The following is a 144,179-nucleotide window of genomic DNA, read 5'->3' as shown; positions in this document are numbered from 1 at the left end:
CCAATGCACCACAGCAGGTTTACTGTTACCCTTCGACCATGACATTGACAATGAAACACAGACACTGCATCCGTATCAATACAAATTCAAAATACCGATTTGAGTCCACAGGAGTACTTTTTCGAAGAGTATGTACTTTGGCTCTTCCCTGGAGGCCCAGTGTGAGTCTCCGATGCACCACAGCAGGTTTACTGTTACCCTTAGACCATGACATTGACAATGAAACACAGAAATTACACCCGGTTTCAATACAAAATTCGCAATGCCGATTTATTTTGACGAGAGTTACCTTTCGGGGAGTCTGTTCCTTAGCTCTTCCCTGGGGGCCCAGTGTTAGACTCCGATGCACCACAGTAGGTTAACTGGAAACCTTCGACCATCTCATTGACGATGAAACACAGAAATAGCATCCGGATTCAATACAAAATTCACAATCCCAATTACTGTCCGCAGTAGTACCATTTCGAAGAGTATGTACTTTGGCTATTCCCTGGGGGCCCAGTGTTAGACTCCGATGCACCACAGCACGTTTACTGTTACCCTTCGACCATGACATTGACGATGAAACACAGACACTGCATCCGTATCAATACAAATTCAAAATACCGATTTGAGTCCACAGGAGTACTTTTTCGAAGAGTATGTACTTTGGCTCTTCCCTGGAGGCCCAGTGTGAGTCTCCGATGCACCACAGCAGGTTTACTGTTACCCTTAGACCATGACATTGACAATGAAACACAGAAATTACACCCGGTTTCAATACAAAATTCGCAATGCCGATTTATTTTGACGAGAGTTACCTTTCGGGGAGTCTGTTCCTTAGCTCTTCCCTGGGGGCCCAGTGTTAGACTCCGATGCACCACAGTAGGTTAACTGGAAACCTTCGACCATCTCATTGACGATGAAACACAGAAATAGCATCCGGATTCAATACAAAATTCACAATCCCAATTACTGTCCGCAGTAGTACCATTTCGAAGAGTATGTACTTTGGCTATTCCCTGGGGGCCCAGTGTTAGACTCCGATGCACCACAGCACGTTTACTGTTACCCTTCGACCATGACATTGACGATGAAACACAGACACTGCATCCGTATCAATACAAATTCAAAATACCGATTTGAGTCCACAGGAGTACTTTTTCGAAGAGTATGTACTTTGGCTCTTCCCTGGAGGCCCAGTGTGAGTCTCCGATGCACCACAGCAGGTTTACTGTTACCCTTAGACCATGACATTGACAATGAAACACAGAAATTACACCCGGTTTCAATACAAAATTCGCAATGCCGATTTATATTGACGAGAGTAACGTTTCGGGGAGTCTGTTACTTGGCTCTTCCCTGGGGGCCCAGTGTTAGACTCCGATGCACCACAGCAGGTTTACTGGAAACCTTTGACCATCTCATTGACGATGAAACACAGAAATTGCATCCGGATTCAATGCAAAATTCACAATCTCGATTTCTGTCCACAGTTGTGCCGTTTCGAAGAGTATGTACTTTGGCTCTTCTCTGGGGGCCCAATGTTAGACTCCGATGCACCACAGTAGGTTAACTGGAAACCTTCGACCATCTCATTGACGATGAAACACAGAAATAGCATCCGGATTCAATACAAAATTCACAATCCCGATTACTGTCCGCAGTAGAACCGTTTCGAAGATTATATACTTTGGCTATTCCCTGGGGGCCCAGTGTTAGACTCCGATGAACCACAGCACCATTACTGTTACCCTTCGACCATCACATTGACGATGAAACACAGAAACTGCACCCGGTTTCAATACAAAATTCGCAATGCCGATTTATATTGACGAGAGTAGCGTTTCGGGGAGCTTTTTTTTTGGTTCTTCCCTGGGGTCCCAGTGTTAGACTCCGATACACCACAGCAGCTTTACTGTATCCCTTCGACCATCACATTGTTGATGAAACATGGAAATTGCATTCGGATTCAATACAAAATTCGCAATGTCAATTTATATTGACGAGAGTACCGTTTCGGGGTGTCGGTATTTTGGCTCTTCCCTGGGGCCTCAGTGTAAGACTCCGATGCACCACAGCAGGTTTACTGTAACCCTTCGACCATCACATAGACGATGAAACACAGAAATTGCATCCGGATAAATACAAAATTCACAATGCCGATTTCTGTCCACAAGAGTACCGTTTCGAAGTGTATGTACTTTGGCTCTTCCCTGGGGCCCAGTGTTAGACTCCGATGCACCAGAGCAGGTTTACTGTTACCCTGCGACCATCACATTGTCGATGAAACACAGAAATTGCATCCGGTTTCAATACAAATTTTGCAATGCCGATTTATATTGACGAGAGTAACGTTTCGGGGAGTCTGTTTTTTGGCTCTTCCCTGGTGGTCAATGTTTGACTTCGATGCACCACAGCAGGTTTACTTTTACCCTTCGAAGATCATATTGACGATGAAAGACAGAAATTGTATCCGGATTCAATACAAAATTCGCAATGCCGATCTATATTGACGAGAGTAACATTTCTTGGACTCTGTTTATTTGGCTCTTCCATGGGGGTCAGTGCGAGACTCCGATGCACGAGAGCAGATTTACTGTTAACCTTCGACCATGAAATTGACGGTAAAACACAGAAATTGCATCCGTATTCAATACACAATTCGCAATGCCGATTTATATTGACGAGAGTAACGTTTCGGGGAGTCTGTTCCTTGGCTCTTCCCTGGGGGCCCAGTGTTAGACCCCGAAGCACCACAGCAGGTTCACTGTGACCCTTCGACCATGTCATTGACGATGAAACACAGAAATTGCATCCGGATCAATACAAAATTCAAAATGCCGATTTATGGTCACAGGCGTACCGTTTCGAAGAGTATGTACTGTGGCTCTTCCCTGGGGGCCCAGTGTTAGACTCCGATGCACCACAGCAGGTTTACTGTTACCCTTCGACCATCACATTGACGATGAAAGACAGAAATTGTATCCGGATTCAATACAAAATTCGCAATGCCGATCTATATTGACGAGAGTAACGTTACGAGGAGTCCCTTCCTTGGCTCTGCCCTGGGAGCCCAGTGTTAGACTCCGATGCACCACAGCAGGTTTACTGTTACACTTCGACCATGACATTGACGATGAAACCCAGAAATTGCTTCCGGATCTTCACAAAATCCACAATGCCTATTTCTGTCCACAGGAGTACCGTTTCGAAGAGTATGTTCTTTGGCTCTTCCCTGGGGGCCCAGTGTGAGACTCCGAGGCACCACAGAAGGTTTACTGTTATCCTTCGACCATGACATTGACGATGAAACACAGAAATTGCATAGGGATCAATATAAAATACACAATGTCGGATTCTGTCCACAGGAGTACCGTTTCAAAGAGGATGTACTTTGGCTCTTCTTGGGGGCCCAGTGTTAGACTCCGATGCACCACAGCAGTTTACTGTTACCCTTCGACCATCACATTGACGATGAAACACAGAAATTACATCCGGTTTCAACACAAAATTTGCATTGCCGAATCATATGGACGAGAGTAACGTTTCGAGGAGCCTGTTTTTTGGCTCTTCCCTGGGGGCTCAGTGTAAGGCTCCGATGCACCACAGCAGGTTTACTGTTACCCTTCAACCATCACATTGACGATGAAACACAGTTATTGTATCCGGATCAATACAATATTCACAATGCCGATTTCTGTCCGCAGGAGTACCGTTTCGAAGAGTATGTTCTTTGGCTATTCCCGGTTGGCCCAGTGTTAGACTCCGACGCACCACAGCAGGTTTACTGTTACCCTTCGACCATGACATTGACGATGAAACACAGAAATTGCACTCGGTTTAAACACAAAATTTGCAATACCGATTTATATTGACGAGAGTAACGTTTCGGGGAGTCTGTTTTTTGGCTCCTATCTGAGGGCTCAGTGTGAGACTCCGATGCACCACAGCTGGTTTACTGTAACCCTTCGACCATGACATTGACGATGAAACACAGAAATTGCATCCGGATCAATACAAAATTAACAATGACGATTTCTGTCCACAGGAGTACCGTTTCGAATATTATGTATTTTGGCTCTACCCTGGGAGCCCAGTGCTGGTCTCCGAAGCACCACAGCAGGTTTACTGTTACCCTTCAACCATCACATTGACGATGAAACACAGAAATTGCATCCGGATCAATACAATATTCACAATGCCGATTTCTGTCCGCAGGAGTACCGTTTCGTAGATTATGTATTTTGGCTCTACCCTGGGGGCCCAGTGCTGGTCTCCGAAGCACCACAGCAGGTTTACTGTTACCTTTCGACCATCACATTGACGATGAAACACAGAAGTTGCATTTGTATTCAAAACAAAATTTGCAATGCCGATTCATATTGACGAGAGTACCGTTTCGGGGAGTCTGTTCTTTGGCTCTTCCCTGGGGGCTCAGTGTGAGTCTCTGATGCACCGCAGCTGGTTTACTGTTACACTTCGGCCATGACATTGACGATGAAACACAGAAATTGCATCCGGATCAATACAAAATTCACAATGCCGATTTTGTCCACAGGAGTACCGTTTCTGAGAGTATGTACTTTGGCTCTTCCCTGGGGGCCCAGTATTAGACTCCGATGCACCACAGTAGGTTTACTGTAACCCTTCGACTATCACATTGACGATGAAACACAGAAATTGCATCCGGTTTCAACAAAAAATTTGAAATTCCGATTTATATTGACGAGAGTAACGTTTCGGGCAGTCTGTTTATTAGCTCTTCAATGGGGGCTCAGTGTGAGACTCCGATGCTACACAGCAGGTTTAATGTAACCCCTCGACTATGACATCGACGATGAAACACAGAAATTGCATCCGGATCAAAACAAAATTCACATTGCCGATTTCTGTCCACAGGAGTACTGTTTCGAAGGGTATGTACTTTGGCTATTCCCTGGGGGCCAAGTGTTAGACTCTGATGCACCACAGCAGGTTTAATGATCCCCTTCTGCCATCACATTGACGATGAAACACACAAATTGCTTCCGGATCAACACAAAATTCACAATGCCGATTTCTGTCCTCAGGAGTACCGTTTCGAAGAGTATGTTCTTTGGCTCTTCCCTGGGAGCCCAGTGATTGAGTCCGATGCACCACAGCAGGTTTACTGTTACCCTTCCTCCATGACATTGACGATGAAACACAGAAATTCCATCCGGATCAATACAAAATTCACAATGCCGATTTCTGTCCACAGGAGTACCGTTTCGAAGAGTGTGTACTTTGGTACTTCCCTGGGGGCCCAGTGTTAGGCTCCGATGCACCACAGCAGGTTTACTGTTACCCGTCGACCACCACATTGACGATGAAACACTGAAATTGCATCCGGTTTAAACACAAAATTTGCAATGCCGTTTTATATTGACGAGAGTAACCTTTCGGGGTGTCTCTTTTTTGGCTGTTCCATGGGGGCTCAGTGTGAGACTGCGATGCTTCACAGCAGGTTTACTGTTACCTTTCGACCATCACATTGACGATGAAACACAGAAATTGCATCCGGTTTCAATACAAAATTCGCAATGCCGGTTTATATTGACGAGAGTAACGTTTCAAGGAGTCTGTTTTTTGGCTCTTCCCTGGGGGCTCAGTGTGAGACTCCGATGCATCACAACAGGTTTACTGTTACCTTTCGACCATCACATTGACGATGAAACACAGAAATTGCATCCGGCTCAATACAAAATTCACAATCCCGATATCTGTCCTCAGGAGTACCGTTCCGAAGAGTATGTACTTTGGCTCTTCCCTGGGGGCTCGGTGTGTGACTCCGATGCACCACAGCAGGTTTACTGAATCTCTTAGACCATGACATTCACGAAGAAACACAAGAATTGCATCCGGATCAATACGAAATTCACAATGCAGATTTCTGTCCACAGGAGTACCATTTCGAAGAGTGTGTATTTTGGCTCTTCCCTGGGGGCCCAGTGTTAGGCTCCGATGCACCACAGCAGGGTTACTGTTACCCTTCGACCATCACATTGACGATGAAACACAGAAATTGCATCCGGTTTCAACACAAAATTTGCAATGCCGATTTATATTGACGAGAGTAACGTTTCGGGGAGTCAGTTATTTAGCTCCTCCATGGGGGCTCAGTGTGAGACTCCGATGCACCACAGCTTGTTTACTGTAACCCTTCGACCATGAAATTGACGATTAAACACAGATATTGCATCCGGATCAATACAATATTAACAATGCCGATTTTAGTCCAAAGGAGTACCATTTCGAAGAGTATGTACTTTGGCTCTTCCCTGGGGGCCAAGTATTAGACTCTGATCCATCACAGCAGGTTTACTGTTACCCTTCGACCATCACATTGACGATGAAACAGAGAAATTGCATCCGGTTTCAACAAAAAATTTGCAATTCCGATTTGTATTGACGAGAGTAACGTTTCGGGGAGTCTGTTTTTTGGCTCTTCCCTGGGGCCGCAGTGTGAGACCCCGATGCTCCACATCAGGTTTACTTTGGCCAATCGACCATGACATTGACGATGAAACACAGAAATTACATCCGGAACGATACAAAATTCACATTGCCGATTTCTGTCCACAGGAGTACTGTTTCGAAGAGTATGTACTGTGGCTATTCCCTGGGGGCCCAGTGCTGGTCTCCAATGCACCACAGCAGGTTTACTGTTACCCTTCGACCATCACATTGACGAGGAAACACAGAAATTTCATCCGGATCAATACAAAATTCACAAGGCCGATTTCTGTCCTCAGGAGTACCGTTTCGAAGAGTATGTTCTTTGGCTCTTCCCTGGGTGCCTAGTGTTAGACTCCGATCCACCACAGCAGGGTTACTGTTACCCTTCGACCATCACATTGACGATGAAACACAGAAATTGCATCCGGAATAATACAAAATTCACAATGCTGATTTCTGTCCACAGGAGTACCGTTTCGAAGAGTATGTACTTTGGCTCTTCCCTGGGGGCTCAGTGTGAGACTCCGATGCTCCACAGCAGGTTTACTGTGACCCCTCGACCATGACATTGACGATGAAACACAGAAATTGCATCCAGATCAATACAAAATTCACATTGCCGATTTCTGACCACAGGAGTACCGTTTCGAAGGGTATGTACTTTGGCTATTCCTTAGGGGCCCAGTGATAGACTCTGATGCACCACAGCAGGTTTAATGTCACCCTTCGATTATCACATTGACGATGAAACACAGAAATTGCATACGGATCAATACAAACATATCAATGCCGATTTCTGTCCACAGGAGTACCGTTTCGAAGAGTATGTATTTTGGCTCTTTCCTGGGGGCCCAGTGTTAGACTCCGATGCAGCAGAGCCGGTTTACTGTTACCCTGCGACTATCACATTGACGATGAAACACAGAAATTGCATCCGGTTTCAATACAAATTTTGCAATGCCGATTTATATTGACGAGAGTAACGTTTCGGGGAGTCTGTTCTTTGGCTCCTCCCTGGGGGCTCAGTGTGAGACTCCGATGCACCACAGCAGGTTTACTGTAACCCTTCGACAATGACATTGACGATGAAACACAGAAACGGCCTCCGGATCAATACAAAATTCACAATGCCGATTTTTGACCAAAGGAGTACCGTTTCGAAGAGTATGTACTTTGGCTCTTCCCTGTGGGCCCAGTATTAGACTCCGATGCACCACAGCAGGTTTACTGTAACCCTTCGTCTATCACATTGACGATGAAACACAAAAATTGCATCCGTTTTCGATACAAAATTCGCTACGCCGATTTATATTCACGAGAGTAACGTTTCGGGGAGACTGTTTTTTGGATTTTCCCTGGGGGCTTAGTGTTAGACTCCGATGCACCACAGCAGGTTTACTGTTACACTTCGACCATCACATTGACGATGAAACACAGAAATTGCATCCGGTTTCAATCCAAAATTCGCAATGCCGATTTATATTCACAAGAGTAACGTTTCGGGGAGTCTGTTTTTTGGCTCTTCCTTGGTGGCTCAGTGTTAGACTCCGATGCATGAGAGAAGGTTTACTGTTACCCTTCGACCATCACATTGACGATGAAACACAGAAATTGAATCCGGATCAATACAAAATTCACAATGTCGATTTCTGTCCACAGGTGTACTTTTTTCGAAGAGTATGTACTTTGGGTCTTCCCTGGGGTCCAGTGTTAGTCTCCGATTCACCACAGCAGGTTTACTGTTACCGTTCGACCATCACATTGACGATGAAACACAGAAATTGCATCCGGATCAATACAAAATTCACAATGCCGATTTCTGTCCTCAGAAGTACCGTTTCAAAGAGGATGTTCTTTGGCTCTTCCCTGGGGGCCCAGTGTTTGACTCCGATGCACCACAGCAGGTTTACTGCTACCTTTAGACCATGACATTGACGATGAAACACAGAAATTGCATCCGGATCAATACAATATTCACAATGCCGATTTCTGTCTACAGGAGTACCGTTTCGAAGAGTATGTACTTTGCCTCTTCCCTGGGGGCCAAGTGTTAGACTCCGATGCACCACAGCAGGTTTAATGTTACCCTTCGACCATTACATTGACGGCGAAACACAGAAATTAAATCGGGAATCAATGCAAAATTCTCAATGCCGATTTCAGTCCACAGGAGTACCGTTTCGAAGAGTATGTACTTTTGCGCTTCCCTGGGGCCCAGTGTAGACTCCGATGCACCACAGCGAGATTACTGTTACTCTTCGACCATGACATTGACGAAGAAACACAGAAATTGCATCCGTATCAATACAAAATTCACAATGCCGATTTTTGTCCAAAGGAGTACCGTTTCGAAGAGTATATACTTTGGCTCTTCACTGTGGGCCCAGTATTAGACTCCGATGCTCCACAGCACGTTTACTGTAACCCTTCGACTATCATATTGATGATGAAACACAGAAATTGCATTCGGTTTCAGCAAAAAATTTGCAATTCCGATTTATATTGACGAGAGTAACGTTTCGGGAAGACTGTTTTTTGGCTCTTCCCTGGGGGCTCAGTGTGAGGCTCCGATGCTCCACAGCAGGTTTACTGTGACCCCTCGACCATGACATTGACGATGAAACACAGAAATTGCATCCGGATCAATACAAAATTCACATTGCCTATTTCTGTCCACAGGAGTACCGTTTCGAAGAGTATGTACTTTGGCTGTTCCCTGGGGGCCCAGTGTTAGACTCTGATTCACCACAGCAGGTTTAATGTTACGCTTCGACCATCACATTGACGATGAAACGCAGAAAGGGTACCCGGATCAATACAAAATTAACAATGCCGATTTCTGTCCACAGGGGTACCGTTTCGAAGAGTATGTACTTTGGGTCTTCCCTGGGGGACCAGTGTTAGTCTCCGATGCACCACAGCAGGTTTACTGTTTCCCTTCGACCATGACATTGATGATGAAACACAGAAATTGCATCCGGTTTCAATACAAAATTCGCAATGCCGATTTATGTTGACGAGAGCAATGTTTCAGGGAATCTGTTTTTTGGCTCTTTCCTGGGGGCTCAGTGTGAGACTCCGATGCACTACAGCAGGTTTACTGTTACCCTTCGACCATGACATTGACGATGAAACACAGAGATTGCATCCGGATCAATACAAAATTCACAATGCCGATTTCTGTCCACAGGAGTAACGTTTCGAAATGTATGTACTTTGGCTCATTCTTGGGGGACAAGTGTCAGACTCCGATGCACCACAGAAGGTTTACTGTTACCCTTCGACCATCACATTGACGATGAAACACAGATATTGCATCCGGTTATAATACAAAATTCGGAATGCCTATTTATATTGACGAGAGTAACGTTTCGAGGAGTCTGTTTCTTGGCTCTTTCCTGGGGGCTCAGTGTTAGACTCCGATGCACCACAGCAGGTTTACTGTTACCCTTTCGACCATCACATTGTCAATGAAACACTGAAATTGCATCCGTTTTCAATACAAAATTCACAATGCCGATTTCTATCCACAGGGGTACGGTTTCGAAGAGAATGTAATTTGGCTCTTCCCTGGGGGCCATGTGTTAGACTCCGATGCACCACAGCAGGTTTACTGTTACCCTTCGACCATCACATTGACGATGAAACACAGCAATTGAAACTGTTTTCAATACAAAATTCGCAATGCCGATTTATATTGACGAGAGTAACTTTTCGGTGAGTCTGTTTTTTGGCTCTTCGCTGGAGGCACAGTGTGAGACGCCGATGCACCACAGCAGGTTTACTGTTACCCTTCGACCATCACATTGACGATGAAACACAGAAATTGCATACGGATCAATAAAAAATTCACAATGCCGATTTCTATCCACAGGAGTACCGTTTCGAAGAGTATGTATTTTGGCTCTTCCCTGGGGGCCCAGTGTTAGACTCCGATGCACCACAGCAGGTTTACTGTTACCCTTCGACCATCAGATTGACGATGAAACACAGAAATTGCATTCGGTTTCAATACAAAGTTCGCATTGCAGATTTTTATTGACGAGAGTTACGTTTCGGCTAGTCTGTTCTTAGGCTCTTCCCTGATGGCTCAGTGTGAGACTCCGTTGCACCACAGCATGATTACTGTTAACCTTCGACCATCACATTGACGATTAAACACAGAAATTGCATTCGGTTTCAATACAAAATTCGCAATGCCGATTTATATTGTCGAGAGTAACGTTTCGGGGATTCTGTTTTTTGCCTGTTCCCTGGCGGCTCAGTGTGAGACTCCGATGCACCACAGGAGGTATACTGTTACCCATCGACCATCACACTGACGATGAAACACATCAATTGCATCCGGTTTCAATACAAAATTCGCTATGACGATTTATACTGACGAGAGTAACGTTTCAGGGGGTCTGTTCTTTGGCTCTTCGCTGGAGGTGCAGTGTGAGACTCCGATGCACCACAGCAGGTTTTCTGTTACCCTTCGACCATCACATTGACGATGAAACACAGAAATTGTATACGGATCAATAGAAAATTCACAATGCCGATTTCTATCCACAGGAGTACCGTTTCGAAGAGTATGTATTTTGGCTCTTCCCTGGGGGCCCAGTGTTAGACTCCGATGCACCACAGCAGGTTTACTGTTACCCTTCGACCATCAGATTGACGATGAAACACAGAAATTGCATCCGGTTTCAATACAAATTTTGCAATGCCGATTTATATTGACGAGAGTAACTTTTCGGGGAGTCTGTTCTTTGGCTCTTCGCTGCGGGCTCAGTGTGAGACTCCGATGCACCGTAGCAGGTTCACTGTTACCCTTCGACCATCACATTGCCGATGAAACACAGAAATAGCATCAGGTTTCATTACTAAATTCGCAATGCCGATTTATATTGACGAGAGAAACGTTTCGGGGAGTCTGTTCTTTGACTAATACCTCTGGGCTCAGTGTGAGACTCCGATGCACCACAGCAGGTTTACTGTTATCCTTCGACCATCACATTGACGATGAAACACAGAAATTGCATCCGGTTTCAATACAAAATTCGTAATGCCGATTTATATTGACGAGAGTAAGGTTTCGGGGAGTCTGTTTTTTGGCTCTTCCCTGGAGGCTCAGTGTTAGACTCCGATGCACCACAGCAGATTTAATGTTTCCCTTCGACCATCACATTGACGGTGAAACACAGAAATTGCATCCGTTTTCAACACAAAATTCGCAGTGCCGATTTATGTTGACGAGAGTAATGTTTCAGGGAATCTGTTTTTTGGTTCTTTACTGGGGGTTCAGTGTGAGACTCCGATGCACTACAGCAGGTTTACTGTTACCCTTCGACCATGATATTGACGATGAAACACAGAAATTGCATCCCGATCAATACAAAATTCACAATGACGATTTCTGTCCACAGGAGTACCGTTTCGAAATGTATGTACTTTGGCTCATCCCTGGGGGACAAGTGTAGGACTCCGATGCACCACAGCAGGTTTACTGTTACCCTTCGACCATCACATTGACGATGAAACACAGAAATTGCATCCGGTTTCAATGCAAAATTCGGAATGCCTATTTATATTGACGGGAGTAACGTTTCGGGGAGTCTGTTTCTTCGCTCTTTCCTGGGGGCTCAGTGTTAGACTCCGATGCACCATAGCAGGTTTAATGTTACCCTTCGACCATCACATTGACGGTGATGCACAGATATTGCATCCGGTTGCAATACAAAATTCGCAATGCCGATTTATTTTGACTAGAGTAATGTTTCGGGGAATCTGTTTTTTTGGTCTTTCCTGGTGGCTCAGTGTGAGACTTCGATGCACCACAGCTGGTTTACTGTTACCCTTCGACCATCACATTGACGATGAAACACTGAAATTGCATCCGTTTTCAATACAAAATTCACAATGCCGATTTCTATCCACAGGAGTACCGTTTCGAAGAGACTGTAATTTGGCTCTTTCCTGGGGGCCATGTGTTAGACTCCGATGCACCACAGCAGGTTTACTGTTACCCTTCGACCAACACATTGACGATGAAACACAGAAATTGCATCCGGTTACACTACAAAATCCGCAATGCCGATTTATATTGACGAGAGAAAGTTTTTGGGGAGTCTGTTTTTTGGCTTATCCCTGGGGCTCAGTGTAAGACTCCGATGCACCACAGCTGGTTCACTGTTACCCTTCGACCATCACATTGACGATGAAACACAGATATTGCATCCAGTATCAATACAAAATTCGCAATGCCGATATTCGTCCACAGGAGTACCGTTTCGAAGAGTATGTAGTTTGTCTCTTCCCTGGGGGCCCAGTGTTAGACTCCGATGCACAACAGCAAGTTTACTGTTACCCTTCGAGCATCACATTGACGATGAAACACAGAAATTGCATCCGGTTTCAATATAAAATTCGCAATGCCGATTTATATTGACGTGAGTATCGTTTCGGGGAGTCTGTTTTTTGGCTCTTCCCTGGGGGCTCAGTGTGAGACTCCGATGCACCACACCAGGTTCACTCTTCCCCTTGACCATCACATCGACGATGAAACACAGATATTGCATCCGGTTTCAATACAAAATTCGCAATGACGTCTTATATTGACGAGAATAACTTTTCGGGAAGACTGTTTTTTGGCTCTTCCCTGGGGGCTCACTGTGAGACTCCGATGCACCACAGCAAGTTTACTGTCACCCTTCGACCATCACATTGACGATGAAACACAGACATTGCATCCGGTTTCAATACAATATTCGCAATGCCGATTTATATTGACGAGGGTAACGTTTCGGGGAGTCTGTTTTCGGCACTCCCCTGGGGGCTCAGTGTGAGACTCCGATGCACCACCGCAGGTTTACTGTTACCCTTCGACCATCACATTGACGATGAAACACAGAAATTGCATCCGGTTTCAATATAAAACTCGCAATGCCAATTACCGTCCACAGGAGTACCGTTTCGAAGAGTAAGTAGTGTGGCTCTTCCCTGGGGGCCCAATGTTACACTCCGAAGCATCACAGCAGGTTTACTGTTACCCTTCGACCAACACAATGACGATCAAACAGAGAAATTGCATCTGGTTTCAATACAAAATTCGCAGTGCCGATTTCTGTTCACAGGAGTATCGTTTCGAAGAGTATGTAGTTCGGCTCTTCCCTGGGGGCCCAGTGATAGACTCCGATGCATCACAGCAGGTTTAAGGTTTACTGTAACCCTTCGACCATCACATTGACGCTGAAACGCAGAAATTGCATCTGGTTTCAATACAAAACTCGCAATGCCAATTTCCGTCCACAGGAGTACCGTTTCGAAGAGTATGTAGTGTGGCTCTTCCCTGGGGGCCCAATGTTAGACTCCGAAGAATCACAGCAGGTTTACTGTTACCCTTCGACCAACACATTGACGATCAAACACAGAAATTGCATCTGGTTTCAATACAAAATTCGCAATGCCGAATTCTGTCCACAGGAGTACCATTTCGAAGAGTATGTAGTTTGGCTCTTCCCTGGGGGACCAGTGATAGACTCCGACGCACCACAGCAGGTTTACTGTTACCCTTCGACCATCACATTGACGATGAAACACAGAAATGGCATCCGGTTACAATACAAAGTTCGCAATTCCGATTTATATTGACGAGAGTAAGGTTTCGGGGAGTCTATGTTTCGCTCTTCCCTGTGGGCTCAGTGTAAGACTCCGATGCACCACAGCTGGTTTACTGTTACCCTTCGACCATCAGATTGACGATGAAACACAAAAATTACATCCGGTTTCAATACAAAATTCGCAATGCCGATTTTCGTCCACAGGAGTACCGTTTCGAAGAGTATGTAGTTTGTCTCTTACCTGGGGCCCATTGTTAGACTCCGATGCACCACAGCAGCTGTACTGTTACCCTTCGAGCATCACATTGACGATGAAACACAGAAATTGCATCCGGTTTCAATACAAAATTCGCAATGCCGATTTATATTGACGTGAGTATCGTTTCGGGGAGTCTGTTTTTTGGCTCTTCCCTGGGGGCTCAGTGTGAGACTCCGATGCACCACACCAGGTTCACTCTCCCCTTGACCATCACATCGACGATGAAACACAGATATTGCATCCGGTTTCAATACAAAATTCGCAATGACGTCTTATAATGACGAGAATAACTTTTCGGGAAGACTGTTTTTTGGCTCTTCCCTGGGGGCTCACTGTGAGACTCCGATGCACCACAGCAAGTTTACTGTCACCCTTCGACCATCACATTGACGATGAAACACAGACATTGCATCCGGTTTCAATACAATATTCGCAATGCCGATTTATATTGACGAGGGTAACGTTTCGGGGAGTCTGTTTTCGGCACTCCCCTGGGGGCTCAGTGTGAGACTCCGATGCACCACCGCTGGTTTACTGTTACCCTTCGACCATCACATTGACGATGAAACACAGAAATTGCATCCGGTTTCAATATAAAACTCGCAATGCCAATTACCGTCCACAGGAGTACCGTTTCGAAGAGTAAGTAGTGTGGCTCTTCCCTGGGGGCCCAATGTTAGACTCCGAAGCATCACAGCAGGTTTACTGTTACCCTTCGACCAACACATTGACGATCAAACACAGAAATTGCATCTGGTTTCAATACAAAATTCGCAGTGCCGATTTCTGTTCACAGGAGTACCGTTTCGAAGAGTATGTAGTTCGGCTCTTCCCTGGGGGCCCAGTGATAGACTCCGATGCATCACTGCAGGTTTAAGGTTTACTGTAACCCTTCGACCATCACATTGACGCTGAAACGCAGAAATTGCATCTGGTTTCAATACAAAACTCGCAATGCCAATTTCCGTCCACAGGAGTACCGTTTCGAAGAGTATGTAGTGTGGCTCTTCCCTGGGGGCCCAATGTTAGACTCCGAAGAATCACAGCAGGTTTACTGTTACCCTTCGACCAACACATTGACGATCAAACACAGAAATTGCATCTGGTTTCAATACAAAATTCGAAATGCCGAATTCTGTCCACAGGAGTACCATTTCGAAGAGTATGTAGTTTGGCTCTTCCCTGGGGGACCAGTGATAGACTCCGATGCACCACAGCAGGTTTACTGTTACCCTTCGACCATCACATTGACGATGAAACACAGAAATTGCATCCGGTTACAATACAAAGTTCGCAATTCCGATTTATATTGACGAGAGTAAGGTTTCGGGGAGTCTATGTTTTCGCTCTTCCCTGTGGGCTCAGTGTAAGACTCCGATGCACCACAGCTGGTTTACTGTTACCCTTCGACCATCAGATTGACGATGAAACACAAAAATTACATCCGGTTTCAATACAAAATTCGCAATGCCGATTTTCGTCCACAGGAATACCGTTTCGAAGAGTATGTAGTTTGTCTCTTACATGGGGCCCATTGTTAGACTCCGATGCACCACACCAGCTGTACTGTTACCCTTCGAGCATCACATTGACGATGAAACACAGAAATTGCATCCGGTTTCAATACAAAATTCGCAATGACGTCTTATATTGACGAGAATAACTTTTCGGGAAGACTGTTTTTTGGCTCTTCCCTGGGGGCTCACTGTGAGACTCCGATGCACCACAGCAAGTTTACTGTCACCCTTCGACCATCACATTGACGATGAAACACAGACATTGTATCCGGTTTCAATACAATATTCGCAATGCCGATTTATATTGACGAGGGTAACGTTTCGGGGAGTCTGTTTTTGGCACTCCCCTGGGGGCTCAGTGTGAGACTCCGATGCACCACCGCAGGTTTACTGTTACCCTTCGACCATCACATTGACGATGAAACACAGAAATTGCATCCGGTTTCAAAATAAAACTCGCAATGCGAATTACCGTCCACAGGAGTACCGTTTCGAAGAGTAAATAGTGTGGCTCTTCCCTGGGGGCCCAATGTTAGACTCCGTAGCATCACAGCAGGTTTACTGTTACCCTTCGACCAACACATTGACGATCAAACACAGAAATTGCATCTGGTTTCAATACAAAATTCGCAGTGCCGATTTCTGTTCACAGGAGTACCGTTTCGAAGAGTATGTAGTTCGGCTCTTCCCTGGGGGCCCAGTGATAGACTCCGATGCATCACAGCAGGTTTAAGGTTTACTGTAACCCTTCAACCATCACATTGACGCTGAAACGCAGAAATTGCATCTGGTTTCAATACAAAACTCGCAATGCCAATTTCCGTCCACAGGAGTACCGTTTCGAAGAGTATGTAGTGTGGCTCTTCCCTGGGGGCCCAATGTTAGACTCCGACGCACCACAGCAGGTTTACTGTTACCCTTCGACCATCACATTGACGATGAAACACAGAAATTGCATCCGGTTACAATACAAAGTTCGCAATTCCGATTTATATTGACGAGAGTAAGGTTTCGGGGAGTCTATGTTTTCGCTCTTCCCTGTGGGCTCAGTGTAAGACTCCGATGCACCACAGCTGGTTTACTGTTACCCTTCGACCATCAGATTGACGATGAAACACAAAAATTACATCCGGTTTCAATACAAAATTCGCAATGCCGATTTTCGTCCACAGGAGTACCGTTTCGAAGAGTATGTAGTTTGTCTCTTACCTGGGGCCCATTGTTAGACTCCGATGCACCACAGCAGCAGTACTGTTACCCTTCGAGCATCACATTGACGATGAAACACAGAAATTGCATCCGGTTTCAATACAAAATTCGCAATGCCGATTTATATTGACGTGAGTATCGTTTCGGGGAGTCTGTTTTTTGGCTCTTCCCTGGGGGCTCAGTGTGAGACTCCGATGCACCACACCAGGTTCACTCTCCCCTTGACCATCACATCGACGATGAAACACAGATATTGCATCCGGTTTCAATACAAAATTCGCAATGACGTCTTATATTGACGAGAATAACTTTTCGGGAAGACTGCTTTTTGGCTCTTCCCTGGGGGCTCACTGTGAGACTCCGATGCACCACAGCAAGTTTACTGTCACCCTTCGACCATCACATTGACGATGAAACACAGACATTGCATCCGGTTTCAATACAATATTCGCAATGCCGATTTATATTGGCGAGGGTAACGTTTCGGGGAGTCTGTTTTCGGCACTCCCCTGGGGGCTCAGTGTGAGACTCCGATGCACCACCGCAGGTTTACTGTTACCCTTCGACCATCACATTGACGATGAAACACAGAAATTGCATCCGGTTTCAATATAAAACTCGCAATGCCAATTACCGTCCACAGGAGTACCGTTTCGAAGAGTAAGTAGTGTGGCTCTTCCCTGGGGGCCCAATGTTAGACTCCGAAGCATCACAGCAGGTTTACTGTTACCCTTCGACCAACACATTGACGATCAAACACAGAAATTGCATCTGGTTTCAATACAAAATTCGCAGTGCCGATTTCTGTTCACAGGAGTACCGTTTCGAAGAGTATGTTGTTCGGCTCTTCCCTGGGGGCCTAGTGATAGACTCCGATGCATCACAGCAGGTTTAAGGTTTACTGTAACCCTTCGACCATCACATTGACGCTGAAACGCAGAAATTGCATCTGGTTTCAATACAAAACTCGCAATGCCAATTTCCGTCCACAGGAGTACCGTTTCGAAGAGTATGTAGTGTGGCTCTTCCCTGGGGGCCCAATGTTAGACTCCGAAGAATCACAGCAGGTTTACTGTTACCCTTCGACCAACACATTGACGATCAAACACAGAAATTGCATCTGGTTTCAATACAAAATTCGAAATGCCGAATTCTGTCCACAGGAGTACCATTTCGAAGAGTATGTAGTTTGGCTCTTCCCTGGGGGACCAGTGATAGACTCCGATGCACCACAGCAGGTTTACTGTTACCCTTCGACCATCAGATTGACGATGAAACACAAAAATTACATCCGGTTTCAATACAAAATTCGCAATGCCGATTTTCGTCCACAGGAGTACCGTTTCGAAGAGTATGTAGTTTGTCTCTTACCTGGGGCCCATTGTTAGACTCCGATGCACCACAGCAGCTGTACTGTTACCCTTCGAGCATCACATTGACGATGAAACACAGTAGTTGCATCCGGTTTCAATACAAAATTCGCAATTCCGATTTATATTGACGAGAGTAAGTTTTCGGGGAGTCTGTTCCTTGGCTCTTTCCTGGGGGCTCAGTGTTAGACTCCGATGCACCACAGCTGGTTTACTGTTACCCTTCGACCATCAGATTGACGATGAAACACAAAAATTACATCCGGTTTCAATACAAAATTCGCAATGCCGATTTTCGTCCACAGGAGTACCGTTTCGAAGAGTATGTAGTTTGTCTCTTACCTGGGGCCCATTGTTAGACTCCGATGCACCACAGCAGCTGTACTGTTACCCTTCGAGCATCACATTGACGATGAAACACAGAAGTTGCATCCGGTTTCAATACAAAATTCGCAATGACGTCTTATATTGACGAGAATAACTTTTCGGGAAGACTGTTTTTTGGCTCTTCCCTGGGGGCTCACTGTGAGACTCCGATGCACCACAGCAAGTTTACTGTCACCCTTCGACCATCACATTGACGATGAAACACAGACATTGTATCCGGTTTCAATACAATATTCGCAATGCCGATTTATATTGACGAGGGTAACGTTTCGGGGAGTCTGTTTTTGGCACTCCCCTGGGGGCTCAGTGTGAGACTCCGATGCACCACCGCAGGTTTACTGTTACCCTTCGACCATCAGATTGACGATGAAACACAAAAATTACATCCGGTTTCAATACAAAATTCGCAATGCCGATTTTCGTCCACAGGAGTACCGTTTCGAAGATTATGTAGTTTGTCTCTTACCTGGGGCCCATTGTTAGACTCCGATGCACCACAGCAGCTGTACTGTTACCCTTCGAGCATCACATTGACGATGAAACACAGAAATTGCATCCGGTTTCAATACAAAATTCGCAATGCCGATTTCGGTCCACAGGAGTACCGTTTCGAAGAGTACGTACTTTAACTCTTCCCTGAGGGCCCAGTGTTAGACTCCGATGCACCACAGCAGGTTTACTGTTACCGTTCGACCATCACATTGACGATAAAACACAGAAATTGCATCCGGTTTCAATACAAAATTCGGAATGCCTATTTATATTGACGAGAGTAACGTTTCGGGGAGTCTGTTCCTTGGCTCTTTCCTGGGGGCTCAGTGTTAGACTCCGATGCACCACAGCAGGTTTAATGTTACCCTTCGACCATCACATTGACGGTGATGCACAGATATTGCATCCGGTTTCAATACAAAATACGCAATGCCGATTTATTTTGACGAGAGTAATGTTTCGGGGAATCTGTTTTTTGGCTCTTACCTGGGGGCTCAGTGTGAGACTCCGATGCACCACAGCAGGTTTACTGTTACCCTTCGACGATCACATTGACGATGAAACACTGAAATTGCATCCGTTTTCAATACAAAATTCACAATGCCGATTTCTATCCACAGGAGTACCGTTTTGAAGTGAATGTAATTTGGCTCTTCCCTGGGGGCCACGCACCACAGCAGGTTTACTGTTACCCATCGACCATCACACTGACGATGAAACACATCAATTGCATCCGGTTTCAATACAAAATTCGCTATGACGATTTATAATGACGAGAGTTACGTTTCAGGGGGTCTGTTTTTTGGCTCTTCGCTGGAGGTGCAGTGTGAGACTCCGATGCACCACAGCAGGTTTTCTGTTACCCTTCGACCATCACATTGACGATGAAACACAGAAATTGTATACGGATCAATAAAAAATTCACAATGCCGAATTCTATCCACAGGAGTACCGTTTCGAAGAGTATGTATTTTGGCTCTTCCCTGGGGGCCCAGTGTTAGACTCCGATGCACCACAGCAGGTTTACTGTTACCCTTCGACCATCACATTGCCGATGAAACACAGAAATAGCATCAGGTTTCATTACTAAATTCGCAATGCCGATTTATATTGACGTGAGAAACGTTTCGGGGAGTCTGTTCTTTGACTAATACCTGTGGGCTCAGTGTGAGACTCCGATGCACCACAGCAGGTTTACTGTTATCCTTCGACCATCACATTGACGATGAAACACAGAAATTGCATCCGGTTTCAATACAAAATTCGTAATGCCGATTTATATTGACGAGAGTAAGGTTTCGGGGAGTCTGTTTTTTGGCTCTTCCCTGGAGGCTCAGTGTTAGACTCCGATGCACCACAGCAGATTTAATGTTTCCCTTCGACCATCACATTGACGGTGAAACACAGAAATTGCATCCGTTTTCAATACAAAATTCGCAGTGCCGATTTATGTTGACGAGAGTAATCTTTCAGGGAATCTGTTTTTTGGTTCTTTACTGGGGGCTCAGTGTGAGACTCCGATGCACTACAGCAGGTTTACTGTTACCCTTCGACCATGACATTGACGATGAAACACAGAAATTGCATCCCGATCAATACAAAATTCACAATGACGATTTCTGTCCACAGGAGTACCGTTTTGAAATGTATGTACCTTGGCTCATCCCTGGGGGACAAGTGTAGGACTCCGATGCACCACAGCAGGTTTACTGTTACCCTTCGACCATCACATTGACGATGAAACACAGAAATTGCATCCGGTTTCAATACAAAATTCGGAATGCCTATTTATATTGACGGGAGTAACGTTTCGGGGAGTCTGTTTCTTGGCTCTTTCCTGGGGGCTAAGTGTGAGACTCCGATGCACCAAAGCAGGTTTAATGTTACCCTTCGACCATCACATTGACGGTGATGCACAGATATTGCATCCGGTTGCAATACAAAATTCGCCATGCCGATTTATTTTGACTAGAGTAATGTTTCGGGGAATCTGTTTTTTGGCTCTTTCCTGGGGGCTCAGTGTGAGACTTCGATGCACCACAGCTGGTTTACTGTTACCCTTCGACCATCACATTGACGATGAAACACTGAAATTGCATCCGTTTTCAATACAAAATTCACAATGCCGATTTCTAACCACAGGAGTACCGTTTCGAAGAGAATGTAATTTGGCTCTTTCCTGGGGGCCATGTGTTAGACTCCGATGCACCACAGCAGGTTTACTGTTACCCTTCGACCATCACATTGACGATGAAACACAGAAATTGCATCCGGTTACACTACAAAATCCGCAATGCTGATTTATATTGACGAGAGTAAGTATTTGGGGAGTCTGTTTTTTGGCTCTTCCCTGAGGTCCCAGTGTTAGACTGCGATGCACCACACCAGGTTCACTCTTCCCCTTGACCATCACATCGACGATGAAACACAGATATTGCATCCGGTTTCAAAACAAAATTCGCAATGACGACTTATATTGACGAGAATAACTTTTCGGGAAGACTGTTTTTTGGCTCTTCCCTGGGGGCTCACTGTGAGACTCCGATGCACCACAGCAAGTTTACTGTCACCCTTCGACCATCACATTGACGATGAAACACAGGAATTGCGTCCGGCTTCAATACAAAATTCGCAATGCCGATTTATATTGACGTGAGTATCGTTTCGGGGTGTCTGTTTTTTGGCTCTTCCCTGGGGGCTCAGTGTGAGACTCCGATGCACCACACCAGGTTCACTCTTCCCCTTGACCATCACATCGACGATGAAACACAGATATTGCATCCGGTTTCAATACAAAATTCGCAATGACGACTTATATTGACGAGAATAACTTTTCGGGAAGACTGTTTTTTGGCTCTTCCCTGGGGGCTCACTGTGAGACTCCGATGCACCACAGCAAGTTTACTGTCACCCTTCGACCATCACATTGACGATGAAACACAGACATTGCATCCGGTTTCAATACAATATTCGCAATGCCGATTTATATTGACGAGGGTAACGTTTCGGGGAGTCTGTTTTCGGCACTTCCCTGGGGGCTCAGTGTGAGACTCCGATGCACCACCGCAGGTTTACTGTTACCCTTCGACCATCACATTGACGATGAAACACAGAGATTGCATCCGGTTTCAATATAAAACTCGCAATGCCAATTACCGTCCACAGGAGTACCGTTTCGAAGAGTAAGTAGTGTGGCTCTTCCCTGGGGGCCCAATGTTAGACTCCGAAGCATCACAGCAGGTTTACTGTTACCCTTCGACCTACACATTGACGATCAAACACAGAAATTGCATCTGGTTTCAATACAAAATTCGCAGTGCCGATTTCTGTTCACAGGAGTACCGTTTCGAAGAGTATGTAGTTCGGCTCTTCCCTGGGGGCCCAGTGATAGACTCCGATGCATCACAGCAGGTTTAAGGTTGACTGTAACCCTTCGACCATCACATTGACGCTGAAACGAAGAAATTGCATCTGGTTTCAATACAAAACTCGCAATGCCAATTTCCGTCCACAGGAGTACCGTTTCGAAGAGTAAGTAGTGTGGCTCTTCCCTGGGGGCCCAGTGTGAGACTCCGATGCACCACAGCAGGTTTACTGTAAACCTTCGACCATCACATTGACGATGAAACACAGAAATTGTATCCGGATTTAATACAAAATTCGCAATGCCGATTTATATGGGCGAGAGTAACGTTTCGGGGATTCTGTATTTTGGCACTTCCCTGGGGGTCAGTGTTAGACTCCGATGCACCACAGCAGGTTTACTGTTACCCTTCGACCATCACATTGACGATGAAACACAGAAAGTGCATCCGGTTACAATACAAAGTTCGCAATTCCGATTTATATTGACGAGAGTAAGGTTTCGGGGAGTCTGTGTTTTCGCTCTTCCCTGTGGGCTCAGTGTAAGACTCCGATGCACCACAGCTGGTTTACTGTTACCCTTCGACCATCAGATTGACGATGAAACACAAAAATTACATCCGGTTTCAATACAAAATTCGCAATGCCGATTCTCGTCCACAGGAGTACCGTTTCGAAGAGTATGTAGTTTGTCTCTTACCTGGGGCCCATTGTTAGACTCAGATGCACCACAGCAGCCGTAGTGTTACCCTTCGAGCATCACATTGACGATGAAACACAGAAATTGCATCCGGTTTCAATACAAAATTCGCAGTGCCGATTTCTGTTCACAGGAGTACCGTTTCGAAGAGTATGTAGTTCGGCTCTACCCTGGGGGCCCAGTGATAGACTCCGATGCATCACAGCAGGTTTAAGGTTTACTGTAACCCTTCGACCATCACATTGACGCTGAAACGCAGAAATTGCATCTGGTTTCAATACAAAACTCGCAATGCCAATTTCCGTCCACAGGAGTACCGTTTCGAAGAGTAAGTAGTGTGGCTCTTCCCTGGGGGCCCAGTGTGAGACTCCGATGCACCACAGCAGGTTTACTGTAAACCTTCGACCATCACATTGACGATGAAACACAGAAATTGTATCCGGATTTAATACAAAATTCGCAATGCCGATTTATATGGGCGAGAGTAACGTTTCGGGGATTCTGTATTTTGGCACTTCCCTGGGGGTCAGTGTTAGACTCCGATGCACCACAGCAGGTTTACTGTTACACTTCGACCATCACATTGACGATGAAACACAGATATTGCATCCGGTTTCATTACAAAATTCGCAATGCCGATTTATATTGACGAGAGTAACGTTTCGGGGATTCTGTTTTTGGCTCTTCCCTGGGGGCTCAGTGTGAGCCTCCGATGCACCACAGCAGGTTTACTCTTACCCTTCGCCCATCACATTGACGATGAAACACAGATATTGCATCCGGTTTCAATACAAAATTCGCAATGCCGATTTTCGTCCACAGGAGTACCGTTTCGAAGAGTATGTAGTTTGTCTATTCCCTGGGGTCCAGTGTTAGACTCCGATGCACAACAGCAAGTTTACTGTTAACCTTCGAGCATCACATTGACGATGAAACACAGAAATTGCATCCGGTTTCAATACAAAATTCGCAATGCCGATTTCTGGCCACAAGGAGTACCGTTTCGAAGAGTACGTAGTTTGGCTCTTCCCTGAGGTCCCAGTGTTAGACTCCGATGCACCACAGCAAGTTTACTGTTAACCTTCGAGCATCACATTGACGATGAAACGCAGAAATTGCATCTGGTTTCAATACAAAACTCGCAATGCCAATTTCCGTCCACAGGAGTACCGTTTCGAAGAGTAAGTAGTGTGGCTCTTCCCTGGGGGCCCAGTGTGAGACTCCGATGCACCACAGCAGGTTTACTGTAAACCTTCGACCATCACATTGACGATGAAACACAGAAATTGTATCCGGATTTAATACAAAATTCGCAATGCCGATTTATATGGGCGAGAGTAACGTTTCGGGGATTCTGTATTTTGGCACTTCCCTGGGGGTCAGTGTTAGACTCCGATGCACCACAGCAGGTTTACTGTTACACTTCGACCATCACATTGACGATGAAACACAGATATTGCATCCAGTTTCATTACAAAATTCGCAATGCCGATTTATATTGACGAGAGTAACGTTTCGGGGATTTTGTTTTTGGCTCTTCCCTGGGGGCTCAGTGTGAGACTCCGATGCACCACAGCAGGTTTACTCTTACCCTTCGCCCATCACATTGACGATGAAACACAGATATTGCATCCGGTTTCAATACAAAATTCGCAATGCCGAATTTCGTCCACAGGAGTACCGTTTCGAAGAGTATGTAGTTTGTCTATTCCCTGGGGTCCAGTGTTAGACTCCGATGCACAACAGCAAGTTTACTGTTAACCTTCGAGCATCACATTGACGATGAAACACAGAAATTGCATCCGGTTTCAATACAAAATTCGCAGTGCCGATTTCTGTTCACAGGAGTACCGTTTCGAAGAGTATGTAGTTCGGCACTTCCCTGGGGGCCCAGTGATAGACTCCGATGCATCACAGCAGGTTTAAGGTTTACTGTAACCCTTCGACCATCACATTGACGCTGAAACGCAGAAATTGCATCTGGTTTCAATACAAAACTCGCAATGCCAATTTCCGTCCACAGGAGTACCGTTTCGAAGAGTAAGTAGTGTGGCTCTTCCCTGGGGGCCCAGTGTGAGACTCCGATGCACCACAGCAGGTTTACTGTAAACCTTCGACCATCACATTGACGATGAAACACAGAAATTGTATCCGGATTTAATACAAAATTCGCAATGCCGATTTATATGGGCGAGAGTAACGTTTCGGGGATTCTGTATTTTGGCACTTCCCTGGGGGTCAGTGTTAGACTCCGATGCACCACAGCAGGTTTACTGTTACCCTTCGACCATCACATTGACGATGAAACACAGAAAGTGCATCCGGTTACAATACAAAGTTCGCAATTCCGATTTATATTGACGAGAGTAAGGTTTCGGGGAGTCTGTGTTTTCGCTCTTCCCTGTGGGCTCAGTGTAAGACTCCGATGCACCACAGCTGGTTTACTGTTACCCTTCGACCATCAGATTGACGATGAAACACAAAAATTACATCCGGTTTCAATACAAAATTCGCAATGCCGATTTTCGTCCACAGGAGTACCGTTTCGAAGAGTATGTAGTTTGTCTCTTACCTGGGGCCCATTGTTAGACTCCGATGCACCACAGCAGCTGTAGTGTTACCCTTCGAGCATCACATTGACGATGAAACACAGAAATTGCATCCGGTTTCAATACAAAATTCGCAATGCCGATTTCGGTCCACAGGAGTACCGATTCGAAGAGTACGTACTTTACCTCTTCCCTGTGGGCTCAGTGTAAGACTCCGATGCACCACAGCTGGTTTACTGTTACCCTTCGACCATCAGATTGACGATGAAACACAAAAATTACATCCGGTTTCAATACAAAATTCGCAATGCCGATTTTCGTCCACAGGAGTACCGTTTCGAAGAGTATGTAGTTTGTCTCTTACCTGGGGCCCATTGTTAGACTCCGATGCACCACAGCAGCTGTAGTGTTACCCTTCGAGCATCACATTGACGATGAAACACAGAAATTGCATCCGGTTTCAATACAAAATTCGCAGTGCCGATTTCTGTTCACAGGAGTACCGTTTCGAAGAGTATGTAGTTCGGCTCTTCCCTGGGGGCCCAGTGATAGACTCCGATGCATCACAGCAGGTTTAAGGTTTACTGTAACCCTTCGACCATCACATTGACGCTGAAACGCAGAAATTGCATCTGGTTTCAATACAAAACTCGCAATGCCAATTTCCGTCCACAGGAGTACCGTTTCGAAGAGTAAGTAGTGTGGCTCTTCCCTGGGGGCCCAGTGTGAGACTCCGATGCACAACAGCAAGTTTACTGTTACCCTTCGACCATCACATTGACGATGAAACACAGGAATTGCATCCGGTTTCAATACAAAATTCGCAATGCCGATTTATATTGACGTGAGTATCGTTTCGGGGAGTCTGTTCTTTGGCTCTTCCCTGGGGGCTCAGTGTGAGACTCCGATGCACCACACCAGGTTTACTCTTACCCTTCGACCATCACATCGACGATGAAACACAGATATTGCATCCGGTTTCAATACAATATTCGCAATGACGACTTATTTTGACGAGAATAACTTTTCGGGAAGACTGTTTTTTGTTTCTTCCCTGGGGGCTCACTGTGAGACTCCGATGCACCACAGCAAGTTTACTGTCACCCTTCGACCATCACATTGACGATGAAACACAGAAATTGCATACGGTATCAATACAAATTTCGCAATGCCGATTTTCGTCCACAGGAGTACCGTTTCGAAGAGTATGTAGTTTGTCTCTTCCCTGGGGCCCAGAGTTAGACTCCGATGCACCACAGCAGGTTTACTGTTACCCATCGACCATCACATTGACGATGAAACACACAAATTGCATCCGGTTTTAATACAAAATTCCCTGTGATGATTTATTTTGATAAGTGCAACTTTCCGAGAAATCTGTTCTTTGGCCCTTCCCTGGGGGCTCAGTGTGAGACCCCGATGCACCACAGCAGGCTTACTGTTACCCTTCGACCATCACATTGACGATGAAACACAGATATTGCTTCCGGTTTCAATACAAAATTCGCAATGGCGATTTCTGTCCACAAGAGTACCGTTTCGAAGAGTATGTAGTTTGGCTCTTCCCTATGGTCCCAGTGATAGACTCCGATGCATCACAGCAGGTTTAAGGTTTACTGTTACCCTTCGACCATTACATTGACGAAGAAACACAGAAATTGTTTCCGGTTACAAAACAAAATTCGCAATGCCGATTTATATTGACGAGAGAAACGTTTCGGGCAGTCTGTTTTTTGGCTCTTCCCTGGCGGCTCAGTGTGAGACTCCGATGCACCACAGCAGGTATACTGTTACCCTTCGACCATGACATTGACGATGAAACACAGAAATTGCATCCGGATCATTACAAAATTTACAATGCCGATTTCTGTCCACAGGAGTACCGTGTCGAAGAGTATGTAATTTGGCTCTTCCCTGGGAGCCCAGTGTTAGACTCCGATGCACCACAGCAGGTTAACTGTAACCCTTCGACCATCACATTGACGCTGAAACGCAGAAATTGCATCCGGTTTCAATACGATATTCGCACTGCCGATTTCTGTCCACAGGAATACCGTTTCGAAGAGTATGTTGTTTGGCTCTTCCCTGGGGCCCAGTGTTAGACCACGATGCAGCACTGCTGGTTTACTGTCACCCTTCGACCATCACATTGACGATCAAACACAGATATTGCATCTGGTTTCAATACAAAATTCGCAATAACGACTTATATTGACGAGAATAACTTTTCGGGAAGACTGTTCTTTGCCTCTTCCCTGGGGGCTCACTGTGAGAATCCGATGCACCACAGCAAGTTTACTGTTACCCTTCGACCATCAAATTGACGATGAAACACAGATATTGCATCCGGCTTCAATACAAAATTCGCAATGCCGATTTATATTGACAAGAGTAACGTTTCGGGGAGTCTGTTTTTGGCTGTTCCCTGGGCGCTAAGTGTGAGACTCCGATGCACCACAGCAGGTTTACTGTCACCCTTCGACCATCACAATGACGATGAAACACACTAATTCCATCCGGTTTCAATACAAAATTCGCAATGCCGATTTCTGCCTACAGGAGTACCGTTTCGAAGAGTATGTAGTTTGGCTCTTCCCTGGGGGCCCAGTGATTGACTCCGATGCACCACAGCAGGTTTACTGTTACCCTTCGATCATCACATTGAAGATGAAACACAGAAATTGCATCCGGTTACAATACAAAATTCGCAATGCCGATTTATATTGACGAGAGTAAGTTTTTGGGGAGTCTTTCTTTGGCTCTTCCGTGGGGGCTCAGTGTAAGACTCCGATGCACCACCGTTGGTTTACTGTACCCATCGACCAACACATTGACGATGAAACACAGAAATTGCATCCCGTTTCAATACAAAATACGCAATACCGATTTTCGTCCACAGGAGTACCGTTTCGAAGAGTATGTAGTTTGTCTCTTCCCTGGGGGCCCAGTGTTAGACTCCGGTGCACACCAGCAGGTTTACTGTTACTCTTCGAGCATCAAATTGACGATGAAACACAGAAATTGCATCCCGTTTCAATACAAAATTCGCAATGCCGAATTCTGTCAACAGCAGTACCGTTTCGAAGAGTACGTAGTTTGGCTCTTCCCTGGGGTCCCAGTGTTAGACTCCGATGCACCACAGCAGGTTTACTGTTACCCTTCGACCATCACATTGACGATGAAACACAGATATTGCATCCGGTTTCTATACAAAATTCGCAATGCCGATTTATATTGACGAGAGTAACGTTCCGGGGATTCTGTCTTTGGCTCTTCCCTGGGGGCTCAGTGTGAGACTCCGATGCACCACAGCAGGTTTACTCTTACTCTTCGACCATCACATTGACGATGAAACACAGATATTGCATCCGCTTTCAATACAAAATTCGCAATGCCTATTTATATTGACGTGAGTATCGTTTCGGGGGGTCTATTTTGGCTCTTCCCTGGGGGCTCAGTGTGAGACTCCGATGCACCACACCAGGTTTACTCTTACTCTTCGAACATCACATTGACGATGAAACACAGAAATTGCATCCGGTATCAATACAATATTCGCAATGCCGATTTATATTGAGGAGAGTAACGTTTCGGGGAGTCTGTTTTTGGCTCTTCCCTGGGGGCTAAGTGTGAGACTCCGATGCACCACAGCAGGTTTACTGTTACCCTTCGACCATCACATTGACGATGAAACACAGTAATTCCATCCGGTTTCAATACAAAATTCGCAATGCCGATTTCTGCCTACAGGAGTGCCGTTTCGAAGAGTATGTAGTTTGGCTCTTCCCTGGGGACCCAGTGATTGGCTCCGATGCACCACAGCAGGTTTACTGTTACCCTTCGACCATCACATTGACGATGAAACACAGAAATTGCATCCGGTTACAATACAAAATTCGCAATGCCGATTTATATTGACGAGAGTAAGTTTTTGGGGAGTCTTTTTTTGGCTCTTCCGTGGGGGCTCAGTGTAAGACTCCGATGCACCACCGCTGGTTTACTGTTACCCTTCGACCATCACATTGACGATGAAACACAGAAATTGCATCCGGTTTCAATACAAATTTTGCAATGCCGATTTATATTGACGAGAGTAACGTTTCGGGGTGCCTGTTTTTTGGCTCATCCCTGGGGGCTCAGTGCAAGACTCCAATGCACCACCATTGGTTTACTGTTACCCATCGACCAACACATTGACGATGAAACACAGAAATTGCATCCCGTTACAATACAAAATTCGCAATGCCGATTTTCGTCCACAGGAGTACCGTTTCGAAGAGTATGTAGTTTGTCTCTTCCCTGGGGGCCCAGTGTTAGACTCCGGTGCACACCAGCAGGTTTACTGTTACTCTTCGAGCATCAAATTGACGATGAAACACAGAAATTGCATCCCGTTTCAATACAAAATTCGCAATGCCGAATTCTGTCAACAGCAGTACCGTTTCGAAGAGTACGTAGTTTGGCTCTTCCCTGGGGTCCCAGTGTTAGACTCCGATGCACCACAGCAGGTTTACTGTTACCCTTCGACCAGCACATTGACGATGAAACACAGATATTGCATCCGGTTTCTATACAAAATTCGCAATGCCGATTTATATTGACGGGAGTAACGTTCCGGGGATTCTGTCTTTGGCTCTTCCCTGGGGGCTCAGTGTGAGACTCCGATGCACCACAGCAGGTTTACTCTTACTCTTCGACCATCACATTGACGATGAAACACAGATATTGCATCCGCTTTCAATACAAAATTCGCAATGCCTATTTATATTGACGTGAGTATCGTTTCGGGGGGTCTATTTTGGCTCTTCCCTGGGCGCTCAGTGTGAGACTCCGATGCACCACACCAGGTTTACTCTTACTCTTCGAACATCACATTGACGATGAAACACAGAAATTGCATCCGGTATCAATAGAATATTCGCAATGCCGATTTATATTGACGAGAGTAAAGTTTCGGAGAGTCTGTTTTTGGCTCTTCCCTGGGGGCTCAGTGTGAGACTCCGATGCACCACACCAGGTTTACTCTTACTCTTCGAACATCACATTGACGATGAAACACAGAAATTGCATCCGGTTTCAATACAAAATTCGCAATGCCGATTTCTGTCTGCAGGAGTACCGTTTCGAAGAGTATGTAGTTTGTCTCTTCCCTGGGGACTCAGTGTTAGACTCCGCTGCACCACAAAAGGTTTACTGTTACCCTTCGAACATCACATTGACGATGAAACACAGAAATTGCATCCGGTATCAATACAATATTCGCAATGCCGATTTATATTGAGGAGAGTAACGTTTCGGGGAGTCTGTTTTTGGCTCTTCCCTGGGGGCTAAGTGTGAGACTCCGATGCACCACAGCAGGTTTACTGTAACCCTTCGACCATCACATTGACGATGAAACACAGTAATTCCATCCGGTTTCAATACAAAATTCGCAATGCCGATTTCTGCCTACAGGAGTGCCGTTTCGAAGAGTATGTAGTTTGGCTCTTCCCTGGGGACCCAGTGATTGGCTCCGATGCACCACAGCAGGTTTACTGTTACCCTTCGACCATCACATTGACGATGAAACACAGAAATTGCATCCGGTTACAATACAAAATTCGCAATGCCGATTTATATTGACGAGAGTAAGTTTTTGGGGAGTCTTTTTTTGGCTCTTCCGTGGGGGCTCAGTGTAAGACTCCGATGCACCACCGCTGGTTTACTGTTACCCTTCGACCATCACATTGACGATGAAACACAGAAATTGCATCCGGTTTCAATACAAATTTTGCAATGCCGATTTATATTGACGAGAGTAACGTTTCGGGGTGCCTGTTTTTTGGCTCATCCCTGGGGGCTCAGTGCAAGACTCCAATGCACCACAGGTGGTTTACTGTTACCCTTCGACCATCACATTGACGATGAAACACAGAAATTGCATCCGGTATCAATACAAAATTCGCAATGCCGATTTTCCACCACAGGAGTACCGTTTCGAATAGTATGTAGTTTGTCCCTTCGCTGGGGGCCCAGTGTTAGACTCCGATGCATCACAGCAGGTTTACTGTTACTCTACTACCATCACATTGACGATGAAACATAGAAATTGCATCCGGTTTCAATACAAAATTCGCAATGCTGATTTATATTGACGAGAGTAAAGTTCCGGGGAGTCTGTTCTTTGGCTCTTCCCTGGGGGCAAAGTGTGAGACTCCGATGCACCACAGCAGGTTTACTGTTACCCTTCGACCATCACATTGACGATGAAACACAGAAATTGCATCCGGTTTTAATGCAAAATTCGCAGTGCTGATTTATTTTGACGAGAGTAAAGTTTCGGGAAGTCTGTCCTTTGGCCCTTCCCTGGGGACTCAGTGTGGGACCCCGATGCACCACAGCAGGCTTACTGTTACCCTTCGACCATCACATTGACGATGAAACACAGAAATTGCATCCGGTTTCAATACAAAATTCGTAATGCCGTTTTCTGTCCACAGGAGTACCGTTTCGAAGAGTATGTAATTTGGCTCTTCCCTGGGGGCCCAGTGTTAGTCTCCGATGCGCCACAGCTGGTTTACTGTTAAACTTCGACCATCACATTGACGATGAAACACAGTAATTGCATACGGTTTCAAAACTAAATTCGCAATGCCGGTTTCTGTCCACAGGAGTTCCGTTTCGTAGAGTATGTAGTTTGGCTCTTCCCTGGGGGCCCAGTGTTAGACTCCGAAGCACCACAGCAGGTTAAGTGTTACCCTTCGGCCATAAAATTGACGATGAAACACAGAAATTGCATCCGGGTTCAATACAAAATTCGCAATGCCGATTTCTGTCCACAGGAGTACCGTGTCGAAGAGTATGTATTTTGGCACTTCCCTGGGGGCCCAGTGATACACTCCGATGCATCACAGCAGGTTTAAGGTTTACTGTTACCCTTCGACCATCACATTGACGAAGAAACACAGAAATTGTTTCCGGTTACAATACAAAATTCGCAATCCCGATTTATATTGACAAGAGTAACGATTCGGGGAGTCTGTTTTTTGGCTCTTCCCTGGCGGCTCAGTGTGAGACTCCGATGCACCACAGCAGGTATACTGTTACCCTTCGACCATGACATTGACGATGAAACACAGATATTGCATCCGGATCATTAGAAAAATCACAATGCCGATTTCTGTCCACAGGAGTACCGTGTCGAAGAGTATGTACTTTGGCTCTTACCTGGGAGCCCAGTGTTAGACTCCGATGCACCACAGCAGATTTACTGTAACCCTTCGACCATCACATTGACGCTGAAACGCAGAAATTGCATCCGGTTTCAATACGATATTCGCACTGCCGATTTCTGTCCACAGGATTACCGTTTCGAAGAGTATGTTGTTTGGCTCTTCCCTGGGGCCCAGTGTTAGACCACGATGCAGCACTGCTGGTTTACTCTTACCCTTCGACCATCACATTGACGATCAAATACAGATATTGCATCTGGTTTCAATACAAAATTCGCAATAACGACTTATATTGACGAGAATAACTTTTCGGGAAGACTGTTCTTTGCCTCTTCCCTGGGGGCTCACTGTGAGAATCCGATGCACCACAGCAAGTTTACTGTTACCCTTCGACCATCAAATTGACGATGAAACACAGATATTGCATCCGGCTTCAATACAAAATTCGCAATGCCGATTTATATTGACAAGAGTAACGTTTCGGGGAGTCGGTTTTTGGCTGTTCCCTGGGCGCTAAGTGTGAGACTCCGATGCACCACAGCAGGTTTACTGTCACCCTTCGACCATCACAATGACGATGAAACACACTAATTCCATCCGGTTTCAATACAAAATTCGCAATGCCGATTTCTGCCTACAGGAGTACCGTTTCGAAGAGTATGTAGTTTGGCTCTTCCCTGGGGGCCCAGTGATTGACTCCGATGCACCACAGCAGGTTTACTGTTACCCTTCGACCATCACATTGAAGATGAAACACAGAAATTGCATCCAGTTACAATACAAAATTCGCAATGCCGATTTATATTGACGAGAGTAAGTTTTTGGGGAGTCTTTCTTTGGCTCTTCCGTGGGGGCTCAGTGTAAGACTCCGATGCACCACCGTTGGTTTACTGTTACCCATCGACCAACACATTGACGATGAAACAGAGAAATTGCATCCCGTTTCAATACAAAATTCGCAATGCCGATTTTTGTCCACAGGAGTACCGTTTCGAAGAGTATGTAGTATGTCTCTTCCCTGGGGGCCCAGTGTTAGACTCCGGTGCACACCAGCAGGTTTACTGTTACTCTTCGAGCATCAAATTGACGATGAAACACAGAAATTGCATCCCGTTTCAATACAAAATTCGCAATGCCGAATTCTGTCAACAGCAGTACCGTTTCGAAGAGTACGTAGTTTGGCTCTTCCCTGGGGTCCCAGTGTTAGACTCCGATGCCCCACAGCAGGTTTACTGTTACCCTTCGACCATCACATTGACGATGAAACACAGATATTGCATCCGGTTTCTATACAAAATTCGCAATGCCGATTTATATTGACGAGAGTAACGTTCCGGGGATTCTGTCTTTGGCTCTTCCCTGGGGGCTCAGTGTGAGACTCCGATGCACCACAGCAGGTTTACTCTTACTCTTCGACCATCACATTGACGATGGAACACAGATATTGCATCCGCTTTCAATACAAAGTTCGCAATGCCTATTTATATTGATGTGAGAATCGTTTCGGGGGGTCTATTTTGGCTCTTCCCTGGGGGCTCAGTGTGAGACTCCGATGCACCACACCAGGTTTACTCTTACTCTTCGAACATCACATTGACGATGAAACACAGAAATTGCATCCGGTATCAATAGAATATTCGCAATGCCGATTTATATTGCCGAGAGTAAAGTTTCGGGGAGTCTGTTTTTGGCTCTTCCCTGGGGGCTAAGTGTGAGACTCCAATGCACCACAGCAGGTTTACTCTTACTCTTCGAACATCACATTGATGATGAAACACAGAAATTGCATCCGGTTTCAATACAAAATTCGCAATGCCGATTTCTGTCTGCAGGAGTACCGTTTCGAAGAGTATGTAGTTTGTCTCTTCCCTGGGGACTCAGTGTTAGACTCCGATGCACCACAAAAGGTTTACTGTTACCCTTCGAACATCACATTGACGATGAAACACAGAAATTGCATCCGGTATCAATACAATATTCGCAATGCCGATTTATATTGAGGAGAGTAACGTTTCGGGGAGTCTGATTTTGGCTCTTCCCTGGGGGCTAAGTGTGAGACTCCGATGCACCACAGCAGGTTTACTGTTACCCTTCGACCATCACATTGACGATGAAACACAGTAATTCCATCCGGTTTCAATACAAAATTCGCAATGCCGATTTCTGCCTACAGGAGTGCCGTTTCGAAGAGTATGTAGTTTGGCTCTTCCCTGGGGGCCCAGTGTTAGACTCCGAAGCACCACAGCAGGTTTAGTGTTACCCTTCGGCCATAAAATTGACGATGAAACACAGAAATTGCATCCGGGTTCAATACAAAATTCGCAATGCCGATTTCTGTCCACAGGAGTACCGTGTCGAAGAGTATGTATTTTGGCACTTCCCTGGGGGCCCAGTGATACACTCCGATGCATCACAGCAGGTTTAAGGTTTACTGTTACCCTTCGACCATCACATTGACGAAGAAACACAGAAATTGTTTCCGGTTACAATACAAAATTCGCAATCCCGATTTATATTGACAAGAGTAACGATTCGGGGAGTCTGTTTTTTGGCTCTTCCCTGGCGGCTCAGTGTGAGACTCCGATGCACCACAGCAGGTATACTGTTACCCTTCGACCATGACATTGACGATGAAACACAGATATTGCATCCGGATCATTAGAAAAATCACAATGCCGATTTCTGTCCACAGGAGTACCGTGTCGAAGAGTATGTACTTTGGCTCTTACCTGGGAGCCCAGTGTTAGACTCCGATGCACCACAGCAGATTTACTGTAACCCTTCGACCATCACATTGACGCTGAAACGCAAAAATTGCATCCGGTTTCAATACAAAATTCGCAATGCTTATTTCTGTCCACAGGAGTACCGTTTCGAAGAGTATGTAGTTTCGCTCTTCCCTGGGGGCCCAGTTGTACACTCCGATGCACCACAGCATGTTTACTGTTACCCTTAGACCATCACATTGTCGATGAAACACAGATATTGCATCCGGTTTCAATACAAAATTCGCAATGCCGATTTCTGTCCACAGGAATACCGTTTCTAAGAGTATATAGTTTGTCTCTTCCCTGGGGGCCCAGTGTTAGACTCCGGTGCACACCAGCAGGTTTACTGTTACTCTTCGAGCATCAAATTGACGATGAAACACAGAAATTGCATCCCGTTTCAATACAAAATTCGCAATGCCGAGTTCTGTCAGCAGCAGTACCGTTTCGAAGAGTACGTAGTTTGGCTCTTCTCTGGGGTCCCAGTGTTAGACTCCGATACACCACAGCAGGTTTACTGTTACCCTTCGACCATCACATTGACGATGAAACACAGATATTGCATCCGGTTTCTATACAAAATTCGCAATGCCGATTTATATTGACGAGAGTAACGTTCCGGGGATTCTGTCTTTGGCTCTTCCCTGGGGGCTCAGTGTGAGACTCCGATGCACCACAGCAGGTTTACTCTTACTCTTCGACCATCACATTGACGATGAAACACAGATATTGCATCCGCTTTCAATACAAAATTCGCAATGCCTATTTATATTGATGTGAGAATCGTTTCGGGGGGTCTATTTTGGCTCTTCCCTGGGGGCTCAGTGTGAGACTCCGATGCACCACACCAGGTTTACTCTTACTCTTCGAACATCACATTGACGATGAAACACAGAAATTGCATCCGGTTTCAATACAAAATTCGCAATGCCGATTTCTGTCTGCAGGAGTACCGTTTCGAAGAGTATGTAGTTTGTCTCTTCCCTGGGGACTCAGTGTTAGACTCCGCTGCACCACAAAAGGTTTACTGTTACCCTTCGAACATCACATTGACGATGAAACACAGAAATTGCATCCGGTATCAATACAATATTCGCAATGCCGATTTATATTGAGGAGAGTAACGTTTCGGGGAGTCTGTTTTTGGCTCTTCCCTGGGGGCTAAGTGTGAGACTCCGATGCACCACAGCAGGTTTACTGTTACCCTTCGACCATCACATTGACGATGAAACACAGTAATTCCATCCGGTTTCAATACAAAATTCGCAATGCCGATTTCTTCCTACAGGAGTGCTGTTTCGAAGAGTATGTAGTTTGGCTCTTCCCTGGGGACCCAGTGATTGGCTCCGATGCACCACAGCAGGTTTACTGTTACCCTTCGACCATCACATTGACGATGAAACACAGAAATTGCATCCGGTTTCAATACAAATTTTGCAATGCCGATTTATATTGACGAGAGTAACGTTTCGGGGTGCCTGTTTTTTGGCTCATCCCTGGGGGCTCAGTGCAAGACTCCAATGCACCACAGGTGGTTTACTGTTACCCTTCGACCATCACATTGACGATGAAACACAGAAATTGCATCCGGTATCAATACAAAATTCGCAATCCCGATTTTCCTCCACAGGAGTACCGTTTCGAAGAGTATGTAGTTTGTCCCTTCGCTGGGGGCCCAGTGTTAGACTCCGATGCACCACAGCAGGTTTACTGTTACTCTACTACCATCACATTGACGATGAAACATAGAAATTGCATCCGGTTTCAATACAAAATTCGCAATGCTGATTTATATTGACGAGAGTAAAGTTCCGGGGAGTCTGTTCTTTGGCTCTTCCCTGGGGGCAAAGTGTTAGACTCCGATGCACCACAGCAGGCTTACTGTTACCCTTCGACCATCACATTGACGATGAAACACAGAAATTGCATCCGGTTTCAATACAAAATTCGTAATGCCGTTTTCTGTCCACAGGAGTACCGTTTCGAAGAGTATGTAATATGGCTCTTCCCTGGGGGCCCAGTGTTAGACTCCGATGCGCCACAGCTGGTTTACTGTTACCCTTCGACCATCACATTGACGATGAAACACAGAAATTGCATCCGGTTTCAAAACTAAATTCGCAATGCCGGTTTCTGTCCACAGGAGTTCCGTTTCGAAGAGTATGTAGTTTGGCTCTTCCCTGGGGGCCCAGTGTTAGACTCCGAAGCACCACAGCAGGTTTAGTGTTACCCTTCGGCCATAAAATTGACGATGAAACACAGAAATTGCATCCGGGTTCAATACAAAATTCGCAATGCCGATTTCTGTCCACAGGAGTACCGTGTCGAAGAGTATGTATTTTGGCACTTCCCTGGGGGCCCAGTGATACACTCCGATGCATCACAGCAGGTTTAAGGTTTACTGTTACCCTTCGACCATCACATTGACGAAGAAACACAGAAATTGTTTCCAGTTACAATACAAAATTCGCAATCCCGATTTATATTGACAAGAGTAACGATTCGGGGAGTCTGTTTTTTGGCTCTTCCCTGGCGGCTCAGTGTGAGACTCCGATGCACCACAGCAGGTATACTGTTACCCTTCGACCATGACATTGACGATGAAACACAGATATTGCATCCGGATCATTAGAAAAATCACAATGCCTATTTCTGTCCACAGGAGTACCGTGTCGAAGAGTATGTACTTTGGCTCTTACCTGGGAGCCCAGTGTTAGACTCCGATGCACCACAGCAGATTTACTGTAACCCTTCGACCATCACATTGACGCTGAAACGCAAAAATTGCATCCGGTTTCAATACAAAATTCGCAATGCTTATTTCTGTCCACAGGAGTACCGTTTCGAAGATTATGTAGTTTCGCTCTTCCCTGGGGGCCCAGTTGTACACTCCGATGCACCACAGCATGTTTACTGTTACCCTTAGACCATCACATTGTCGATGAAACACAGATATTGCATCCGGTTTCAATACAAAATTCGCAATGCCGATTTCTGTCCACAGGAATACCGTTTCTAAGAGTATGTAGTTTGTCTCTTCCCTGGGGGCCCAGTGTTAGACTCCGGTGCACACCAGCAGGTTTACTGTTACTCTTCGAGCATCAAATTGACGATGAAACACAGAAATTGCATCCCGTTTCAATACAAAATTCGCAATGCCGAGTTCTGTCAGCAGCAGTACCGTTTCGAAGAGTACGTAGTTTGGCTCTTCTCTGGGGTCCCAGTGTTAGACTCCGATACACCACAGCAGGTTTACTGTTACCCTTCGACCATCACATTGACGATGAAACACAGATATTGCATCCGGTTTCTATACAAAATTCGCAATGCCGATTTATATTGACGAGAGTAACGTTCCGGGGATTCTGTCTTTGGCTCTTCCCTGGGGGCTCAGTGTGAGACTCCGATGCACCACAGCAGGTTTACTCTTACTCTTCGACCATCACATTGACGATGAAACACAGATATTGCATCCGCTTTCAATACAAAATTCGCTATGCCTATTTATATTGACGTGAGTATCGTTTCGGGGGGTCTATTTTGGCTCTTCCCTGGGGGCTCAGTGTGAGACTCCGATGCACCACACCAGGTTTACTCTTACTCTTCGAACATCACATTGACGATGAAACACAGAAATTGCATCCGGTATCAATAGAATATTCGCAATGCCGATTTATATTGACGAGAGTAAAGTTTCGGGGAGTCTGTTTTTGGCCATTCCCTGGGCGCTCAGTGTGAGACTCCGATGCACCACCGCAGGTTTACTGTTACACTTCGACCACCATATTGACGATGAAACACAGAAATTGCATCCGGTTTCAATACAAAATTCGCAATGCCGATTTCGGTCTGCAGGAGTACCGTTTCGAACAGTATGTAGTTTGTCTCTTCCCTGGGGACTCAGTGTTAGACTCCGCTGCACCACAAAAGGTTTACTGTTACCTTTCGAACATCACATTGACGATGAAACACAGAAATTGCATCCGGTATCAATACAATATTCGCAATGCCGATTTATATTGAGGAGAGTAACGTTTCGGGGAGTCTGATTTTGGCTCTTCCCTGGGGGCTAAGTGTGTGACTCCGATGCAGCACTGCAGGTTTACTGTTACCCTTCGACCATCATATTGACGATGAAACACAGTAATTCCATCCGGTTTCAATACAAAATTCGCAATGCCTATTTCTGCCTACAGGAGTGCCGTTTCGAAGAGTATGTAGTTTGGCTCTTCCCTGGGAGCCCAGTGATTGGCTCCGATGCACCACAGCAGGTTTACTGTTACCCTTCGACCATCACATTGACGATGAATCACAGAAATTGCATCCGGTTACAATACAAAATTCGCAATGCCGATTTATATTGACGAGAGTTAGTTATTGGGGAGTCTTTTTTAGGCTCTTCCGTGGGGGCTCAGTGTAAGACCCCGATGCACCACCGCTGGTTTACTGTTACCCTTCGACCATCACATTGACGATGAAACACAGAAATTGCATCCGGTTTCAATACAAAATTCGCAATGCCGTTTTACGAGAGTAACGTTTCGGGGAGTCTGTTATTTGGCTCTTCCCTGGGGGCTCAGTGTGAGACTCCCAATGCACCACAGCACGTTCACTATTACCCTTCGACCATCACATTGACGATGAAACACAGAAATTGCATCCGGTTTCAATACAAAATTAGCAATGCCGATTTCTGTCCACAGGAGTACCTTTCCGAAGAATGTGTAGTTTGGCTCTTCCCCTGGGGGCTCAGTGTTAGACTCCGATGCAGCACAGCAGGTTTACTGTTACCCTTCGACTATCACATTGACGATGAAACACAGAAATTGCATCTGGTTTCAATACAAAATTCGTCATGCCGATTTATGTACACAGGAGTACCGAATCGAAGAGTATGTAGTTTGGCTCTTCCCTGGGGGCAAAGTGTTAGATCCGATGCACCACAGCATGTTTACTGTTACCCTTCGACCATCATATTGACGATGAAACACAGAAATTGCAGCCGGTTTCAATACATATTTCGCAATCTCGGTTTATATTGACGAGAGTAACGTTTCGGGGAGTCTGACTTTGGCTCTTCCCTGGGGGCTCTGTGTGAGACTCCGAAGCACCACAGCAGGATTACTGTTACCCTTCGACCATCACATTGACTATGAAACACAGAAATTGCATCCGGTATCAATACAAAATTCGCAATGCCGATTTTCCTCCACAGGAGTACCGTTTCGAAGAGTATGTAGTTTGTCCCTTCGCTGGGGGCCCAGTGTTAGTCTCCGATGCACCACAGCAGGTTTACTGTTACTCTACTACCATCACATTGACGATGAAACATAGAAATTGCATCCGGTTTCAATACAAAATTCGCAATGCTGATATATATTGACGAGAGTAAAGTTCCGGGGAGTCTGTTCTTTGGCTCTTCCCTGGGGGCAAAGTGTGAGACTCCGATGCACCACAGCTGGTTTACTGTTACCCTTCGACCATCACATTGACGATGAAACACAGAAATTGCATCCGGTTTTAATACAAAATTCGCAGTGCTGATTTATTTTGACGAGAGTAAAGTTTCGGGAAGTCTGTTCTTTGGCCCTTCCCTGGGGACTCAGTGTGGGACCCCGATGCACCACAGCAGGCTTACTGTTACCCTTCGACCATCACATTGACGTTGAAACACAAAAATTGCATCCGGTTTCAATACAAAATTCGTAATGCCGTTTTCTGTCCTCAGGAGTACCGTTTCGAAGAGTATGTAATTTGGCTCTTCCCTGGGGGCCCAGTGTTAGACTCCGATGCGCCACAGCTGGTTTACTGTTACCCTTCGACCAACACATTGACGATGAAACACAGAAATTGAATCCGGTTTCAAAACTAAATTCGCAATGCCGGTTTCTGTCCACAGGAGTTCCGTTTCAAAGAGTATGTAGTTTGGCTCTTCCCTGGGGGCCCAGTGTTAGACTCCGAAGCACCACAGCAGGTTTAGTGTTACCCTTCGGCCATAAAATTGACGATGAAACACAGAAATTGCATCCGGGTTCAATACAAAATTCGCAATGCCGATTTCTGTCCACAGGAGTACCGTTTCGAATAGTATGTAGTTTGGCAGTTCCCTGGGGGCCCAGTGATACACTCCGATGCATCACAGCAGGTTTAAGGTTTACTGTTACCCTTCGACCATCACATTGACGAAGAAACACAGAAATTGTTTCCGGTTACAATACAAAATTCGCAATCCCGATTTATATTGACAAGAGTAACGATTCGGGGAGTCTGTTTTTTGGCTCTTCCCTGGCGGCTCAGTGTGAGACTCCGATGCACCACAGCAGGTATACTGTTACCCTTCGACCATGACATTGACGATGAAACACAGAAATTGCATCCGGATCATTAGAAAATTCACAATGCCGATTTCTGTCCACAGGAGTACCGTGTCGAAGAGTATGTACTTTGGCTCTTACCTGGGTGCCCAGTGTTAGACTCCGATGCACCACAGCAGATTTACTGTAACCCTTCGACCATCACATTGACGCTGAAACGCAAAAATTGCATCCGGTTTCAATACAAAATTCGCAAAGCTGATTTATATTGACGAGAGAAACGTTTTGGGGGAGTCTGTTTTATGGTTCTTCACTAAGGGCTCAGTGTGAGACTCCGATGCACCACAGCAGGTTTAATGTTACCCTTCGACCATCACATTCACGATGAAACACAGAAATTGCATCCGGTTTCAATACAAAATTCGCAATGCTTATTTCTGTCCACAGGAGTACCGTTTCGAAGAGTATGTAGTTTCGCTCTTCCCTGGGGGCCCAGTTGTACACTCCGATGCACCACAGCAGGTTTACTGTTACCCTTCGACCATCACATTGACGATGATACACAGAAATTGCATCCGGTTTCAATACAAAATTTGCAATGCCGATTTATATTGACGAGAGTAACGTTTCGGCGAGTCTGTATTTTGGCTCTACCCTGGGGTCTCAGTGTGAGATACCGATGCACCACAGCAGGTTTTCTGTTACCCTTCGACCATCACATTGACGATGAAACACAGAAATTGCATCCGGTTTCAATACAAAATTCGCAATGCCAATTTTTGTCCACAGGAGTACCGTTTCGAAAAGTATGTAGTTTGGCTGTTCCCTGGGGGCCCAGTGTTAGACTCCGAAGCACCACAGCAGGTTTACTGTTACCCTTCGACCATCGCATTGACGATGAAACACAGAAATTGCATCCGCTTTCAATACAAAATTCGCAATGCCGATTTCTGTCCACAGGAGTACCGTTTCGAAGAGTATGTAGTATGGCTCTTCCCTGAGGGCCCAGTGTTAGACTCCGATGCACCACAGCAGGTTTACTGTTACCCTTCGACCATCACATTGACGATGAAACACAGAAATTGCATCCGGTTACAATACAAATTTCGCAATGCCGATTTATAATGACGAGAGTAAGATTTCAGGGAATCTGTTTTCTCGCTCTTCCGTGGGGGCTCAGGGTAAGACTCCGATGCACCACAGCTGGTTTACTGTTACCCTTCGACCATCACATTGACGATGAAACAAAGATATTGCATCCGGTTTCAATACAAAATTCGCAATGCCAATTTCTGTCCACAGGAATACCGTTTTGAAGAGTATGTAGTTTGGCTCTTCCCTGGGGGCCCAGTGTTAGACTCCGAAGCACCACAGCAGGTTTACTGTTACCCATCGACCATCACATTGGCGATGAAACACAGAAAAAGCATCCGCTTTCAATACAAAATTCGCAATGCCGATTTCTGTTCACAGGAGTACCGTTTCGAAGAGTATGTAGTTTGGCTCCTCCCTGAGGGCCCAGAGTTAGACTCCGATGCACCACAGCAGGTTTACTGTTACCCTTCGACCATCACATTGACGATGAAACACAGAAATTGCATCCGGTTACAATACAAAATTCGCAATGCCGATTTATATTGACGAGAGTAAGGTTTCGGGGAGTCTGTTTGTTCGCTCTTCCCTGGGGGCTTAGTGTAAGACTCCGATGCACCACATCTGGTTTACTGTCAGCCTTCGACATCACATTGACGATGAAACACAGAAATTGTATCCGGTTTGAATACAAAATTCGCAATGCCGATTTTCTTCCACAGGAGTACCGTTTCGAAGAGTATGTAGTTTGGCTCTTCCCTGGGGCCCCAGTGTTAGACTCCGATGCACCACAGCAGGTTTATTGTAACCCTTCGACCATCACATTGACGCTGAAACGCAGAAATTGCATACGGTTTCAATACAAAATTCGCAGTGCTGATTTATTTTGACGAGAGTAACGTTTCGGGAAGTCTGTTCTTTGGCTCTTCCCTGGGGGCTCAGTGTGAGAACCCGATGCACCACAGCAGGCATACTCTTAACCTTCGGCCATCACATTGACGATCAAACACAGAAATTGCATCCGTTTTCAATACAAATTCGTAATGCCGTTTACTGTGCACAGGAGTACCGTTTCGAGAAGTATGTAGTTTGGCTCTTCCCTGGGGCCCCAGTGTTAGACTCCGATGCGCCACATCAGGTTTACTGTTACCCTTCGACCATCACATTGACGATGAAACACAGAAATTGCATCGGGAATCAATACAAAATTCGCAATGCCGATTTATATTGACGAGAGTAACGTTTAGGGGAGTCTGTTCTTTGGATTTTCCCTGGGGGCTCTGTGTGAGATTCCGATGCACCACTGAAGTTTTACTGTTATCCTTCGACCATCACATCGACGATGAATCACAGAAATTGCATCCGGTGTCAATACAAAATTCGCAAAACTGATTTATATGGACGAGAGTAACGTTTTGGGGGAGTCTGTTTTTTGGCTCTTCCCTGGGGGCTCAGTGTGAGATTCCGATGCACCACAGCAGGTTTACTGTTACCCTTCGACCATCACATTGACGATGATACACAGAAATTGCATCCGGTTTCAATACAAAATTCGCAATGCCAATTTCTGTCCACAGGAGTACCGTTTCGAATAGTATGTAGTTTGGCTCTTCCGTGGTTGCCCAGTGTTAGACTACGAAGCACCACAGCAGGTTTACTGTTACCCTACGACCATCACATCGACGATGAAACACAGAAATTGCATCCGGTTTCAATACAAAATTCGCAATGCCGATTTTCCTCCACAGGAGTACCGTTTCGAAGAGAATGTAGTTTGTCCCTTCGCTGGGGGCCAGTGTTAGACTCCGATGCACCACAGCAGGTTTACTGTTACTCTACTACCATCACATTGACGATGAAACATAGAAATTGCATCCGGTTTCAATACAAAATTCGCAATGCTGATTTATATTGACGAGAGTAAAGTTCCGGGGAGTCTGTTCTTTGGCTCTTCCCTGGGGGCAAAGTGTGAGACTCCGATGCACCACAGCTGGTTTACTGTTACCCTTCGACCATCACATTGACGATGAAACACAGAAATTGCATCCGGTTTTAATACAAAATTCGCAGTGCTGATTTATTTTGACGAGAGTAAAGTTCGGGAAGTCTGTTCTTTGGCCCTTCCCTGGGGACTCAGTGTGGGACCCCGATCCACCACAGCAGGCTTACTGTTACCCTTCGACCATCACATTGACGATGAAACACAAAAATTGCATCCGGTTTCAATACAAAATTCGTAATGCCGTTTTCTGTCCACAGGAGTACCGTTTCGAAGAGTATGTAATTTGGCTCTTCCCTGGGGGCCCAGTGTTAGACTCCGATGCGCCACAGCTGGTTTACTGTTACCCTTCGACCATCACATTGACGATGAAACACAGAAATTGCATCCGGTTTCAAAACTAAATTCGCAATGCCGGTTTCTGTCCACAGGAGTTCCGTTTCGAAGAGTATGTAGTTTGGCTCTTCCCTGGGGGCCCAGTGTTAGACTCCGATGCACCACAGCAGAGTTACTGTAACCCTTCGACCATCACATTGACGCTGAAACGCAAAAATTGCATCCGGTTTCAATACAAAATTCGCAAAGCTGATTTATATTGACGAGAGAAACGTTTTGGGGGAGTCTGTTTTATGGTTCTTCACTAAGGGCTCAGTGTGAGACTCCGATGCACCACAGCAGGTTTAATGTTACCCTTCGACCATCACATTCACGATGAAACACAGAAATTGCATCCGGTTTCAATACAAAATTCGCAATGCTTATTTCTGTCCACAGGAGTACCATTTCGAAGAGTATGTAGTTTCGCTCTTCCCTGGGGGCCCAGTTGTACACTCCGATGCACCACAGCAGGTTTACTGTTACCCTTCGACCATCACATTGACGATGATACACAGAAATTGCATCCGGTTTCAATACAAAATTTGCAATGCCGATTTATATTGACGAGAGTAACGTTTCGGCGAGTCTGTTTTTTGGCTCTACCCTGGGGTCTCAGTGTGAGATTCCGATGCACCACAGCAGGTTTACTGTTACCCTTCGACCATCACATTGACGATGAAACACAGAAATTGCATCCGGTTTCAATACAAAATTCGCAATGCCAATTTTTGTCCACAGGAGTACCGTTTCGAAAAGTATGTAGTTTGGCTGTTCCCTGGGGGCCCAGTGTTAGACTCCGAAGCACCACAGCAGGTTTACTGTTACCCTTCGACCATCGCATTGACGATGAAACACAGAAATTGCATCCGCTTTCAATACAAAATTCGCAATGCCGATTTCTGTCCACAGGAGTACCGTTTCGAAGAGTATGTAGTATGGCTCTTCCCTGAGGGCCCAGTGTTAGACTCCGATGCACCACAGCAGGTTTACTGTTACCCTTCGACCATCACATTGACGATGAAACACAGAAATTGCATCCGGTTACAATACAAAATTCGCAATGCCGATTTATATTGACGAGAGTAAGGTTTCGGGGAGTCTGTTTGTTCGCTCTTCCCTGGGGGCTTAGTGTAAGACTCCGATGCACCACAGCTGGTTTACTGTCTGCCTTCGACATCACATTGACGATGAAACACAGAAATTGTATCCGGTTTCAAAACAAAATTCGCAATGCCGATTTTCTTCCACAGGAGTACCGTTTCGAAGAGTATGTAGTTTGGCTCTTCCCTGGGGCCCCAGTGTTAGACTCCGATGCACCACAGCAGGTTTATTGTAACCCTTCGACCATCACATTGACGCTGAAACGCAGAAATTGCATACGGTTTCAATACAAAATTCGCAGTGCTGATTTATTTTGACGAGAGTAACGTTTCGGAAGGCTGTTCTTTGGCTCTTCCCTGGGGGCTCAGTGTGAGAACCCGATGCACCACAGCAGGCATACTCTTAACCTTCGGCCATCACATTGACGATGAAACACAGAAATTGCATCCGTTTTCAATACAAATTCGTAATGCCGTTTACTGTGCACAGGAGTACCGTTTCGAGAAGTATGTAGTTTGGCTCTTCCCTGGGGCCCCAGTGTTAGACTCCGATGCGCCACATCAGGTTTACTGTTACCCTTCGACCATCACATTGACGATGAAACACAGAAATTGCATCGGGAATCAATACAAAATTCGCAATGCCGATTTATATTGACGAGAGTAACGTTTAGGGGAGTCTGTTCTTTGGATTTTCCCTGGGGGCTCTGTGTGAGATTCCGATGCACCACTGCAGTTTTACTGTTATCCTTCGACCATCACATCGACGATGAATCACAGAAATTGCATCCGGTGTCAATACAAAATTCGCAAAACTGATTTATATGGACGAGAGTAACGTTTTGGGGGAGTCTGTTTTTTGGCTCTTCCCTGGGGGCTCAGTGTGAGATTCCGATGCACCACAGCAGGTTTACTGTTACCCTTCGACCATCACATTGACGATGATACACAGAAATTGCATCCGGTTTCAATACAAAATTCGCAATGCCAATTTCTGTCCACAGGAGTACCGTTTCGAATAGTATGTAGTTTGGCTCTTCCGTGGTTGCCCAGTGTTAGACTACGAAGCACCACAGCAGGTTTACTGTTACCCTTCGACCATCACATCGACGATGAAACACAGAAATTGCATCCGGTTTCAATACAAAATTCGCAATGCCGATTTCTGTCCACAGGAGTACCGTTTCAAAAAACACGTAGTTTGGCTCTTCCCTGGGGGCCCAGTGATAGACTCCGATGCACCACAGCAGGTTTACTGTTACCCTTCGACCATCACATTGACGATGAAACACAGAAATTGCATCGCTTTCAATACGAAAAACGCAATGCCGGTTTCTGTCCACAGGAGTACCGTTTCGAAGAGTATGTAGTTTGGCTCTTCCCTGGGGGCCCAGTGTTACACTCCGATGCAGCACAGCAAGTTTACTGTTACCATTCGACCATCACATTGACGATGAAACACAGAAATTGCATCCGGTTATAATACAAAATTGCAATGCCGATTTATATTGACGAGCGTAAAGTTTCGGGGAGTCTGTTTTTTATCTCTTCCCTGGGGGCTCAGTGTAAGACTCCGATGCACCACAGCTGGTTTACTATTACCCTTCGACCATCACATTGACGATGAAACACAGAAATTGCATCCGGTTTCAATACAAAATTCGCAATGCCGATTTTCGTCCACAGGAGTACCGTTTCGAAGAGAATGTAGTTTGTCTCTTCCCTGGGGGCCCAGTGCTAGACTCCGATGCACCACAGCAGGTTTACTGTTACAGTTCGACCATCACATTGACGATGAAACACGGAAATTGCATTTGGTTTCAATACAAAATTCGCAATGCCGATTTCTGTCCACAGGAGCACCGTTTCGAAGAGTACGTAGTTTGGCTCTTCCCTGGGAGCCCAGTGTTAGACTCCGATGCACCACAGCAGGTTTACTGTTACCCTTCGACCATCACATTGACGATGAAACACAGAAATTGCATCGCTTTCAATACGAAAAACGCAATGCCGGTTTCTGTCCACAGGAGTACCGTTTCGAAGAGTATGTAGTTTGGCTCTTCCCTGGGGGCCCAGTGTTACACTCCGATGCAGCACAGCAAGTTTACTGTTACCATTCGACCATCACATTGACGATGAAACACAGAAATTGCATCCGGTTATAATACAAAATTGCAATGCCGATTTATATTGACGAGCGTAAAGTTTCGGGGAGTCTGTTTTTTATCTCTTCCCTGGGGGCTCAGTGTGAGACTCCGTTGCACCACAGCATGATTACTGTTGACCTTCGACCATCACATTGACGATGAAACACAGAAATTGCATCCGGTTTCAATACAAAATTCGCAATGCCGATTTATATTGACAAGAGTAACGTTTCGGGGAGTCTGTTCTTTGGCTCGTCCCTGGCGGCTCAGTGTGAGACTAAGATGCACCACAGCAGGTTTACTGTTACCCTTCGACCATGACATTGACGATGAAACACAGAAATTGCATCCGGATCATTACAAAATGCACAATGCCGATTTCTGTCCACAGGAGTACCGTGTCGAAGAGTATGTACTTTGGCACTTCCCTGGGAGCCCAATGTTAGACTCCGATGCACCACAGCAGGTTTATTGTAACCCTTCGACCATCACATTGACGCTGAAACGCAGAAATTGCATCCGGTTTCAATACAAAATTCGCAATGCCGATTTATATTGACGAGATTAACGGTTCGGGGAGTCTGTCTTTTGGCTCTTTCCTGGGGCCTCAGTGTTAGACTCCGATGCACCACAGCGGGTTAACTGTTATCCTTCGACCATCACATTGACAATGAAACTCAGAAATTGCATCCGGTTTCAATACAAATTTCGGAATGCCGATATATATTGACGAGAGAACGTTTCGGGGTGCCTGTTTTTTGGCTCTTCCCTGGGGGCTCAGTGTAAGACTCCGATGCACCCCAGCTGGTTTACTGTTAGCCTTCGACCATCTCATTGACGATGAAACACAGAAATTGCATTCGGTTTCAATACAAAATTCGCAATGCCGATTTATATTAACGAGAGTAACGTTTTGCGGAGTCTGTTCTTTGGCTCTTCCCTGGGGGCTCAGTGTGAGAACCCGATGCACCACAGCAGGCTTACTCTTAACCTTCGACCATCACATTAACGATGAAACACAGAAATTGCATCCGGTTTCAATACAAAATTCGTAATGCCTTTTTATATTGACGAGAGTAACGTTTCGGGGAGTCTGTTCTTTGGCTCGTCCCTGGCGGCTCAGTGTGAGACTCCGATGCACCACAGCAGGTATACTGTTACCCTTCGACCATGCCATTGACGATGAAACACAGAAATTGCATCCGGATCATTACAAAATTCACAATGCCGATTTCTGTCCACAGGAGTACCGTGTCGAAGAGTATGTACTTTGGCACTTCCCTGGGAGCCCAATGTTAGACTCCGATGCACCACAGCAGGTTTATTGTAACCCTTCGACCATCACATTGACGCTGAAACGCAGAAACTGCATCCGGTTTCAATACAAAATTCGCAATGCCGATTTATATTGACGAGAGAAACGTTTCGGGGAGTCTGTCTTTTGGCTCTTTCCTGGGGGCTCAGTGTTAGACTCCGATGCACCACAGCGGGTTAACTGTTATCCTTCGACCATCACATTGACGATGAAACACAGAAATTGCATCCGGTTTCAATACAAAATTCGCAATGACGATTTATATTGACGAGAGTAACGTTACGCGGAGTCTGATCTTTGGCTCGTATCTGGGAGCTCAGTTGTTGACTCCGATGCACCACTGCAGGTTTACTGTTACCCTTCGACCATCACATTGACGATGAAACACAGAAATTGTATCCGGTTTCAATACAAATTTCGGAATGCCGATATATATTGACGAGAGTAACGTTTCGGGGTGCCTGTTTTTTGGCTCGTCCCTGGCGGCTCAGTGTGAGACTGCGATGCACCACAGCAGGTTTACTGTTACCCTTCGACCATCACATTGACGATGAAACACAGAAATTGCATCCGGTTACAATAAAATTCGCAATGCCGATTTTCGTCCACAGGAGTACCGTTTCGAAGAGTATGTAGTTTGTCACTTCCCTGGGGGCGCAGTGATAGACTCCGATGCACCACAGCAGGTTTACTGTTACCCTTCGACCATCTCATTGACGATGAAACACAGAAATTGCATCCGGTTTCAATACAAAATTCGCAATCCCTATTTATATTGACGAGAGTAACGTTTCGCGGAGTCTATTTTTTGGCTCGTCTCTGGGGGCTCAGTGTGAGAACTCGATGCACCACAGCAGGCTTACTCTTAACCTTCGACCATCACATTGACGATGAAACACAGAAATAGCATCCGGTTTCAATACAAAATTCGTAATGCCGTTTTCTGTGCACAGGAGTACCGTTTCGAGGAGTATGTAGTTTGGCTCATCCCTGGGGTCCCAGTGTTAGACTCCGATGCGCCACAGCAGGTTTACTGATACCCTTCGACCATCACATTGACGATAAAACACAGAAATTGCATCCGGTTTCAAAACTAAATTCGCAATGCCGGTTTCTGTCCACAGGAGTACCGTTTCGAAGAGTATGTAGTTTGGCTTTTCCCTGGGGGCCCAGTGTTAGACTACGATGCACCACAGAAAGTATACTGTTACCCTTCGTCCATTACATTGACGATGAAACACAGAAATTGCAACCGGTCTCAATACAAAATTCGCAATGCCGATTTATGTTGACGAGAGTAATGTTTCGGGGAGTCTCACATTTGTCTCTTCCCTGGGGGCTCAGTGTGGGACTCCGATGCACCACAGCAGGTTACTGTTACGCTTCGACCATCACATTGACGATGACACACTGAAATTGCATCCGGATTCAATACAGAATTCGCATTGCCGATTTATATTGACGAGAGTAACGTTTCGGCTAGTCTGTTTTTAGGCTCTTCCCTGGGGGCTCAGTGAAAGTCTCCGTTGCACCACAGCATGATTACTGTTGACCTTCGAGCATCACATTGACGATGAAACACAGAAATTGCATCCGGTTTCAATACAAAATTCGCAATGCCGATTTATATTGACGAGAGTAACGTTTCGGGGAGTCTGTTTTTGGCTCTTCCCTGGGGGCTCAGTGTGAGACTCCGATGCACCACAGCAAGTTTATTGTAACCCTTCGACCATCATATTGACGCTGAAACTCAGAAATTGCATCCGGTTTCAATACAAAATTCGCAATGCCGATTTATATTGAGAGAAACGTTTCGGGGAGCCTGTCCTTTGGCTCTTTCCTGGGGGCTCAGTGTTAGACTCCGATGCACCACTGCAGGTTAACTGTTATCCTTCGACCATCACATTGACGATGAAACACAGATATTGCATCCAGTTCCAATACTAAATTCGGAATGCCGATTCATATTGACGAGAGTAACGTTTAGGGGAGTCTGTTCTTTGGATGTTCCCTGGGGGCTCTGTGTGAGATTCCGATGCACCACAGCAGGTTTACTGTTACCCTTCGACCATCACATCGACGATGAAACACAGAAATTGCATCCGGTGTCAATACAAAATTCGCAAAACTGATTTACATGGACGAGAGTAACGTTTTGGGGGAGTTTGTTTTTTGGCTCTTCCCTGGGGGCTCAGTGTGAGATTCCGATGCACCACAGCAGGTTTACTGTTACCCTTCGACCATCACATTGACGATGATACACAGAAATTGCATCCGGTTTCAATACAAAATTCGCAATGCCAATTTCTGTCCACAGGAGTACCGTTTCGAATAGTATGTAGTTTAGCTCTTCCGTGGTTGCCCAGTGTTAGACTACGAAGCACCACAGCAGGTTTACTGTTACCATTCGAACATCACATCGACGATGAAACACAGAAATTGCTTCCGGTTTCAATACAAAATTCGCAATGCCGATTTTCGTCCACAGGAGTACCGTTTCGAAGAGTATGTAGTTTGTCTCTTCCCTGGGGGCCCAGTGCTAGACTCCGATGCACCACAGCAGGTATACTGTTACTCTTCGACCATCACATTGACGATGAAACACAGAAATTGCATCCTGTTTCAGTACAAAATTCGCAATGCCGATTTATATTGACGAGAGTAACATTTCGGGGACTCTGTTTTTTGGCTGTTCCCTGGGGGCAAGTGTGAGACTCCGATGCACCACAGCAATTTTACTGTTACAGTTCGACCATCACATTGACGATCAAACACAGAAATTGCATCCGGTTTCAATACAAAATTCGCAATGCCGATTTCGGTCTACAGGAGTACCGTTTCGAAGAGTACGTAGTTTGTCTCCTCCCTGAGGGCCCAGTGTTAGACTCCGATGTACCAAAGCAGGTTTACTGTTGCCCTTCGACCATCACATTGACGATGAAACACAGAAATGGCATCCGGTTTCAATACAAAATTCGCAATGCCGATTTCTGTCCACAGGAGTACCGTTTCGGAGAGTACGTAGTTTGGCTCTTCCCTGGGGGCCCAGTGTTAGTCTCCGATGCACCACAGCAGGTATACTGTTACTCTTCGACCATCACATTGACGATGAAACACAGAAATTGCATCCTGTTTCAGTACAAAATTCGCAATGCCGATTTATATTGACGAGAGTAACGTTTCGGGGACTCTGTTTTTTGGCTGTTCCCTGGGGGCAAGTGTGAGACTCCGATGCACCACAGCAAGTTTACTGTTACAGTTCGACCATCACATTGACGATCAAACACAGAAATTGCATCCGGTTTCAATACAAAATTCGCAAAACCGATTTCGGTCTACAGGAGTACCGTTTCGAAGAGTACGTAGTTTGTCTCTTCCCTGAGGGCCCAGTGTTAGACTCCGATGTACCAAAGCAGGTTTACTGTTGCCCTTCGACCATCACATTGACGATGAAACACAGAAATGGCATCCGGTTTCAATACAAAATTCGCAATGCCGATTTCTGTCCACAGGAGTACCGCTTCGGAGAGTCTGTAGTTTGTTTCTTCCCTGGGGACTCAGTGTTAGCCTCATATGCACCACAAAAGGTTTACTGTTACCCTTCCAACATCACATTGGCGATTAAACACAGAAATTGCATCCGGTATCGAATTCAGTATTCGCAATGCCGATTTATATTGACGACAGTAACGTTTCGTGGAGTCTGTTTTTTGGCTCTTCCCTGGTGCTCTGTGTGAGACTCCGATGCAACACAGCAGGTTTACTGTTACCCTTCGACCATCACATTGACGATGAAACACAGAAATTGCATCCGGTTTCAATACAAATTTCGCAATGCCGATTTATATTGACGAGAGTAACGTTTCGGGGTGCCTGTTTTTTGGCTTCTCCCTGGGAGCTCATTGTAAGACTCCGATGCACCACAGCTGGTTTACTGTTACCCTTCGACCATCACATTGACGATGAAACACAGAAATTGCATCCGGATTCAATACAAAATTCGCAATGCCAATTACGTCCACAGGAGTACCGTTTCGAAGAGTATGTAGTTTGTCTCCTCCCTGGGGGCCCAGTGTTAGACTCCGATGTACCAAAGCAGGTTTACTGTTCCCCTTCGACCATCACATTGACGATGAAACACAGAAATTGCATCCGGTTTCAATACAAAATTCGCAATGCCGATTTCTGTCCTCAGGAATACCGTTCCGGAGAGTATGTAGTTTGGTTCTTCCCTGGGGGACCCGTGTTAGACTCCGATGCGCCACAGCAGGTTTACTGTTAATCTTCGACCATCACATTGACGATGAAACACAGAAATTGCAACCGGTCTCAATACAAAATTCGCAATGCCGATTTATGTTGACGAGAGTAATGTTTCGGGGAGTCTCACATTTGTCTCTTCCTTTGGGGCTCAGTGTGGGACTCCGATGCACCACAGCAGGTTACTGTTACGCTTCGACCATCACATTGACGATGACACACTGAAATTGCATCCGGATTCAATACAGAATTCGCATTGCCGATTTATATTGACGAGAGTAACGTTTCGGCTAGACTGTTTTTAGGCTCTTCCCTGGGGGCTCAGTGAAAGACTCCGTTGCACCACAGCATGATTACTGTTGACCTTCGACCATCACATTGACGATGAAACACAGAAATTGCATCCGGTTTCAATACAAAATTCGCAATGCCGATTTATATTGACGAGAGTAACGTTTCGGGGAGTCTGTTTTTGGCTCTTCCCTGGGGGCTCAGTGTGAGACTCCGATGCACCACAGCAAGTTTATTGTAACCCTTCGACCATCATATTGACGCTGAAACTCAGAAATTGCATCCGGTTTCAATACAAAATTCGCAATGCCGATTTATATTGAGAGAAACGTTTCGGGGAGCCTGTCCTTTGGCTCTTTCCTGGGGGCTCAGTGTTAGACTCCGATGCACCACTGCAGGTTAACTGTTATCCTTCGACCATCACATTGACGATGAAACACAGATATAGCATCCAGTTCCAATACTAAATTCGGAATGCCGATTCATATTGACGAGAGTAACGTTTAGGGGAGTCTGTTCTTTGGATCTTCCCTGGGGGCTCTGTGTGAGATTCCGATGCACCACAGCAGGTTTACTGTTACCCTTCGACCATCACATCGACGATGAAACACAGAAATTGCATCCGGTGTCAATACAAAATTCGCAAAACTGATTTACATGGATGAGAGTAACGTTTTGGGGGAGTTTGTTTTTTGGCTCTTCCCTGGGGGCTCAGTGTGAGATTCCGATGCACCACAGCAGGTTTACTGTTACCCTTCGACCATCACATTGACGATGATACACAGAAATTGCATCCGGTTTCAATACAAAATTCGCAATGCCAATTTCTGTCCACAGGAGTACCGTTTCGAATAGTATGTAGTTTAGCTCTTCCGTGGTTGCCCAGTGTTAGACTACGAAGCACCACAGCAGGTTTACTGTTACCCTTCGAACATCACATCGACGATGAAACACAGAAATTGCTTCCGGTTTCAATACAAAATTCGCAATGCCGATTTTCGTCCACAGGAGTACCGTTTCGAAGAGTATGTAGTTTGGCTCTTCCCTGGGGGCCCAGTGCTAGACTCCGATGCAGCACAGCAGGTATACTGTTACTCTTCGACCATCACATTGACGATGAAACACAGAAATTGCATCCTGTCTCAGTACAAAATTCGCAATGCCGATTTATATTGACGAGAGTAACGTTACGCGGAGTCTGATCTTTGGCTCGTATCTGGGAGCTCAGTTGTTGACTCCGATGCACCACAGCAGGTATACTGTTACCCTTCGACCATGCCATTGACGATGAAACACAGAAATTGCATCCGGATCATTACAAAATTCACAATGCCGATTTCTGTCCACAGGAGTACCGTGTCGAAGAGTATGTACTTTGGCACTTCCCTGGGAGCCCAATGTTAGACTCCGATGCACCACAGCAGGTTTATTGTAACCCTTCGACCATCACATTGACGCTGAAACGCAGAAACTGCATCCGGTTTCAATACAAAATTCGCAATGCCGATTTATATTGACGAGAGAAACGTTTCGGGGAGTCTGTCTTTTGGCTCTTTCCTGGGGGCTCAGTGTTAGACTCCGATGCACCACAGCGGGTTAACTGTTATCCTTCGACCATCACATTGACGATGAAACACAGAAATTGCATCCGGTTTCAATACAAAATTCGCAATGACGATTTATATTGACGAGAGTAACGTTACGCGGAGTCTGATCTTTGGCTCGTATCTGGGAGCTCAGTTGTTGACTCCGATGCACCACTGCAGGTTTACTGTTACCCTTCGACCATCACATTGACGATGAAACACAGAAATTGTATCCGGTTTCAATACAAATTTCGGAATGCCGATATATATTGACGAGAGTAACGTTTCGGGGTGCCTGTTTTTTGGCTCGTCCCTGGCGGCTCAGTGTGAGACTGCGATGCACCACAGCAGGTTTACTGTTACCCTTCGACCATCACATTGACGATGAAACACAGAAATTGCATCCGGTTACAATAAAATTCGCAATGCCGATTTTCGTCCACAGGAGTACCGTTTCGAAGAGTATGTAGTTTGTCACTTCCCTGGGGGCGCAGTGTTAGACTCCGATGCACCACAGCAGGTTTACTGTTACCCTTCGACCATCTCATTGACGATGAAACACAGAAATTGCATCCGGTTTCAATACAAAATTCGCAATCCCTATTTATATTGACGAGAGTAACGTTTCGCGGAGTCTATTTTTTGGCTCGTCTCTGGGGGCTCAGTGTGAGAACTCGATGCACCACAGCAGGCTTACTCTTAACCTTCGACCATCACATTGACGATGAAACACAGAAATAGCATCCGGTTTCAATACAAAATTCGTAATGCCGTTTTCTGTGCACAGGAGTACCGTTTCGAGGAGTATGTAGTTTGGCTCATCCCTGGGGTCCCAGTGTTAGACTCCGATGCGCCACAGCAGGTTTACTGTTACCCTTCGACCATCACATTGACGATAAAACACAGAAATTGCATCCGGTTTCAAAACTAAATTCGCAATGCCGGTTTCTGTCCACAGGAGTACCGTTTCGAAGAGTATGTAGTTTGGCTTTTCCCTGGGGGCCCAGTGTTAGACTACGATGCACCACAGAAAGTATACTGTTACCCTTCGTCCATTACATTGACGATGAAACACAGAAATTGCAACCGGTCTCAATACAAAATTCGCAATGCCGATTTATGTTGACGAGAGTAATGTTTCGGGGAGTCTCACATTTGTCTCTTCCCTGGGGGCTCAGTGTGGGACTCCGATGCACCACAGCAGGTTACTGTTACGCTTCGACCATCACATTGACGATGACACACTGAAATTGCATCCGGATTCAATACAGAATTCGCATTGCCGATTAATATTGACGAGAGTAACGTTTCGGCTAGTCTGTTTTTAGGCTCTTCCCTGGGGGCTCAGTGAAAGACTCCGTTGCACCACAGCATGATTACTGTTGACCTTCGAGCATCACATTGACGATGAAACACAGAAATTGCATCCGGTTTCAATACAAAATTCGCAATGCCGATTTATATTGACGAGAGTAACGTTTCGGGGAGTCTGTTTTTGGCTCTTCCCTGGGGGCTCAGTGTGAGACTCCGATGCACCACAGCAAGTTTATTGTAACCCTTCGACCATCATATTGACGCTGAAACTCAGAAATTGCATCCGGTTTCAATACAAAATTCGCAATGCCGATTTATATTGAGAGAAACGTTTCGGGGAGCCTGTCCTTTGGCTCTTTCCTGGGGGCTCAGTGTTAGACTCCGATGCACCACTGCAGGTTAACTGTTATCCTTCGACCATCACATTGACGATGAAACACAGATATTGCATCCAGTTCCAATACTAAATTCGGAATGCCGATTCATATTGACGAGAGTAACGTTTAGGGGAGTCTGTTCTTTGGATCTTCCCTGGGGGCTCTGTGTGAGATTCCGATGCACCACAGCAGGTTTACTGTTACCCTTCGACCATCACATCGACGATGAAACACAGAAATTGCATCCGGTGTCAATACAAAATTCGCAAAACTGATTTACATGGACGAGAGTAACGTTTTGGGGGAGTTTGTTTTTTGGCTCTTCCCTGGGGGCTCAGTGTGAGATTCCGATGCACCACAGCAGGTTTACTGTTACCCTTCGACCATCACATTGACGATGATACACAGAAATTGCATCCGGTTTCAATACAAAATTCGCAATGCCAATTTCTGTCCACAGGAGTACCGTTTCGAATAGTATGTAGTTTAGCTCTTCCGTGGTTGCCCAGTGTTAGACTACGAAGCACCACAGCAGGTTTACTGTTACCCTTCGAACATCACATCGACGATGAAACACAGAAATTGCTTCCGGTTTCAATACAAAATTCGCAATGCCGATTTTCGTCCACAGGAGTACCGTTTCGAAGAGTATGTAGTTTGTCTCTTCCCTGGGGGCCCAGTGCTAGACTCCGATGCACCACAGCAGGTATACTGTTACTCTTCGACCATCACATTGACGATGAAACACAGAAATTGCATCCTGTTTCAGTACAAAATTCGCAATGCCGATTTATATTGACGAGAGTAACATTTCGGGGACTCTGTTTTTTGGCTGTTCCCTGGGGGCAAGTGTGAGACTCCGATGCACCACAGCAATTTTACTGTTACAGTTCGACCATCACATTGACGATCAAACACAGAAATTGCATCCGGTTTCAATACAAAATTCGCAATGCCGATTTCGGTCTACAGGAGTACCGTTTCGAAGAGTACGTAGTTTGTCTCCTCCCTGAGGGCCCAGTGTTAGACTCCGATGTACCAAAGCAGGTTTACTGTTGCCCTTCGACCATCACATTGACGATGAAACACAGAAATGGCATCCGGTTTCAATACAAAATTCGCAATGCCGATTTCTGTCCACAGGAGTACCGTTTCGGAGAGTACGTAGTTTGGCTCTTCCCTGGGGGCCCAGTGTTAGTTTCCGATGCACCACAGCAGGTATACTGTTACTCTTCGACCATCACATTGACGATGAAACACAGAAATTGCATCCTGTTTCAGTACAAAATTCGCAATGCCGATTTATATTGACGAGAGTAACGTTTCGGGGACTCTGTTTTTTGGCTGTTCCCTGGGGGCAAGTGTGAGACTCCGATGCACCACAGCAAGTTTACTGTTACAGTTCGACCATCACATTGACGATCAAACACAGAAATTGCATCCGGTTTCAATACAAAATTCGCAATGCCGATTTCGGTCTACAGGAGTACCGTTTCGAAGAGTACGTAGTTTGTCTCTTCCCTGAGGGCCCAGTGTTAGACTCCGATGTACCAAAGCAGGTTTACTGTTGCCCTTCGACCATCACATTGACGATGAAACACAGAAATGGCATCCGGTTTCAATACAAAATTCGCAATGCCGATTTCTGTCCACAGGAGTACCGTTTCGGAGAGTCTGTAGTTTGTTTCTTCCCTGGGGACTCAGTGTTAGCCTCATATGCACCACAAAAGGTTTACTGTTACCCTTCCAACATCACATTGGCGATGAAACACAGAAATTGCATCCGGTATCGAATTCAATATCCGCAATGCCGATTTATATTGACGACAGTAACGTTTCGTGGAGTCTGTTTTTTGGCTCTTCCCTGGTGCTCTGTGTGAGACTCCGATGCAACACAGCAGGTTTACTGTTACCCTTCGACCATCACATTGACGATGAAACACAGAAATTGCATCCGGTTTCAATACAAATTTCGCAATGCCGATTTATATTGACGAGAGTAACGTTTCGGGGTGCCTGTTCTTGGGCTTCTCCCTGGGAGCTCATTGTAAGACTCCGATGCACCACAGCTGGTTTACTGTTACCCTTCGACCATCACATTGACGATGAAACACAGAAATTGCATCCGGATTCAATACAAAATTCGCAATGCCAATTACGTCCACAGGAGTACCGTTTCGAAGTGTATGTAGTTTGTCTCCTCCCTGGGGGCCCAGTGTTAGACTCCGATGTACCAAAGCAGGTTTACTGTTCCCCTTCGACCATCACATTGACGATGAAACACAGAAATTGCATCCGGTTTCAATACAAAATTCGCAATGCCGATTTCTGTCCTCAGGAATACCGTTCCGGAGAGTATGTAGTTTGGTTCTTCCCTGGGGGACCCGTGTTAGACTCCGATGCGCCACAGCAGGTTTACTGTTAATCTTCGACCATCACATTGACGATGAAACACAGAAATTGCATCCGGTTTCAATACAAATTTCGCAATGTCGTTTTATATTGACGAGAGTAACGTTTCGGGGAGTTTGTTCATTGGCTCTTCCCTGGGGGCTCAGTGTGAGATTCCGATGCACCACAGCAGGTTTACTGTTACCCGCCGACCACCACATTGACGATGAAACACAGAAATTGCATCCGGTTTCAATATAAAATTCGCAATGCCAATTTATGTCCACAGGAAAACCGTTTCGAAGAGTATGTAGTTTGGCTTTTCCCTGGGTGCCCAGTGTTACACTCCGATGCACCGCAGCAGGTTTACTGTTACCCTTCGACCACCACATTGGCGATGAAACACAGATATAGCATCCGGTTTCAATAGAAAATTCTCAATGCCGTTTTCTGTCCACAGGAGTACCGTTTCGAAGAGAATGTAGTTTGGCTTTTCCCTGGGGGCCCAGTGTTAGACACCGATGCACCACTGCAGGTTTACTGTTACCCTTCGGCCATCACATTGACGATGAAACACAGAAATTGCATCCGGTTTCAATACAAATTTCGCAATGCCGATTTATATTGACGAGAGTAACGTCTAGGGGATTCTGTTTTTTGGTTCTTCGCTGGTGGCTCAGTGTGAGGTTCCGATGCACCACAGCAGGTTTTCTGTTACCCTTCGACCATCACATCGACGATGAGATACAGAAATTGCATCCGGTTTCAATACAAAATTCGCAATGCCGATATCTGTCCACAGGAGCACCGTTTCGAAGAGTATGTAGTTTGGCACTTCCCTGGGGGCTCAGTGTGAGATTCCGATGCACCACAGCAGGTTTACTGTTACCGTTCGACCATCACTTTGACGTAGAAACACAGTAATTGCATCCGGTTTCAATACGAAAATCGCAATGCCGATCTGTCCACAGGAGTACCGTTTCGAAGAGTATGTAGTGTGGCACTTCCCTGGGGGCTCAGTGTGAGATTCCGATGCACCACAGCAGGTTTACTGTTACCCTTCGACCATCACTTTGACGATGACACACAGAAATTGCATCCGGTTTCAATACAAATTTCGCAATGCCGATTCATGTTGATGAGAGTAACTTTTCGGGGTGCCTGTTTTTTGGCTCTTCCCTTTGGGCTCAGTGTAAGACTCCGATGGACCACAGCTGGTTTACTGTTACCCTTCGCCCATCACATTGACGATGAAACACAGAAATTGCATCCGGTTTCAATACAAAATTCGCAATGCCGATTTTCGTCCACAGGAGTACCGTTTCGAAGAGTATGTAATTTGTCTCTTCCCTGGGGGCCTAGTGTTAGACTCCGATGCACCACAGCAGGTTTACTGTTACCCTTCGACCATCACATTGACGATGAAACACAGAAATTGCATCCGGTTTCAATACAAAATTCTTAATGCCGATTTATATTGACCAGAGTAACGTTTCGGGGAGTCTGTTTTTTGGCTCTTCCCTGGGGCAAAGAGTGAGACTCCGATGCACCACAGCAGGTTTACTGTTACCCTTCGACCATCACATTGACGATGAATTACAGAAATTGCATCCGGTTTCAATACAAATTTCGCAATGCCGATTTCTGTCCACAGGAATACCGTTTCGAAGAGTATGTAGTTTGGCTCTTCCCTGGGGGCCCAGTGGCACACTCCAATGCACCACAGCAGGTTTACTGTTACCCTTCGACCATCACATTGACGATGAAACACAGAAATTGCAAACGGTTCCAATACAAAATTCGCAATGCCGATTTCTGTCCACAGGAGCACCGTTTCGAAGAGTATGTAGTTTGGCTCTTTCCTCGGGGCTCAGTGTGAGATTCCGATGCACCACAGCAGATTTACTGTTACCCTTCGACCATCATATTGACGATGAAACACAGAAATTGCATCCGCTTTCAATACAAAATTTGCAATGCCGATTTTCGTCCACAGGAGTACCGTTTCGAAGAGTATGTAGTTTGTCTCTTCCCTGGGGGCCCAGTGTTGGACTCCGATGCACCACAGCAGGTTTACTATTACCCTTCGTCCATCACTTTGACGATGTAACACAGAAATTGCATCCGGTTTCAATATAAAATTCGCAATGCCGATTTCTGTCCACAGGAGTACCGTTTCGACGAGTACGTAGTTTGGCTCTTCCCTGAGGGCCCAGTGTTAGACTCCGATGCACCACAGCAGGTTTACTGTTACCCTTCTACCATCACATTGACGATGAAACACAGAAATTGCATCGGGTTTCAATACAAATTTCGCAATGCCGATTTGTATTGACGAGAGTACCTTTTCGGGGTGCCTGTTTTTTGGCTCTTCCCTGGGGGCTCAGTGTAAGACTCCGATGCACCTCAGCTGGTTTACTGTTACCCTTCTACCATCACATTGACGATGAAACACTGAAATTGCATCCGGTTTCAATACAAAATTCGCAATGCCGATTTATATTGACGAGAGTATCGTTTCGGGGAGTCTGTTCTTTTGCTCTTCCCTGGGGGCAAAGTGTGAGACTCCGATGCACCACAGCAGGTTTACTGTTACCCCTTGACCATCACAATGACGATGAAACACAGAAATTGCATCCGGTTTCAATACAAAATTTGCAGTGCCGATTTATTTTGACGAGAGTAACGTTTCGGGAAGTCTGTACTTTGGCTCTTCCCTGGGGCCTCAGTGTGAGACCCCGATGCACCACAGCAGGCTTACTGTTACCCTTCGACCATCACATTGACGATGAAACACAGAAATTGCATCCGGTTTCAATACAAAATTCGCAATGCCGATTTCTATCCACAGGAGTACCGTTTCGAAGAGTATGTAGTTTGGCTCATCCCTGGGGGCCCAGTGTTACACTCCGATGCAGCCCAGCAGGTTTACTGTTACCCTTCGATTATCACATTGACGATGAAACACAGAAATTGCATCCGGTTTCAATTTAAAAATCGCAATGCCGATTTATACTGACGAGAGTAACGTTTAGAGGATTCTGTTTTTTGGCTCTTCCCTGGGGGCTCAGTGTGAGATTCCGATGCACCACAGCAGGTTTACTGTTACCCTTCGACCATCACATTGACGATGAAGCACAGAAATTGCATCCGGTTTCAATACAAAATTCGCAATGCCGATTTATATTAACCAGAGTAACGTTTCGGGGAGTCTCTTTTTTGGCTCTTCCCTGGGGGCAAAGTGTGAGACTACGATGCACCACAGCAGGTTTACTGTTACCCTTCGACCATCACATTGACGATGAAACACAGAAATTGCATCCGGTTTCAATACAAATTTCGCAATGCCGATTTCCGTCCACAGGAATACCGTTTCGAAGAGTATGTAGTTTGGCTCTTCCCTGGGGGCCCAGTGGTACACTCAAATGCACTACAGCAGGTTTACTGTTACCCTTCGACCATCACATTGACGATGAAACACAGAAATTGCATCCGGTTCCAATACAAAATTCGCAATGCCGATTTCTGTCCACAGGAGCACCGTTTCGAAGAGTATGTAGTTTGGCTCTCCCCTTTGGGCTCAGGGTGAGATTCCGATGCACCACAGCAGGTTTACTGTTACCCTTCGACCATCAAATTGACGATGAAACACAGAAATTGCATCCGGTTTCAATACAAAATTCGCAATGCCGATTTTCGTCCACAGGAGTACCGTTTCGAAGAGTAAGTAGTTTGTCTCTTCCCTGGGGGCCCAGTGTTGGACTCCGATGCACCACAGCAGGTTTACTGTTACCCTTCTACCATCACATTGACGATGAAACACAGAAATTGCATCCGGTTTCAATACAAATTTCGCAATGCCGATTTATATTGACTAGAGTACCTTTTCGGGGTGCCTGTTTTTTGGCTCTTCCCTGGGGGCTCAGTGTAAGACTCCGATGCACCTCAGCTGGTTTACTGTTACCCTTCGACCATCACATTGACGATGAAACACAGAAATTGCATCCGGTTTCAATACAAATTCGAAAAATGCCGATTTTCGTCCACAGGAGTACCGTTTCGAAGAGTATGTGGTTTGTCTCTTCCCTGGGGGCCCAGTGTTAGACTCCGATGCACCACAGCAGGTTTAGTGTTACACTTCGACCATTACATTGACGATGAAACACAGAAATTGCATCCGGTTTCAATACAAAATTCGCAATGCCGATTTATATTGACGAGAGTATCGTTTCGGGGAGTCTGTTTTTTTGCTCTTCCCTGGGTTCAAAGTGTGAGATTCCGATGCACCATAGCAGGTTTACTGTTACCCTTCGACCATCACATTGACGATGAAACCCAGAAATTGCATCCGGTTTCAATACAAAATTCGCAGTGCTGATTTATTTTGACGAGGGTAACGTTTCGGGAAGTCTGTACTTTGGCTCTTCCCTGGGGGCTTAGTGTGAGACGGCGATGCACCACAGGAGGTTAACTGTTACCCTTCGACCATCACATTGACGATGAAACACAGAGATTGCATCCGGTTTCAATACAAAATTTGCAATACCGATTTCTGTCCACAGGAGTACCGTTTCGAAGAGTATGTAGTTTGGCTCTTCCCTGGGGGCCCAGTGTTAGACTCCGATGCACCACGGCAGGTTTACTGTTACCCTTCGACCATCACATTGACGATGAAACACAGAAATTGCATCCGCTTTCAATACGAAAAACGCAATGCCGGTTTCTGTCCACAGGAGTATCGTTTCGAAGAGTATGTAGTTTGGCTCTTCCCTGGGGGCCCAGTGTTAGACTCCGATGCAGCACAGCAAGTCTACTGTTACCATTCGACCATCACATTGATGATGAAACACAGAAATAGCATCCGGTTTCAATACAAAATTCGCAATGCCGATTTATATTGACGAGACTGACGTTTCGGGGAGTCTGTTTTTTGGCTCTTCTCTGGGGCTCAGTGTGAGACTCCGATGCACCACTGCAGGTTTACTTTTACCCTTCGATCATCACATTGACGATGAAACACAGAAATTACATCTGGCATCAATACAGAATTCGCAATGTCGATTTTATTGTCGAGAGTAACGTTTCGGGGAGTCTGTTCTTTGGCTTTTCCCTGGGGGCTCAGTGTGAGACTCCGTTGCACCACAGCAGGTTTACTGTTACCCTTCGACCATCACATTGACGTTGAAACACAGAAATTGCATCCGGTTTCAATACAAAATTCGCAATGTCGACTTATATTGACGAGAGTATCGTTTCGGGAAGTCTGTTATTTGGCTCTTCCCAGGGGGCTCAGTGTGAGACTCCGATGCACCACAGCAGGTTTACTGTTACCCTTCGACAGTCACATTGACGATGAAACTCAGAGAAACTGCATCCGGTTTCAATACAATATTCGCAATGCCAGTTTCTGTCCATAGGAGTACCGTTTCGAAGAGTATGTAGATTGGCTCTTCCCTGGGGGCCCAGTGTTAGACTCCGATGCACCACAGCAAGTTTACTGTTACCCACCGACCATCACATTGACGATAACACACAGAAATTGCATCCGGTTTAAATACGAAATTCGCAATGCTGATTTCTGTCCACAGGAGTACCGTTTCATAGAATATATAGTTTGGCTCTTTCCAGGGGGACCAGTGTTAGACTCCGATGCACCACGGCAGGTTTACTGTTACCCTTCGACCATCACATTGACGATGAAACACAGAAATTGCATCCGCTTTCAATACGAAAAACGCAATGCCGGTTTCTGTCCACAGGAGTATCGTTTCGAAGAGTATGTAGTTTGGCTCTTCCCTGGGGGCCCAGTGTTAGACTCCGATGCAGCACAGCAAGTCTACTGTCACCATCCGACCATCACATTGATGATGAAACACAGAAATAGCATCCGGTTTCAATACAAAATTCGCAATGCCGATTTATATTGACGAGACTGACGTTTCGGGGAGTCTGTTTTTTGGCTCTTCTCTGGGGCTCAGTGTGAGACTCCGATGCACCACTGCAGGTTTACTTTTACCCTTCGATCATCACATTGACGATGAAACACAGAAATTACATCCGGAATCAATACAGAATTCGCAATGTCGATTTTATTGTCGAGAGTAACGTTACGGGGAGTCTGTTCTTTGGCTTTTCCCTGGGGGCTCAGTGTGAGACTCCGTTGCACCACAGCAGGTTTACTGTTACCCTTCGACCATCACATTGACGTTGAAACACAGAAATTGCATCCGGTTTCAATACAAAATTCGCAATGTCGACTTATATTGACGAGAGTATCGTTTCGGGAAGTCTGTTATTTGGCTCTTCCCTGGGGGCTCAGTGTGAGACTCCGATGCACCACAGCAGGTTTACTGTTACCCTTCGACAGTCACATTGACGATGAAACACAGAGAAACTGCATCCGGTTTCAATACAATATTCGCAATGCCAGTTTCTGTCCATAGGAGTACCGTTTCGAAGAGTATGTAGATTGGCTCTTCCCTGGGGGCCCAGTGTTAGACTCCGATGCACCACAGCAAGTTTACTGTTACCCACCGACCATCACATTGACGATAACACACAGAAATTGCATCCGGTTTAAATACGAAATTCGCAATGCTGATTTCTGTCCACAGGAGTACCGTTTCGAAGAGTATGTAGTTTGGCTCTTCCCTGGGGGCCCAGTGTTAGACTCCGATGCACCACGGCAGGTTTACTGTTACCCTTCGACCATCACATTGACGATGAAACACAGAAATTGCATCCGCTTTCAATACGAAAAACGCAATGCCGGTTTCTGTCCACAGGAGTATCGTTTCGAAGAGTTTGTAGTTTGGCTCTAGCCTGAGGGTCCAGTGTTATACTCCAATGCAGCACAGCAGGTTTACTGTTACCTTCGACCATCACATTCTCGATGAAACACAGAAATTGCATCGGGTTTCTATACAAAATTCGCAATGCCGATTTATATTGACGAGACTAACTTTTCGGGGAGTCTGTTTTTTGGCTCTTCCCAGGGGGCTCAGTGTGAGACTCCGATGCACCACAGCAGGTTTACTGTTACCCTTCGACCATCACATTGACGATGAAACACAGAAATTGCATCTGGTTTCAATACAAAATTCGCAATGCCGATTTCTGTCCACAGGAATACCGTTTCAAAGAATATATAGTTTGGCTCTTTCCAGGGGGACCAGTGTTAGACTCCGATGCACCACAGCAGGTTTACTGTTACCCTTCGACCATCACATTGACGATGAAACACAGAAATTGCATCCGGTTTCAATACAAAATTCGCAATGCCGATTACTGTCTACAGGAGTACCGTTTCGAAGAGTATGTAGTTTGTTTCTTCCCTGGGGGCCCAGTGTTAGACTCCGATGCACCAAAGCAGGTTTACTGTGGCCCTTCGACCATCATATTGACGATGAAACACAGAAATTGCATCCGGTTGCAATACAAAATTCGCAATGCCGATTTCTGTCCACAGGAGTACCGTTTCCATGAGTACGTAGTTTGCCTCTTCCCTGGGGGCCCAGTGTTAGACTCCGATGCACCACAGCAGGTTTACTGTTACCTTTCGACCATCACATTGACGATGAAACAAGAAATTGCATCCGGTTTCAATACAAAATTCGCAGTGCCGGTTTATAATGACGGGAGTAACGTTTCGAAGAATCTGTTTTTTGGCTCATCCCTGGGGGCTCAGTGTAAGACTCTGATGCACCACAGCAGGTTTACTGTTACCCTTCGACCATCACATTGACGATGAAACACAGAAATTGCATTCGGTTTCAATACAAAATTCGCAATGCCGATTTTCGTCCACAGGAGTACCGTTTCGAAGAGTATGTTGTTTGTCTCCTCCCTGGGGGCCCAGTGTTAGACTCCGATGCACCACAGCAGGTTTACTGTTACCCATCGACCATCACATTGACGATGAAACACAGAAATTGCATCCGGTTTCAATACAAAATTCGCAATGCCGATTTATATTGACGAGAGTAACGTTTCGGGGAGTCTGTTTTTTGGTTCTTCCTTGGGGGATGAGAGTAAGACTCCGATGCACCACAGCAAGTTTACTGTTACCCATCGACCATCACATTGACGATGAAACACAGAAAAACTGCATCCGGTTTCAATACAAATTTCGCAATGCTGATTTCTGTCCACAGGAGTACAGTTTCGGAGAGTATGTAGTTTGTCTCTTCCCTGGGGACTCAGTGTTAGACTCCGATGCACCACAAAAGGTTTACTGTAACCTTTCGAGCATCACATTGACGATGAAACACAGAAATTACATCCGGTTTCAATACAAAGTTCGCAATGCCGATTTCTGTCCACAGGAGTACCGTTTTGAAGAGTATGTAGTTTGGCTCTTTCCTGGGGGCCTAGTGTTAGACTCCGATGCTCCACAGCAGGTTTACTGTTACCCTTAGACCATCACATTGACGATGAAACACAGAAAATGCATCCGGCTTCAATACAAAATTCGCAATGCCGATTTCTGTCCACAGGAGTACCGTTTCAAAGAGTATGTAGTTTGGCTTTTCACTGGGGGCCCAGTGTTAGACTCCAATGCACCACAGCAGGTTTACTGTTACCCTTCGACCATCACACTGACGATGAATCACAGAAATTGCATCCGGTTTCAATACAAAATTCGCAATGCCGATTTATATTGACGAGAGTAACGTTTCGGGGAGTCTGTTTTTTGGTTCTTCCCTGGGGGATCAGTGTAAGGCTCCGAAGCACTACAGCAGGTTTACTGATACCCTTCGACCATCACATTGACGATGAAACACAGAAATTGCATCCGGTTTCAATACAAAATTCGCAATGACGACTTATATTGACGAGAGTATAGTTTCCGGGAGTCTGTTATGTGGCTCATCCCTGGGGGATCAGTGTGAGACTCCGATGCACCACAGCAGGTTTACTGTTACCGTTCGACAGTCACATTGACGATGAATCACTGAAATTCCATCCGGTTTCAATACAAAATTTTCAATGCCGATTTCTGTCTACAGGAGTACCGTTTCGAAGAGTATGTAGTTTGTCTCTTCCCTGGGGGCCCAGCGTTAGACTCTGATGCACCACAAAAGTTTTACTGTTACCCTTCGACCATCACATTGACGATGAAACACAGAGATTGCATCCGGTATCGATACAAAATTCGCAATGTCGATTTTATTGACGAGAGTAACTTTTCGGGGAGTCTGTTATTTGGCTCTTCCCTGGGGGCTCAGTGTGAGACTCCGATGCACCACAGCAGGTTTACTGTTACCCTTCGACCATCACATTGACGATGAAACACAGAAATTGCATCCGGTTTCAATACAAAATTCGCAGTGCCGATTTATATTGACGGGAGTAACGTTTCGAAGAATCTGTTTTTTGGCTCATCCCTGGGGGCTCAGTGTAAGACTCTGATGCACCACAGCAGGTTTACCGTTACCCTTCGACCATCACATTGACGATGAAACACAGAAATTGCATTCGGTTTCATTACAAAATTCGCAATGCCCATTTTCGTCCACAGGAGTACCGTTTCGAAGATTATGTTGTTTGTCTCCTCCCTGGGGGCCCAGTGTTAGACTCCGATGCACCACAGCAGGTTTACTGTTACCCTTCGACCATCACATTGACGATGAAACACAGAAATTGCATCCGGTTTCAATACAAAATTCGTAATGTCGACTTATATTGACGAGAGTATCGTTTCGGGAAGTCTGTTATTTGGCTCTTCTCTGGGGGCTCAGTGTGAGACTCCGATGCACAACATCACGATTACTGTTACCCTTCGCTAGTCACATTGACGATGAAACACAGAAATTGCATCCGGTTTCAATACAAAATTCGCAATGCCGATTTCTGTCTACAGGAGTACCGTTTCGAAGAGTGTGTAGTTTGTTTCTTCCCTGGGGGCCCAGTGTTAGACTCCGATGCACCACAGCAGGTTTACTGTTACCCTTCGACCATCACATTGACGATGAAACACAGAATTTGCATCCGGTTTCAATACAAAATTCGCAGTGCCGATTTATATTGACGGGAGTAACGTTTCGAAGAATCTGTTTTTTGGCTCATACCTGGGGGCTCAGTGTAAGACTCTGATGCACCACAACAGGTTTACTGTTACCCTTCGAGCATCACATTGACGATGAAACACAGAAATTACATTCGGTTTCAATACAAAATTCGCAATGCCGATTTTCGTCCACAGGAGTACCGTCTCGAAGAGTATATAGTTTGTCTCTTCCCTGGGGGCCCAGCGTTAGACTCCGATACACCAAAGCAGGTTTACTGTTACCCTTTGACCATCATATTGACGATGAAACTCAGAAATTGCATCCGGTTTCAATACAAAATTCGCAATGCCGATTTCTGTCCACATCAGTACCGTTTCGGAGAGTATGTAGTTTGTCTCTTCCTTGGGACTCAGTGTTAGACTCTGATGCACCACAAAAGGTTTACTGTTACCCTTCGACCATCACATTGACGATGAAACACAGAGATTGCATCCGGTATCGATACAAAATTCGCAATGTCGATTTTATTGACGAGGGTAACGTTTCGGGGAGTCTGTTATTTGGCTCTTCCCTGGGGGCTCTGTGTGAGACTCCGTTGCATCACAGCAGGTTTACTGTTACCCTTCGACCAACACATTGACGATGAAACACAGAAATTGCACCCGGTTCAAATACAAAATTCGCAATGCCGATTTATATTGACGAGAGTAACGTTTCGTGGAGTCTGTTTTTTGGCTCTTACCTGGGGGCTCAGTGTGAGACACCGAGGCACCACAGCAGGTTTAACTTTTACCCTTCGACCATCACACTGATGATGAAACTCAGAAATTGCATCCGGTTTCAATACAAAATTCGCACTGTCGATTTCTGTCCACAGGAGTACCGTTTCGAAGAGAATGTAGTTTGGCTCTTTCCTGGGGGCCCAGTGATAGACTCCGATGCAACACAGCAGGTTTAGTTTTACCCTTCGACCATCACATTGACGATGAAAGACAGAAAAACTGCATAAGGTTTCAATACAAAATTCGCAATGTCGATTTCTGTCCACAGGAGTACCGTTTGGAAGAGAATTGTAGTTTGGCTCTTCCCTGGGGGCTCAGTGTGAGACTCCGATGCACCACAGCATGTTTACTGTTACCCTTCGACAGTCACATTGACGATGACACACAGAAATAGCATCCGGTTTCAATACGAAATTCGCAATGCCGATTTCTGTCCATAGGAATACCGTTTCGAGGAGTTTGTAGTTTGCCTCTTGCCTGGGGGCCCAGTGTTAGACTCCGATGCAGCACAGCAGGGTTACTGTTACCTTCGACCATCACATTGACGATGAAACACAGAAATTGCATCGGGTTGCAATACAAAATTCGCAATGCCGATTTATATTGACGAGGCTAACTTTTTGGGGAGTCTGTTTTTTGGCTCTTCCCTGGGGGCTCAGTGTGAGACTCCGATGCACCACAGCAGGTTTACTGTTACCCTTCGACCATCACATTGACGATGAAACACAGAATTTGCATCCGGTTTCAATACAAAATTCGCAATGCCGATTTCTGTCCACAGGATTACCGTTTCAAAGAATATGTAGTTTGGCTCTTTCCTGGGGGACCAGTGTTAGACTCCGATGCACCACAGCAGGTTTACTGTTACCTTTCGACCATCACATTGACGATGAAACACAGAAATTGCATCCGGTTTCAATACAAAATTCGCAATGCCGATTTATATTGACAAGAGTAACGTTTCGGGGAGTCTGTTTTTTGGTTCTTCCCTGGGGGATCAGTGTAAGACTCCGATGCACTACAGCAGGTTTGCTGTTACCCTTCGACCATCACATTGACGATGAAACACAGAAATTGCATCCGGTTTCAATACAAAATTCGCAATGACGACTTATATTGACGAGAGTATCGTTTCGGGGAGTCTGTTATTTGGCTCTTTCCTGGGGGCTCAGTGTGAGACTCCGATGCACCACAGCAGGTTTACTGTTAACCTTCGAAAGTCACATTGACGATGAAACACAGAAATTGCATCCGGTTTCAATACAAAATTCGCAATGCAGATTTCTGTCCACAGGAGTACCGTTTCGGAGAGTATGTTGTTTGTCTCTTCCCTGGGGACCCAGTGTTAGACTCCGATGCACCACAAAAGGTTTACTGTTACCCTTCGACCATCACATTGACGATGAAACACAGAAATTGCATCCGGTTCAAATACAAAATTCGCAATGCCGATTTATATTCACGGGAGTAACGTTTCGGGGAGTCTGTTTTTTGGCTCTTACCTGGGGGCTCAGTGTGAGACACCGAGGCACCAAAGCAGGTTTAACTGTTACCCTTCGACTATCACATTGATGATGAAACACAGAAATTGCATCCGGTTTCAATACAAAATTCGCAATGCCGCTTTCAGTCCATAGGAGTACCGTTTCGAAGGGTATGTAGTTTGGCTCTTCCCTGGGGGCCCAGGGTTAGACTCCGATGCACCACAGCAGGTTTACTGTTACCCTTCGACCATCACATTGACGATGAGACACAGAAATTGCATCCGGTTTGAATACGAAATTCGCAATGTCGATTTCTGTTTACAGGAGTACCGTTTCGGAGAGTATGTAGTTTGTCTCTTCCCTGGCGACTCAGTGTTAGACTCCGATGCACCACAAAACGTTTACTGTTACCCTTCGACCATCACATTGACGATGAATCACAGAAATTGCATCCGGTATCAATACAAATTTTGCAATGTCGATTTTATTGACGAGAGTAACGTTTTGGGGAGACTGTTTTTTGGCTCTTCCCTGGGGTCTCAATGTGAGACTCCGATGCACCACAGCAGGTTTACTGTTACCCTTCGACCATCACATTCACGGTGAAACACAGAAATTGCATGCGGTACCTATACAAAATTCGCAATGCCGATTTATATTGACGAGAGTAACGTTTCGGGGAGTCTGTTTTTTGGCTCTTCCCCGGGGGCTCAGTGTGAGACACCGAGGCACCACAGCAGGTTAACTGTTACCCTTCGACCATCACATTGATGATGAAACACAGAAATTGCATCCGGTTTCATTTCAAAATTCGCTATGTCGATATCTGGCCACAGGAGTACCGTTTCGAAGAGTATGTAGTTTGGCTCCTTCCTGGGGGCCCAGTGTTAGACTGCGATGCAACACAGCAGGTTTACTTTTACCCTTCGACCATCACATTGACGATGAAACACAGAAAAACTGCATCCGGTTTCAATACAAAATTCGCAATTCCGGTTTCTGTCCATAGGAGTACCGTTTCAAAGAGTTTGTGGTTTGGCTCTTGCCTGGGGGCCCAGTGTTAGACTCCGATGCAGCACAGCAGCTTTACTGTTACCTTCCACCATCACATTGACGACGAAACACAGAAATTGCATCCGGTTTCAATACAAAATTCGCAGTGCTGATTTATATTGACGAGAGTAACGTTTCGGGGAGTCTGTATTTTGGCTCTTCCCTGGGGGCTCAGTGGGAGACTCCGATGCACCACAGCACGTTTACCGTAACCCTTCGACCATGACATTGACGAAGAAACACAGAAATTGCATCCGGATCAATACAATATTCACCATGCCGATTTCTGTCCATAGGAGTACCGTTTCGAAGAGTATGTAGTTTGGCTCTTCCCTGGGGGCCCGTGTTAGACTCAGATGCACCACAGCAGGCTTACTGTTACCCTCCGACCACTACATTGACGATGAAACACAGGAATTGCATCCGGTTTCAATACAAAATTCGCAATGCCGATTTATATTGACGAGACTAACGTATCGGGGGTCTGTTTTTTGGCTCTTCCCTGGGGGCTCAGTGTGAAACGCCGATGCACCACAGCTGGTTTACTGTAACCCTTTGACCCTCCCATTGACGATGAAACACAGAAATTGCATCCGGTTCCAATATAAAATTCGCAGTGCCGATTTATATTGACGAGAGTAACGTTTCGGGGAGCCTGTATTTTGGCTCTTCCCTGGGGGCTCAGTGTGAGACTCCGATAGTCCACCTCAGGTTCACTGTTACCCTTCGACCATCACATTGACGATGAATTACAGAAATTGCATCCGGTTTCAATACAAAATTCGCAATGCCGATTTCTGTCCACAGGAGTACCGTTTCGAAGAGTATGTAGTTTGTCTCTTCCCTGGGGGCCCAGAGTTGGACTCCGATGCACCACAGCCGGTTTACTGTTACCCTTCGACCATCACATTGACGATGAAACACAGAAATTGCATCCGGTTTCAAAACAAAATTAGCAATGCCGATTTATATTGACTACAGTAATTGTATCGGGGGGTCTGTTTTTGGCTCATCCCTGGGGGCTCAGTGTGAAACGCCGCTGCACCACAGCAGGTTTACTGTTACCCTTCGACCATCACATCGATTATGAAACACAGGAATTGCATCCGGTTTCAATAAAATATTCGCAATGCCGATTTATATTGACGAGAGTAACGTTTCGTGGGGTCTGACTTTTGGCTCTTCCTAGGGGCTCAGTTTGAGACGCCGATGCACCACAGCAGGTTTACTGTTACCCTTCGACCATCACATTGACGATGAAACACTGAAATTACATCCGGTTTGAATACAAAATGCGCAATGCCATTTAGATTGACGAGTGTAACGTTTCCAGAGGTCTGTTTTTTTGGTCTTCCCTGGGGGCTCGGTGTGAGACTCCGATGCACCACAGTAGGTTTACTGTTACCCTTCGACCATCGCATTGACGATGAAACACAGAAATTGCATCCGGTTTCAATACAAAAATCGCAATGCGGATTTATATTGACGAGAGTACCGTTTTGGGGTGTCTGATTTATGGCTCTTCCCTAGGGGCTCAGTGAGAAACGCCGAAGCACCACAGCAGGTTTGCTGTTACACTTCGACCATCACATTGACGATAAAACACAGATATTGAATCCGGTTTCAATACAAAATTCGCAATGACGACTTATATTGACGAGAGTAACTTAGCGGGGAGTCTTTTTTTGGCTCTTCCCTGGGGGCTCAGTGTGAGACTCCGATGCACCACAGCAGATTAACTGTTACCCTTCGACCATCACATTGACGATGAAACACAGAAATTGCATCCGGTTTCAATACAAAATTCGCAATGCCGATTTATATTGACGAGAGTAACGTTTCGGGAAGTCTGTTTTTTGGCTCTTCCCTGGGGGCTCAGTGTGAGACTCAGATGCACCACAGCAGGTTTACTGTTACCCTTGGACCATCACATTGACGACGAAACACAGAAATTGCATCGGGTTTCAATACAAAATTCGCAATGCCGATTTATATTAACGAGACTAACTTTTCGGGGAGACTGTTTTTTGGCTCTTCCCTGGGGTCTCAATGTGAGACTCCGATGCACCACAGCAGGTTTACTGTTACCCTTCGACCATCACATTGACGATGAAACACAGAAATTGCATCCGATTTCAATACAAAATGCGCAATGCCGATTTCTGTCCACAGGAATACCGTTTAAAAGAATATGTAGTTTGGCTCTTTCCTGGGGGCTCAGTGTGAGACTCCGATGCACCACAGAAAGTTTACTGTTACCCTTCGACCATCACATTGACGATGAAACACAGAAATTGCATCCGGTTTCAATACAAAATTCGCAGTGCTGATTTATATTGACGAGAGTAACGTTTCGGGGAGTCTGTATTTTGTCTCTTCCCTGGGGGCTCAGTGGGAGACTCCGATGCACCACAGCACGGTTACCGTAACCCTTCGACCATGACATTGACGAAGAAACACAGAAATTGCATCCGGATCAATACAATATTCACCATGCCGATTTCTGTCCATAGGAGTACCGTTTCGAAGAGTATGTAGTTTGGCTCTTCCCTGGGGGCCCGTGTTAGACTCAGATGCACCACAGCAGGCTTACTGTTACCCTCCGACCATTACATTGACGATGAAACACAGGAATTGCATCCGGTTTCAATACAAAATTCGCAATGCCGATTTATATTGACGAGACTAACGTTTCGGGGGTCTGTTTTTTGGCTCTTCCCTGGGGGCTCAGTGTGAAACGCCGATGCACCACAGCTGGTTTACTGTAACCCTTTGACCCTCCCATTGACGATGAAACACAGAAATTGCATCCGGTTCCAATATAAAATTCGCAGTGCCGATTTATATTGACGAGAGTAACGTTTCGGGGAGCCTGTATTTTGGCTCTTCCCTGGGGGCTCAGTGTGAGACTCCGATAGTCCACCTCAGGTTCACTGTTACCCTTCGACAATCACATTGACGATGAATTACAGAAATTGCATCCGGTTTCAATACAAAATTCGCAATGCCGATTTCTGTCCACAGGAGTACCGTTTCGAAGAGTATGTAGTTTGTCTCTTCCCTGGGGGCCCAGTGTTAGACTCCGATGCACCACAGACGGTTTACTGTTACCCTTCGACCATCACATTGACGATGAAACACAGAAATTGCATCCGGTTTCAAAACAAAATTAGCAATGCCGATTTATATTGACTACAGTAATTGTATCGGGGGGTCTGTTTTTGGCTCATCCCTGGGGGCTCAGTGTGAAACGCCGCTGCACCACAGCAGGTTTACTGTTACCCTTCGACCATCACATCGACGATGAAACACAGGAATTGCATCCGGTTTCAATAAAATATTCGCAATGCCGATTTATATTGACGAGAGTAACTTTTCGTGGGGTCTGTCTTTTGGCTCTTCCTAGGGGCTCAGTTTGAGACGCCGATGCACCACAGCAGGTTTACTGTTACCCTTCGACCATCACATTGACGATGAAACACTGAAATTGCATCCGGTTTGAATACAAAATGCGCAATGCCATTTAGATTGACGAGTGTAACGTTTCCAGAGGTCTGTTTTTTTGGTCTTCCCTGGAGGCTCGGTGTGAGACTCCGATGCACCACAGTAGGTTTACTGTTACCCTTCGACCATCACATTGACGATGAAACACAGAAATTGCATCCGGTTTCAATACAAAAATCGCAATGCGGATTTATATTGACGAGAGTACCGTTTTGGGGTGTCTGATTTATGGCTCTACCCTAGGGGCTCAGTGAGAAACGCCGTAGCACCACAGCAGGTTTACTGTTACACTTCGACCATCACATTGACGATAAAACACAGATATTGAATCCGGTTTCAATACAAAATTCGCAATGACGACTTATATTGACGAGAGTAACTTAGCGGGGAGTCTTTTTTTGGCTCTTCCCTGGGGGCTCAGTGTGAGACTCCGATGCACCACAGCAGATTTACTGTTACCCTTCGACCATCACATTGACGATGAAACACAGAAATTGCATCCGGTTTCAATACAAAATTCGCAATGCCGATTTATATTGACGAGAGTAACGTTTCGGGAAGTCTGTTTTTTGGCTCTTCCCTGGGGGCTCAGTGTGAGACTCAGATGCACCACAGCAGGTTTACTGTTACCCTTGGACCATCACATTGACGACGAAACACAGAAATTGCATCGGGTTTCAATACAAAATTCGCAATGCCGATTTATATTGACGAGACTAACTTTTCGGGGAGACTGTTTTTTGGCTCTTCCCTGGGGTCTCAATGTGAGACTCCGATGCACCACAGCAGGTTTACTGTTACCCTTCGACCATCACATTGACGATGAAACACTGAAATTGCATCCGATTTCAATACAAAATGCGCAATGCCGATTTCTGTCCACAGGAATACCGTTTAAAAGAATATGTAGTTTGGCTCTTTCCTGGGGGCTCAGTGTGAGACTCCGATGCACCACAGAAAGTTTACTGTTACCCTTCGACCATCACATTGACGATGAAACACAGAAATTGCATCCGGTTTCAATACAAAATTCGCAGTGCTGATTTATATTGACGAGAGTAACGTTTCGGGGAGTCTGTATTTTGGCTCTTCCCTGGGGGCTCAGTGGGAGACTCCGATGCACCACAGCACGTTTACCGTAACCCTTCGACCATGACATTGACGAAGAAACACAGAAATTGCATCCGGATCAATACAATATTCACCATGCCGATTTCTGTCCATAGGAGTACCGTTTCGAAGAGTATGTAGTTTGGCTCTTCCCTGGGGGCCCGTGTTAGACTCAGATGCACCACAGCAGGCTTACTGTTACCCTCCGACCATTACATTGACGATGAAACACAGGAATTGCATCCGGTTTCAATACAAAATTCGCAATGCCGATTTATATTGACGAGACTAACGTTTCGGGGGTCTGTTTTTTGGCTCTTCCCTGGGGGCTCAGTGTGAAACGCCGATGCACCACAGCTGGTTTACTGTAACCCTTTGACCCTCCCATTGACGATGAAACACAGAAATTGCATCCGGTTCCAATATAAAATTCGCAGTGCCGATTTATATTGACGAGAGTAACGTTTCGGGGAGCCTGTATTTTGGCTCTTCCCTGGGGGCTCAGTGTGAGACTCCGATGCACCACAGCAGGTTTACTGTTACCCTACGACCATTACATTGACGATGAAACACACAAATTGCATCCGGTTTCAATACAAAATTCGCAATGCCGATTTCAGTCCACAGGATTACCGTTTCGAAGAGTATGTAGTTTGGCTCTTCCCTGGGGGCCCAGTGTTAGACTCCGATGCACCACAGCCGGTTTACTGTTACCCTTCGACCATCACATTGACGATGAAACACAGAAATTGCATCCGGTTTCAAAACAAAATTAGCAATGCCGATTTATATTGACTACAGTAATTGTATCGGGGGGTCTGTTTTTGGCTCATCCCTGGGGGCTCAGTGTGAAACGCCGCTGCACCACAGCAGGTTTACTGTTACCCTTCGACCATCACATCGACGATGAAACACAGGAATTGCATCCGGTTTCAATAAAATATTCGCAATGCCGATTTATATTGACGAGAGTAACGTTTCGTGGGGTCTGTCTTTTGGCTCTTCCTAGGGGCTCAGTTTGAGACGCCGATGCACCACAGCAGGTTTACTGTTACCCTTCGACCATCACATTGACGATGAAACACTGAAATTGCATCCGGTTTGAATACAAAATGCGCAATGCCATTTAGATTGACGAGTGTAACGTTTCCAGAGGTCTGTTCTTTTGGTCTTCCCTGGGGGCTCGGTGTGAGACTCCGATGCACCACAGTAGGTTTACTGTTACCCTTCGACCATCACATTGACGATGAAACACAGAAATTGCATCCGGTTTCAATACAAAAATCGCAATGCGGATTTATATTGACGAGAGTACCGTTATGGGGTGTCTGATTTATGGCTCTTACCTAGGGGCTCAGTGAGAAACGCCGAAGCACCACAGCAGGTTTACTGTTACACTTCGACCATCACATTGACGATAAAACACAGATATTGAATCCGGTTTCAATACAAAATTCGCAATGACGACTTATATTGACGAGAGTAACTTAGCGGGGAGTCTTTTTTTGGCTCTTCCCTGGGGGCTCAGTGTGAGACTCCGATGCACCACAGCAGATTTACTGTTACCCTTCGACCATCACATTGACGATGAAACACAGAAATTGCATCCGGTTTCAATACAAAATTCGCAATGCCGATTTATATTGACGAGAGTAACGTTTCGGGAAGTCTGTTTTTTGGCTCTTCCCTGGGGGCTCAGTGTGAGACTCAGATGCACCACAGCAGGTTTACTGTTACCCTTGGACCATCACATTGACGATGAAACACAGAAATTGAATCCGGTTTCAATACAAATTTCGCAATGCCGATTTATATTGACGAGAGTAACGTTTCAGGGAGTCGGCTATTTGGCACTTCCCTGGGGGCTCAGTGTGAGACTCCGATGCACCATAGCAGGTTTACTGTTACGGTTCGACCATCACATTGACGATGAAACACAGAAATTGCATCCGGTTTCAATACAAAATACGCAATGCCGATTTATATTGACGTGAATAACGTTTCGGGAAGTCTGTTTCTTTGGCTCTTCCCTGTGGGCTCAGTGTGAGACTCCGATGCACCACAGCAGGTTTATTGTTACCCTTCGACCATCACATTGACGATGAAACACAGAAATTGCATCCGGTTTGAATACAAAATGCGCAATGCCGATTTATATTAACGAGAGTAACGTTTCGTGGGGTCTGTTCTTTTGATCTTCCCTGGGGGATCGGTGTGAGACTCCGATGCACCACAGTAGGTTTACTGTTACCCTTCGACCATCAAATTGACGATGAAACACCGAAATTGCATCCGGTTACAATACAAAATTCGCAATGCCGATTTATATTGTCGAGAGTAGCGTTTCGGGGAGTCTGTTATTTGGCTCTTCCCTGGGGGCTCAGTGTGAGACTCCGATGCACCACAGCAGGTTTACTGTGACCCTTCGACCATCACATTGCGATGAAACACAGAAATTGCATCCGGTATCAATACAAAATTAACAATGCCGATTTAAATTGACGAGAGTAACGTTTCGAGGAGTCTGATATTTGGCTCTTCCCTGGGGCCCAGTGTTAGACTCCGATGCACCACAGCAGGTTTACTGTCACCCTTCGACCATCACATTGACGATGACACAGAGAAATTGCCTCCGGTTTCAATACAAAATTCGCAATGCCGATTTCTGTCCACAGGTGTACCGTTTCGAAGAGTATGTAGTTCCACAGCAGGTTTACTGTTACCCTTCGGCCATCACATTGACGATGAAACACAGAATTTGCATCCGGTTTCAATACAAAATTCGCAATGCCGATTTATATTGTCGAGAGTAACGTTTCGGGGAATCTGTTTTTTGGCTCCTCCCTGGGGGCTCAGTGTGAGACTCCAATGCTCCACAGCAGGTTTACTGTTACCCTTCGACCATCACAGTGACGATGAAACACAGAATTTGCATCCGGTTTCAATACAAAATTCGCAATGCCGATTTATATTGACGAGAGTAACGTTTCGGGGAGTCTGTTTTTTGGCTCATCCCTGGGGGCTCGGTGTGAGACTCCGATGTACCACAGCTAGTTAACTGTTACCATCACATTGACGATGAAACACAGAAATTGCATCCGGTTTCAATACAAAATTCGCAATGCCGATTTATATTGTCGAGAGTAACGTTTCGGGGAGTCTGTTTTTTATCTCTTCCCTGGGGCTTAGTGTGAGACTCCGATGAACCACAGTAGGTTTACTGTTACCCTTCGACCATCAAATTGACGATGAAACACAGAAATTGCATCCGGTTTCAATACAAAATTCGCAATGCCGTTTATATTGACGAGGGAAACGTTTCGGAGAGTCTGTTATTTGGCTCTTCCCTGGGGGCTCAGAGCGACACTCCGATGCACCACAGCAGGTTTACTGCTACCCTTCGACCATCACATTGACGATGAAACACAGAAATTGCATCCGGTTTAAAAAAACAATTCGCAATACTGATTTCGGTCCACAGGAGTACCGTTTCGAAGAATATGTAGTTTGGCTCTTCCCTGGGGGCCCAGTGTTAGCCTCCGATGCACCACAGCAGGTTTACTGTTACCCTTCGACCATCGCATTGACGATGAAACACAGATATTGAATCCGGTTTCAATATAAAATACGGAATGACGACTTATATTGACGAGAGTAACTTTTCGGAGAGTCTTTTTTTGGCTCTTCCCTGGGGGCTCAGTGTGAGACTCCGATGCACCACAGCAGCTTTACTGTTACCCTTCGACCATCACATTGACGATGAAACCCAGAAATTTCATCCGGTTTTAATACAAAATTCGCAATGCCGATTTATATCGTCGAGAGTAACATTTCGGGGAGTCTGTTTTTTGGCTCATCCCTGGGGGCTCAGTGTGAGACTCCGATGCACCACAGCAAGTTTACTGTTATCCTTCTATCATCACATTGACGATGAAACACAGAAATTGCATTAGGTTTCCATACAAAATTCGCAATGCCGATTTATATTGACGAGAGTAAAGTTTCGGGGTGTCTGTTTTTTGGCTCTCCCCTGGGGGCTCTGTGTGAGACTCCGATGCACCACAGCAGGTTTACTGTTACACTTCGACCATCACAGTGACGATGGAACACAGTAATTGCAATCAGTATCGATACAAAATTCGCAATGCCGATTAATATTGACGAGAGTAACGTTTCGGGGAGTCTGTTTTTTGGCTCTTTCTTGGGGGCTCAGTGTGAGACTCCGATGCACCACAGCAGATTTACTGTTACCCTTCGACCATCACATTGAAGATGAAACACAGAAATTGCATCCGGTTTCAATACAAAATTCGCAATGCCAACTTATATTGACGAGAGTAACGCTTCGGGGAGCCAGTTCTTTGGCTCTTCCCTGGGGGCTCAGTGTGAGACTCCGATGCACCACAGCAGGTTTACTGTTACCCTACGACCATTACATTGACGATGAAACACACAAATTGCATCCGGTTTCAATACAAAATTCGCAATGCCGATTTCAGTCCACAGGATTACCGTTTCGAAGAGTATGTAGTTTGGCTCTTCCCTGGGGGCCCAGTGTTAGACTCCGATGCACCACAGCAGGTTTACTGTTACCATTCGACCATCACATTGCGAGGAAACACAGAAATTGCATCCGGTTTCAATACAAAATTTGCAATACCGATTTCTGTCCATAGGAGTACCGTTTCGAAGAGGATGTAGTTCGGCTATTCCCTGGGGGACCAGTGTTAGTCCCCCATGCACCACAGTAGGTTTACTGTTACCCTTCGACCATCACATTGACGATAAAACACAGAATTAGCATCCGGTTTCAATACAAAATTCGCAATGCCGATTTCTGTCCATAGGAGAACCGTTTCTAAGAGTTTGTAGTTTGGCTCTTCCCTGTGGGCACAGTGTTAGACTCCGATGCACCACAGCAGGTTTACAGTTACCCTTCGACCATCACATTGACGATGAAACACAGAAATTGCATCTGGTTTCAATACAAAATTCGCAATACCGATTTATATTGAGGAGAGTAACGTTTCGGGGTGTCTGTTCTTAGGCTCCTCCCTGGGGGCTCAGTGTGAGACCCCGATGCACCACAGCTGGTTTACTGTTACCCATCGACCATCACATTGACGATGAAACACATAAATTGCATCCAGTTTCAATACAAAATTCGCAATGCCGATTTCCTTCCACAGGAGTACCGTTCCGAAGAGTATGTAGTTTGTCTCTTCCCTGGGGGCCCAGTGTTAGACTCCGATGCACCACAGCAGGTTTACTGTTACCCTTCGACCATCTCATTGACGATGAAACACAGAAATTGCATCCAATTTCAATACAAAATTCGCTATGCCGATTTCTGTACACAGGAGTGCCGTTTCGAAGAGTATGTAGATTGTCTCTTCTCTGGAAACCCAGTGTTAGACTCCGGTGCACCACAGCAGGTGTACTGTTACCCTTCGACCATCACATTGACGATGAAACACAGAAATTGCATCCGGTTACAATACAAAATTCGCAATGCCGATTTCTGTCCATAAGAGTATGTAGTTTGGCTCATCGTAGTGGGCCCAGTGTGAGACTCCGATGCACCACAGCAGGTTTAGTGTTACCCTTCGACCATCACATTGACGATGAAACACAGAAATTGCATCCGGTTTCAATACAAAATTCGCAATGCCGATTTATATTGACGAGAGTAACGTTTCGGGGAGTCTGTTCTTTGGCTCTTCCCTGGGGGCTCAGTGTGAGACTCCGATGCACCACATCAAGTTTTCTGTTACCCTTCGTCCATCACATTGACGATGAAACACAGAAATTGCATTAGGTTTCAATACAAAATTCGCAATGCCGATTTTTATTGACGAGAGTAACGTTTCGGGGTGTCTGTTTTTTGGCTCTTCCCTGGGGACTCTGTGTGGGACTCCGATGATCCACAGCCGGGTTACTGTTACCCTTCGACCATCAGAGTACCGATGATAGACAGTAATTGCATCCGGTTTCAATACAAAATTCGCAATGCCGATTTATATTGACGAGAGTAACGTTTCGGGGAGTCTGTTTCTTTGCTCTTCCCTGGGGGCTCAGTGTGAGACTCCGATGCACCACAGCAGGTTTACTGTTACCCTTCGACCATCACATTGACGATGAAACACAGAAATTGCATCCGGTTTCAATACAAAAATCCCAACGCCGAATTCTGTCCTCAGGGCTACCGTTTCGAAGAGTATGTAGTTTGGCTCTTCCCTGGGGGCCAGTGTTAGACTCCGATGCACCACAGCAGGTTTACTGTCACCCTTCGACCATCACATTGACGATGACACAGAGAAATTGCCTCCGGTTTCAATACAAAATTCGCAATGCCGATTTCTGTCCACAGGTGTACCGTTTCGAAGAGTATGTAGTTCCACAGCAGGTTTACTGTTACCCTTCGGCCATCACATTGACGATGAAACACAGAAATTGCATCCGGTTTCAATACAAAATTCGCAATCCCATTTTATATTGACGAGAGTAACGTTTCGGGGAATCTGTTTTTTGGCTCCTCCCTGGGGGCTCAGTGTGAGACTCCAATGCTCCACAGCAGGTTTACTGTTACCCTTCGACCATCACAGTGACGATGAAACACAGAATTTGCATCCGGTTTCAATACAAAATTCGCAATGCCGATTTATATTGACGAGAGTAACGTTTCGGGGAGTCTGTTTTTTGGCTCATCCCTGGGGGCTCGGTGTGAGACTCCGATGAACCACAGCTAGTTAACTGTTACCATCATATTGACGATGAAACACAGAAATTGCATCCGGTTTCAATACAAAATTCGCAATGCCGATTTATATTGTCGAGAGTAACGTTTCGGGGAGTCTGTTTTTTAACTCTTCCCTGGGGCTTAGTGTGAGACTCCGATGAACCACAGTATCTTTACTGTTACCCTTCGACCATCAAATTGACGATGAAACACAGAAATTGCATCCGGTTTCAATACAAAATTCGCAATGCCGTTTATATTGACGAGGGAAACGTTTCGGAGAGACTGTTATTTGGCTTTTCCCTGGGGGCTCAGAGCGACACTCCGATGCACCACAGCAGGTTTACTTCTACCCTTCGACCATCACATTGCGAGGAAACACAGAAATTGCATCCGGTTTCAATACAAAATTTGCAATACCAATTTCTGTCCATAGGAGTACCGTTTCGAAGAGGATGTAGTTCGGCTATTCCCTGGGGGACCAGTGTTAGTCCCCCATGCACCACAGTAGGTTTACTGTTACCCTTCGACCATCACATTGACGATAAAACACAGAATTAGCATCCGGTTTCAATACAAAATCCGCAATGCCGATTTCTGTCCATAGGAGAACCGTTTCTAAGAGTTTGTAGTTTGGCTCTTCCCTGTGGGCCCAGTGTTAGACTCCGATGCACCACAGCAGGTTTACTGTTACCCTTCGACCATCACATTGACGATGAAACACAGAAATTGCATCTGGTTGCAATACAAAATTCGCAATACCGATTTATATTGAGGAGAGTAACGTTTCGCGGTGTCTGTTCTTAGGCCCCTCCCTGGGGGCTCAGTGTGAGACCCCGATGCACCACAGCTGGTTTACTGTTACCCATCGACCATCACATTGACGATGAAACACAGAAATTGCATCCGGTTTCAATACAAAATTCGCAATGCCGATTTCCTTCCACAGGAGTACCGTTCCGAAGAGTATGTAGTTTGTCTCTTCCCTGGGGGCCCAGTGTTAGACTCCGATGCACCACAGCAGGTTTACTGTTACCCTTCGACCATCTCATTGACGATGAAACACAGAAATTGCATCCAATTTCAATACAAAATTCGCTATGCCGATTTCTGTACACAGGAGTGCCGTTTCGAAGAGTATGTAGATTGTCTCTTCTCTGGAAACCCAGTGTTAGACTCCGGTGCACCACAGCAGGTGTACTGTTACCCTTCGACCATCACATTGACGATGAAACACAGAAATTGCATCCGGTTACAATACAAAATTCGCAATGCCGATTTCTGTCCATAAGAGTATGTAGTTTGGCTCATCGTAGTGGGCCCAGTGTGAGACTCCGATGCACCACAGCAGGTTTAGTGTTACCCTTCGACCATCACATTGACGATGAAACACAGAAATTGCATCCGGTTTCAATACAAAATTCGCAATGCCGATTTATATTGACGAGAGTAACGTTTCGGGGAGTCTGTTCTTTGGCTCTTCCCTGGGGGCTCAGTGTGAGACTCCGATGCACCACATCAAGTTTACTGTTACCCTTCGTCCATCACATTGACGATGAAACACAGAAATTGCATTAGGTTTCAATACAAAATTCGCAATGCCGATTTTTATTGACGAGAGTAACGTTTCGGGGTGTCTGTTTTTTGGCTCTTCCCTGGGGACTCTGTGTGGGACTCCGATGCTCCACAGCCGGTTTACTGTTACCCTTCGACCATCAGAGTACCGATGATACACAGTAATTGCATCCGGTTTCAATACAAAATTCGCAATGCCGATTTATATTGACGAGAGTAACGTTTCGGGGAGTCTGTTTCTTTGCTCTTCCCTGGGGGCTCAGTGTGAGACTCCGATGCACCACAGCAGGTTTACTGTTACCCTTCGACCATCACATTGACGATGAAACACAGAAATTGCATCCGGTTTCAATACAAAATTCCCAACGCCGAATTCTGTCCTCAGGGCTACCGTTTCGAAGAGTATGTAGTTTGGCTCTTCCCTGGGGGCCAGTGTTAGACTCCGATGCACCACAGCAGGTTTACTGTTAGACTTCGACCATCACATTGACGATGAAACAAAGAAATTGCATCCGGTTTCAATACAAAACTTGCAATGCCGATTTCTGTCCACAGGAGTACCGTTTCGAAGAGTATGTAGTTTGGCTCTTCTCTGGGGGCCCAGTGCTAGACTCCGATGCACCACAGCAGGTTTACTGTTACCCTTCGACCATCACATTGACGATGAAACACAGAAATGGCATCCGGTTTCAATACAAAATTCACAATGCCGATTTATATCGACGAAAGTAACGTTTCGGGAAGTCTGTTATTTGGCTCTTCCCTGGGGGCTCAGTGTGAGACTCCAATGCTCCACAGCAGGTTTACTGTTACCCTTCGACCATCACAGTGACGATGAAACACAGAATTTGCATCCGGTTTCAATACAAAATTCGCAATGCCGATTTATATTGACGAGAGTAACGTTTCGGGGAGTCTGTTTTTTGGCTCATCCCTGGGGGCTCGGTGTGAGACTCCGATGAACCACAGCTAGTTAACTGTTACCATCACATTGACGATGAAACACAGAAATTGCATCCGGTTTCAATACAAAATTCGCAATGCCGATTTATATTGTCGAGAGTAACGTTTCGGGGAGTCTGTTTTTTATCTCTTCCCTGGGGCTTAGTGTGAGACTCCGATGAACCACAGTAGGTTTACTGTTACCCTTCGACCATCAAATTGACGATGAAACACAGAAATTGCATCCGGTTTCAATACAAAATTCGCAATGCCGTTTATATTGACGAGGGAAACGTTTCGGAGAGACTGTTATTTGGCTCTTCCCTGGGGGCTCAGAGCGACACTCCGATGCACCACAGCAGGTTTACTTCTACCCTTCGACCATCACATTGCGAGGAAACACAGAAATTGCATCCGGTTTCAATACAAAATTTGCAATACCGATTTCTGTCCATAGGAGTACCGTTTCGAAGAGGATGTAGTTCGGCTATTCCCTGGGGGACCAGTGTTAGTCCCCCATGCACCACAGTAGGTTTAGTGTTACCCTTCGACCATCACATTGACGATAAAACACAGAATTAGCATCCGGTTTCAATACAAAATCCGCAATGCCGATTTCTGTCCATAGGAGAACCGTTTCTAAGAGTTTGTAGTTTGGCTCTTCCCTGTGGGCCCAGTGTTAGACTCCGATGCACCACAGCAGGTTTACTGTTACCCTTCGACCATCACATTGACGATGAAACACAGAAATTGCATCTGGTTGCAATACAAAATTCGCAATACCGATTTATATTGAGGAGAGTAACGTTTCGCGGTGTCTGTTCTTAGGCCCCTCCCTGGGGGCTCAGTGTGAGACCCCGATGCACCACAGCTGGTTTACTGTTACCCATCGACCATCACATTGACGATGAAACACAGAAATTGCATCCGGTTTCAATACAAAATTCGCAATGCCGATTTCCTTCCACAGGAGTACCGTTCCGAAGAGTATGTAGTTTGTCTCTTCCCTGGGGGCCCAGTGTTAGACTCCGATGCACCACAGCAGGTTTACTGTTACCCTTCGACCATATCATTGACGATGAAACACAGAAATTGCATCCAATTTCAATACAAAATTCGCTATGCCGATTTCTGTACACAGGAGTGCCGTTTCGAAGAGTATGTAGATTGTCTCTTCTCTGGAAACCCAGTGTTAGACTTAGGTGCACCACAGCAGGTGTACTGTTACCCTTCGACCATCACATTGACGATGAAACACAGAAATTGCATCCGGTTACAATACAAAATTCGCAATGCCGATTTCTGTCCATAAGAGTATGTAGTTTGGCTCATCGTAGTGGGCCCAGTGTGAGACTCCGATGCACCACAGCAGGTTTAGTGTTACCCTTCGACCATCACATTGACGATGAAACACAGAAATTGCATCCGGTTTCAATACAAAATTCGCAATGCCGATTTATATTGACGAGAGTAACGTTTCGGGGAGTCTGTTCTTTGGCTCTTCCCTGGGGGCTCAGTGTGAGACTCCGATGCACCACATCAAGTTTACTGTTACCCTTCGTCCATCACATTGACGATGAAACACAGAAATTGCATTAGGTTTCAATACAAAATTCGCAATGCCGATTTTTATTGACGAGAGTAACGTTTCGGGGTGTCTGTTTTTTGGCTCTTCCCTGGGGACTCTGTGTGGGACTCCGATGCTCCACAGCCGGTTTACTGTTACCCTTCGACCATCAGAGTACCGATGATACACAGTAATTGCATCCGGTTCCAATACAAAATTCGCAATGCCGATTTATATTGAAGAGAGTAACGTTTCGGGGAGTCTGTTTCTTTGCTCTTCCCTGGGGGCTCAGTGTGAGACTCCGATGCACCACAGCAGGTTTACTGTTACCCTTCGACCATCACATTGACGATGAAACACAGAAATTGCATCCGGTTTCAATACAAAATTCCCAACGCCGAATTCTGTCCTCAGAGCTACCGTTTCGAAGAGTATGTAGTTTGGCTCTTCCCTGGGGGCCAGTGTTAGACTCCGATGCACCACAGCAGGTTTACTGTTACACTTCGACCATCACATTGACGATGAAACAAAGAAATTGCATCCGGTTTCAATACAAAACTTGCAATGCCGATTTCTGTCCACAGGAGTACCGTTTCGAAGAGTATGTAGTTTGGCTCTTCTCTGGGGGCCCAGTGCTAGACTCCGATGCACCACAGCAGGTTTACTGTTACCCTTCGACCATCACATTGACGATGAAACACAGAAATGGCATCCGGTTTCAATACAAAATTCACAATGCCGATTTATATCGACGAAAGTAACGTTTCGGGAAGTCTGTTATTTGGCTCTTCCCTGGGGGCTCAGTAAGAAATTCCGATGCACCACAGCAGGTATCTGCTACCCTTCGACCATCAAATTGACGATGAAACACAGAAATTGCATCCGGTTTCAATAAAAAATTCGCAATGCTGATTTATATTGACGAGAGTAACGTTTCGCAGAGTCTGTTCCTGGGCTCTCCCCTGGGGGCTCAGTGTGAGACTCCGATGCACCACAGCAGGTTTACCGTTACACTAAGACCATCACATTGACGATGAATCACAGAAATTGCATTTGGTTTCAATACAAAATTCGCAATGCCAATTTCCGTGCACAGGAATACCGTTTCGAAGAGTATGTAGTTTGTCTCCTCTCTGGGGGCCCAGTGTTAGACTCCGATGCACCACAGTAGGTTTACTGTTACCCTTCGACTATCACATTAACGATGAAACACAGAAATTGCATCCGGTTACAATACAAAATTCGCAATGCTGATTTCTGTCCACAGGAGTACCGTTTCGAAGAGTATGTTGTTTGGCTCTTTCCTGTGGGCCCAGTGTCAGACTCTGATGCACCACAGCAGGTTTACTGTTACCCTTCGACAATCACATTGACGATGAAACAGAAATTGCATCCGGTTTCAATACAAAATTCGCAATGCCGATTTACATTGACGAAAGTAACGTTTCGGAGGGTCTGTTCTTTGGCTCTTCCCTGTGGGCTCAGTGTGAGACTCCGAGGCACCACAGCGGGTTTACTGTTACCCTTCGACCATCACATTGACGATGAAAGACACATATTGCATCCGGTTTCAATACATAATTCGCAGTGACGACTTATATTGACGAGAGTAACTTTTCGGGGAAACTGTTTTTTGGCTCTTCCCTGGGGGCTCAGTGTGGGACTCCGATGCACCACAGTAGGTTTACTGTTACCCTTCGACCATCACATTGACGATAAAACACAGAAATTGCATCCGGTTTCAATACAAAATTCGCAATACCGATTAATACTGACGAGAGTAACGTTTCGGGGAGTCTGTTTTTTGGCTCTTCCCTGGGGGCTCAGTGTGAGACTCCGATGCACCACAGCAGGTTTACTGTTACCCTTCGACCATCATATTGACGATAAAACACAGAAATTGCATCCGGTTTCAATACAAAATTCACAATACCGATTTATACTGACGAGAGTAACGTTTCGGGAGTCTGTTCTTAGGCTCTTCCCTGGGGGCTCAGTGTGCGACTCTGAAGCACCACAGCAGGTTTACTCTTACCCTTCGCCCATCACATTGACGATGAAACACAGAAATTGCATCCGGTTTCTATACAAAATTCGCAATGTCGGATTATATTGACGGGAGTAACGTTTCGGGGAGTCTGTTTTTGGCTATTCCTTAGGGGCTCAGTGTGACACTCCGAAGCACCACAGCAGGTTTACTGTTACCCTTCGACCATCACATTGACGATGAAACACAGAAATTGCATCCGGTTTCAATACAATATTCGCAATGCCGATTTCCGTCCACAGGGGTACCGTTTCAAAGAATATGTAGTTAGTCTCTTCCCTGGGAGCCCAGAGTGAGACTCCGATCCAACACAGCATGTTTACTGTTACCCTCCGACCATCACATTGACGATGAAACACAGATATTGCATCCGGTTTCAATACAAAATTCGCAATGCCGTTTTATATTGACGAGAGTAACGTTTCGGGGAGTCTGTTACTTGGCTCTTCCATGGGTGCTCAGTGTGAGACTCCCAATTCACCACAGCAGGTTCACTGTTACCCTTCGACCATCACATTGACGATGAAACACAGAAATTGCATCCAGTTTCAATACAAAATTAGCAATGCCGATTTCTGTCCACAGGAGTACCGTTTCGAAGAATATGTAGTTTGGCTCTTCCCTGGGGGCTCAGTGTTAGACTCCGATGCAGCACAGCAGGTTTACTGTTACCCTTCGACCATCACATTGACGATGAAACACAGAAATTGCATCCGGCTTCAATACTAATTTCGCCATGCCGATTTCTGTCCACAGGAGTACCGTATGGAAGAGTATGTAATTTGGCTCTTCCCTGGGGGCCCAGTGTTAGATTCCGATGCACCACAGCATGTTTACTGTTACCCTTCGACCATCATATTGACGATGAAACACAGAAATTGCATCCGTTTTCAATACAAAATTCGCAATGCCGATTTATATTGACGAGAGTAACGTTTCGGGGAATCTGTTTTTGGCTCTTCCCTGGAGGATCAGTGTGAGACACCGATGCACCACAGCAGGTTTACTGTTACCCTTCGACCATCACATTGACGATGAAACACAGAAATTGCATCCGGCTTCAATACAAAATTCGCAATGACGATTTCCGCCCATAGGAGTACCGTTTGAAGAGTATGTAGTTTGTCTCTTCCCAGGGGGCCCAGAGTGAAACTCCGATCCACCACAGCAGGTTTACTGTTATCCTTCGACCACACATTGACGATGAAACACAGAAATTGCATCCGGTTTCATTACAAAATTCGCAATGCCGATTTATATTGACGAGAGTAACGTTTCGGGGAGTCTGTTTTTGGCTCTTCCCTGGGGGATCAGTGTGAGACACCAATGCACCACAGCAGGTTTACTGTTTCCTTTCGACCATCACATTGACGATGAAACACAGAAATTGCATCCGTTTTCAATACAAAATTCGCAATGCCGATTTATATTGACGAGAGTAACGTTTCGGGGAGTCTGTTTTTGGCTCTTCCCTGGGGGATCAGTGTGAGACACCAATGCACCACAGCAGGTTTACTGTTTCCTTTCGACCATCACATTGACGATGAAACACAGAAATTGCATCCGGTTTCAACACAAAATTCGCAATGCCGATTTCTGTCCACAGGAGTACCGTTTCGAAGAGTATGTAGTTTGGCTCTTCCCTGGGGGCCCAGTGTTAGACTCTGATGCACCACAGCAGGTTTACTGTAACCATTCGACCATCACATTGACGATGAAACACAGAAATTGCATCCGGTTTCAATACAAAATTCGCAATTCCGATTTCCGTCCACAGGAGTACCGTATCGAAGAGCATGTAGTTTGTCACTTCCCTGGGGGCCCAGTGTAAGACTCCGATCCACCACAGCAGGTTTACTGTTACCCTTCAACGATCACATTGACGATGAAACACAGAAATGGCGTCCGGTTTCAATACAAAATTCACAATGCCGATTTATATCGACTAAAGTAACGTTTCGGGGAGTCTGTTATTTGGCTCTTCCCTGGGGGCTCAGTGGGAAATTCCGATGCACCACAGCAGGTATCTGTTACCCTTCGACCATCACATTGACGGTGAAACACAGAAATTGCATCCGGTTTCAATAAAAAATTCGCAATGCTGATTTATATTGACGAGAGTAACGTCTCGCAGAGTTTGTTTCTGGGCTCTCCCCTGGGGGCTCAGTGTGAGACTCCGATGCACCACAGCAGGTTTACCGTTACACTAAGACCATCACATTGACGATGAATCACAGAAATTGCATCCGGTTTCAATACAAAATTCGCAATGCCGATTTATATTGACGAGAGTAACTTTTCGGGGAGTCTGTTTTTGGCTCTTTCCTGGGGGATCAGTGTGATACACCGATGCACCACAGCAGGTTTACTGTTACCCTTCGACCATCACATTAACGATGGAACACAGAAATTGCATCCGGCTGCAATACAAAATTCGCAATGACGATTTCTGTCCACAGGAGTACCGTTTCAAGAGTAAGTAGTTTGTCTCTTCCCAGGGGTCCAAGAGTGAGACTCCAATCCACCACAGCAGGTTTACTGTTATCCTTCGACCACACATTGACGATGAAACACAGAAATTGCATCCGGTTTCATTAGAAAATTCGCAATGCCGATTTTTACTGACGAGAGTAACGTTTCGGGGAGTCTGTTATTTGGCTCTTCCCTGGGGGCTCAGTGTGAGACTCCCAATGCACCACAGCAGGTTAACTGTTACCCTTCGACCATCACATTGACGATGAAACACAGAAATTGCAGCCGGTTTCAATACAAAATTCGCAATGCCGATTTATATTGACAAGAGTAACGTTTCGGGGAGTCTGACGTTTGGCTCTTCCCTGGGGGCTCAGTGTGAGGTTCCGATGCACCACAGCAGGTTTACTGTTACACTTCGACCAACACATTGCCGATGAAACACAGAAATTGCATCCGTTTTCAATACAAAATTCGCAATGCCGATTTATATTGACGAGAGTAACGTTTCGCGAGGTCTGTTTTTGGCTCTTCCCTGGGGGATCAATGTGAGACACCAATGCACCACAGCAGGTTTACTGTTACCCTTCGACCATCACATTGACGATGAAACACAGAAATTGCATCCGGCTTCAATACAAAATTCGCAATGCCGATTTCAGTCCACAGGAGTACCGTTTCGAAGAGTATGTAGTTTGGCTCTTCCCTGGGGGCCCAGTGTTAGACTCCGATGCACCACAGCAGGTTTACTGATACCCTTCGATTCTCACATTGACGATGAAACACAGAAATTGCATCCGGTTTCGATACAAAATTCGCAATGCTGATTTATATTGACGAGAGTAACGTTTCGGGGAAACTGTTTTTTGGCTCTTCCCTAGGGGCTCAGTGTGAGACTCCGATGCACGACAGCAGGTTTACTGTTACCCTTCGACCATCACATTGACGATAAAACACAGAAATTGCATCCGGTTCCATACAAAATTCGCAATACCGATTTATACTGACGAGAGTAACGTTTCGGGGAGTCTGTTTTTTGGCTCTTCCCTGGGGGCTCAGTGTGAGACTCCGATGCACCACAGCAGGTTTACTGTTACCCATCGACCATCACATTGACGATAAAACACAGAAATTGCATCCGGTTTCAATACAAAATTCGCAATACCGATTTATACTGACGAGAGTCTCGTTTCGGGGAGTCTGTTTTTTGGCTCTCCCCTGGGGGCTCAGTGTGAGACTCCGATGCACAACAGCAGGTTTACAGTTACCTTCCCCTAATCACATTGACGATGAAACACAGAAATTGCATCCGGTTTCTATACAAAATTCGCAATGCCGGTTTATATTGTCGAGAGTAACTTTTCGGGGAGTCTGTTTTTGGCTATACCTTGTTGGCTCAGTGTGAGACTCCGTAGCACCACAGCAGGTTTACGGTTACCCTTCGACCATCACATTGACGATGAAACACAAAATTGCATCCGGTTTCAATACAATATTCGCAATGCCGATTTCCGTCCACAGGAGTACCGTTTCAAAGAGTATGTAGTTAGTATCTTGCCTGGGGGCCCAGAGTGAGACTCCGATCCAACACAGCAGGTTTACTGTTACCCTTCGACGATCACATTGACGATGAAACACAGAAATTGCATCCGGTTTCAATACAAAATTCGCAATGCCGTTTTACAAGAGTAACGTTTCGGGGAGTCTGTTATTTGGCTCTTCCCTGGGGGCTCAGTGTGAGACTCCCAATGCACCACAGCACGTTCACTATTACCCTTCGACCATCACATTGACGATGAAACACAGAAATTGCATCCGGTTTCAATACGAAATTAGCAATGCCGATTTCTGTCCACAGGAGTACCTTTCCGAAGAATGTGTAGTTTGGCTCTTCCCCTGGGGGCTCAGTGTTAGACTCCGATGCAGCACAGCAGGTTTACTGTTACCCTTCGACTATCACATTGACGATGAAACACAGAAATTGCATCTGGTTTCAATACAAAATTCGTCATGCCGATTTATGTACACAGGAGTACCGAATCGAAGAGTATGTAGTTTGACTCTTCCCTGGGGGCAAAGTGTTAGATCCGATGCACCACAGCATGTTTACTGTTACCCTTCGACCATCATATTGACGATGAAACACAGAAATTGCAGCCGGTTTCAATACATATTTCGCAATCCCGGTTTATATTGACGAGAGTAACGTTTCGGGGAGTCTGACTTTGGCTCTTCCCTGGGGGCTCTGTGTGAGACTCCGAAGCACCACAGCAGGTTTACTGTTACCCTTCGACCATCACATTGACGATGAAACACAGATATTCCATCCAGTTTCAATACAATATTCGCAATGACGATTTCCGTCCACAGGAGTACTGTTTCAAAGAGTATGTAGTTTGTCTCTTCCCAGGGGCCCCAGAGTGAGACTCCGATCCACCACAGCAGGTTTACTGTTATCCTTCGACCATCACATTGACGATGAAACACAGAAATTGCATCCGGTTTCATTACAAAATTCGCAATGCCGATTTATATTGACGAAAGTAACGTTTCGGGGAGTCTGTTCTTTGTCTCTTCCCTTGGGGCTCAGTGTAAGACTTCGATGCAACACAGCATGTTTACTGTTCCCTTTCGCCCATCACATTGCCGATGAAACACAGAAATTGCATCCGGTTTCAACACAAAATTCGCAATGCCGATTTCTGTCTACAGGAGTACCGTTTCGAAGAGTATGTAGTTTGGCTCTTCCCTGGGGGCCCAGTGTTAGACTCCGATGCACCACAGCAGGTTTACTGTTACCCTTCGACCATCACATTGACGATGAAACACAGAAATTGCATCCAGTTAAAATACAAAATTCGCAATGCCGATTTATATTGACGAGAGTAACGTTTCGGGGAGTCTGTTTTTGGCTCTTCCCTGGGGGAAACAGTGTGAGACACCGATGCACAACAGCAGGTTTACTGTTACCCTTCGATTCTCACATTGACGATGAAACACAGAAATTGCATCCGGTTTCGATACAAAATTCGCAATGCCGATTTCTATTGACGAGAGTAACGTTTCGGGGAGTCTGTTATTTGTCTCTTCCCTTGGAACTCAGTGTAAGACTCCGATGCAGCACAGCATGTTTACGGTTCCCTTTCGACCATCACATTGACGATGAAACACAGAAATTGCATCCGGTTTCAACACAAAATTCGCAATGCCGATTTCTGTCCACAGGAGTACCGTATCGAAGAGCATGTAGTTTGTCTCTTCCCTGGGGGCCCAGAGTGAGACTCCGATCCACCACAGCAGGTTACTGTTACCCTACGACCATCACATTGACGATGAAACAGAAATTGCATCCGGTGTCAATACAAAATTCGCAATGACGATTTACATCGACGAGAGAATAGTTTCGGAAGTTCTGTTCTTTGGCTCCTCCCTGGGGGCTCAGTGTGAGACTCCGAAGCACCACAGCGGGTTTACTGTTACCCATCGACCATCACATTGACGATGAAAGACACATATTGCATCCGGTTTCAATACAAAATTCGCAGTGACGTCTTATATTGACGAGAGTAAATTTTCGGGGAAACTGTTTTTAGGCTCTTCCCTGGGGGCTCAGTGTGAGACTCCGATGCACGACAGCAGGTTTACTGTTACCCTTCGACCATCACATTGACGATAAAACACAGAAATTGCATCCGGTTCCATACAAAATTCGCAATACCGATTTATATTGACGAGAGTAACGTTTCGGGGAGTCTGTTCTTTGGCTCTTCCCTGGGGGCTCAGTGTGAGACTCCGATGCACCACAGCAGGTTTACTGTTACCCTTCGACCATCACATTGCCGATAAAACACAGAAATTTCATCCGGTTTCAATACAAAATTCGTAATATCGATTTATACTGACGAGAGTAACGTTTCGGGGAGTCTGTTTTTTAGCTCTTCCCGGGGGGCTCCGTGTGAGACTCCGATGCACCACAGCAGATTTACTGTTACCCTTCGCCCATCACATTGACGATGAAACACAGAAATTGCATCCGGTTTCAATACAAAATTATCAATGCCGATTTCTGTCCACAGGAGTACCGTTCCGAAGAATATGTAGTTTGGCTCTTCCCTGGGGGCCCAGAGTGAGACTCCGATCCAACACAGCAGGTTTACTGTTACTTTTCGACCATCACATTGACTATGAAACACAGAAATTGCATCCGGTTTCAATACAAATTTCGCAATGCCGTTTTATATTGACGAGAGTAGCGTTTCGGGGAGTCTGTTATTTGGCACTTCCCTGGGGGCTCAGTGTGAGACTCCCAATGCACCACAGCAGGTTCACTGTTACCCTTCGACCATCACATTGACGATGAAACACAGAAATTGCATCCGGTTTCAATACAAAATTATCAATGCCAATTTCTGTCCACAGGAGTACCGTTCCGAAGAATATGTAGTTTGGCTCTTCCCTGGGGGCTCAGTGTTAGACTCCGATGCAGCACAGCAGGTTTACTGTTACCCTTCGACTATCACATTGACGATGAAACACCGAAACTGCATCCGGTTTCAATACAAAATTCGTCATGCCGATTTCTGTCCACAGGAGTACCGTATCGAAGAGTATGTAGTTTGGCTCTTCCCTGGGGGCCCAGTGTTAGATTCCGATGCACCACAGCATGTTTACTGTTACCCTTCGACCATCATATTGACGATGAAACACAGAAATTGCATCCGGTTTCAATACAAATTTCGCAATCCCGGTTTATATTGACGAGAGTAACGTTTCGGGGAGTCTGATTTTGGCTCTTCCCTGGGGGCTCAGTGTGAGACTCCGAAGCACCACAGCAGGTTTACTGTTACCCTTCGACCATCACATTGACGATGAAACACAGAAATTCCATCCGGTTTCAATACAAAATTCGCAATGACGATTTCCGTCCACAGGAGTACTGTTTCAAAGAGTTTGTAGTTTGTCTCTTCCCAGGGGGCCCAGAGTGAGACTCCGAACCACCACAGCAGGTTTACTGTTATCCTTCGACCATCACATTGACGATGAAACACAGAAATTGCATCCGGTTTCATTACAAAATTCGCAATGCCGATTTATATTGACGAGAGTAACGTTTCGGGGAGTCTGTTTTTTGGCTCTTCCCTGGGGGCTCAGTGTGAGACTCCGATGCACCACAGCAAGTTTACTGTGACCCTTCGACCATCACATTGACGATGAAACACAGAAACTGCATCCGGTTTAAATACAAAATTCGCAATGCCGATTTATATTGACGAGAGTAACGTTCCGGGGAGTCCGTTTTTTGGCTCTTCCCTGGGGGCTCAGTGTGAGACTCCGATGCACCACTGTTGGCTTACTTTTATCCTTCGACCATCACACTGACGATGAAACACAGAAATTGCATCCGGTTTCAATACAAAATTCGTAATAAGGACTTATATTGACGAGAGTAACTTCTCAGGAGTCTGTTTTTTGGCTCTTCCCTGGGGGCTCAGTGTGAGACTCCGATGCACCACATCAGGTTTACTGTTACCCTCCGACCAACACATTGACGATGAAACCCAGAAATTGCATCCGGTTTCAATACATAAATCGAAATGCCGATTTATACTGACGAGAGTAGCGATTCGGGGAGTCTGTTTTTTGGCTCTTCCCTGGGGGCTCAGTGTGAGTCTCCGATGCACCACAGCAGGTTTTCTGTTGCCCTTCGACCATCACATTGACGATGAAACACAGAAATTGCATCCGGTTTCAATAAAAAATTCGCAATGTAGTTTTATGTCATAGGAGTACTGTTTCGAAGAGTATGTAGTTTGGCTCTTCCCTGGGGGCCCAGTGTTAGACTCCGATGCACCACAGCAGGTTTACTATTACCCTTCGGTCATCAAATTGACGATGAGACACAGAAATTGCATCCGGTTTCAATACAAAATTCGCAATTCCGATTTCTGTCCACAGAGAATACGGTTTCGAAGAGTATGTAGTTTGGCTCTTCCCTGGGGGCCCAGTGTTAGACTAAGATGCGCCACAGCAGGTTTACTGTTACCCTTCGACCATCACATTGACGATGAAACACAGGAATTGCATCCGGTTTCAATACAAAATTCGCAATGCTGATCTATATTGACGAGAGTAACGTTTCTGGGAGCCTGTTTTTCGGATCTTCCCTTGGGGCTCAGTGTGAGACTCCGACGCACCACAGCAGGTTTACTGTTACCCTTCGGTCATCACATTGACGATGAGACACAGAAATTGCATCCGGTTTCAATACAAAATTCGCAATTCCGATTTCTGTCCACAGAGAATACGGTTTCGAAGAGTATGTAGTTTGGCTCTTCCCTGGGGGCCCAGTGTTAGACTAAGATGCGCCACAGCAGGTTTACTGTTACCCTTCGACCATCACATTGACGATGAAACACAGGAATTGCATCCGGTTTCAATACAAAATTCGCAATGCTGATCTATATTGACGAGAGTAACGTTTCTGGGAGCCTGTTTTTCGGATCTTCCCTTGGGGCTCAGTGTGAGACTCCGACGCACCACAGCAGGTTTACTGTTACCCTTCGACCATCACATTGACGATGAAACACAGAAATTGCATCCGGTTTAAGTACAAAATTCGCAATGCCGATTTTCGTCCACAGGAGTAGCGTTTCGAAGAGTATGTAGTTTGTCTCCTCCCTGGGGGCCCAGTGTTAGACTCCGATGCACCACAGCAGGTTTATTGTTACCCTCCGACCATCACTTTGACGATGAAACACAGAAATTGCATCCGGTTTCAACACAAAATTCGCAATGCCGATTTCTGTCCACAGGAGTACCGTTTCGAAAAGTATGTAGTTTGGCTCTTCCCTGGGGGCCCAGTGTTAGACTCCTATCCACCACAGCAGGTTTACTGTTACCCTTCGACCATCACATTGACAATGAAAGACAGGAATTTCATCCGGTTTCAATACAAAATTCGCAATGCCGATTTATATTGACGAAAGTAACGTTTCGGGGTTTCTGTTTTTTGGCTCTTCCCTGGGGGCTCAGTGTGAGACTCCGATGCACCACAGCACGTTTACTGTTACCCTTCGCCCATCACATTGACGATGAAACACAGAAATTGCATCCGGTTTCAATACAATATTCGCAATGCCGATTTCCGTCCACAGGGGTACCGTTTCAAAGAGTATGTAGTTAGTCTCTTCCCTGGGGGCCCAGAGTGAGACTCCGATCCAACACAGCAGGTTTACTGTTACCCTCCGACCAGCACATTGACGATAAAACACAGATATTGCATCCGGTTTCAATACAAAATTCGCAATGCCGTTTTATATTGACGAGAGTAACGTTTCGGGGAGTCTGTTACTTGGCTCTTCCATGGGTGCTCAGTGTGAGACTCCCAATTCACCACAGCAGGTTCACTGTTACCCTTCGACCATCACATTGACGATGAAACACAGAAATTGCATCCAGTTTCAATACAAAATTAGCAATGCCGATTTCTGTCCACAGGAGTACCGTTTCGAAGAATATGTAGTTTGGCTTTTCCCTGGGGGCACAGTGTTAGACTCCGATGCAGCACAGCAGGTTTACTGTTACCCTTCGACCATCACATTGACGATGAAACACAGAAATTGCATCCGGCTTCAATACTAAATTCGCCATGCTGATTTCTGTCCACAGGAGTACCGTATGGAAGAGTATGTAGTTTGGCTCTTCCCTGGGGGCCCAGTGTTAGATTCCGATGCACCACAGCATGTTTACTGTTACCCTTCGACCATCATATTGACGATGAAACACAGAAATTGCATCCGGTTTCAACACAAAATTCGCAATGCCGATTTATATTGACGAGAGTAACGTTTCGGGGAGTCTGTTATTTGGCTCTTCCCTGGGGGCTCAGTGTGAGACTCCCAATGCACCACAGCAGGTTCACTGTTACCCCTCGACCAACACATTGACGATGAAACACAGAAATTGCATCCGTTTTCAATACAAAATTCGCAATGCCGATTTATATTGACGAGAGTAACGTTTCGGGGAGTCTGTTTTTGGCTCTTCCCAGGGGTCCAAGAGTGAGACTCCAATCCACCACAGCAGGTTTACTGTTATCCTTCGACCACACATTGACGATGAAACACAGAAATTGCATCCGGTTTCATTATAAAATTCGCAATGCCGATTTATATTGACGAGAGTAACGTTTCGGGGAGTCTGTTATTTGGCTCTCCCCTGGGGGCTCAGTGTGAGACTCCCAATGCACCACAGCAGGTTAACTGTTACCCTTCGACCATCACATTGACGATGAAACACAGAAATTGCAGCCGGTTTCAATACAAAATTCGCAATGCCGATTTATATTGACAAGAGTAACGTTTCGGGGAGTCTTACGTTTGGCTCTTCCATGGGGGCTCAGTGTGAGGTTCCGATGCACCACAGCAGGTTTACTGTTACACTTCGACCAACACATTGACGATGAAACACAGAAATTGCATCCGTTTTCAATACAAAATTCGCAATGCCGATTTATATTGACGAGAGTAACGTTTCGGGAGGTCTGTTTTTGGCTCTTCCCTGGGGGATCAATGTGAGACACCAATGCACCACAGCAGGTTTACTGTTACCCTTCGACCATCACATTGACGATGAAACACAGAAATTGCATCCGGCTTCAATACAAAGTTCGCAATGCCGATTTCAGTCCACAGGAGTACCGTTTCGAAGAGTATGTAGTTTGGCTCTTCCCTGGGGGCCCAGTGTTAGACTCCGATGCATCACAGCAGGTTTACTGATACCCTTCGATTCTCACATTGACGATGAAACACAGAAATTGCATCCGGTTTCGATACAAAATTCGCAATGCTGATTTATATTGACGAGAGTAACTTTTCGGGGAAACTGTTTTTTGGCTCTTCCCTAGGGGCTCAGTGTGAGACTCCGATGCACGACAGCAGGTTTACTGTTACCCTTCGACCATCACATTGACGATAAAACACAGAAATTGCATCCGGTTCCATACAAAATTCGCAATACCGATTTATACTGACGAGAGTAACGTTTCGGGGAGTCTGTTTTTTGGCTCTTCCCTGGGGGCTCAGTGTGAGACTCCGATGCACCACAGCAGGTTTACTGTTGCCCATCGACCATCACATTGACGATAAAACACAGAAATTGCATCCGGTTTCAATACAAAATTCGCAATACCGATTTATACTGACGAGAGTCTCGTTTCGGGGAGTCTGCTTTTGGCTCTCCCCTGGGGGCTCAGTGTGAGACTCCGATGCACCACAGCAGGTTTACAGTTACCTTCCCCAATCACATTGACGATGAAACACAGAAATTGCATCCGGTTTCATTACAAAATTCGCAATGCCGATTTATATTGACGAGAGTAACGTTTCGGGGAGTCTGTTTTTTGTCTCTTCCCTTGGGGCTCAGTGTAAGACTTCGATGCAGCACAGCAAGTTTACTGTTCCCTTTCGCCCATCACCTTGCCGATGAAACACAGAAATTGCATCCGGTTTCAACACAAAATTAGCAATGCCGATTTCTGTCCACAGGAGTACCGTTTCGAAGAATATGTAGTTTGTCTCTTCCCTGGGGGCTCAGTGTTAGACTCCGATGCAGCACAGCAGGTTTACTGTTACCCTTCGACCATCACATTGACGATGAAACACAGAAATTGCATCCGGCTTTAATACTAAATTCGCCATGCCGATTTCTGTCCACAGGAGTACCGTATGGAAGAGTATGTAGTTTGGCTCTTCCCTGGGGGCCCAGTGTTAGATTCCGATGCACCACAGCATGTTTACTGTTACCCTTCGACCATCATATTGACGATGAAACACAGAAATTGCATCCGTTTTCAATACAAAATTCGCAATGCCGATTTATATTGACGAGAGTAACGTTTCGGGGAATCTGTTTTTGGCTCTTCCCTGGAGGATCAGTGTGAGACACCGATGCACCACAGCAGGTTTACTGTTACCCTTCGACCATCACATTGACGATGAAACACAGAAATTGCATCCGGTTTCAATAAAAAATTCGCAATGCTGATTTATATTGACGAGAGTAACGTTTCGCAGAGTTTGTGTCTGGGCTCTCCCCTGGGGGCTCAGTGTGAGACTCCGATGCACCACAGCAGGTTTACCGTTACACTAAGACCATCACATTGACGATGAATCACAGAAATTGCATGCGGTTTCAATACAAAATTCGCAATGCCGATTTATATTGTCGAGAGTAACGTTTCGGGGAGTCTGTTTTTGGCTCTTCCCTGGGGGATCAGTGTGATACACCGATGCACCACAGCAGGTTTACTGTTACCCTTCGACCATCACATTGACGATGAAACACAGAAATTGCATCCGGCTTCAATACAAAATTCGCAATGACGATTTCTGTCCACAGGAGTACCGTTTCAAGAGTAAGTAGTTTGTCTCTTCCCAGGGGTCCAAGAGTGAGACTCCAATCCACCACAGCAGGTTTACTGTTATCCTTCAACCACACATTGACGATGAAACACAGAAATTGCATCCGGTTTCATTAGAAAATTCGCAATGCCGATTTATATTGACGAGAGTAACGTTTCGGGAAGTCTGTTATTTGGCTCTTCCCTGGGGGCTCAGTGTGAGACTCCCAATGCACCACAGCAGGTTAACTGTTACCCTTCGACCATCACATTGACGATGAAACACAGAAATTGCAGCCGGTTTCAATACAAAATTCCCAATGCCGATTTATATTGACAAGAGTAACGTTTCGGGGAGTCTGACGTTTGGCACTTCCCTGGGGGCTCAGTGTGAGGTTCCGATGCACCACAGCAGGTTTACTGTTACACTTCGACCAACACATTGCCGATGAAACACAGAAATTGCATCCGTTTTCAATACAAAATTCGCAATGTCGATTTATATTGACGAGAGTAACGTTTCGGGAGGTCTGTTTTTGGCTCTTCCATAGGGGACCAATGTGAGACACCAATGCACCACAGCAGGTTTACTGTTACCCTTCGACCATCACATTGACGATGAAACACAGAAATTGCATCCGGCTTCAATACAAAATTCGCAATGCCGATTTCAGTCCACAGGAGTACCGTTTTGAAGAGTATGTACTTTGGCTCTTCCCTAGGGGCTCAGTGTGAGACTCCGATTCACCACAGCAGGTTTACTGTTACCCATCGACCATCACATTGACGATAAAACACAGAAATTGCATCCGGTTTCAATACAAAATTCGCAATACCGATTTATATTGACGAGAGTCTCGTTTCGGGGAGTCTGTTTTTTGGCTATCCCCTGTGGGCTCAGTGTGAGACTCCGATGCACCACAGCAGGTTTACAGTTACCTTCCCCAATCACATTGACGATGAAACACAGAAATTGCATCCGGTTTCTATACAAAATTCGCAATGCCGGTTTATATTGACGAGAGTAACGTTTCGGGGAGTCTGTTTTTGGCTATACCTTGTTGGCTCAGTGTGAGACTCCGTAGCACCACAGCAGGTTTACGGTTACCCTTCGACCATCACATTGACGATGAAACACAAAATTGCATCCGGTTTCAATACAATATTCGCAATGCCGATTTCCGTCCACAGGAGTACCGATTCAAAGAGTATGTAGTTAGTCTCTTGCCTCGGGGCCCCGATTGAGACTCCGATCCAACACAGCAGGTTTACTGTTACCCTTCGACGATCACATTGACGATGAAACACAGAAATTGCATCCGGTTTCAATACAAAATTCGCAATGCCGATTTATATTGACGAGAGTAACGTTTCGGGGAGTCTGTTTATTGGCTATCCCCTGGGGGCTCAGTGTGAGACTCCCAATGCACCAGTGCAGGTTCACTATTACCCTTCGACCATCACATTGACGATGAAACACAGAAATTGCATCCGGTTTCAATACAAATTTAGCAATGCCGATTTCTGTCCACAGGAGTACCTTTCCGAAGAATGTGTAGTTTGGCTCTTCCCCTGGGGGCTCAGTGTTAGACTCCGATGCAGCACAGCAGGTTTACTGTTACCCTTCGACTATCACATTGACGATGAAACACAGAAATTGCATCTGGTTTCAATACAAAATTCGTCATGCCGATTTCTGTCCGCAGGAGTACCGAATCGAAGAGTATGTAGTTTGGCTCTGCCCTGGGGGCCCAGTGTTAGATCCGATGCACCACAGCATGTTTACTGTTACCCTTCGACCATCATATTGACGATGAAACACAGAAATTGCAGCCGGTTTCAATACAAATTTCGCAATCCCTGTTTATATTGACGAGAGTAACGTTTCGGGGAGTCTGACTTTGGCTCTTCCCTGGGGGCTCAGTGTGAGACTCCGAAGCACCACAGCAGGTTTACTGTTACCCTTCGACCATCACATTGACGATGAAACACAGATATTCCATCCAGTTTCAATACAATATTCGCAATGACGATTTCCGTCCACAGGAGTACCGTATCGAAGAGCATGTAGTTTGTCACTTGCCTGGGGGCCCAGTGTTAGACTCTGATGCACCACAGCAGGTTTACTGTAACCATTCGACCATCACATTGACGATGAAACACAGAAATTGCATCCGGTTTCAATACAAAATTCGCAATTCCGATTTCCGTCCACAGGAGTACCGTTTCGAAGAGCATGTAGTTTGTCACTTCCCTGGGGGCCCAGTGTGAGACTCCGATCCACCACAGCAGGTTTACTGTTACCCTTCGACGATCACATTGACGATGAAACACAGAAATGGCATCCGGTTTCGATACAAAATTCACAATGCCGATTTATATCGACGAAAGTAACGTTTCGGGGAGTCTGTTATTTGGCTCTTCCCTGGGGGCTCAGTGGGAAATTCCGATGCACCACTGCAGGTATCTGTTACCCTTCGACCATCACATTGACGATGAAACACAGAAATTGCATCCGGTTTCAATAAAAAATTCGCAATGCTGATTTATATTGACGAGAGTAACGTTTCGCAGAGTTTGTTTCTGGGCTCTCCCCTGGGGGCTCAGTGTGAGACTCCGATGCACCACAGCAGGTTTACCGTTACACTAAGACCATCACATTGACGATGAATCACAGAAATTGCATCCGGTTTCAATACAAAATTCGCAATGCCGATTTGTATTGACGAGAGTAACGTTTCGGGGAGTCTGTTTTTGGCTCTTCCCTGGGGGATCAGTGTGATACACCGATGCACCACAACAGGTTTACTGTTACCCTTCGACCATCACATTAACGATGAAACACAGAAACTGCATCCGGTTTCAATACAAAATTCGTCATTCCGATTTCTGTCCACAGGAGTACCGTATCGAAGAGTATGTAGTTTGGCTCTTCCCTGGGGGCCCAGTGTTAGATTCCGATGCACCACAGCATGTTTACTGTTACCCTTCGACCATCATATTGACGATGAAACACAGAAATTGCATCCGGTTTCAATACAAATTTCGCAATCCCGGTTTATATTGACGAGAGTAACGTTTCGGGGAGTCTGATTTTGGCTCTTCCCTGGGGGCTCAGTGTGAGACTCCGAAGCACCACAGCAGGTTTACTGTTACCCTTCGACCATCACATTGACGATGAAACACAGAAATTCCATCCGGTTTCAATACAAAATTCGCAATGACGATTTCCGTCCACAGGAGTACTGTTTCAAAGAGTTTGTAGTATGTCTCTTCCCAGGGGGCCCAGAGTGAGACTCCGAACCACCACAGCAGGTTTACTGTTATCCTTCGACCATCACATTGACGATGAAACACAGAAATTGCATCCGGTTTCATTACAAAATTCGCAATGCCGATTTATATTGACGAGAGTAACGTTTCGGGGAGTCTGTTATTTGGTTCTTCCCTGGGGGCTCAGTGTGAGACTCCCAATGCACCACAGCAGGTTCACTGTTACCCTTCGACCATCACATTGACGATGAAACACAGAAATTGCAGCCGGTTTCAATACAAAATTCGCAATGCTGATTTATATTGACAAGAGTAACGTTTCGGGGGGTCTGACGTTTGGATCTGCCCTGGGGGCTCAGTGTCAGGTTCCGATGCACCACAGCATGTTTACTATTACACTTCGACCAACACATTGACGATGAAACACAGAAATTGCATCCGGTTTCAATACAAAATTCGCAATGCCGATTTATATTGACGAGAGTAACGTTTCGGGGAGTCTGTCTTTGGCTCTTCCCTGGGGGATCAGTGTGATACACCGATGGACCACAGCAGGTTTACTGTTACCCTTCGACCATCACATTGACGATGAAACACAGAAATTGCATCCGGCTTCAATACATAATTCGCAATGCCGATTTGTGTCCACAGGAGTACCGTTTCGAAGAGTATGTTGTTTGGCTCTTCCCTGGGTGCCCAGTGTTAGTCCCCGATACACCACAGCAGGTTTACTGTTACCCTTCGAATCTCACATTGACGATGAAACACAGAAATTGCATCCGGCTTCCATACAAAATACGCAATGTCGATTTCTGTCCACAGGCGTACCGTTTCGAAGAGTATGTAGTTTGGCTCCTCCCTGGGGGCCCAGTGTTAGACTCCGATGCACCACAGCAGGTTTAGAGTTACCCTTCGATTCTCACATTGACGATGAAACACAGAATTTGCATCCGGTTTCAATACAAAATTCGCAATGCCGTTTTATATTGACGAAAGTAACGTTTCGGGGTGTCTGTTTTTTGGCTCTTCCCTGGGGGCTCAGTGTGACACTCCGATGCACCACAGCAAGTTTACTGTTACCCTTCGACCATCACATTGACGATGAAACACAGAAATTGCATCCGGTTTAAATACAAAATTCGCAATGCCGATTTATATTGACGAGAGTAACGTTCCGGGGAGTCTGTTTTTTGGCTCTTCCCTGGGGGCTCAGTGTGAGACTCCGATGCACCACTGTTGGCTTAGTTTTATCCTTCGACCATCACATTGACGATGAAACACAGAAATTGCATCCGGTTTCAATACAAAATTCGCAATGCCGATTTCTGTTCACAGGAGAAAAGTGTCGAAGGTTATGTAGTTTAGCTCTTCCCTGGGGGCCCAGCGTTAGACTCCGATGCACCACAGCAGGTTTACTGTTACCCTTCGACCATCTCATTGACGATGAAACACAGAAATTGCATCCGGTTTCAATAAAAAATTCGCAATGAAGATTTATGTCATAGGAGTACTGTTTCGAAGAGTATGTAGTTTGGCGATTCCCTGGGGGCCCAGTGTTAGACTCCGATGCACCACAGCAGGTTTACTGTTACCCTTCGACCATCACATTGACGATGAGACACAGAAATTGCATCCGGTTTCAATACAAAATTCGCAATTCCGATTTCTGTCCACAGAGAATACGGTTTCGAAGAGTATGTAGTTTGGCTCTTCCCTGGGGGCCCAGTGTTAGACTAAGATGCGCCACAGCAGGTTTACTGTTACCCTTCGACCATCACATTGACGATGAAACACAGGAATTGCATCCGGTTTCAATACAAAATTCGCAATGCTGATCTATATTGACGAGAGTAACGTTTCTGGGAGCCTGTTTTTCGGCTCTTCCCTTGGGGCTCAGTGTGAGACTCCGACGCACCACTGCAGGTTTACTGTTACACTTCGACCATCACATTGACGATGAAACACAGAAATTGCATCCGGTTTAAGTACAAAATTCGCAATGCCGATTTTCGTCCACAGGAGTAGCGTTTCGAAGAGTATGTAGTTTGTCTCCTCCCTGGGGGCCCAGTGTTAGACTCCGATGCACCACAGCAGGTTTATTGTTACCCTCCGACCATCACTGTGACGATGAAACACAGAAATTGCATCCGGTTTCAACACAAAATTCGCAATGCCGATTTCTGTCCACAGGAGTACCGTTTCGAAAAGTATGTAGTTTGGCTCTTCCCTGGGGGCCCAGTGTTAGACTCCGATCCACCACAGCAGGTTTACTGTTACCCTTCGACCATCACATTGACGATGAAAGACAGGAATTTCATCCGGTTTCAATACAAAATTAGCAATGCCGATTTATATTGACGAAAGTAACGTTTCGGGGTGTCTGTTTTTTGGCTCTTCCCTGGGGGCTCAGTGTGAGACTCCGATGCACCACAGCAAGTTTACTGTTACCCTTCGACCATCACATTGACGATGAAACACAGAAATTGCATCCGGTTTAAATACAAAATTCGCAATGCCGATTTATATTGACGAGAGTAACGTTCCGGGGAGTCTGTTTTTTGGCTCTTCCCTGGGGGCTCAGTGTGAGACTCCGATGCACCACTGTTGGCTTACTTTTATCCTTCGACCATCACATTGACGATGAAACACAGAAATTGCATCCGGTTTCAATACAAAATTCGCAATAAGGGCTTATATTGACGAGAGTAATTTCTCAGGGAGTCTGTTTTTTGGCTCTTCCCTGGGGGCTCAGTGTGAGACTCCGATGCACCACAGCAGGTTTTCTGTTGCCCTTCGACCATCACATTGACGATGAAAGACAGGAATTTCATCCGGTTTCAATACAAAATTCGCAATGCCGATTTATATTGACGAAAGTAACGTTTCGGGGTTTCTGTTTTTTGGCTCTTCCCTGGGGGCTCAGTGTGAGACTCCGATGCACCACAGCAAGTTTACTGTTACCCTTCGCCCATCACATTGACGATGAAACACAGAAATTGCATCCGGTTTCGATACAAAATTCGCAATGCCGATTTATATTGACGAGAGTAACGTTTCGTGGAGTCTGTTTTTGGCTCTTCCCTGGGGGATCAGTGTGAATCACCGATGCACCATAGCAGGTTTACTGTTACCCTTCGTCCATCACATTGACGATGAAACACAGAAATTGCATCCGGCTTCAATACAAAATTCGCAATGACGATTTCCGTCTACAAGAGTACCGTTTCAAGAGTATGTAGTTTGTCTTTTCCCAGGGGGCCCAGAGTGAGACTCCGATCCACCACAGCAGGTTTACTGTCATAATTCGACCATCACATTGACGATGAAACACAGAAATTGCATCCGGTTTCATTACAAAATTCGCAATGCCGATTTATATTGACGAGAGTAACGTTTCGGGGAGTCTGTTATTTGGCTCATTCCTGGGGGCTCAGTGTGAGTCTCCCAATGCACCACAGCAGGTTCACTGTTACCCTTCGACCATCACATTGACGATGAAACACAGAAATTGCAGCCGGTTTCCATACAAAATTCGCAATGCCGATTTATATTGACAAGAGTAACGTTTCGGGCAGTCTGACGTTTGGCTCTTCCCTGGGGGCTCAGTGTGAGGTTCCGATGCACCACAGCAGGTTTACTGTTACACTTCGACCAACACATTGCCGATGAAACACAGAAATTGCATCCGTTTTCAATACAAAATTCGCAATGCCGATTTATATCGACGAAAGTAACGCTTCGGGGAGTCTGTTATTTGGCTCTTCCCTGGGGGCTCAGTGTGAAATTCCGATGCACCACAGCAGGTATCTGTTACCCTTCGACCATCTCATTGATATGAAACACAGAATTTGCATCTGGTTTCAATAAAAAATTCGCAATGCTGATTTATATTGACGAGAGTAACGTTTCGCAGAGTCTGTTCCTGGGCTCTCCACTGGGGGCTCAGTGTGAGACTCCGATGCTCCACAGCAGGTTTACCGTAACACTAAGACCATCATATTGACGATGAATCACAGAAATTTAATCCGGTTTCAATACAAAATTCGCAATGCCGATTTATATTGACGAGAGTAACGTTTCGGGGAGTCTGTTATTTGGCTCTTCCCTGGGGGCTCAGTGTGAGACTCCCAATGCACCACAGCAGGTTCACTGTTACCCTTCGACCATCACATTGACGATGAAACAGAAATTGCATCCGGTGTCAATACAAAATTCGCAATGCCGATTTACATTGACGAGAGTAACGTTTCGGAGGGTCTGTTCTTTGGCTTTTCCCTGGGGGCTCAGTGTGAGACTCCGATGCACCACAGCGGGTTTACTGTTACCCTTCGACCATCACATTGACGATGAAAGACACATATTGCATCCGGTTTCAATACAAAATTCGCAGTGACGACTTATATTGACGAGAGTAACTTTTCGGGGAAACTGTTTTTTGGCTCTTCCCTGGGGGATCAGTGTGAGACTCCGATGCACGACAGCAGGTTTACTGTTACCCTTCGACCATCACATTGACGATAAAACACTGCAATTGCATCCGGTTCCATACAAAATTCGCAATAGCGATTTATACTGACGTGAATAACGTTTCGGGGAGTCTGTTCTTTGGCTCTTCCCTGGGGGCTCAGTGTGAGACTCCGATGCACCACAGCAGGTTTACTGTTACCCCTCGACCATCACATTGACGATAAAACACAGAAATTGCATCCGGTTTCAATACAAAATTCGCAATGCCGATTTATATTGACGAAAGTAACGTTTCGGGGTGTCTGTTTTTTGGCTCTTCCCTGGGGGCTCAGTGTGAGACTCCGATGCACCACAGCAGGTTTACTGTTACCCCTCGACCATCACATTGACGATAAAACACAGAAATTGCATCCGGTTTCAATACAAAATTCGCAATACCGATTTATATTGACGAAAGTAACGTTTCGGGGTGTCTGTCTTTTGGCTCTTCCCTGGGGGCTCAGTGTGAGACTCCGATGCACCTCAGCAAGTTTACTGTTACCCTTCGACCATCACATTGACGATGAAACACAGAAATTCCATCCGGTTTCAATACAAATTTCGCAATGACGATTTCCGTCCACAGGAGTACCGTTTCAAGAGTATGTAGTTTGTCTCTTCCCAGGTGGCCCAGACTGAGACTCCGATCCACCACAGCAGGTTTACTGTTATCCTTCGTCCATCACATTGACGATGAAACACAGAAATTGCATCCGCTTTCATTACAAAATTCGCAATGCCGATTTATATTGACGAGAGTAATGTTTCGGGGAGTCTGACGTTTGGCTCTTCCCTGGGGGCTCAGTGTGAGGTTCCGATGCACCACAGCAGGTTTACTGTTACACTTCGACCAACACATTGCCGATGAAAGACAGAAATTGCATCCGTTTTCAATACAAAATTCGCAATGCCGATTTATATCGACGAAAGTTACGTTTCGGGGAGTCTGTTATATGGCTCTTCCCTGGGGGCTCAGTGTGAAATTCCGATTCACCACAGCAGGTATCTGTTACCCTTCGACCATCTCATTGACGATGAAACACAGAAATTGCATCTGGTTTCAATAAAAAATTCGCAATGCTGATTTATATTGACGAGAGTAAAGTTTCGCAGAGTCTGTTTCTGGGCTCTCCCCTGGGGGCTCAGTGTGAGACTCCGATGCTCCACAGCAGGTTTACCGTTACACTAAGCCCATCATATTGACGATGAATCACAGAAATTGCATCCGGCTTCAATACAAAATTCGCAATGCCGATTTCTGTACACAGGAGTACCGTTTCGAAGAGTATGTAGTTTGGCTCTTCCCTGGGGGCCCAGTGTTAGACTCCGATGCACCACAGTAGGTTTACTGTTACCCTTCGACCATCACATTGACGATGAAACAGAAATTGCATCCGGTGTCAATACAAAATTCGCAATACCGGTTTATATTGACGAGAGTAACGTTTCTGGGCGTCTGTCTTTGGCTATTCCTTGGGGGCTTAGTGTGAGTCTCCGATGCAACCCAGCATGTTTACTGTTCCCTTTCGACTATAACATTGACGATGAAACACAGAACTTGCAGCCGGTTTCAATACAAAATTCGCAATGCCGATTTATATTGACAAGAGTAACGTTTCGGGGAGTCTGACGTTTGGCTCTTCCCTGGGGGCTCAGTGTGAGGTTCCGATGCACCACAGCAGGTTTACTGTTACACTTCGACCAACACATTGCCGATGAAACACAGAAATTGCATCGGTTTTCAATACAAAATTCGCAATGCCGATTTATATTGACGAGAGTAACGTTTCGGGGAGTATGTTTTTGGCTCTTCCCTGGGGGATCAGTGTGAGACACCGATGCACCATAGCAGGTTTACTGTTACCCTTCGACCATCACATTGACGATGAAACACAGAAATTGCATCCGGATTCAATACAAAATTCGCAATGCCGATTTCTGTACACAGGAGTACCGTTTCGAAGAGTATGTAGTTTGGCTCTTCCCTGGGGGCCCAGTGTTAGACTCCGATGCACCACAGCAGATTTATTGTTACCCTTCGACCATCACATTGACGATGAAACAGAAATTGCATCCGGTGTCAATACAAAATTCGCATGCCGATTTACATTGACGAGAGTAACGTTTCGGAGGGTCTGTTCTTTGGCTTTTCCCTGGGGGCTCAGTGTGAGACTCCGATGCACCACAGCGGGTTTACTGTTACCCTTCGACCATCACATTGACGATGAAAGACACATATTGCATCCGGTTTCAATACAAAATTCGCAGTGACGACTTATATTGACGAGAGTAACTTTTCGGGGAAACTGTTTTTTGGCTCTTCCCTGGGGGATCAGTGTGAGACTCCGATGCACGACAGCAGGTTTACTGTTACCCTTCGACCATCACATTGACGATAAAACACTGCAATTGCATCCGGTTCCATACAAAATTCGCAATAGCGATTTATACTGACGTGAATAACGTTTCGGGGAGTCTGTTCTTTGGCTCTTCCCTGGGGGCTCAGTGTGAGACTCCGATGCACCACAGCAGGTTTACTGTTACCCCTCGACCATCACATTGACGATAAAACACAGAAATTGCATCCGGTTTCAATACAAAATTCGCAATGCCGATTTATATTGACGAAAGTAACGTTTCGGGGTGTCTGTTTTTTGGCTCTTCCCTGGGGGCTCAGTGTGAGACTCCGATGCACCACAGCAGGTTTACTGTTACCCCTCGACCATCACATTGACGATAAAACACAGAAATTGCATCCGGTTTCAATACAAAATTCGCAATACCGATTTATATTGACGAAAGTAACGTTTCGGGGTGTCTGTCTTTTGGCTCTTCCCTGGGGGCTCAGTGTGAGACTCCGATGCACCTCAGCAAGTTTACTGTTACCCTTCGACCATCACATTGACGATGAAACACAGAAATTCCATCCGGTTTCAATACAAATTTCGCAATGACGATTTCCGTCCACAGGAGTACCGTTTCAAGAGTATGTAGTTTGTCTCTTCCCAGGTGGCCCAGACTGAGACTCCGATCCACCACAGCAGGTTTACTGTTATCCTTCGTCCATCACATTGACGATGAAACACAGAAATTGCATCCGCTTTCATTACAAAATTCGCAATGCCGATTTATATTGACGAGAGTAATGTTTCGGGGAGTCTGACGTTTGGCTCTTCCCTGGGGGCTCAGTGTGAGGTTCCGATGCACCACAGCAGGTTTACTGTTACACTTCGACCAACACATTGCCGATGAAAGACAGAAATTGCATCCGTTTTCAATACAAAATTCGCAATGCCGATTTATATCGACGAAAGTTACGTTTCGGGGAGTCTGTTATATGGCTCTTCCCTGGGGGCTCAGTGTGAAATTCCGATTCACCACAGCAGGTATCTGTTACCCTTCGACCATCTCATTGACGATGAAACACAGAAATTGCATCTGGTTTCAATAAAAAATTCGCAATGCTGATTTATATTGACGAGAGTAAAGTTTCGCAGAGTCTGTTTCTGGGCTCTCCCCTGGGGGCTCAGTGTGAGACTCCGATGCTCCACAGCAGGTTTACCGTTACACTAAGCCCATCATATTGACGATGAATCACAGAAATTGCATCCGGCTTCAATACAAAATTCGCAATGCCGATTTCTGTACACAGGAGTACCGTTTCGAAGAGTATGTAGTTTGGCTCTTCCCTGGGGGCCCAGTGTTAGACTCCGATGCACCACAGTAGGTTTACTGTTACCCTTCGACCATCACATTGACGATGAAACAGAAATTGCATCCGGTGTCAATACAAAATTCGCAATACCGGTTTATATTGACGAGAGTAACGTTTCTGGGCGTCTGTCTTTGGCTATTCCTTGGGGGCTTAGTGTGAGTCTCCGATGCAACCCAGCATGTTTACTGTTCCCTTTCGACTATAACATTGACGATGAAACACAGAACTTGCAGCCGGTTTCAATACAAAATTCGCAATGCCGATTTATATTGACAAGAGTAACGTTTCGGGGAGTCTGACGTTTGGCTCTTCCCTGGGGGCTCAGTGTGAGGTTCCGATGCACCACAGCAGGTTTACTGTTACACTTCGACCAACACATTGACGATGAAACACAGAAATTGCATCCGTTTTCAATACAAAATTCGCAATGGCGATTTATATTGACGAGAGTAGCGTTTCGGGGAGTCTGTTTTTGGCTCTTCCCTGGGGGATCAGTGTGAGACACCGATGCACCACAGGAGGTTTACTGTTACCCTTCGACCATCAAATTGACGATGAAACACAGAAATTGCATCCGGCTTCAATACAAAATTCGCAATGCAGATTTCTGTCCACAGGAGTACCGTTTCGAAGAGGATGTAGTTTGGCTCTTCCCTGGGGGCCCAGTGTTAGACTCCGATGCACCACAGCAGGTTTACTGCTACCCTTCGAATCTCACATTGACGATGAAACACAGAAATTGTATCCGGTTTCGATACAAAATTCGCAATGCCGATTTATATTGACGAGAGTAACGTTTCGGGGAGTCTGTTTTTTGTCTCTTCCCTTGGGGCTCAGTGTAAGACTCCGATGCAACCCAGCATGTTTACTGTTCCCTTTCGACTATAACATTGACGATGAAACACAGAAATTCCATCCGGTTTCAACACAAAATTCGCAATGCCGATTTCTGTCCACAGGAGTACCGTTTCGAAGAGTATGTAGTTTGGCTCTTCCCTGGGGGCCCAATGTTAGACTCCGATCCACCACAGCAGGTTTACTGTTACCCTTCGACCATCAAATTGACGATGAAACAAAGGAATTTCATCCGGTTTCATTACAAAATTCGCAATGCCGATTTATATTGACGAGAGTAACGTTTCGGGGAGTCTGTTATTTGGCTATTCCCTGGGGGCTCAGTGTGAGACTCCCAATGCACCACAGCAGGTTCACTGTTACCGTTCTACCTTCACATTGACGATGAAACACAGAAATTGCAGCCGGTTTCAATACAAAATTCGCAATGCCGATTTATATTGACAAGAGTAACGTTTCGGGGAGTCTGACGTTTGGCTCTCCCCTGGCGGCTCAGTGTGAGGTTCCAATGCACCACAGCAGGTTTACTGTTACACTTCGACCAACACATTGACGATGAAACACAGAAATTGCATCCGTTTTCAATACAAAATTCGCAATGGCGATTTATATTGACGAAAGTAACGTTTCGGGGTGTCTGTTTTTCGGCTCTTCCCTGGGGCTCAGTGTGAGACTCCGATGCACCACAGCAAGTTTACTGTTACCCTTCGACCATCAAATTGACGATGAAACACAGAAATTGCATCCTTTTTCAATACAAAATTCGCAATGCCGATTTATATTGACGAGAGTAACGTTTCGGGGAGTCTGTTTTTTTGCTCTTCCCTGTGGGCTCAGTATGAGACTCCGATGCACCACTGTTGGTTTACATTTATCCTTCGACCATCATATAGACGATGAAGCACAGAAATTGCATTCGCTTTCAATACAAAATTAGCAATAACGACTTATATTGACGAGAGTAACTTTTCGGGGAGTCTGTGTTTTGGCTCTTCCCTGGGGGCTCAGTGTGAGACTCCGATGCACCACAGCAGGTTTACCGTTACCCTTCGACCATCACATTGACGATGAAACACAGAAATTGCATCCGGTTACAATACAAAATTCGCAATGCCGATTTATATTGACGAGAGTAACGTTTCTGAGGGACTGTTTTTTGGCTCTTCCCAGGGGGATCAGTGTGAGACCCCGGTGCACCAAAGCAGGTTTACTGTTACCCTTCGACCATCACATTGACGAAGAAACACAGAAAATGTATCCGGTTTCAATACAATATTCGCAATGCTAATTTATATTCACGAGAGTAACGTTTCGGGAGTCTGTTTTTTGGCTCTTCCCTGGGGGCTCAGTGTGAGACCCCGATGCACCACAGCAGGTTTACTGTTACCCTCCGACCATCACATTGACGATGAAACACAAAAATTTCATCCGGTTTCAATACATAATTCGAAATGCCGATTTATACTGACGAGAGTAACGATTCGAGGAGTCTGTTTTTTGGATCTTACCTGGGGGCTCAGTGTGAGACCCCGATGCACCACAGCATGTTTACTGTTACCCTTCGACCATCACATTGACGATAAAACACAGAACGTGCATCCGGTTTAAATACAAAATTCGCAATGCCGATTTTCGTCCACAGGAGTAGCGTTTCGAAGAGTATGTAGTTTGTCTCCTCACTGGAGGCTTAGTGTTAGACTCCAATGCACAACAGCAGGTTTACTGATACCCTTCGACCATCACACTGACGATGAAACACAGGGAATGCATCCGGTTTCAATACAAATTTCGCAATGCCGATTTCTGTCCACAGGAGTACCGTTTCGAAGAGTATGTAGTTTGGCTCTTCGCTGGAGGCCCAGTGTTAGACCCAGATGCACCACAACAAGTTTATTCTTACCCTTCGACCATCACATTGACGAAGAAACACAGGATTTGCATCCGGTTTCAATTCAAATTTCGTAATTCCGATTTATATTGACGAGAGTAACGTTTCGGGGAGTCTTCTTTTGGCTCTTCCTGCGGGCTCAGTGTGAGACTCCGATGCACCGCAGTACGTTTACAGTTACCCTTCGACCATCACATTGACGAAGAAACACAGAAATGGCATCCGGTTTCAATACAAAATTCGCAATAACGACTGATATTGACGAGTGTAAGTTTTCGGTGAGTCTGGCTCTTCCCTGGGGGCTCAGTGTGAGACTCCGAAGCACCACAGCAGGTTTACTGTTACCCTTCGCCCATCACATTGACAATGAAACACAGATATTGCATCCGGTTTCAATAAAAAATTCGCAATGCCGATGTATATTGACGAGATAACGTTTCGGGGAGTCGGTTTTTTGGCTCTTCCCTGGAGGCTCAGTGTGAGACTCCGATGCACCACAGCAGGTTTACTGTTACCCTTCGACCATCACATTGACGATGAAACACAGAAATTGCATCCGGTTTCAGAACAAAATTCGCAATGCCGATTTATATTGACGAGAGTAACGTTTCAGGGAGACTGTTTTTTGGCTCTTCCCAGGGGGCTCAGTGTGAGACCCCGATGCATCACAGCAGGTTTACTGTTACCCTCCGACCATCACATTGACGATGAAACACAGAAATTGCATCCGGTTTCAATACATAATTCGAAATGCCGATTTATATTGACGAGAGTAACGATTTGGGGAGTCTGTTTTTTGGCTCTTCCCTGGGGGCTCAGTGTGAGACTCCGATGCAACACAGCAAGTATACTGTTACCCTTCGACCATCAAATTGACGATGAAACACAGAAATTTCATCCGGTTTCAATACAAAATTCGCAATGCCGGTTTATATTGACGAGGGTAACGTTTCGGGGAGTCCGTTTTTTGGCTCTTCCCTGGGGGCTTAGTGTGGGTCCATGATACACCACAGCAGGTTCACTGTTACCCTTCGCCCATCACATTGACGATGAAACACAGAAATTGCATCCGGTTTCAATACAAAATCGCAATGCCGATTCATATTGACGAGAGTAACGTTTCGGGGAGTCTGTTTTTTGGCTCTTCCCTGGGGGCTCAGTGTGAGACTCCGATGCACCACAGCAGGTTTACTGTTTCCCTTCGACCATCACATTGACGATGAAACACTGAAATTGCATCCGGTTTCAATACAAAATTTGCAATGCCGATTTATATTGACGAGAATAACGTTTCAGGGAGTCTGTTTTTTGGCTCTTCCCTGGGGGCTCAGTGTGAGATTCCGATGCACCACAGTAGGTTTACTGTTACCCTTCGACTATCACATTGACGAAGAAACACAGAAATTGCATCCGGTTTCAATACAAAATTCGCAATGCCGATTTATATTGACGACAGTAACGTTTCGGGAGTCCGTTTTTTGGCTCTTCCTTGGGGGCTTAGTGTGAGACCCCGATGCACCACAGCAGGTTTACTGTTACCCTCCGACCATCACAATTACGATGAAACACAGAAATTTCATCCGGTTTCAATACAAAATTCGCAATGCCGATTTATATTGACGAGAATAACGTTTCGGGAAGTCTTTTTTTGGCTCTTCCATGAGGGCTCAGTGTGAGACTCCGATGCAACACAGCAAGTATACTGTTACCCTTCGACCATCAAATTGACGATGAAACACAGAAATTTCATCCGGTTTCAATACAAAATTCGCAATGCCGGTTTATATTGACGAGGGTAACGTTTCGGGGAGTCCGTTTTTTGGCTCTTCCCTGGGGGCTTAGTGTGGGTCCATGATACACCACAGCAGGTTCACTGTTATCCTTCGCCCATCACATTGACGATGAAACACAGAAATTGCATCCGGTTTCAATACAAAATCGCAATGCCGATTTATATTGACGAGAGTAACGTTTCGGGTAGTCTGTTTTTTGGCTCTTCCCTGGGGGCTCAGTGTGAGACTCCGATGCACCACAGCAGGTTTACTGTTACCCTTCGACCATCACATTGACGAAGAAACACAGAAATTGTATCCGGTTTCAATACAATATTCGCAATGCTAATTTATATTCACGAGAGTAACGTTTCGGGAGACTGTTTTTTGGCTCTTCCCTGGAGGCTCAGTGTGAGACTCCGATGCACCACAGCAGGTTTACTGTTACCCTTCGACCATCACATTGACGATGAAGCACAGGAATTCCATCCGGTTTCAATACAAAATTCGCAATGCCGATTTATATTGACGAAAGTAACGATTTGGGGAGTCTGTTTTTTGGCTCTTCCCTGGGGGCTCAGTGTGAAACTCGGATGCACCACAGCAGGTTTACTGTTACCTTTCGACCATCACATTGATGATGAAACACAGTTTCAATAGAAAATTCGCAATGCCGTTCTATATTGACAACAGGAAACTTTCGGGGAGCCTGCTTTCCGGCTCTTCCCTTGGGGCTCAGTGTGAGACTCCGATGCACCACAGCATGATTACTGTTACCCTTCGACCACCACATTGACGATAAAACACAGAACGTGCATCCGGTTTCAATACAAAATTCGCAATGCCGATTTTCGTCCACAGGAGTAGCGTTTCGAAGAGTATGTAGTTTGTCTCCTCCCTGGAGGCCCAGTATTAGACTCCGATGCACAACAGCAGGTTTACTGATACCCTTCGACCATCACACTGACGATGAAACACAGGGAATGCATCCGGTTTCAATACAAAATTCGCAATGCCGATTTCTGTCCACAGGAGTACCGTTTCGAAGAGAATGTAGTTTGGCTCTTCGCTGGAGGCACAGTGTCAGACCCAGATGCACCACAACAGGTTTATTCTTACCCTTCGACCATCACATGGACGAAGAAACACAGGATTTGCATCCGGTTTCAATTCAAATTTCGTAATTCCGATTTATATTGACGGGAGTAACGTTTCGGGGAGTCTTTTTTTGGCTCTTCCTGCGGGCTCAGTGTGAGACTCCGATGCACCGCAGTACGTTTACAGTTACCCTTCGACCATCACTATGACGATTAAACACAGAAATGGCATCCGGTTTCAATACAAAATTCGCAATAACGACTTATATTGACGAGTGTAAGTTTTCGGTGAGTCTGGCTCTTCCCTGGGGGCTCAGTGTGAGACTCCGATGCACCACAGCAGGTTTACTGTTACCCTTCGCCCATCACATTGACAATGAAACACAGAAATTGCATCCGGTTTCAATAAAAAATTCGCAATGCCGATGTATATTGACGAGATAACGCTTCGGGGAGTCGGTTTTTTGGCTCTTGCCTGGAGGCTCAGTGTGAGACTCCGATGCACCACAGCAGGTTTACTGTTACCCTATGACCATCACATTGACGATGAAACACAGAAATTGCATCCGGTTTCAGTACAAAATTCGCATACCGATTTATATTGACGAGAGTAACGTTTCAGGGAGACTGTTATTTGGCTCTTCCCTGGGGGCTCAGTGTGAGATTCCGATGCACCACAGCAGGTTTACTGTTACCCTTCGACCATCACATTGACGATGAAACACAGAAATTGCATCAGGTTTAAATACAAAATTCGCAATGCCGATTTATATTGACGAGAGTAACGTTTCGGGGAGTCCGTTTCTTGGCTCTTCCCTGGGGGCTTAGTGTGAGACCCTGATGCACCTCAGCTGGTTTACTGCTACTCTTCGACCATCACATTGACGTTGAAACACAGAAATTGCATCCGGGTTCAATACATAATTCGAAATGCCGATTTATATTGACGAGAGTAACGTTTCGGGGAGTCTGTCTTTTGGCTCTTCCCTGGGGGCTCAGCATGGACTCCGATGCACCACAGCAGGTTTACTGCTACCCTTCGACCATGACATTGACGATGAAACACAGAAATTGCATCCGGTTTCAATATAAAATTCGCAATGCCGATTTATATTGACGAGAGTAATGTTTCAGGGAGTCTGTTTTTTGGCTCTTCCCTGGGGGCTCAATGTGAGACTCCGATGCACCACAGTAGGTTTACTGTTACCCTTCGATCGTCACATTGACGAAGAAACACAGAAATGGCATCCGGCTTCAATACAAAATTCGCAATGCAGATTTATATTGACGAGAGTTACGTTTCGGGGAGTCCGTTATTTGGCTCTTCCCTGGGGGCTTAGTGGGAGACCCCGATGCACCAGAGCAGGTTTACTGTTACCCTCTGACCATCACATTGACGATGAAACACAGAAATTGCATCCGGTTTCAATACATAATTCGAAATGCCGATTTATATTGACGAGAGTATCGTTTCGGGGAGTCCATCTTTTGGCTCTTCCCTGGGGGCTTAGTGTGAGACCCCGATGCATCACAGCAGGTTTACTGTTACCCTCCGACCGTCACATTGACGATGAAACACAGAAATTGCATCCGGTTTCAATACAAAATTCGCAATGCCGGTTTATATTGACGAGGGTAACGTTTCGGGGAGTCCGTTTTTTGGCTCTTCCCTGGGGGCTTAGTGTGGGACCCTGATACACCACAGCAGGTTTACTGTTACCCTTCGCCCATCACATTGACGATGAAACACAGAAATTGTATCCGGTTTCAATACAAAATCGCAATGCCGATTTATATTGACGAGAGTAACGTTTCGGGGAGTCTGTTTTTTGGCTCTTCCCTGGGGGCTCAGTGTGAGACTCCGTTGCACCACAGCAGGTTTACTGTTTCCCTTCGTCCATCACATTGACGATGAAACACAGATATTGCATCCGGTTTCAATACAAAATTTGCAATGCCGATTTATATTGACGAGAATAACGTTTCAGGGAGTCTGTTTTTTGGCTCTTCCCTGGGGGCTCAGTGTGAGATTCCGATGCACCACAGCAGGTTTACTGTTACCCTTCGACCATCACATTGACGAAGAAGCACAGAAATTGCATCCGGTTTCAATACAAAATTCGCAATGCCGATTTATATTGACGACAGTAACGTTTCGGGGAGTCCGTTTTTTGGCTCTTCCTTGGGGGCTTAGTGTGAGACCCCGATGCACCACAGCAGGTTTACTGTTACCCTCCGACCATCACATTGACGATGAAACACAGAAATTGCATTCGGTTTCAAAACATAATTCGAAATGCGGATTTATATTGACGAGAGTAACGATTCGGGGAGTCTGTATTTTGGCTCTTCCCTGGGGGATCAGTGTGAGACTCCGATGCACCACAGCAAGTTTACTGTTACACTACGACCATCAAATTGACGATGAAACACAGAAATTTCATCCGGTTTCAATACAAAATTCGCAATGCCGATTTATATTGACGAGAGTAACGTTTCGGGAAGTCTTTTTTGGCTCTTCCCTGAGGGCTCAGTGTGAGACTCCGATGCACCACAGCAGGTTTTCTGTTACCCTTCGACCATCACATTGACGATGAAACACAGATATTGCATCCGTTATCAATCCAAAATTCGCAATGCCGATTTCTGTTCACAGGAGTACCGTTTCGAAGAGTATGCAGTTTGGCACTTTCCTGGGGGCCCAGTGTTAGACTCCGATGCACCACAGCAGGTTTACTGTTACCCTTCGACCATCACATTGACGATGAAACACAGAAATTGCATCCGGTTACAATACAATATTCGCAATGCTAATTTATATTCACGAGAGTAACGTTTCGGGAGTCTGTTTTTTGGCTCTTCCCTGGGGGCTCAGTGTGAGACCCCGATGCACCACAGTTGGTTTACTGTTACCCTCAGACCATCACATTGACGATGAAACACAAAAATTTCATCCGGTTTCAATACATAATTCGAAATGCCGATTTATACTTACGAGAGTAACGATTCGGGGAGTCTGTTTTTTGGATCTTACCTGGGGGCTCAGTGTGAGACCCCGATGCACCAAAGCAGGTTTTCTGTTGCCCTTCGACCATCACATTGACGATGAGACACAGAAATTGCATCCGGTTTCAATACAAAATTCGCAATGCAGATTTCTGTCCACAGGAGAATACCGTTTCGAAGAATATGTAGTTTGGCTCTTCCCTGGGGGCCCAGTGTTAGACTCAGATGCGCCACAGCAGGTTTACTGTTACCCTTCGACCATCACATTGACGATGAAACACAGAAATTGCATCCGGTTAAAGTACAAAATTCGCAATGCCGATTTTCGTCCACAGGAGTAGCGTTTCGAAGAGTATGTAGTTTGGCTCTTCGCTGGAGGCCCAGTGTTAGACCCAGATGCACCACAACAGGTTTACTGTTACCCTTCGACCATCACATTGACGAAGAAACACAGGATTTGCATCCGGTTTCAATTCAAATTTCGTAATTCCGATTTATATTGACGAGAGTATCGTTTCGGGGAGTCTTTTTTTGGCTCTTTCTGCGGGCTCAGTGTGAGACTCCGATGCACCGCAGTACGTTTACAGTTACTCTTCGACCATCACATTGACGATGAAACACAGAAATGGCATCCGGTTTCAATACAAAATTCGCAATAACGACTTATATTGACGAGTGTAAGTTTTCGGTGAGTCTGGCTCTTCCCTGGGGGCTCAGTGTGAGACTCCGATGCACCACAGCAGGTTTACTGTTACCCTTCGCCCATCACATTGACAATGAAACACAGAACTTGCATCCGGTTTCAATAAAAAATTCGCAATGCCGATTTATATTGACGAGAGTAACGTTTCAGGGAGACTGTTTTTTGGCTCTTCCCTGGGGGCTCAGTGTGAGATTCCGATGCACCACAGCAGGTTTACTGTTACCCTTCGACCATCACATTGACGATGAAACACAGGAATTGCATCCTGTTTCAATACAAAATTCGCAATGCCGATTTCTATTGACGAGAGTAACGTTTCAGGGAGACTGTTTTTTGGCTCTTCCCTGGGGGCTCAGTGTGAGATTCCGATGCACCACAGCAGGTTTACTGTTACCCTTCGGCCATCACATTGACGTTGAAACACAGTAATTGCATCCGGTTTCAATACATAATTCGAAATGCCGATTTATATTGACGAGAGTAACGTTTCGGGGAGTCTGTTTTTAAGCTCTTCCCTGGGGGCTCAGCATGGACTCCGATGCACCACAGCAGGTTTACTGCTACCCTTCGACCATGACATTGACGATGAAACACAGAAATTGCATCCGGTTTCAATACAAAATTCGCAATGCCGATTTATATTGACGAGAGTAACGTTTCAGGGAGTCTGTTTTTTGGCTCTTCCCTGGGGGCTCAGTGTGAGACTCCGATGCACCACAGTAGGTTTACTGTTACCCTTCGATCGTCACATTGACGAAGAAACACAGAAATGGCATTCGGATTCAATACAAAATTCGCAATGCAGATTTATATTGACGAGAGTTACGTTTCGGGGAGTCCGTTTTTTGGCTCTTCCCTGGGGGCTTAGTGTGAGACCCCGATGCACCAGAGCAGGTTTACTGTTACCCTCTGACCATCACATTGACGATGAAACACTGAAATTGCATCCGGTTTCAATACATAATTCGAAATGCCGATTTATATTGACGAGAGTATCGTTTCGGGGAGTCCATTTTTTGGCTGTTCCCTGGGGGCTTAGTGTGAGACCCCGATGCACCACAGCAGGTTTACTGTTACCCTCCGACCATCACATTGACGATGAAACACAGAAATTGCATCCGGTTTCAATACATAATTCGAAATGGCGATTTATATTGACGAGAGTAACGATTTGGGGAGTCTGTTTTTTGGCTCTTCCCTGGAAGCTCAGTGTGAGACTCCGATGCAACACAGCAAGTATACTGTTACCCTTCGACCATCAAATTGACGATGGAACACAGAAATTTCATCCGGTTTCAATACAAAATTCGCAATGCCTGTTTATGATGACGAGGGTAACGTTTCGGGGATTCCGTTATTTGGCTCTTCCCTGGGGGCTTAGTGTGGGACCCTGATACACCACAGCAGGTTTACTGTTACCCTTCGCCCATCACATTGACGATGACACACAGAAATTGCATCCGGTTTCAATACAAAATCGCAATGCCGATTTATATTGACGAGAGTAACGTTTCATGGAGACTGTTTTTTGGCTCTCCCCTGGGGGCAATGTGTGAGACTCCGATGCACCACAGCAGGTTTACTGTTACCCTTCGACCATCACATTGACGAAGAAACACAGAAATTGCATCCGGTTTCAATACAAAATTCGCAATGCCGATTTATATTGACGACAGTAACGTTTTGGGGAGTCCGTTTTTTGGCTCTTCCTTGGGGGCTTAGTGTGAGACCCCGACGCACCACAGCAGGTTTACTGTTACCCTCCGACCATCACATTGACGATGAAACACAGAAATTGCATTCGGTTTCAAAACATAATTCGAAATGCCGATTTATATTGACGAAAGTAACGATTCGGGGAGTCTGTTTTTTGGCTCTTCCCTGGGGGATCAGTGTGAGACTCCGATGCACCACAGCAAGTTTACTGTTACACTACGACCATCAAATTGACGATGAAACACAGAAATTTCATCCGGTTTCAATACAAAATTCGCAATGCCGATTTATATTGACGAGAGTAACGTTTCGGGAAGTCTTTTTTTGGCTCTTCCCTGAGGGCTCAGTGTGAGAATCCGATGCACCACAGCAGGTTTTCTGTTACCCTTCGACCATCACATTGACGATGAAACGCAGAAATTGCATCCGGTTTCAATACAAAATTCGCAATGCCGATTTATATTGACGAGAGTAACGTTTCAGGGAGTCTGTTTTTTGGCTCTCCCCTGGGGGCTCAGTGTGAGACTCCGATGCACCACAGTAGGATTACTGTTACCCTTCGATCGTCACATTGACGAAGAAACACAGAAATGGCATTCGGATTCAATACAAAATTCGCAATGCAGATTTATATTGACGAGAGTTACGTTTCGGGGAGTCCGTTATTTGGCTCTTCCCTGGGGGCTTAGTGTGAGACCCCGATGCACCAGAGCAGGTTTACTGTTACCCTCTGACCATCACATTGACGATGAAACACTCAAATTGCATCCGGTTTCAATACATAATTCGAAATGCCGATTTATATTGACGAGAGTATCGTTTCGGGGAGTCCATTTTTTGGCTGTTCCCTGGGGGCTTAGTGTGAGACCCCGATGCACCACAGCAGGTTTACTGTTACCCTCCGACCATCACATTGACGATGAAACACAGAAATTGCATCCGGTTTCAATACATAATTCGAAATGGCGATTTATATTGACGAGAGTAACGATTTGGGGAATCTGTTTTTTGGCTCTTCCCTGGGGGCTCAGTGTGAGACTCCGATGCAACACAGCAAGTATACTGTTACCCTTCGACCATCAAATTGACGATGGAACACAGAAATTTCATCCGGTTTCAATACAAAATTCGCAATGCCTGTTTATGATGACGAGGGTAACATTTCAGGGATTCCGTTTTTTGGCTCTTCCCTGGGGGCTTAGTGTGGGACCCTGATACACCACAGCAGGTTTACTGTTACCCTTCGCCCATCACATTGACGATGAAACACAGAAATTGCATCCGGTTTCAATACAAAATCGCAATGCCGATTTATATTGACGAGAGTAACGTTTCATGGAGACTGTTCTTTGGCTCTTCCCTGGGGGCTCTGTGTGAGACTCCGATGCACCACAGCAGGTTTACTGTTACCCTTCGACCATCACATTGACGAAGAAACACAGAAATTGCATCCGGTTTCAATACAAAATTCGCAATGCCGATTTATATTGACGACAGTAACGTTTTGGGGAGTCCGTTTTTTGGCTCTTCCTTGGGGGCTTAGTGTGAGACCCCGACGCACCACAGCAGGTTTACTGTTACCCTCCGACCATCACATTGACGATGAAACACAGAAATTGCATTCGGTTTCAAAACATAATTCGAAATGCCGATTTATATTGACGAGAGTAACGATTCGGGGAGTCTGTTTTTTGGCTCTTCCCTGGGGGATCAGTGTGAGACTCCGATGCACCACAGCAAGTTTACTGTTACACTACGACCATCAAATTGACGATGAAACACAGATATTTCATCCGGTTTCAATACAAAATTCGCAATGCCGATTTATATTGACGAGACTAACGTTTCGGGAAGTCTTTTTTTGGCTCTTCCCTGAGGGCTCAGTGTGAGACTCCGATGCACCACAGCAGGTTTTCTGTTACCCTTCGACCATCACATTGACGATGAAACACAGATATTGCATCGGTATCAATCCAAAATTCGCAATGCCGATTTCTGTTCACAGGAGTACCGTTTCGAAGAGTATGCAGTTTGGCACTTTCCTGGGGGCCCAGTGTTAGACTCAGATGCACCACAGCAGGTTTACTGTTACCCTTCGACCATCACATTGACGATGAAACACAGAAATTGCATCCGATTTCAATACAATATTCGCAATGCCGATTTCTGTCCACAGGCGTACCGTTTCGAAGAGTATGTAGTTTGGCTCTTCTCTGGGGGCCCAGTGTTAGACCAAGATGCACCACAACAGGTTTACTGGTACGCTTCGACCATCACATTGACGATGAAACACAGGAATTGCATCCGGTTTCAATACAAAATTCGCAATGACGACGGATATTGACGAGAGTAACTTTTCGGGGAGGCTGTTTTTTGGCTCTTCCCTGGGGGCTCAGTGTGAGGCTCCGATGCACCACAGCAGGTTTACTGTTACCCTTCGACCATCACATTTACGATGAAACACAGGAATTGCATCCGGTTTCAATACAAAATTCGCAATGCCGATCTATGTTGACGTGAGTAACGTTTCAGGGAGTCTGTTTTTTGGCTCTTCCCTGGGGGCTCAGTGTTAGATTCCGATGCAGCACAGCAGGTTTACTTTTACCCTTCGACCATAACATTGACGATGAAACACAGAAATTGCATCCGGTTTCAATACAAAATTCGCAATGCCGGTTTATATTGACGAGGGTAACGTTTCGGGGAGTCCGTTTTTTGGCTCATCCCTGGCTGCTTAGTGTGAGACCCTGATGCACCACAGCAGGTTTACTGTTACCCTTCGCCCATCACATTGACGATGAAACACAGAAATTGCATCCGGTTTCAATACAAAATCGCAATGCCGATTTATATTGACGAGAGTAACGTCTGGGGGAGTCTGTTTTTTGGCTCTTCCCTGGGGGCTCAGTGTGAGAAGCCGATGCACCACAACAGCAGGTTTACTGTTACCCTTCGACCATCACATTGACGATGAAACACAGAAATTGCATCCGGTTTCAATACAAAATTCTCAATGACGACTTATATTGATGAGAGTAACTTTTCGGGGAGAATGTTCCTTGGCTCTTCCCTGGGGGCTCAGTGTGAGAAGCCGATGCACCACAACAGCAGGTTTACTGTTACCCTTCGACCATCACATTGACAATGAAACACCGAAATTGCATCTGGTTTCAATACAAAATTCGCAATGCCGATTTCTGTCCACAAGGGTACCGTTTCGAAGAGAATGTAGTTTGGCTCTTCCCTGGGGGCCCAATGTTAGACTCCGATGCACCACAGCAGCTTTACAGTTACCCTTCGACCAACACATTGACGATGCACCACAGCAGGTTTACTGTTACCCTCCGACCATCACATTGACGATGAAACACAGAAATTGCATCCGGTTTCAATAAAAAATTCTCAATGACGACTTATATTGATGAGAGTAACTTTTCGGGAGACTGTTCTTTGCCTCTTCCCTGGGGGCTCAGTGTGAGACTCCGATGCACCACAGCAGGTTTACTGTAAACCTTCGACCATCACATTGACAATGAAACACAGAAATTGCATCTGGTTTCAATACAAAATTCGCAATGCCGATTTCTTTCTACAGGAGTACCGTTTCGAAGAGTATGTAGTTTGGCTCTTCCCTGGGGGCCCAATGTTAGACTCCGATGCACCACAGCAGCTTTACTGTTACTCTTCGACCATCACATTGACGAAGAAACACAGGAATTGCATCCGGTTCCAATACAAAATTCGCAATGCCGATTTATATTGAAGAAAGTAACGTTTTGGGGAGTCTGTTTTTTGGCTCTTCCCTGGGGGCTCAGTGTGAGACTCCGATACACCACAGCAAGTTTACTGTTACCCTACGACCATCACATTGACGATGAAACACAGAAATTGCATCCGGTTTCAATATAAAATTTGCAATGCCGATTTATATTGACGAGAGTAACTTTTTGGGGAGTTTGTTTTCTGGCTCTTCCCTTGGGGCTCAGTGTGAAACTCCGATGCACCACAGCAGGTTTACTGTTACCCTTCGACCATCACATTGACGATGAAACACAGAAATTGCATCCGGTTTCAATACAAAAGTCGCAATGCCGATTTATATTGACGAGAGTTACGTTTCGGGGAGTCCGTTTTTTGGCTCTTCCTTGGGGGTTTAAAGTGAGACCCCGATGCACCACAGCAGTTTTACTGTTACCCTCCGACCATCACACTGACGATGAAACACAGAAATTGCATCCGGTTTCAATACAAAATTCTCAATGACGACTTATATTGATGAGAGTAACTTTTCGGGGATACTGTTCCTTGGCTCTTCCCTGGGGGCTCAGTGTGAGACTCCGATGCACCACAGCAGGTTTACTGTTACCCTTCGACCATCACATTGACAATGAAACACCGAAATTGCATCTGGTTTCAATACAAAATTCGCAATGCCGATTTCTGTCCACAGGAGTACCGTTTCGAAGAATATGTAGTTTGGCTCTTCCCTGGGGGCCCAATGTTAGACTCCGATGCACCACAGCAGCTTTACAGTTACCCTTCGACCATCACATTGACGATGCACCACAGCAGGTTTACTGTTACCCTCCGACCATCACATTGACGATGAAACACAGAAATTGCATCCGGTTTCAATACAAAATTCTCAATGACGACTTATATTGATGAGAGTAACTTTTCGGGAGACTGTTCTTTGCCTCTTCCCTGGGGGCTCAGTGTGAGACTCCGATGCACCACAGCAGGTTTACTGTAAACCTTCGACCATCACATTGACAATGAAACACAGAAATTGCATCTGGTTTCAATACAAAATTCGCAATGCCGATTTCTGTCTACAGGAGTACCGTTTCGAAGAGTATGTAGTTTGGCTCTTCCCTGGGGGCCCAATGTTAGACTCCGATGCACCACAGCAGCTTTACTGTTACCCTTCGACCATCACATTGACGAAGAAACACAGGAATTGCATCCGTTCTCATTACAAAATTCGCAATGCCGATTTATATTGAAGAAAGTAACGTTTCGGGGAGTCTGTTTTTTGGCTCTTCCCTGGGGGCTCAGTGTGAGACTCCGATACACCACAGCAAGTTTACTGTTACCCTACGACCATCACATTGACGATGAAACACAGAAATTGCATCCGGTTTCAATATAAAATTTGCAATGCCGATTTATATTGACGAGAGTAACTTTTTGGGGAGTCTGTTTTCTTGCTCTTCCCTTGGGGCTCAGTGTGAAACTCCGATGCACCACAGCAGGTTTACTGTTCCCCTTCGACCATCACATTGACGATGAAACACAGAACTTGCATCCGGTTTCAATACATAATTCGAAATGCCAATTTATATTCACGAGAGTAACAATTCGGGGAGTCTGTTTTTTGGCTCTTCCCTGGGGGCTTAGTGTGAGACCCCGACGCACCACAGCAGGTTTACTGTTACCCTCCGACCATCACATTGACGATGAAACACAGAAATTGCATTCGGTTTCAAAACATAATTCGAAATGCCGGTTTATATTGACGAGAGTAACGATTCGGGGAGTCTGTTTTTTGGCTCTTCCCTGGGGGATCAGTGTGAGACTCCGATGCACCACAGCAAGTTTACTGTTACACTACGACCATCAAATTGACGATGAAACACAGAAATTTCATCCGGTTTCAATACAAAATTCGCAATGCCGATTTATATTGACGAGACTAACGTTTCGGGAAGTCTTTTTTTGGCTCTTCCCTGAGGGCTCAGTGTGAGACTCCGATGCACCACAGCAGGTTTTCTGTTACCCTTCGACCATCACATTGACGATGAAACACAGATATTGCATCGGTATCAATCCAAAATTCGCAATGCCGATTTCTGTTCACAGGAGTACCGTTTCGAAGAGTATGCAGTTTGGCACTTTCCTGGGGGCCCAGTGTTAGACTCAGATGCACCACAGCAGGTTTACTGTTACCCTTCGACCATCACATTGACGATGAAACACAGAAATTGCATCCGATTTCAATACAATATTCGCAATGCCGATTTCTGTCCACAGGCGTACCGTTTCGAAGAGTATGTAGTTTGGCTCTTCTCTGGGGGCCCAGTGTTAGACCAAGATGCACCACAACAGGTTTACTGGTACGCTTCGACCATCACATTGACGATGAAACACAGGAATTGCATCCGGTTTCAATACAAAATTCGCAATGACGACGGATATTGACGAGAGTAACTTTTCGGGGAGGCTGTTTTTTGGCTCTTCCCTGGGGGCTCAGTGTGAGGCTCCGATGCACCACAGCAGGTTTACTGTTACCCTTCGACCATCACATTTACGATGAAACACAGGAATTGCATCCGGTTTCAATACAAAATTCGCAATGCCGATCTATGTTGACGTGAGTAACGTTTCAGGGAGTCTGTTTTTTGGCTCTTCCCTGGGGGCTCAGTGTTAGATTCCGATGCAGCACAGCAGGTTTACTTTTACCCTTCGACCATCACATTGACGATGAAACACAGAAATTGCATCCGGTTTCAATACAAAATTCGCAATGCCGGTTTATATTGACGAGGGTAACGTTTCGGGGAGTCCGTTTTTTGGCTCATCCCTGGCTGCTTAGTGTGAGACCCTGATGCACCACAGCAGGTTTACTGTTACCCTTCGCCCATCACATTGACGATGAAACACAGAAATTGCATCCGGTTTCAATACAAAATCGCAATGCCGATTTATATTGACGAGAGTAACGTCTGGGGGAGTCTGTTTTTTGGCTCTTCCCTGGGGGCTCAGTGTGAGAAGCCGATGCACCACAACAGCAGGTTTACTGTTACCCTTCGACCATCACATTGACGATGAAACACAGAAATTGCATCCGGTTTCAATACAAAATTCTCAATGACGACTTATATTGATGAGAGTAACTTTTCGGGGAGAATGTTCCTTGGCTCTTCCCTGGGGGCTCAGTGTGAGAAGCCGATGCACCACAACAGCAGGTTTACTGTTACCCTTCGACCATCACATTGACAATGAAACACCGAAATTGCATCTGGTTTCAATACAAAATTCGCAATGCCGATTTCTGTCCACAAGGGTACCCTTTCGAAGAGAATGTAGTTTGGCTCTTCCCTGGGGGCCCAATGTTAGACTCCGATGCACCACAGCAGCTTTACAGTTACCCTTCGACCATCACATTGACGATGCACCACAGCAGGTTTACTGTTACCCTCCGACCATCACATTGACGATGAAACACAGAAATTGCATCCGGTTTCAATAAAAAATTCTCAATGACGACTTATATTGATGAGAGTAATTTTTCGGGAGACTGTTCTTTGCCTCTTCCCTGGGGGCTCAGTGTGAGACTCCGATGCACCACAGCAGGTTTACTGTAAACCTTCGACCATCACATTGACAATGAAACACAGAAATTGCATCTGGTTTCAATACAAAATTCGCAATGCCGATTTCTGTCTACAGGAGTACCGTTTCGAAGAGTATGTAGTTTGGCTCTTCCCTGGGGGCCCAATGTTAGACTCCGATGCACCACAGCAGCTTTACTGTTACCCTTCGACCATCACATTGACGAAGAAACACAGGAATTGCATCCGGTTTCAATACAAAATTCGCAATGCCGATTTATATTGAAGAAAGTAACGTTTTGGGGAGTCTGTTTTTTGGCTCTTCCCTGGGGGCTCAGTGTGAGACTCCGATACACCACAGCAAGTTTACTGTTACCCTACGACCATCACATTGACGATGAAACACAGAAATTGCATCCGGTTTCAATATAAAATTTGCAATGCCGATTTATATTGACGAGAGTAACTTTTTGGGGAGTCTGTTTTCTGGCTCTTCCCTTGGGGCTCAGTGTGAAACTCCGATGCACCACAGCAGGTTTACTGTTACCCTTCGACAATCACATTGACGATGAAACACAGAAATTGCATCCGGTTTCAATACAAAAGTCGCAATGCCGATTTATATTGACGAGAGTTACGTTTCGGGGAGTCCGTTTTTTGGCTCTTCCTTGGGGGTTTAAAGTGAGACCCCGATGCACCACAGCAGTTTTACTGTTACCCTCCGACCATCACACTGACGATGAAACACAGAAATTGCATCCGGTTTCAATACAAAATTCTCAATGACGACTTATATTGATGAGAGTAACTTTTCGGGGAGACTGTTCCTTGGCTCTTCCCTGGGGGCTCAGTGTGAGACTCCGATGCACCACAGCAGGTTTACTGTTACCCTTCGACCATCACATTGACAATGAAACACCGAAATTGCATCTGGTTTCAATACAAAATTCGCAATGCCGATTTCTGTCCACAGGAGTACCGTTTCGAAGAGTATGTAGTTTGGCTCTTCCCTGGGGGCCCAATGTTAGACTCCGATTCACCACAGCAGCTTTACAGTTACCCTTCGACCATCACATTGACGATGCACCACAGCAGGTTTACTGTTACCCTCCGACCATCACATTGACGATGAAACACAGAAATTGCATCCGGTTTCAATACAAAATTCTCAATGACGACTTATATTGATGAGAGTAACTTTTCGGGAGACTGTTCTTTGCCTCTTCCCTGGGGGCTCAGTGTGAGACTCCGATGCACCACAGCAGGTTTACTGTAAACCTTCGACCATCACATTGACAATGAAACACAGAAATTGCATCTGGTTTCAATACAAAATTCGCAATGCCGATTTCTGTCTACAGGAGTACCGTTTCGAAGAGTATGTAGTTTGGCTCTTCCCTGGGGGCCCAATGTTAGACTCCGATGCACCACAGCAGCTTTACTGTTACCCTTCGACCATCACATTGACGAAGAAACACAGGAATTGCATCCGTTCTCATTACAAAATTCGCAATGCCGATTTATATTGAAGAAAGTAACGTTTCGGGGAGTCTGTTTTTTGGCTCTTCCCTGGGGGCTCAGTGTGAGACTCCGATACACCACAGCAAGTTTACTGTTACCCTACGACCATCACATTGACGATGAAACACAGAAATTGCATCCGGTTTCAATATAAAATTTGCAATGCCGATTTATATTGACGAGAGTAACTTTTTGGGGAGTCTGTTTTCTGGCTCTTCCCTTGGGGCTCAGTGTGAAACTCCGATGCACCACAGCAGGTTTACTGTTCCCCTTCGACCATCACATTGACGATGAAACACAGAACTTGCATCCGGTTTCAATACATAATTCGAAATGCCAATTTATATTCACGAGAGTAACGATTCGGGGAGTCTGTTTCTTGGCTCTTCCTTGGGGGCTCATTGTGAGATCCCGATGCACCACAGCAGGTTTTCTGTTACCCTTCGACCATCACATTGACGATGAAACACTGATATTGCATCCGGTATCAATCCAAAATTCGCATTGCCGATTTCTGTTCACAGGAATACCGTTTCGGAGAGTATGTAGTTTGGCACTCTCCTGGGGGCCCAGTGTTAGACCAAGATGCACCACAACAGGTTTACTGTTACCCTTCGACCATCACATTGACGATGAAACACAGGAATTGCATCCGGTTTCAATACAAAAATCGCAATGACGACTTATATTGACGAGAGTAAGTTTTCGGGGAGGCTGATTTTTGGGTCTTCCCTGGGGGCTCAGTGTGAGACTCCGATGCACCACAGCAGGTTTACTGTTACCCTTCGACCATCACATTGACAATGAAACACAGAAATTGCATCCGGTTTCAATACAAAATTCGCAATGCCGATTTATATAGACGAAAGTAACGCTTCAGGGAGTCGGTTTTTTTGCTTTTCCCTGGAGGCTCAGTGTGAGACTCCGATGCACCACAGCAGGTTTACTGTTACCCTTCGACCATCGCATTGACGATGAAACACAGAAATTGCATCCGGTTTCAATAAAAAATTCGCAATGCCGATTTCTGTCCACAGGAGTACCGTTTCGAAGAGTATGTAGTTTGGCTCTTCCCTGAGGGCACAGTGTTAGACTCAGATGCACCACAGCAGGTTTACTGTTACCCTTCGACCATAACATTTACGATGAAACACAGGAATTGCATCCGGTTTCAATACAAAATTCGCAATGCCGATCTATATTGACGAGAGTAACCTTTCGGGGAGCCTGTTTTTCGGCTCTTCCCTTGGGGCTCAGTGTGAGACTCCGATGCACCACAGCAGGTTTACTGTTACCCTTCGACCATCCCATTGACGATGAAACACAGAAATTGCATCCGGTTTCAATGCAAAATTCGCAATGCCGATTTTCGTCCACAGGAGTAGCGTTTCGAAGAGTATGTAGTTTGTCTCCTCCCTGGGGGCTCAGTGTTAGACTCCGATGCACCACAGCAGGTTTACTGTTACCCTTCGACCATCACATTGACGACGAAACACAGAAATTGCATCCGGTTTCAATACAAAATTCGCAATGCCGATATCTGTCCACAGGAGTACCGTTTCGAAGAGTATGTAGTTTGGCTATTCCCTGGGAGCACAGTGTTAGACCCAGATGCACCACAACAGGTTTACTGTTACCCTTGGAGCATCACATTGACGATGAAACACAGGATTTGCATCCGGTTTCAATTCAAAATTCGCAATTCCGGTTTATATTGACGAGAGTAACATTTCGGGGAGTCTTTTTTTGGCTCTTCCCTGAGGGTTCAGTGTGAGACTCCGATGCACCGCAATACGTTTACAGTTACCCTTCGACCATCACATTGACGATGAAACACAGAAATTGCATCCGGTTTCAATACAAAATTCGCAATGATGACTTATATTGACGAGAGTAACTTTTCGGGGAGTCTGTTTTTTGGCTCTTTCCTGGGGGTCAGTGTGAGACTCCGATGCACCACAGCAGGTTTACTGTTACCCTTCGACCATCACATTGACAATGAAACACAGAAAATGCATCCGGTTTTAAAACAAAATTCGCAATGCCGATTTATATTGACAAGAAAAACGTTTCGGGGAGTCGGTTTTTGGCTCTTCCCTGGGGGCTCAGTGTGAGACTCCGATGGACCACAGTAGGTTTTCTGTTACCCTTCGACCATCACATTGACGATGTAACACAGAAATTGCATCCGGTTTCAATACAAAATTTGCAATGCCGATTTATATCGACGAAAGTAACGTTTCTGGGAGTCTGTATTTGGCCCTTCCCTGGGGGCTCAGTGTTAGGCTTCGATGCACCACAGCAGGTTTACTGTTACCCTTCGACCATCACATTGACGATGAAACACAGAAATTGCATCCGGTTTCAATAAAAAATTCCCAATGCCGATTTCTGTCCACAGGAGTACCGTTTCGAAGAGTATGTAGTTTGGCTCTTCCCTGAGGGCACAGTGTTAGACTCAGATGCACCACAGCAGGTTTACTGTTACTCTTCGACCATCACATTTACGATGAAACACAGGAATTGCATCCGGTTCCAATACAAAATTCGCAATGCCGATCTATATTGACGAGAGTAACCTTTCGGGGAGCCTGTTTTTCGGCTCTTCCCTTGGGGCTCAGTGTGAGACTCCGATGCACCACAGCAGGTTTACTGTTACCCTTCGACCATCCCATTGACGATGAAACACAGAAACTGCATCCGGTTTCAATGCAAAATTCGCAATGCCGATTTTCGTCCACAGGAGTAGCGTTTCGAAGAGTATGTAGTTTGTCTCCTCCCTGGGGGCTCAGTGGTAGACTCCGATGCACCACAGCAGGTTTACTGTTACCCTTCGACCATCACATTGACGACGAAACACAGAAATTGCATCCGGTTTCAATACAAAATTCGCAATGCCGATATCTGTCCACAGGAGTACCGTTTCGAAGAGTATGTAGTTTGGCTATTCCCTGGGAGCACAGTGTTAGACCCAGATGCACCACAACAGGTTTACTGTTACCCTTCGAGCATCACATTGACGATGAAACACAGAAATTGCATCCGGTTTCAATACAAAATTCGCAATGACGACTTATATTGACGAGAGTAACTTTTCGGGGAGTCTGTTTTTTGGCTCTTTCCTGGGGGCTCAGTGTGAGTCTCCGATGCACCACAGCAGGTTTACTGTTACCCTTCGACCATCACATTGACAATGAAACACAGAAAATGCATCCGGTTTTAAAACAAAATTCGCAATGCCGATTTATATTGACGAGAAAAACGTTTCGGGGAGTCGGTTTTTGGCTCTTCCCTGGGGGCTCAGTGTGAGACTCCGATGGACCACAGTAGGTTTTCTGTTACCCTTCGACCATCACATTGACGATGAAACACAGAAATTGCATCCGGTTTCAATACAAAATTTGCAATGCCGATTTATATCGACGAAAGTAACGTTTCTGGGAGTCTGTATTTGGCCCTTCCCTGGGGGCTCAGTGTTAGGCTTCGATGCACCACAGCAGGTTTACTGTTACCCTTCGACCATCACATTGACGATGAAACACAGGAATTCCATCCAGTTTCAATTCAAATTTCGCAATTCCGATTTATATTGACGAGAGTAACGTTTCGGGGAGTCTTTTTTTGGCTCTTCCCTCAGGGCTTAGTGTGAGACTCTGATGCATCGCAGTAAGTTTACAGTTACCCTTCGACCATCACATTGACGATGAAACACAGAAATTGCATCCGGTTTCAATACAAATTTCGCAATGACGACTTATATTGACGAGAGTATCTTTTCGGGGAGTCTGTTCTTTGGCTCTTTCCTGGGGGCTCAGTGTGAGACTCCGATGCACAACAGCAGGATTACCGTTACCCTTCGACCATCACATTGACAATGAAACACAGAAATTGCATCCGGTTTCAAATTCAACATTCGCAATACCGATTTCTGTCCACAGGAGTACCGTTTCGAAGAGTATGTACTTTGGCTCTTCCCTGGGGGCCCAGTGTTAGACTACGATGCACCACAGCAGGTTTACTGTTACCCTTCGACCATCACATTGACGATGAAACACAGAAATTGCATCCGGTTTCAATACAAAATTCGCAATGCCGATTTATATTAACGAGAGTAACGTTTCGGGGAGTCTGTTTTTTGGCTCTTCCCTGGGGGCTCAGTGTGAAACTCCGATGCACCACAGCAGGTTTACTGATACCCTTCGACCATAACATTGACGATGAGAAACAGAAATTGCATCAAGTTACAATTCAGAATTTGCAATGCCGATTTATATTGACGAGAGTAACGTTTCGGGGAGTCTGTTTTTTGGCTCTTCCCTGGGGGCACAGTGTTAGACTCCGACGCACCACAGCAGGTTTACATTTACCCTTCGATCATCACATTGACGATGAAACACAGAAATAGCATCCGGTTTCATGCAAAATTCCCAATGCCGATTTCTGTCCACAGGAGTACCGTTTCGAAGAGTATGTAGTTTGGCTCTTCCCTGGTGACCCAGTGTTAGACTCCGATGCACCACAGCAGGTTTACTGTTACCCTTCGACCATCACATTGACGATGAAACACAGAAATTGCATCCGGTTTCAATACATAATTCGAAATTCCGATTTATATTGAAGAGAGTAACATTTTGGGGAGTCTGTTTTTTGGCTCTTCCCTGGGTGCTCAGAGTGAGACTCCGATGCACCACTGCAAATTTACTGTTACCCTTAGACCATCACATTGGCGATGAAAAACAGAAATTGCATCCGGTTTCAATACAAAATTCGCAATGCCGATTTATATTGAAGAGAGTAACGTTTTGGGTAGTCTGTTTTTTGGCTCTTCCCTGGGGGCTCAGTGCGAGACTCCGGTGCACCACAGCATGTTTACTGTTACCCTTCGAGAATCACATTGACGATGAAAAACAGAAATTGCATCCGGTTTCAATACAAAATTCGCAATGCCGATTTATATCGACTAGAGTAACGTTTCGGGGAGTCCGTTTTTTGGCTCTTCCCTGGGGGCTTAGTGTGAGACCCGATGCACCACAGCAGGTTTACTGTTACCCTCCGACCATCACATTGACGATGAAACACAGAAATTGCATCCGGTTTCAATACATAATTCGAAATGACGATTTATATTGACGAGAGAAACGTTTCGGGGAGTCTGTTTTTTGGCTCTTCCCTGGGGGCTCAGTTTGAGACCCCGATGCACCACAGAAGGTGTACTGTTACCCTTCGACCATCACATTGACGATGAAACACAGACATTGCATCTGGTTTCAATGAAAAATTCGCAATGACGACTTATATTGACGAGAGTAACTTTTCGGGGAGTCTGTTTTTTGGCTCTTCCCTGGGGGCTCAGTGTGAGAATCCGATGCACCACAGCTGGTTTACTGTTACTCTTCGACCATCACATTGACAATGGAACACAGGAATTACATCCGGTTTCAATACAAAATTCGCAATGCCGATTTATATTGACGAGAGTATCGTTTCGGGGAGTCGGTATTTTGGCTCATCCCTGGGGGCTCAGTTTGAGACTCCGATGCACCGCAGAATGTTTACAGTTACCCTTCGACCATCACATTGACAATGAAACACAGAAATTGCATCCGGTTTCATTACAAAATTCGCAATGACGACTTATATTGAAGAGAGTAACTTTTCGGGGAGTCTGTCTTTTGGCTCTTCCCTGGGGGCTCAGTGTGAGAAGCTGATGCACCACAACAGCAGGTTTATTGTTACCCTTCGACCATCACATTGACGATGAAACACAGAAATTGCATCCGGTTTCAATACAAAAGTCGCAATGCCGATTTATAGTGACGAGAGTTACGTTTCGGGGAGTCCGTTTTTTGGCTCTTCCTTGGGGGTTTAAATTGAGACCCCGATGCACCACAGCAGTTTTACTGTTACCCTCCGACCATCACATTGACGATGAAACACAGAAATTGCATCCGGTTTCAATACAAAATTCTCAATGACGACTTATATTGATGAGAGTAACTTTTCGGGGAGAATGTCCCTTGGCTCTTCCCTGGGGGCTCAGTGTGAGACTCCGATGCACCACAGCAGGTTTACTGTTACCCTTCGACCATCACATTGACAATGAAACACCGAAATTGCATCTGGTTTCAATACAAAATTCGCAATGCCGATTTCTGTCCACAGGGGTACCGTTTCGAAGAGAATGTAGTTTGGCTCTTCCCTGGGGGCCCAATGTTAGACTCCGATGCACCACAGCAGCTTTACAGTTACCCTTCGACCATCACATTGACGATGCACCACAGCAGGTTTACTGTTACCCTCCGACCATCACATTGACGATGAAACACAGAAATTGCATCCGGTTTCAATACAAAATTCTCAATGACGACTTATATTGATGAGAGTAACTTTTCGGGAGACTGTTCTTTGCCTCTTCCCTGGGGGCTCAGTGTGAGACTCCGATGCACCACAGCAGGTTTACTGTAAACCTTCGACCATCACATTGACAATGAAACACAGAAATTGCATCTGGTTTCAATACAAAATTCGCAATGCCGATTTCTTTCTACAGGAGTACCGTTTCGAAGAGTATGTAGTTTGGCTCTTCCCTGGGGGCCCAATGTTAGACTCCGATGCACCACAGCAGCTTTACTGTTACCCTTCGACCATCACATTGACGAAGAAACACAGGAATTGCATCCGGTTTCAATACAAAATTCGCAATGCCGATTTATATTGAAGAAAGTAACGTTTTGGGGAGTCTGTTTTTTGGCTCTTCCCTGGGGGCTCAGTGTGAGACTCCGATACACCACAGCAAGTTTACTGTTACCCTACGACCATCACATTGACGATGAAACACAGAAATTGCATCCGGTTTCAATATAAAATTTGCAATGCCGATTTATATTGACGAGAGTAACTTTTTGGGGAGTCTGTTTTCTGGCTCTTCCCTTGGGGCTCAGTGTGAAACTCCGATGCACCACAGCAGGTTTACTGTTACCCTTCGACCATCACATTGACGATGAAACACAGAACTTGCATCCGGTTTCAATACATAATTCGAAATGCCAATTTATATTCACGAGAGTAACGATTCGGGGAGTCTGTTTCTTGGCTCTTCCTTGGGGGCTCATTGTGAGATCCCGATGCACCACAGCAGGTTTTCTGTTACCTTTCGACCATCACATTGACGATGAAACACAGATATTGCATCCGGTATCAATCCAAAATTCGCATTGCCGATTTCTGTTCACAGGAGTACCGTTTCGGAGAGTATGTAGTTTGGCACTTTCCTGGGGTCCCAGTGTTAGACTCAGATGCACCACAGCAAGTTTACTGTTACCCTTCGACCATCACATTGACGATGAAACACAGAAATTGCATCCGGTTTCAATAAAAAATTCGCAATGCCGATTTCTGTATACAGGAGTACCGTTTCGAAGAGTATGTAGTTTGGCTCTTCCCTGGGGGCCCAATGTTAGACTCCGATGCACCACAGCAGCTTTACTGTTACCCTTCGACCATCACATTGACGATGAAACACAGATATTGCATCCGGTATCAATCCAAAATTCGCATTGCCGATTTCTGTTCACAGGAGTATCGTTTCGGAGAGTATGTAGTTTGGCACTCTCCTGGGGGCCCAGTGTTAGACCAAGATGCACCACAACAGGTTTACTGTTACCCTTCGACCATCACATTGACGATGAAACACAGGAATTGCATCCGGTTTCAATACAAAATTCGCAATGACGACTTATATTGACGAGAGTAAGTTTTCGGGGAGGCTGATTTTTGGGTCTTCCCTGGGGGCTCAGTGTGAGACTCCGATGCACCACAGCAGGTTTACTGTTACCCTTCGACCATCACATTGACAATGAAACACAGAAAATGCATCCGGTTTTAAAACAAAATTCGCAATGCCGATTTATATTGACAAGAAAAACGTTTCGGGGAGTCGGTTTTTGGCTCTTCCCTGGGGGCTCAGTGTGAGACTCCGATGGACCACAGTAGGTTTTCTGTTACCCTTCGACCATCACATTGACGATGAAACACAGAAATTGCATCCGGTTTCAATACAAAATTTGCAATGCCGATTTATATCGACGAAAGTAACGTTTCTGGGAGTCTGTATTTGGCCCTTCCCTGGGGGCTCAGTGTTAAGCTTCGATGCACCACAGCAGGTTTACTGTTACCCTTCGACCATCACATTGACGATGAAACACAGAAATTGCATCCGGTTTCAATAAAAAATTCGCAATGCCGATTTCTGTCCACAGGAGTACCGTTTCGAAGAGTATGTAGTTTGGCTCTTCCCTGAGGGCACAGTGTTAGACTCAGATGCACCACAGCAGGTTTACTGTTACCCTTCGACCATCACATTTACGATGAAACACAGGAATTGCATCCGGTTTCAATACAAAATTCGCAATGCCGATCTATATTGACGAGAGTAACCTTTCGGGGAGCCTGTTTTTCGGCTCTTCCCTTGGGGCTCAGTGTGAGACTCCGATGCACCACAGCAGGTTTACTGTTACCCTTCGACCATCCCATTGACGATGAAACACAGAAATTGCATCCGGTTTCAATGCAAAATTCGCAATGCCGATTTTCGTCCACAGGAGTAGCGTTTCGAAGAGTATGTAGTTTGTCTCCTCCCTGGGGGCTCAGTGGTAGAC

The sequence above is a fragment of the Schistocerca cancellata genome, chromosome 10, assembly GCF_023864275.1.
Source record: "Schistocerca cancellata isolate TAMUIC-IGC-003103 chromosome 10, iqSchCanc2.1, whole genome shotgun sequence".
Classification (NCBI taxonomy): Eukaryota; Metazoa; Arthropoda; class Insecta; order Orthoptera; family Acrididae; genus Schistocerca; species Schistocerca cancellata.
The sequence above is the reverse complement of the archived record's forward strand: the minus strand, read 5'-3'. Positions refer to the sequence as shown.